The sequence below is a fragment of the Myxocyprinus asiaticus genome, chromosome 45, assembly GCF_019703515.2.
Source record: "Myxocyprinus asiaticus isolate MX2 ecotype Aquarium Trade chromosome 45, UBuf_Myxa_2, whole genome shotgun sequence".
NCBI lineage: Eukaryota > Metazoa > Chordata > Actinopteri > Cypriniformes > Catostomidae > Myxocyprinus > Myxocyprinus asiaticus.
The window spans coordinates 1,283,937-1,428,115 of NC_059388.1; the positions used below are offsets into that span (position 1 = coordinate 1,283,937).

Consider the following 144,179-nt stretch of genomic DNA (forward strand, 5'->3'; position numbering starts at 1 on the left):
GTATTTATTTAAATTGACATTGAAATGTACCGAACAGACCAATATTGTTGTTGTTTGTGTTCTTTTTGATTTGTATGTAACGTCTTTAAGTTAAATAAAAAAATAAAAAAAGAACAATTACGACATGTAACTTTCCATTTATAAAACAAAACCAGGATTAAGTGAGTAGAACTTCTTACGAAAATGAACCGGCACAAGTCGAAAATAAAAAGTCCTCTGCTTCCGCTGGCGAAGTAGCATGAGACTCTTTGCGAAAAAGAGCCAGCACGAGTTGAAGATACAAAGTCCTCTGCCTCCGCCAGCACAAGTCGAAGAAACAAAGTCCTCTGCCTTCGACGGGAAGTGAGCAGAGCCTCTTTACGAATGAGAGCCAGTGCGAGTTGAAGATATTAAGTCCTCTGCTTCTGCCAGTGAAGTAAAAGATCTCTTATTATCGTTCCGTGTCCTGATGAAAAGTCTCGCTGAAAGAGAAAGGAAAGCCTCAATCCCAGATTGTAGATAACCGCCATTACGTGATTAAATTTGTCTTTTTGTGCTGCAACCTCAGGTGCATAGTCTTCAAATATAGCGATCGGGTTACCCTGATACTTTAGATTGCCTCTCTTGGCTCTGGCCTCCCGTAAGATAAGCTCCTTCTTTTGGTAGCAGTGAAACCAGATAATGATCACTCTTGGTTTCCCCCCTGTCGCTGGTCTGGCGGTGAGAGTCCTATGGTCTCTGTCAATCTCTGGAGGAGATGAAAAATTATCTTCACCAAAAACATCGAACAGCAATAGAGAAAAGAAGGAAGAAGGACAAGGGCCCTCAATTGACTCTGGTAAGCAGATGATTCTTATGTTATTCCGGCAGCTGTGAGACTCAATGTTGGTGACTTTGGCCTGTAGCTTAGCATTGCTTTCCGACAGGGCCGTGCATGTCTTCTCAAGAGCAAGTAGACGCTCGTCTGTTTCCAGGGTTGGGAGGGTTACATTTGAAATGTATTCCACTACAGATTACAGAATACATGCTGTAAAAAGTAATTTGTAATGTATTCTGTTAGAAAACTCAAGGTCAGAATCAGAATCAGAATGAGCTTTATTGCCAAGTATGCTTACACATACAAGGAATTTGTCTTGGTGACAGGAGCTTCCAGTGTACAACAATACAAAAACAGCAGCAAGACATAGATAATAATAAAAAATAAAAAATAATTATACACATACGTACAGACATACACACATACACATAGGCAGTGCAAATCTAATACAATCTGTTATCTGTTATGTACAATGCAAATACAAATCTGTTATGTACAGTGCACTTTTTTTTTTTTTTTTTTTCAGAGGAATGAAATGGCAGAAGAAGTTGGATGTGTTGGATAAATATAAAAAGCCTAAACTGTGTATTGCACTTTAATAATTGCTCAATGGGGCAATTTAACTATTCATGAGATGGATAGCCTGAGGGGAAAAAACTGTTCCTGTGCCTGACGGTTCTGGTGCTCAGAGCTCTGAAGCGTCGGCCAGAAGGCAACAGTTCAAAAAGGTAGTGGGCAAGGTGAGTATACTTTCCTCACTCTGGAAGTGTATAGTCAGTAATGTATTCTAAATACTTTGGATTACTTCTTCAGCACTGGTAGATTTTTTCACTTGTTTTGACTATAAAAACTCTGCCAGTACAGTAAGATACATTCTCTGAATAACCTAAATATCTTATGCAGTGTTGTTTCTAAAACAAGATAAATCTAATTAATCTTGTTTTAAGGATTTTTAGACATTTTTACAGGAAAACAATACAAAAATTATTATCAAGAATATGATTTTTGCCCTAACATCAAAGGTCTTACTAGAAAAAAGAAATTATGATCCAACGTGAATTTTCTTGATAAATATATGATCGTGTCTGGTAACGTGCATGTAAAATGGCTAGAAATAGCATTTTATCTTAGCGTAAAGCTGACAATTTACACAAGGTTTATTTCTATTTCTTCTTCTCCAAACTTACTTCAAACTTACTTCTCTGTCTGCTCGTATGAATGTAACACATCATAAGAAAGTGTTTCACCGCTGTTCAAATACACTTTGGATCGCATCATTTATATGTATAAATGTTTTTCATCTGAAAGGACTTAATATTAAATGAAACAAATGACAATAAAATGCAAAGTAATCTCTTCAGTAATCTAAATACTTTTTGAATGTAACTGTATTCTAATTACCAATGATTTAAATTGTAACTGTAGTGGAATACAGTTACTTATATTTTGAATTTTAAATACGTAATCCCATTACATGTATTCCATTACTCCCCAATCCTGTCTGTTACATTAGCGTTAGTTTCAAGCGAGGTGATCTTGTGAGTATGATCCATGATGGTGGACTGAATAAGATCTATCTTAACCTCTAATGATGAGATGGAAGCTTTGAACTCTGAAGAGAGGTCCTGTCTATGCTGTTCTAGCAGCTTAGCAATTGCTGCCATGCTAAATTCGTTGGTGTCGTCAGCAGAAGTGTCCAATTTAGAATCATTTTTATTTTGTTTCGACAGATTTGAAGCCATGGCAAGAACATACGAAGGCTCTAGTATGTTTCTGTCTGAATAGAATTTAAATAAAAGTATAGGGGAATCTGAAAATAAGTGAAAAAAATTACACAGGAGTGGAAGCAAGACACACACACGTCTAACTCCAATGACCGTCCGCTATTTTAATGACTTTCTTTCTTCTGTTGAACACAAAACATCTTAGCTCTGTAGGTCCATACAATTCACGTGGATGGCGAACAGCACTTTAAAGCTCCAAAAAGTACAGACAATCGTAGTAAAAGTTATATTGTGGTATTATTGTTTTTCCAGCAGAAGTGCTTGACATGGGATGAAAAGTTAAAGGAAAGATGCAGTTTGGTTTCTTGAAAAAAATTAATGCCCTCTAACGTGACTGGTTGGACAGTTTTTTTATTTGATATGAGCTCTATAATTTAGGTTTCATAATTTAGCATAGGCATCGGTAAATTGTGTTCAGCTGATAACGTATAGTCAATGCTAATGCTAGTGTGTACACAACGGGGACATTTTTTTAAAAAGCCCATACACTGTTGTATAGCTTGCAAATCGATTGTATCATAAGATCTTCTAAAGGCATTATATTAATTTATCTGAAGATTCTTTTAGTTGCAAGTATATCACTGTTACCATCATGATTTACCCCAGAAGTTTCACAAATGCTGGCGATGCGCTGCGAACTGAACCAGAGAATGTTAATGGTGGCAGACATCCTGTTCCTGGCATTAACTGAATGTTTTACACTCATGTCAAGCCATATTTATTTACTTCTTGAAATCTTCAAGAAAGAGCATCATATGACAGCAAAAACATGCGATGACAGTAAGTCCTCACTTTATTTGAGATACTATTGTGATTGCTAAATCAAAATTTTATGATGTGAATGCACTTAATTCATAAAATGATTTAATTACTGTTCCACTTAGATGATATAAGCATTTACTAGCGAGTCTGGTGCCTTCCTTATATGGCGTTTTCATGTGTGTTGATTATTATAATTGTGAATGAACATGCACACGCCCCCATTTACGAATGTTTGGATTTCACTAACATATACACATTTTACTAACAAATCTGGGGATTATGAAGCATTTGTGAATCTGGCAAAAATTTGTCAGGAAGGTCCATTTTACGCACTAATTTATCCAAATTTACTCATATATATTTACGAACGTTTCATGAATGAGGCCCTATGTATGTGGTATCATCTGACCCCAATTAAATGAAAAATGAATTGAAATTTAATGAAAAAAAGAGGGCCTGGGTAGCTCAGTGGTAAAAGACACTGGCTACCACTCCTGGAGTTCGCTAGTTTGAAACCCAGGGCATGCTGAGTGACTCCAGCCAGGTCTCCAGGAGGGTAAAGTCACAGGGGTAACCTCCTCGTGGTTGCTATAATGTGGTTCGTTCTCAGTGGGGCACATGGTGAGTTGAGCATGGATGCCGCGGTGGATGGCGTGAAGCCTCCACACGTGCTATGTCTCCGTGGCAACGCACTCAACAAGCCACGTGATAAGATGTGCGGGTTGACGGTCTCAGACGCAGAGGCAACTGGGATTCGTCCTCTGCCACCCGGATTGAGGTGAATCACTACACAACCACGAGGACTAAAAAAGCACATTGGGAATTGGGCATTCCAAATTGGGTAAAAAAAAAATAAAAAAATTAATGAAAAAAAAAATGTAAAAAGGGACAGACCTTTGAACCCCACTGTGTGAAGAATCTGAGTCTCTTTACCTAAGAGTACAATATATATATATATATATATATATATATATATATATATATATATATATATATATACTGGGTTGGGGAGTAATGGAATACATGTAATGGGATTACGTATTTAAAATACAAAATATAAGTAACTGTATTCCACTACAGTAACAATTTAAATCATTGATAATTAGAATACAGTTACATTCAAAAAGTATTTAGATTACTGAAGAGATTACTTTGCATTTTATTGTCATTTGTTTCATTTAATATTTAGTCCTTTAAGATGGAAAACATTTATACATATAAATGATGCGATCCAAAGTGTATTTGAACAGCGGTGAAACACTTTCTTATGATGTGTTACATTCATACGAGCAGACAGGGAAGTACGTTTGAAGTAAGTTTGGAGCAGAAGAAATAGAAATAAACCTTGTGTAAATTGTCAGCTTTATTTTAGAAACAACACTGCATAAGATATTTAGGTTTTTCAGAGAATGTATTTTTAACGTGTATTTTGTCTTACTGTACTGGCAGAGTTTTTATAGTCAAAACAAGTAAAAAAATCTACCAGTGCTGAAGAAGTAATCCAAAGTATTTAGAATACATTACTGACCTTGAGTAATCTAACGAAATACATTACAAATTACATTTTACAGCATGTATTCTGTAATCTGTAGTGGAATACATTTAAAAAGTAACCCTTCCAACCCTGTATCTATCTATCTATCTATCTATATATATATGATTTGTTGTGTTAGAACGCAGATGTTGAGTTCAAATAATTCTTCATAGATGCATAATTTCCATCAAATGGTGCCCCCTAATGGTGCTGTGATGGAATGGTCATATTTTTAATCTTTCTATGATGGCTCTTTTGTACTTGACCAGCAGGCTTTTGAATCACAAGCTGACACACCTTGTGAGTAGTGACAGGGTTTGTCTCCGGGAGTCTGATTTGATTTGCCGATGAGAAATGAGACAAAGACGAAGAGTAAGCAAAATAGCATTTTAACTAATTAACCCGACTGTAAGTATGTAATAAATAATTGAAAATGTTTTCACCTGTGATGTTTGTTTTGCAATGATTACATGTAATAAATTGTAATGTCTATTTGTGTAATACTTATTTGTGTGTGTCCCTTGCTTTCTCTCTCATGCTGCTGACAAGTTGTTGAACTTTTACACCTCTCTCTCTCAATTCCACAGGGAGAGAAACAGAGACACAGAGACACATGTGGCCGCTCTGTGTCTCTCTCTCTCCCTCTGGCATCCCCGGCTCTTCCCTTATCTCCCTTTCGCTGAATAAGCAACTCAGCGCCGGGCGTGCTTCCTCATGGCCCGGCCACTCCCTCCTCCTCGTCACACTCCTCCACTGCCCGATTCAGGCCGGGGTGCCATCCGGACTGGCTTACTCCCCCCATCTCTGGAGGGGAGACGCTGCCCTTCCGGCCGTTCCACCACCCGATGGTCCTCTCCGCCTCATGTGAATCTGAGAGAGATGAGGGGAGGGAGTGGGAGAGAGAAAGAGCGAGCAAGGAGAGAAGAGAGAGAGAAAAGAAAACACTCTTCTTCAGCTCCCGCGGGCACACCGCCCACCCAGTTCTCAGCTGCTCCTCCACCCCCTGGCGGATGACAGCCGCTCCTCTGTCCCCTGGCGGACAGCAGTGGTTCATCTGCCTCCCAGTGGACTGCAGCGTGTCCTCCGCCCCCTGACAGACTGCAACGGCTCCTCTGCATCCTGGCGGACGGCAGCGGTTCCTCCGGCTCCTGGTGGATGGCAGCAACTCCTCCGTCCCCTGGTGGACGGCAGCGGCTCCTCCTTCTCCTGGCAGATGGCAGCGGCACCTCCATCTCCTGGCAGACGGCAGCGGTGAGTTCTCATGGACAGCGTGCCCTTCCTACTCTCCTGGGTTTCGGCAGCAGTGTAACATTTCGGGAAAGGAGGAAGCAGGAACCGAATTGACACCAACATAAAACTGAAACACAGCAACATAAACACACACACACACACACACACACAGAGCGGCCACGTGTGTGTCTCTCTCTCTCCCTCTGGCATCCCCGGCTCTTCCCTTATCTCCCTCCCATTGATTAGGCAACTCAGCGCCGGGCGAGCATCCTCATGGCCCAGCCATGCCCTCCTCCTCGTCTAACCCTATATGAATTTCTTTTTCTTAACACAAAGGGAGAAATTGTGAAAAAAAATGTGCTCAGTGATGTCATACAATGGCAGTTTATGGTGACCACCTCTTCAAGTTTCAAAAGGACACAAAAGTATAATTCAGAAGTCTAATAAATTATTGTATGTGACTTGTGTCTTCTTCTGAAGGTTTGGTGAGAAACTCGTGACCGACCATTGATCTCCTGTGCACGTTCATGAGACTTTAGAGCTTTAGAGCTCCCTGCACGAGAGCAGTAGTTACTGCAAACTAATAAGGCTGGGCATTGAAATGCATCTATTTTACTACAAGCTCTTCAGACATGTTTTGTAAGTTATGTTCTCTGGTTTGTGTGCAGCTGTGTTGTGTTTTTTTGTTGTTAATATTGCTGGTGGTCCTGTTGAAGCAAAATGAAACAAGTTTTCACTGAACACAACGTCTCGTGCGTGCAGTAACTACAGTGGTGGCCAAAAATATTGGCACCCTTGGTAAATATGTGCAAAATAAGGCTGTGAAAAAGAAAATCTGCATTGCTTATCCTTTTGATCTTTCATTCAAAAAATTCACAAAAATCTAACCTTTAATTCAAATCAAATCAAATCACTTTATTGTCACACAGCCATATACACAAGTGCAATGGTGTGTGAAATTCTTGGGTGCAGTTCCAATCAACATAGCAGTCATGACAGTGATGAGACATATACCAATTTACAATAACATCAAATTAACAGCACAATTTAAACGTCTGATATACACATAATTACACACAACAATATACAAATAATAACATACACTGTACAGTATACAATACGCTGTTTTTGTTTTTTGTTTTTTACTATATAGATACACATTATTCAATAAAAATTAAAAATTAAAATATATATATAAAAAAAAGTATATATATATATAGAATGTACAGTATTGTACTGTATTGACATTCAGGCTGTCGGTTGATAGTCAGTTGTTGAGAGAGACATAATATAATAATAATAATATAATTTATGACAGTCCGGTGTGAGATATAAGAGTAAGGGTAATAAAGTGCAGTGCTGATGTATATTGATCACGAGAGATCAAGAGTTCAGAAGTCTGATTGCTTGAGGGAAGAAGCTATCATGGAGTCGGCTGGTGCGGGTCCTGATGCTGCGATACTGCCTACCTGATGGTAGCAGTGAGAACAGCCCATGGTTTGGGTGGCTGGAGTCTCTGATGATCCTCCGAGCTTTTTTCACATACCGCCTTTCCTGGAGGGAGGGAAGCTCACCTCCGATGATGTGTTTGGCAGTTTGCACCACCCTTTGCAGTGCTTTGCGGTTGTGGGCGGTGCTATTGCCGTACCAGGCGGAGATACAGCCAGTCAGGATGCTCTCCACAGTGCAGGTGTAGAACCGTGTGAGGATGTGGTGGTTCATTCCAAACTTCCTCAGCCGTCTCAGGAAGAAGAGGCGCTGATGAGCCTTCTTCACAACGACTTCAGTGTGGACGGACCATGTGAGTTCCTCAGTGATGTGGACACCCAGGAACTTGAAGCTGCTGACTCTCTCCACTGGTGCTCCATTGATGGTGATGGGACTGTGTTCTCTGTCTTTTCTTCTGAAGTCCACCACAAGCTCCTTTGTCTTACTGACGTTGAGGGAGAGGTTGTGCTCCTGACACCAGTGTGTCAGAGTGTGCACCTCCTCTCTGTTGGCTGTTTCATCATTGTCAGTGATCAGACCTACCACCGTCGTGTCATCAGCAAACTTAATGATGGCATTGGAGCTATGTGTTGCCACACAGTCATGTGTGTACAAGGAATACAGTAGTGGGCTGAGAACACAGCCCTGTGGGGCTCCAGTGTTGAGGATCAGTGATGAGGAGATGTTGCTGCCTATTCTAACCACCTGGCGTCTGCTTGACAGGAAGTCCAGGATCCAGCTGCACAGCGAGCTGTTTAAGCCCAGAGCCCGGAGTTTCTCATCTAGCTTGGAGGGCACTATGGTGTTGAATGCTGAGCTGTAGTCTACAAACAATATTCTCACATAAGTGTTCTTTTTTTTCCAGGTGGGAGAGAGTAGTGTGTATTGTAGATGCAATGGCATCATCAGTGGAGCGGTTGTTGCGGTAAGCAAACTGCAGCGGGTCAAGATTGAGTGGCAATACAGAGCAGATGTAATCTCTGATTAGTCTCTCAAAGCATTTGCTGATGATGGGGGTCAGAGCAACAGGACGCCAGTCATTTAAACAAGTTATTTTTGATTGTTTTGGAACAGGCACAATGGTGGATGTTTTAAAGCATGTGGGGACTACAGACAAAGAGAGGGAAATGTTGAAAATGTCCGTAAAAACACCAGCCAGCTGGTTCGCGCACGCTCTGATGACGCGGCCCGGAATGCCGTCTGGGCCTGCGGCTTTGTGGATATTCACCCATCGGAAGGATCGGGTTATATCCGCTACAGAGACGGAGAGTGAACTGACCTCTGTAGTTTCAGCCGCGAGAGCTCTCTCCGCGAGGGCGGTGTTATTTCCCTCGAAACGAGCATAAAAAGTATTTAGCTCATCCGGTAGAGAGGCAGCGGTGTTCATGGCGGAGTTTTTATTCCCTTTAAAGTCCGTGATGATGTTAATTCCCTGCCACATGCTTCTAGAGTTGGTGGCGTTAAACTGTCCTTCAATCTTGCTCCTGTACTGGCGTTTTGCTGTTTTGATAGTTTTTCGGAGGGCATAACTGGCTTGTTTATGCTCCTCCGCGTTCCCGGAATTAAAAGCGGAGGTCCGCACATTAAGTGCCGCGCGAACATCGCTATTGATCCATGGCTTCTGATTCGGATAGATTCGTACAGTTCTGGTCGGAATCACTTCCTCTACGCATGTTCTGATGAAACACATTACGCTATCAGCGTAAAGCTTGATGTCGTCATCAGAGGCGGACCGGAACATCTCCCAGTCCGTGTGATCAAAACAGTCTTGTAGCATAGAATCTGATTGGTCCAACCAGCACTGGATCGTTCTGAGGGTGGGTGCTTCCTGTTTCAATTTCTGCCTGTAAGCGGGCAGAAGCAGAATGGAAGAGTGGTCCGATTTGCCAAATAGTGGGCGGGGGAGGGATTTGTAGCCATCCCGGAACGGAGAGTAGCAATGATCCAAAACCCGGTCCCCTCGTGTGTTGAAACTAATGTGCTGGTGATATTTTGGTGCGACTGATTTTAAACTGGCTTTATTAAAGTCCCCGGTCACAATGAACGCGGCCTCAGGGTGCGCGGTTTCTTGCTCACTTATACTCCCATACAGTTCCTTGAGTGCCCGGTCTGTGTCGGCTTGTGGGGGATGTATACAGCAGTGATAATGACCGCTGTGAATTCCCTCAGTAGCCAGAATGGTCGACACAGAAGCATAAGAAATTCCAGATCAGGAGAACAGAAAGACTTGATGGAATGTACGTTCCTCTGATCACACCAGGATTTGTTGATCATAAAACATACACCACCTCCTCTAGTTTTACTTGAGAGGTCTTTCGCTCTGTCCGCTTGGTGCATGGAGAACCCCGCGGGTTCAATGGCTGAGTCTGGAATCTCCACAGACATCCAAGTTTCTGTTAGGCAGATAATGCAGCAGTCCCTCGTCTCTCGTTGGAAAGAGATCCGCGCTTTCAGCTCGCAGAGCTTGTTATCCAGAGACTGAACATTTGCCAGTAGAATAGTGGGTAGCGGGGGTCGATTTGCGCGGCGTCTTACTCTGATGAGAACGCCGGCTCTGTTTCCCCTTTTCCTCCTGCGTTTCCGCGGCCGTGCTGCCCAGACAAAGGGCTCCGCTTGCGTGTTTGTAAACAGCGGGTCGGCATTGAGGAATGTGAAGTCCGGTTTTCGGTGTGAGATCGCTGAACCAATGTCCAAAAGTGTTTGTCTGTCGTAGACAATAAGGCAGACAACATCCAAGACAAAAAACATAAGAATTGTAAACAAGACAAACAAAACATTGCTATGTTGTGTCGGAGCTCGCAACGCAGCAGCCATACTCGGCGCCATCTTGAGGAATTGAAGTAAAACAATTGAAAGAGGGGAAATATCTCATTATTAAATAAATATTTTTCTCCAAAACACGTTGGCCATAATTATTGGCACCCCTAGACAGAATGAGTAAAACATATCTGAAGTATATTCCCATTCATATTACGGGATCAGAATGCCATAGAGACTTCCGGGTTGACTTATTTCACTCAGGATAGCAAGGAGCCATGTTAAGTATCACCTTGGTAACTGCCTAGCAAATATTCAAACGAGAGCTTTGAAGGCCGAAGTGGAGAAGGGTTCCATGTGAACAGTAGTATGTTTTTGGACCTCCAGGCAGTACAAAGAGCTGTTATTTTAGCAAAGGGAGGTTGCAAAATGTATTGAATAAAAGGGTGCCAATAATTTGGCCAATGCGTTTTGGAGAAAAAGATTTATTTAATAATGAGATATTTCCCCTGTTTCAATTATTTTACTTCAATTAATTTAGATTATTGTGAATTTTTTGAATGAAAGATCAAAAGGCTAAACAATGCAGATTGTTTTTTCAAAGCATTCTTTGGCATATTTACCAAAGGTGCCAATATTTGTGGCCACCACTGTAGTTACTGCACGCACGAGACGTTGTGTTCAAGTGAAAACTTGTTTCATTTTGCTTCAACAGGACCACCAGCAATATTAACAACAAAAAAACACAACACAGCTGCAACTAGTAACATAGTTGAAAAAGCAATATCCTACTTTTTTCATAAAATACAGTGACACTATTTACATAAGAATATCTCTGTTTTAACTTGCAAAGGAACAATATGTAGTTAATTTTGTAAAATCAATTAAATGTCCCTTAATTCCTAATCATCATGAGGCACACACACCCTCAATGTCCTCTGACATATACAGGCTTAAATGATGACAAAAACTGATCTATGGACAATAATTAGTTATCATCAGTGGACACAGCAGGGTAATGTCAACTATGTTACACAAGAGTTTGTCCTGGAGGTAACTTGGTTGACAGGTAACATAGTTTACAATTCCCCCATTTTGACTAATAATTCCAATAGGTGTGTTCGACTTGAACTGCATCTCGATTTACCGATCGGCGAGATTTGCTGTTTGCAGTCGGAGCTGAAATGAGAGCAGTCAAACCGGACACTTCTGTGACTGGTGTGGCTCCAGCAGACGACGAGAAGATCACGCAATGTTTGCAGACGAAATGTGATTCAGATAGAGAGATGCTTGATTTTTACACAAAATAATCAGAAACATTCATCTGAAAGGTTTCTGTGCTGCTTAATACAGTGCCTGTTGGGTGTACAAGAAGAAAGTACAATAAAAGCCTGTATTATTTTAATACCAATTAAGGAGTCAGTATCTGTAATCATTTTTTATGTTTTTAATGAATAAACATAATATTACTATGACAAACATAATATAACACCATATAAACATGAGAGTTGTGAGAGTTTTGGCAGAACTGGAAGTGTCAGAATAAACACTACAGTAATTGCATACTAGCACACTACTCTTATTTCTGCCATAGCACAAGTAGTAAGAGTAGTATGTGAAGTATGACATTGCGCACGCAGCCCATGAAACATGTGTAACCATTGTCACGTCGTGAGTCTGGCCAATCATGAATGAGCTGTGTGGTCATTCAGAGTTTGTGCAGCTCCTCTGGAGCAACTGCAGAGGTTGCATCAGCCGGCTGCTCTCGAATCACTCTGGCGGTACTTTGATGGCATATGTAACGGTGACGTGGCAGTGGAGCCGGTTCAAGTTGGACAAAATTTCTAACCGACATGCACTGTTTCAAGTCCAGCACTGATCGGTCTGCGCAGCGCTGCATGATGTCGAACACACCTAATGGTAGGCCTTGCTTGGCCAACCACATGTCATTTTCTTGATCTGGTGAACCTCAAATTTTTATATATATTTTAGTTAAAATCATAAAAATATTGCAAATTCTAACAATGTACCCAACATAGTTGATGGTCAATTAATATACTCCTTGACAATATGCTATTGTAGTTAAAATGTTGAAAAAAAAAAAAAAGAAACAACACTTGCCATTGTGTTCAAATTGTCCCCCACAGAGGAAAATGACATCACATGATTTTGGGATATACCATTTTTTAGTTGCAGGGGGTGTTTGTTTAGTAACATAGTTGACAGAACTTTTGTGGACATGAGTAAAATAAGATATTTTCTTTATTAAAATGTCAAACTCAGTCTAAAAAAATGCTATTTTTCTGAAGTGTTTAGAATTTAAAAATAAATAAAATACAGATACTGTTAACTTTAACATTTTTTATTCATTATTTTGAACTTAAGACCCACTCACTTAAGAAACGGACAATGCAAAAACTGTCAATTAAGAAACATCATGGCAATTTCAAGCAAAATGAAACATGGGGTGCACAATATATGTGTGATATTATAACATGCTTTCCCTTAACGGATAAAATGGATATTTCTGAAGAAAATGGTTAGAAAAAATGGTTTATGAAATACCCTAAATTATAGAATTATCTTGCAAAACACTCTTGTGATCAACATTTATATAGAGATGTGTTTTACATTAGGTGAATACATTTTTGTTTCTTCATGCCTTCTGAAATTCTGAAATGCCACATTTGAGTCCTCCACTCAAAATGCCAAATTGTAGCACTGAAACTCCAGTTTAAATCATATATGATGCCTAGAAGATATTTTCCTACATACACTGTGTACAGAGACTGCAGAATCTTATTTAAATGATATATTTTAGGATATAAAATTACCTGTAAAAATTACTCGTTAAATTAGATGAATATTGGTCTTAACCAAAGGTGACAACCAAATCACATCATACTTTTTTAAACCAAATCATAGCAAGATATTCACAGCTGAATAATTGATTGAAAATGAAATGAACAAAACTGTAGAATGAAGTAAATCATTCAAATAATAACAATAATTGAAAAGCAAAGACTTTTTAAAGACTTATACATGAAATGAGCAAAAACAGCTTTTAGTTTTAGTTTTACTTTATTGAACAAAAAAGATCATTCATGAAAATACAATGTAACATTAAAAGGATGGTTAAGTTTTAACCAGATGAACACTTTACCTAGTTACATAAAGAAAACATTCATTTGGCTTCAGACCAGTTTGGTAACTTTGTTTTAGGGGTTTTGGGAAAGATAATCAAAGACGCTTGTTAGACTCAGACACATATGCAATTCACAGTCATTCTATTCAGAGATATGATGAGAAATCCAACTAAAACTCACATAAACGTGTGCTTGAGGAAAATAAAAACAAAGATTTAAACTAGTTTCATCTCTGTCTTAAATCCCTTTCTCTTAAAGGAGAGTTCACAGTTACTCACCTTCATGTCGTTCCAAACCTGTATGACTTTCTTTCTTCTATGGAAAACAAAAGAAGAATATCCTGCGGTAGCTGCTCTTTTCCATTTAATGAAAGTGAATGAGAACTGGGGTGTCAAGCTTAAAAATGACAAACAAGCACCATAAAAGAAGACAATCTGACATGTGTGCTTTATTCCAAGTCATTCAGTTTCATTATATGGAAAAAGAAAAAACAACCAAGATATTTGTCAAAAATGAACCTATTGTGCTCTATGGAAGAAATAAAATCATGACATGAGGGGAGCTGTTCCTTTACAGAACAGAATCGGTGTTGTATGATGAAACACACACATAAAAAAAAAAAACAATATATAGAAAAATGACTGATCATCAATTAAGATGTACATGGGAATGGAGGAAAGAAGATTTTGTGGTGAAGTAAATATAGCAGAAAAGAAAAAGTACTTTTCACATTGAATAAGTTAAAGGGTGAACTTGAAAATCTCAAGTAAATTCTACATTTGTATTCGATTCAAACGTATAAAAATAAATGCTCTAACATATAAATAAATATTATTCACAATTGTTTTTTATCATTACAACATGTCATCATGTATCAATCCTAAAGTTGAAAACCTTGTCATATTTATTCACTAATTTGAGTAAATTTCACAGGTAAATAAGTACATTTTTTTTTTCAGTTTATTTACGCTGTTTTTATTGGTAATCTACTCAAAATGACCTGTTCATGACCAAATGCTTCCCTGTGGAAGGTTCTGTATGTAATGTGGTACATTATTAAACAAGATTATAAGAAGAGTTCAAAATGTAAATGTACCATGTACATCATATTTGTTAGTAAAAGTTACTGTATTAACTGAAATATGTAAGTTACATTTACTCACTTTAACCAATATTATTTTACTTAATTTTATACCATTACAATGTACTTAGAAAAACTTGCAAGTATTACTAGTCATTTGTTTCAGTGTATCTGAAGATCTTTTGTGGCATCTAATCCAAGAATACAATATACAGTGTGACAAATATTTACCTGTAACGGGTTCATGTTACAATGTAGCCAGGGTCCTAAATTAACTTTATGCCACACATGCCAGTGGAGGGCAAACTGAGAAAATGTGCCAGCCTACATAAAACAAAATCTGGAAATAAACTGTATTTTGAGTTATTTTTATTGAAACAATATCAAACTCTCAGAGTACAGCTGTGATTGGGATGAGGGTGACCAATCTTTTAAGGTGGTCTTGGCCGGATTGGTTTGGTATGGATCAGAATGTGATCGCAGTGTTCATATATGCCTAAACGAACCAAACTAAGGGAGAAAACATGCCAGGTTCTGAATGAAATGGTGTGAAAACGGCCAAGTGTCCAAACACTGAAAACAACCCATATCCATCTCCAAGTCTCAGTACTGTCTCTTAAAGACACATTTGTACACGCATCAATTACACCTTCATTTGCAGTAAATGGGTCAATGACAATTAAGGATGTCTATGACGATAAAAAGATGTAATATTAGAAATGTAAATATATTCTTGGTGGTTGAAAAAATTTTCTACAAATGTTTCGATTTAGTGACTAAAAATGTCAAGTTACCATGTAGTAAAATGATTTCAAACTGATATAAGCCAAATCCTACTCAGAGGATTTTTAGAAACGGTCCTGCAAACTATCATGATATTTGTAAAAAAACAAAATATATATATATATATATAATAAGTTAAGAATAATAGTGCCAATGGTTTCTACGATCTACTTAGGCTTACAATGCTTTTGGAAAACGCAGCCCTGAGCAATTCAAACTTGAAGTACCACCTGTTTCTCAAGGGGCAGTAAGCGAAACTTTAGCTGTATAGGCAACGCACAGCTTATAGAGAGAACAAACCAACCCTTCAGCAGACAGCACAACACGAGGACACATTCTTGCATTCAAAACACAGCTTGATGGAGCGCAAATCTGAACTTAGGGGTCTCAAGATGTGTTTTTCTAAGTACTAAACTACGTTTAACTTGACACAGCGACCTAAAAATGGTATGCTTATGACGCGATTCAACCAAAGTGAGACGCTCCAAAAGCGTCCGTCTGACACAGGTGTACATTGACGGGTCCTTAGACAAGCCCGTATAATAAATCTCAGACTGATTGACAAAATCAATTGCAAAATGGATTGCTGTGAACTGTAGGCCAATGATTGGCTTATGTTCAATAATATGGAAATAAACAATACGTTGGATTCTAAAGCCACTTTACGTATTGTCTTATTAATGCTTGAAGGCATGGTCACACATACCCTTTGCACTGTGAAATTCCGCGGGCGAAGAAGGCGTGGGTGGATGTTTAGCGCGTGTGAATTTAGACAAAAATAACTGCCAAGCAGCCTCTTTTTAATCCTGCACTTCATATTCTGGCAGAGTGAAGTTGAAAAGAAAATCGCTGCTAAAATGATATCCTTGTGCATTGTGCATATTCAGACCACCCTGAGGTCACTGCCAAACCAAGCAACTTCCTACTGGTCAACGCAAAGTTCACCAAACTTGAACTCCATGAGGGGACATTCTTCGCCCGCAGACGTCCATCATGTGAAATTCACGATCATGCTTTCACGATTCCCATTGAAATGACTGTATTTCACCCATGGAATTTCACCATGCAAAGGTATGTGTGACCGAATCTGAACTCCTCTGCCACAATAATGTGATGCATTTTAATTATATGAATATTATATATTTTTTTTATAATACACACACGCATATATCTATATTATTTGTAATTATTTAATTATAACTATTTATAATTATTTCATCATTATATATTGAATTATTGTTATTTGAGGGGCTTCTCAGCAAATATTATATATGCGATTAATTGCGATTCATTTGATTGATTAATCAGTACATTATGTAATTAATTAGATAAAAAAAAATATTGATTGACAGCCCTAATATATATATATATATATATATATATATCTCTATATTAGGGCTGTCAGTCGATTATCATTTTTTATTGTGATTGATCACATCATTTTTTGTAGTTAATCACGATTATTTCCATCTTAGGAAAGAAAAAAAAAAACAATATAATACTTTATTAACATTTTCCAAACAAAGCCTTCCACAGTATAAAGACTGAAAAGATTATAGCACTAATATATCACCAATTCAAGTAAAATTAAATGTTTCCCAAAGTCTAAGTGGGAGTTTGACTAGTCCCCACATAGGTTGCATATTCACTGCATTAGGCATTAATCTCTCATCCTCCACAATATTAATCTGCTGGTAGACTGTGGCTCTCCGCTTTGTTACAGCAACCTTGAAGCCGCTTTATGATTTGCATCAGTATCAACACCAGCGCCACTTTGAACCTCACACGAAGAGCGCTTGCAAACAAAAAAAGTCTCATTCTGATTGTTTTGTACATCAAATAGCATTAAGGTTCTTTCTCTACCATTTTAGCATGGAAGGACTATTGTGTGTGTGCAGAGATTCTTTTATTTAGTGAGATAACAACCTCCGCGGCTCTATCATAGCAGAGAGTGTAACTGTTACGACAGTTCTGCCAATAGAATGTCTATGGGACCGCCGCATTTTGCTATCTTATGCTAAGCTTGTAGGCTCCCTTGGTAGAAGGGCTCTGGTGTGTGTTTGTGTTGTGAAGTGTCTCTGGCGCTGTGGCGTGCGCATCAGTGTAATGACTCCAGGCGGACACATTACAAAGGTTCTGCCCTTCCCAACATGTGTTTATGTTGTATAAACGATAAATTCGTTAATCATGATAAGAGCTGTCAGAATTAATGCGTTAACACATGCGATTAATTTAAAACATTTAATGCATTTATTTTTTTCTTAATCGCAATTAACACATTTATCGTTAATACAGCATAAACACATGTTGGGAAGGGCGGAACCTTTGCAATGTGTCCACCCGGAGTCATTACACTGACGCACACGCCACAGCGCCAGAGCCCTTCTACCAAAGGAAGCCTACAAGCTTAGCATACGCGGTGGTCCCATAGACATTCTATGGGCAGAACTGTCTTAACACGCTAAAGTTGACAGTTACGCTCTGTCCTATGATAGAGCCGTGGAAGTTGTTATCTCAGTAAATAAAAGAATCTCTGACAGCACTTCCCTGTCAGTGATAAAATGATGGAGAAAGGAGCTCCTAGCGCTATTTGATGTACAAAACAAGCCCAGATGGGACTTATTTTTCATCAATGTAAGGCAGTGAGTTAAAAGTGGCACTCAACGCTGGTGTTGCCGCAACAGACACGAATCATGAATGCAGCTTCACGATTGCTGTAGGAAAGCAGATAGCCACAGTCTACTGGCAGATTAATATTGTGGATAATGAGAGTTTAATGCCCATTGCAATAAATATGCAACCTATGAGGGGACTAGTTCTTTCAATTAGTCAAACTCCCACTTAGACTTTGGGAAACGTTTGATGTGACATTTCTGTCTTTATATTGTGGAAGGCTTTGTATGGAAAATGTTAATAAAGCATGATATTGTTACATTTTGTTTTGTTTTTTTCCTAAGATGGAAACAAATTAATTTTGACAAGAAAAATTATGTATAGTGTTAAATTTCAGCACTTTCAAAATCTGCGATTAACACTTGATCTGAACAAAATGTACCATTTAAAAAAAAAAGTGCAAATATGTGATGTTTCTCATAAACTTATGAGGGTCTGAAGGGTCCTCTCTGTTTTCTTGTCACATTACACCACATTGAATTTTTCAAATATTAGAAATGTAATAGTTCAAACAAAACTGGCTAATTTATAACAAATATTAATAAAATGATTGAAAACTACATTTGCTAACATTTCTTTCGTCAAAAATCTATCAATAAATAGATGAATGGGAGATTTTCTTTTTTATAATCTTTGGACAGTTACACCACCTACAAAATATTAATTAATTTTAATTCAGAAATTGAAAATATTTTAATTATAAAATAAGTATTATAGTAATTTTTAAACATAAATTAAATTTGAATGTTATTGCTGTAACCTGCAATTTGGTGTCCCATCACTGACCCAAATACAGTGCACAATCAAAACAAATTGTTTTTAAGATCTACTCATTTCAATTTCTTAGCAAAATTCCATAAAATGTAATTTGAGTAAAACCGAGTAATCTTTAAAATCTTTATTTATTACATTTGGTTGACAATTACACAATTCAATTTGGTGGAATTGTATTCTGAAATTAAAAGCTGTAAACCTTACAAATAGTCAAAAATATTTTTTTGAGTGCAAATAAAATAGGGGCACACATATTTAAAACTGACAAAAAATTTCACCAAATGTCATTCTAAACATCATCGTTGTTGTAGATTAGAAGTACTTTGGCTTTTCCCCTGAAAGAAGGTGTTTTCTTTGTCTAACACTATTTTATCTCTAGATCAGGGGTCGGCAACCTTTTTGACATGGAGTGTCATTTTTTTATTTTCTTGGACAATAGCTGTGCTGATCTTTTTGCTTATTTGATTATTGATCACGAAATTGTGTGGAATCTTAAATATTTCTTATATTATGTCACTGTTATCATGTAATCATTAGCACACAAGCAACAGCGAGAGAGGAGCAGGCTATTTTATCTACGTTTTTCGCACCTGCATTCCAATCTACATCTTGATGTAATCCTTCTTCATGATCACACAGCGTGTTTCATCAGCTGAATGGGAGACTAAACACTATTAAAGTGTGACGAGACAATTATTTTGCCCTTTTCTGTGAATCGTACCTGCAAAATCCTAAAACTTTATTTTCAGGTTTAATTTATATTTTGAATAGACTCAGATTTTTGAACCCCACGATGTGGGTTTATGTTTTCTCTTTTAATCTTTTAATGTAATTTTGTGTGTGACCATGGTTTAAGAAGGGTGTAACTGTATGCTGGGTTGGAAATCTCAAGGATTAATAGTGGTGTTTTCCTTTTTACATCACGTGTTGTTCTGAAAGCAAAAATAAACAAATGAAACACAAAATGTAGGCTGTCATCCACGCAGACTGACCGAAGCAAAGCGGGTGCGATTACTCATGCGATTAACCGAAAGTGAAGCGCTGCCGGCTCGTGATGCGTGAATGGCTTGCACGCGCTGCACGAGTCTGTGGGGTATATTGTAGTCTCGTCATATTTGAACTTTTTGTTTAGCTGCCCATTCAGCTGATGACAACACGCTTCGTGATCATAAGGAAGGATTACATCAAGATGTAGATTGGAATAAAGGTGTGGAATTTCATATAAATAGTCTACACTCTCGCCGTTGCTTGTGTGCAAGTGATTACCCCTCCACGTGCCAATGCTGGCACTCGTGCCATAGGTTGCTAACCCCTGCTCTAGATGCTCATAAGTGTCTCCTCAGTTAATATCACTTAGACATGAACTTGATTCTAAGAGTGACTAATATTGCACAGAGTTGGATTTCCTTTTACATAATCGTGAGACATTGGATTACGTTCTACCAGAGCTGTTCACCGTTCAGAATTAAAATGAATTTAAATTTCCAATTCAATTCCTGAATTTATCTAAATTGCAATGCAGTGAATTCCTTTTCCTGTCATTCCAATTTCAAATCTAATTCAACATCCTGGGTGTGGCCAATTCAATTCAAATTCCAACTCATGAATTGAAAGGGAGCCAATTCTTCAATTCTGAATTTTGCCCAACCCTGGTTTACACAGATCTGTTGGACTCACTGGCTTTTAAATGCACCCTCAGATGTCGCTTGTTCAGTCTATAAGGTGGCAGTCAGAATCTGATTATCAGTAATCATATTTTGGTCCCAAACTGATTGATTTTACAGGGTTTATTAAAGGCACAGGTTTCTGCAGAGGTGTTGAGAAGGAATCTATTGTCTTGATTATGGCTCCTATTCTGGGATCTGTGAAGGAGAAAAAAGAGCAACAAAGTAAGAAAACAAAGCTAGAGAATAAATAAAATAAACCTGTAGAATTGCATAATCACACATAAGATAGCTCTCATCACATGACTAAACATAAAAAACTCACTGCCATGATACTAGTATGTTGTGAGTGGTTGCCAGGCTATTGTTCTAAGTTTACTAGGCTGTTATGGGCTTTTTTTTTTTTTAGCATGTTGCTACTGTATGTGGTTGCTATGGTATTCTGGGTGGTTTCTAGGATGTTGCTAGGTTTTTGTCCTTGTCGCTGGTTTGGCACATAGGCTGAGAGTGTAACTTGTAGCCTGCAAAACTCTCGTTATTCTTAATTAAACTTCAATCTTACACATTCTTTTTGCAAATTTTGCTATTTGCATCAAATGTGCCATTGGCAAGCGCTCAGTTTGTATCAGCATTCACAATCTCAAACCCTGATGTAATGGATTACAATGTAGTAGTTACTATGTACAGAGCCTTGATTGTTCATGACTTCAAAATGTATTATTTATTTAATTCACATAGATAATGAAAATGATACATTGGTATTAGCATCTTCAACTCTGTTGGGTTCAGACAAAATGTGACAGGATCAACTCATTGCCATAATCATACGCTAGATTTAATTCTGTCATATGGAGTTGATGTTGATAGTGTAGCTATTCTGATGTGGAGTGATGGTGTGTCAATTCTAGTGTTGTCACTAGTAGTCGGTACCGATACCAGTGAAATTTAAATAGATGCCAATTTCAGAACCACAGCATAAATATGCTAATATGAAAATGTGCTATTGAACACACCCGTTTAACCTATTTAAAAAGTTAAATTTCAATGTAAATAATATATTAAAAGAAATCCATGTTTCCCTCAAGTGTCTCTCAGTCAAGGATACATTGCTTAAGTGTTTTTAAGTAGCACCCTACTGAAATCTGTTTTATTCTTTACCAAATCATGTTTTCCTTTTTGTTGTTATTATTTTCCAGAACTCCATGTTTTAGAGTTTAATTTAATTTCATCATCAAAATGGTGTCTAATCAATTCATTCTTAACTTCTAAGAAGTGAAAATAGAACTTTTCAACATGTCATTGCATTTTTTTGCCAAACTTCTATTCAACAGCAGTCTTGCTTGGGATATCTTGCTTAATTATTATTATCATCATCATCATCGCAGTGAATATTACATTTTATTATACCATTGTAATATATTTCTGTCACAATTTCTTCAATTTCAGGGCTCCAGCTGTAACGAATGAGGCTGGCCGACCACCAGAGGGAGCCCTCTCCTGAATACTGACACTGTACCGTTTCTTCTATGGTGACTTCTTGTTTGCATCATATAAATAGCCATGCTTTTCCATTGTTACTTTGGGAAGTATTGCCAGTTTCACTGCCTTACCAAGTGTTATTCCCACTGCCTGTTTACTGCCTTCTTGTTTTGACCATTGTGCCTATTTCATTGATTACTTTTAAATCAAGAGTCTTAATTTCCACCACTAAGCCACAGAAGAGAGTTGAATCCAATAGTCAGACGCGTTCTTAATGAACTCAGAAGAGTTTAACAACAAAAATAGCAAAAAGGGTACAAAAAGCAATTTCTTACTGACAACCACAAAACAGAAAAATCTTTAGTCCAAAAAGGATCCAAAAGGAGGAAAAAAATAATCTCCAAAGAACTCAGGAAAAAGACACCAAAAAACAGCAAAAATAAACACAGGGAAAAAACAATCCAAAAGGCTTTCAAAGTTTAGTACTTAGAACTAGAGCAGACTTACGGCAGCAACTGGCTAGGAACATCAATAACCAAGCAAAGAAACAAAAGGAAGTGATCAGCTTAAATACACAGCCCAGAACGAGGCACATGTGAAAACAATGGCACTGATTACAAGAGGCACAAGATAGACATGAGTACCATAGGGACCTCTAGTGGCCAAAATATAACATTAAAGCAAAAACTCTGACACAATCTGTCTTAACACCTTAAAATGAAGCACATTAAGAATATTATGAAAGCCAAAAGATGCACTCCACATTAATTCCGTCTTTTTTTAATCTTTTTTTGTTTTTTTTTTGTTTGCAAGAAGTGTTTATATATATATTTTACATTTATTTTCTGCAAGATGTGTTATTTTCATTGTGTATTTTTTTATTTATTTTTTTTTTTTACATTTTTTTTTACTAAAATTAGGTAAAATTTTCTTTGTTACTTTGCTTTGAATAAATCTTCAGTTTCTTGAGGAAAATTATAGTAATACTGGCCAACAACATATCAGACTGAAATGTGGCATATTGTGAAATTGAGTATTATGGCAAGGTTGATTTAAGTGTGAAAAAATTACTATATTGTTATTGTGATATAAAATTACTCATATCGTGATATAAGATTTTGGTCATATCACCCACCCCTAATGCTTCCCTTAGGAGACATTATCAGGAAATATGGAATTCGTTTTCACTGATATGCAGATGGTAACCAGCTTTATATATCCTTCAGACCACATAAAACTTCCCAATTCCCCAAGTTAGCAGAGTATATTAATGATATCAAAGATTGGATGGCCTGTATTTTCCTTCTACTAAAAAACAGAGATATTAATCTTTGGGCCAAAAACCTCTAAACATTAAATGCTCAAATATATGTCACAGTGAATGTACTTTTATGTCATCTTCTACAGTTCAGGACCTGGGTCCCCCACTTGATCCTTTGAAAATCACATTTACAATGTTTGTAAAACAGCATTCTTCCACCTTAGAAATATTGCTAAGTTATGACACGTGCTCTCTGTTTCGGATGCAGAAAAGCTATTTCACACATTCGTGACCTCAAGGCTAGATTATTGTTATGCACTACTGAGTGGATGTCCTGCAGGCTCAATAAATAAACTTCAGTTGGTTAAATGTGCAGCAGCTATGCTGCTTACTAGATCCAGAAAATATGATCATATCAGCTCTGAATGGTCTAGCTCCTCAGTACTTAAGTGACCTTCTATCATGTTATAATCCATAACTTTTGCACTAAGTATGCAAAATGGCCTGTTGATTGTACCTAGAATATCAAAAAGCACAAAAAGAGGTAGATCTTTTTCTTATTTGGCTTCTACTCTGGAATAGCCTTCCTGACAATGTTCAGGACCCTTCCATTTAGGTCTAGACTAAAGACTCTACTCTTTAGCCAGGCATACACCTAATTTATCCCCCAAACCCTTTCATTAGTCAGGACTGCCAGAATTGGATCCAATTCCACTCGCCCAGCAGAATGTTGGAGAACGTCGTTTGCATGCTGCAGCCTGTACCAACCAGACAGCGAGGGGCGTTTTGATGACCACTGCCTGTATCACTTCAGACAGACATCATAGTCCAGACACATCATCGGAGATGAGCTTCCCTCCCTCCAGGAAATATATACAAGGCGGTGTGTGAAAAAAGCTCGGAGGATCATCAGAGACTCCAGCCACCCGAGCCATGGGCTGTTCTCACTGCTACCATCAGGCAGGCGGTATCGCAGCATCAGGACCCGCACCAGCCGACTCCATGATAGCTTCTTCCCCCAAGCAATCAGACTTCTGAACTCTTGATCTCTCATGATCAAAATACATCAGCACTGCACTTTATTACTCTTACTCTTATATCTCACACCGGACTGTCATAAATTACATTATTATTATATTATATTCTCTCTTTACAACTTACTATCAACCGACAGCCTGAATGTCAATACAGTACAATACAACCTACTGTACATTTTATATATACTATATATACTATTTTTATTGAATAATGTGTATCTATATAGTGCGTATTGTATACTGTATATTGTATGTTATTATTTGTATATTGTTGTGTGTAATTATGTGTATAACAGATGTTTAAATTGTGTTGTAAATCTGATGTTATTGTAAATTGGTATATGTCTCATCACTGTCACCACTGCTATGTTGATCGGAACTGCACCCAATAATTTCACACACTATTGCACTTGTGTATATGGCTGTGTGACAATAAAAGTGATTTGATTTGATAGTAAATGAACTACCAGCCAGACAGCAATTGAAACTTCACCGACCACTGTCTGCATCAATTAAGTCTCTTAAAATGGAATTCAGAGACAATAAACTAACGCCAATTAAAACCTGCCAACCAGCCAGACAGCAAAAGACACTTCACTGTCGATTGCCTTCATCCCTGCAGTCGATTTTGGATGGACTACAAAGACTTGATCAAAAGCCTTACAATTTAATCATTATCATTACAGTTTCAAACACTTACTGTCATATGGAAAAATGTGATCACTTAATCCAATAAATGAATACATGACTGTACTATACAAACTAAATAGATTTAAAATAAAAAACTGCCATATACAAATTTGTCATAAAGTGAGGAGGATGGACTCCCCCAGTTGAGTCTGATTCCTCTCAAGGTTCTTTCTCTCCACTAACTAACATCTTGTGGAGTTTTTTCCCTTTCCACAGTCACCTTTGGTTTGCTCACAGGGGGCTTAAAAACATTACTGACATTAAGGCATGCATTCTATAAAGTTGTTTACTGTGGGCATTAAGATATTAAGGAATGACCAGGCACACGAACTCTGCAACATCTTTAATTTAATAAAGTTCTAAACATTCCCGACCTCTTGCATGTTTGTTGATTAAATATTTAAAATATGTTTAAATCCCTTCCACAAAATTCCACAGATTTTACCTTTGCTAAAAATGCTAAATAAATAACTAAAACAGTCCACAGATTTTAGTCTAGGCCAGGTCATGACCTTCTGTAAAGCTACTTTGAAATGATGTGTATTATGAAAAGCTCTATAAAAATAAAAATAAAAATGACTTGACAAATAAGTGTTTTTTAGCATGGTGGTACTTGGTTGCTAGGGTGTTCTGGGTGCTTGCTTACTGGCCCAAGTCAAAAGAGTCCACCCAATAATCGCTCATATATTCTTCTCTTTAGATATGACTTCAATGTAAATCTATGGAACTTTTTTTTTTTGTGCCCATTTTATTGTCCACCAGGTAAAAATTAACCTGATCCATTAACTTTTTAACCCACCAGCTAAGGTGGCTGGTAGATTAAAACATTTACCAGCCAGTTAGATTTCTTACTGGCCAATTTTTTTTATTTATTTAATGGCACTTTATTAAAGTGGATTTTACAGACACAAGAGAAAAAATACCGGGGTCAAGCCAATTATCGGCACCATGAGCAGCAAAAGAAGCTTTGTGGCATGTTTTTGGTTAGAGTCCGATGAACAGAGTATGAGGAGTTCGAAAAATTAACCTTTCAATCTTAAAAAAAACATTTATTTTAAAAATAACAAAAAATAGCTAGTTCTTAGAATTTTTGTCCAGTATGTGGTGCTGTTCTGAAACTGCTCAGGAAAGCATTCTAGAGTTATCTCCTGACCAGTAGTGGGCAGTGCACCAAAACACTGCAGGTAACCTCAGGGCCTAATGGTGATGACACGTACCAAGTTTCGTCCCAATCCCTCAAAGCGTTGCAGAGATACAGCCTCAAGCTCAACTTAGCGTGTTCTTCATTGAATTGGTTGAAGCGCCATTCGAAAACGGTATGGTTTATCAAAATTCTGTGAATATTTTTTGTCGGAGTGCCTCTAGATGATGCAGGCCAATTTTCGTGCAAATCGGACAAACATTTTAGGAGGAGTTCGAAAAAGTAGGTTTTCAAAACATTTACAAATGGCGGACAGGAAGTTTGCTCGATCATGACATAGTTGGTATCATTGTTCTTGGCATGAACCACGGAATCTATCAAGACCAGTCTCATGACAGTAGGCAAAAGGAGTCAATAGCTATTAGCATTTTTAGAAATAGCATTATAGTTTTTGACCACAAGGTGGCACTGTCCCGAAACTTTTTGAGTCCCTTCAGAGCATGGTGCCAAAGACACATACCGAGTTTCGTAACGATACGCCAAGTTGTTCGTAAAATACAGAATTTTATGTCTAAATACAAAATGGCCGACGTCCAAAATGGGACTTCAAAATGGCCGATGATTGGTTGGACCAAAATGGTTTATATGGTCATATAAACAACCAGTTTGTTACTCTAGTGAGTCTCATGAGCTTTAATTACACGTATAATTATAATAATTTTATTTATTTATCACACATTATACATTTGCACATATACAGTGAAATTCTTTTTTTTCACATATCCCAGCCAAGCTGGGGTCAGAGTGCAAGGTCAGCCATGATACAGTGCCCCTGGAGCAGATGGGGTCAAGGGCCCAACAGTGGCATTGTGGCGGTGTTGGGGCTTGAACCCTTGACCATCTAGTCAGTAACCCAGAGCCTTAACTGCCAAGCCACCACTGCCCCGCCACAGTAACAGTTCTTGGTTTATTTGGAGTGAGTCAGTTAATTCAGTCAGCCCCAACTGATTCATAATTCTTTTTAATTCACTAAAGAGAGCCGGCTCATAAATTTACTGCTAACTAGGGATGACCCAATAGCATTTTCTTTTTTTTTTGGAGAATGAGTACCGATACGTCCTTATCAGTACTCGCCGAAACTGATACCTGTTTATTTGTTTTATTTTTTCTGAAATCCATATCAACAGTTTATTTCAATTTTATCATCAAAATGATGTCTACATAAATGAATGAATTAAAACTTTAATCAAATGAAAATAGAACAGTTAATTCTCAACATAATATTGTATTAATTTTTTCAAATGAAGTGGTTTTATTCAGAACCTCACAGCACAAATCTAAATTCAACACTGGAGTTATTTTTGTCAAATAAAGTGCTGCATAACAGAGCATCACAGGTGTGAGATACTGCTTAAGCATTATACAATTACTATTGATTCATTATTATTAGAAGTAGTAGTAGTATTACAGTGAAAGCCCTTTCCGTTTCTGTTTGTTTTAACAGAATTTTTCACCTCCAGAAAAGGCGGACATTACGTGACTCAAAGTGATTAAACGGCAAATGGCTGCTATTTAATTAAATGAATATGTAGTCTGCCTGAACTGAATTAGCGCTCTGCTCACGGTAATCTGCTACAAACAGAGCGTGCGAGTGTGAGCCAAGGAGTTAGTAAGAGCAGCCAAAGTCAGCACAACACCGGCTCCACACATACAAGTACGAGCGCGGTATCCCTACTGCTAATGAGAGCCGTTCTATGTAAACATCTGCAACCTTACTGACTGCAGGCATACAGCGCCCCCTTAAGGACAAAACTGGAACATTACAAACAAACTGATATAGAAAGAAAAAAGTGCCCACCAGAGTGGCGCAAGACACTGCAAAATTCACCAGCCAAATAGAAAATGTACCCGCATTTGGCGCTTGGCATGCCAATTTCAGACACTGGCCTGATTGTTTAGAAAAGTAATAGCACACCACTCCTAAACAAGCCACACGATTTGAGGTGTCATTCATGTTTGTAGCATAAACTATACAATTAACACAATGAAAAGCTTTCTCTCTTTTTTTTTTCTTCAAATACTCAATATTATAGACGAATATACATAGTTTCATGTGGAGTATGTGTCAAGTGTTGCTCAATAAAAATGAAAAAGTAAATTATTCGTTTCAGAATGAAAAGGCACCAACAATGGTGAAAATTATGAAATGACAAATACGGCCCAGACTATACTAGTATGGGTTCACTTGCAGTGAGAATGGACATCGTTTGTAAGAACCACAATGTCTTTTGTTTGAAATATTTGCTACCATCAAAATGTAATTTTGTACAATAAACAATGCTGGTACTGTGTTGGGTGACAACCTGGCCCAAAAACTTCTAAATTAAATTAAATAAATTTTAGGTCCTGAAGCAAAACCAGTTGAGCACCACAATTTTTTTTTTTTTTTTAATTCTTAAATGAAACATTAAATATATTTAATAATAAATGTCATATACAACGATGAGCCAAAACATTATGACCAACTGCCTAATATGCTGCTGGTCCTCTACATGCCGCAAAAACTGCGCCGACCCTTTGAGGCATGGACTCTACAAGATCCCTGAAGGTGTCCTGTGGTATCAGGCACCAGGGTAGGGTTGCACCAGCTGTGCGTAAATTCTAACATAAGTTAGGACGTAAAGTTCACACTAAGGGCTTAGTAACTAGTAGTTAGTTTGTAACTAATCAGTGCTTAATTTGGTTGCACCACCTGTTCTTAAGGCAAGACTTAGCTAGTAGGTCGTGAGGTCTCCGTAAAGTAATGCATAGTCGCATAATATGACGTTTACCTTAATTGATCCAATAAAGAGCCTTCAAATTTGTACACATAAGTGTTAAAAAGCTGTGAATTTCAGTTTCATCTTGTTATGGTTGATGTTCAAACCTTGTTTGCTCACGTAACTGTCAGCTGTAATTAATTGTATCCCCATTAAAATACGATATGTAATAAAAGTACATTTGATAAATAGTATATTTGCCCTGTGTAAATAACAATAGGAACTGTATCTAAAATAAATAAGGGGTGATAAGTAAATACTAATACAACAGGCTGGAAAAATAGACATTTATTCATTTTAATATCCTATATATAGAACGTGTTGAAACTTGACACCGAGCGACGCATCCTGAAAACTGCACCGTTAGATCGGTTTCATGCTGAAGAACCGCTTAAAAGTACGTTTTTTTCTCTCTCTCTCGTAAATGTAAACGAGTGTAAATGTCAACATAATACTGTATGTCAAAAGGATTGAAGCCTGTCACGCAAAACATGAGCTCACTGATGTCATAAAATGAGTCTGCTTTTTTATTCCATCAGTTACTCTGGGTCGGAGGCTTCGGTAAATATTTAGTTCATACGTAGGGTTACGTCCTATAGTTTAATGGTGCAACGCTCAAATATTTAGTAGTGCGTAAATTGTGACTTAGTGCCCATTTACGCCACAACTAGGCTAAGTTGTAACTTACGTATAGCTGGTGCAACTGGCCCCAGGACATTAGCAGCAGATCCTTCAAGTCCTGTAAGTTGTGAGGTGGGGCCTCCATGAATCTGACTTGTTGGTCCAGCACATCCCATAGATGCTCAGACGGATTGATATCTGGGGAATTTGCAGGCCAGTGCCTGTGGTGGATTTAAGCATGGGTGACATGGGCAGTTGCCCTGGGTGGCACGACGCACTCACACAGACCCCCCACCCCCCCGGTCAACAACTTTGGGGGTGTGTTGAAGTGGATTTCGCCTAGGGCGCCCTACAAACTACAACAGCTACTGGCCAGGGCAACACCTTGAACTCTTCATCATGTTCCTCAAACCATTTCCGAACAATGTCTGCAGTGTGGCGGGGCATATTATCCTGCCGAAAGAGGCCACTGCCAACAGGGAATACCACTGCCATGAAGTGGTGTACCTGGTCTGCAACGATTTTTAGGTAGGTGGCTTGTAGTCTTCCCACAGTGCATCCTAGTGCCATCACTTCCCCAGGTTAATGCCACACACGTACATGGCCGTCCACGTGATGTAAAAGAAAATGGGACTCATCAGACCAGATGACCTTCTTCCACTGCTACAAGTTCCAGTTCAGATGCTAACGTGTCCATTGTAGGTACTTTCCATGGTGGACAGTGGTCCTCACGGCTGTGGTTTCGCAGCCCCATACGCAGCAGGGTGCGATGCACTGTGTGTTGTTACACATTCCTTCTGTAACCATCATTCAAATTTTCTGTGACTTTTGCCACAGTAGACCTTCTGTTGGTTCAGACCAGACGGGATAGCTTTCATTGCCCTCGTGCATTGATGAGCCTTGGGTGCCCAACACCCTGGTTTGTGGTTTGTTCCTCCTCGAACCACTGTCGGTAGGGACTCACCACTGCTGCTCGGGAGCACCCCACAAGCCTTGCTGTTTCAGAGATGTTCTGACCCAGTTGTCTGGACATAACAATTTGGCCCTTGTCAAAGTAGCTCAGGTCTTTTCTCCTGCCCATTTCTCCTGCATTCAACATGTTGACTACAAGAACTAATTGTTCACTTACTATCTAATCAACCCAGACCATAACACGTGGCCTTGTTCGGAGATGATCAACGTTATTCGCTTCACCTGTGAGTGGTCATAATGTTTTGGCTCATCTGTGTATAATAGTCATACTTTTAATATTTTTGATTCCATTCTTTGATGGAAATTTACTACTGTTCACACTCACTCACGTAATTTACCCTTTCAGAAAGAGGCCATAAGTAGCCAAATATACACATCAGCTGCTTTCCCTGACCTTTGACCTAGTGTTCAGTGTCTCTTGTATGTTAACCAGTGCAGGTTTGTGGCAGATAACCACAGTGACCGCCACTGCAATTAAACAGGGTTCGTACAAGGTGCTTGAAGTACTTGAATTTGGCTTTTTCAAATGTAAGTCCTGGAAAACCCTTGAAAATAGCCATTTTTACAAAGAGGTGCTTAAAAAGTGCTTGAATTATAGAAAGTCGCCAAATACGTTGCATACATTTTTTTATAAATTAAATGTATTTTAAATGTATTTCTGCTACAGCAAAACAACACATCCCTTTCTTCCTGCTTGCTCGTGTCATGAATCATGGAGAATAAATGATTTCTTTGAATCATTTTTTTGCATACTTCTCTCTGTGTGCTGTAGGCGTCTTATTCAGAACCACTTAAATAATAAAAAATAAATTTCATGACTGTCGGTTCTGTTAATGGTTCAAAAACATACTGTACATTCTTCTGCTGGTGCTGACGAAACACCGTACTAACACACTGCGACAGTGTTTCGAGACACGCTATTCAGTTGCGTGTGCAGCAAGAAACGAGGCCCGTAGTGACACTGTCACATGACACCTGTTACTTTTGGCAGCACTGTTCAGAATGGGCCAATCACAATCAATTGTTACTGGAGGATTTAAAAAATATATTTTATAGATTCTGCTGTGGAGGATTTAACAAGTATGAATCATTGCAACAAACAGTTTTACAATTTACTCTCCAGAGTGAAAAAAGGAGATGTAAAACATTCTGAGATTTGAATGCAGATCAATGGAGGGTTCAGTTTTGTGAGTCGTCTAGCGCCACCTTCTGTAAAGAAAGCTTTGTGTCTTACAATATAGGTTATTTCTGACAACATTTGGGTCAATATCAAACATGTCCTTGACTTTTTTAGTCATGAAAAAGCTTTCAAATAGAAAATAAAATAAAATAAATTAAATTAAAAGGTATCATTCTATAACCTAACCTTTAATGATATGAAATGGCTTGACTCTGTTTTGCACATTTTTCTATTTTTCTGTTCTATATAATTTAAATTGTCAATTGCCTGAAAAAAATCCTTGTCCCCTTCATCTGGTACAGCACTTCTATGACATGTTATTTATGTGTTTATTTTGTGCTTATTTTTAATTCAAGGCCGAACAAGTGTGCAAAAACGCAAAACGAAATTATTAATAATGTAAATAATTTAAAAAGAATGTTTGTCCCTTGATTTCATGGCAATGTTAAAACTTTTTTTGCAATTATTATTTTTGTTTTTGTTTACATTTTCTTTTTACATACAAAAAGTTGTGGAAAATAATTTTTAAGGTCAAAGTTCAGAGGCTGCTTAAATATGCATATAGTGATTTTTCCCAGCATGTTAAAAGTTATTAATTCACATTTTAACTGTGATATTTTCACACAAAAATATTTGGTGTTGTACCCCATTTTACCCTCATTAGTGTTAACTTGCTTCATTCGTGAAACAAAATTAAATAATAAAAGAAAGAACAACAGTCAAGTTGTCCTTTATGAATAAAAATGTCAACATGTTATAAACCGTTTACCCTTATAGGCAAAAACTGAACTGAAAATTTCAATCTTTTGTAAGTTGGAAAGTCAAAATGTTTTGAGAATGACCCATTTGCAATTTGGGTCAGTTCCTCTCATAAATCTGTTGCGTGACTTTAGAAAACATGGAACACAGCACATGAGTCATATGAACTTCTGTTTACAGACACAGTTATTCACTTCTGTTGGAAAGTGAAGTGTGTTTTAAGGGAGCACACTACAACTGCACTGTGAGAATATGTAGTTAAAGATGCACATTGAGATATGTTGTACTTGAAATAAGTGGTGTTTTATAAAAATTAATTAACTGAACGAGTACAATATTTGTATTTAAAATGAACAAATAAAGAATTTGTTTTAATGACATCTTGAGCATAGTCCTTGAAAACAAATAGAAATGTGCTTGAAAAGTCCTTGAGTTTAACTTTGAAGCGTCTGTATGACCCCAGATTAAAGCGCGTTGTCATGGCTGCAGAGGGAAGCATAGTGTTGCATACTGATGCAGTATTAGAGAGCGCTCTTCGAATCTTTCTCAGCTAATCCAGTGGGCTGTTCGTGTGGGCAGCGGTGCCAGATGGTGACTGTAGTTTTGAATGATGGCATGGTCTTCAGTATTAAGATGGATCAGTGTAATCCAGCGCAGCATATGCAGAAGGCCTGCGAGCAACAGTCCATCGAGGACAAACACTTACAAACCCTCGTCACTCATTGACACATATTTCTCTTCTACAACATGCAGACTGGACATTCTGCTACGTTATTATTCACGGTCAGTCCTATTCCTGATTTAACTTGAAGACCCCATGAAATCAGGCCTTTAGTCCAGTTCTGTTTTTTAGTCCACATCTCTCTTCCAGGAGAACAGACCAAAAATATTGATATCATCTGGCACTACACAGATTTTTGTCTAATCAGATGTGCTCGTTACTACAAATCACCATAACGTGCCCCTCTCCAAAAGGTATCTATGCACCACGTCTAAGCAAACCACAACAGCTTAATTGGTCCACGTTGTAACCAGATATTGTCTCTGAAAAAAATAAAAATAATAATAATATATACAACAGTTAGTTCCGGTCCTCGAATCTGATTGGACGAGAGATGTTCCATGAGTACTGATGGTCTCACAACACTTTCACTGTGTATCACTCCGCTTGTGTTCGTGCCATTCGTGTTCATGCAATTCTAAACTAAAGTGTAAGAGCAGTGCAGATGTGTTAAGAGCTGTCTGCCTCTTTACATTTAATTTTGTGACATTACATATTTTAGCCAGCAGGTGGAGGCAAATTACCATTTTTATGTGTAATATGAGCCAGCTGGTGATATGAAGTGAGTCAGCATCAGTCAGTGTTTACATTCAACAGCACTCTATGATCACTTTAAACTAACAACTTCAGCATTAAGGCTCATCAAATCTGAGAGACACGACAGACTGATTAATTATACAAACTCAAGGCGCTTTCCTCTTACCAGACTTTCCACACTGGAGAGGACAAAATGGCGGAGGAGATTGCAGTTTCTATAGTGAAAGACTCTTGCGCACTGGCTAGCACGAAATAGGGAGAAATATCCCCACTTGGACAGCTATTGGAGAAAATCGGATGAATTTCACCAAAATGATATTATCTTCAGAAAGCTGACTAACAGACTACAGCATCATCAACAGGTGATCACACACACTCCATCTCTCTCTCTCTCTCTCTCTCTCTACACACACACACACACACACACACACACACACACACACACACACACACACAAACATACACACACACACACACACACACACCAGGGTTGCTGCTGAGTTTTTAAAATCAAACTTAAGACTTTTTAAGACCTTTTTCAAGACCTGAACAAATAAAATTAATACCGTATCCCCATACCAAAATAAACCAACACAATCTCAAAATAAATCATGTATCACAGACTCTCACTTAAACAGGAAGGGGCACACATTAAACATGACCTTAACATTGCTTACCAGTAAAACAGGGTAGGATATATTCAAGTTTAAAATACTCAAGACATGCTTTCAACATTTATATCACATTCAAATTGGTTTATGTACCATTATACCTTAAGGAAATTCAGTAATTCACACTGTTACTCCAGAAAAACTGCTTATTAAATTAAAAAACATTATATATAAAAACATCATTATATTGTTTGGTTGTGCATGCTTTCTACGATTTATGTACCATTATATAAATAGATACAAATTAGAGATCGACCGATATTGGATTATACCAATCTCAATACTCAAATGAAGATTTTTAGAAGAATTTCTCAGCTCTTTTGGTCCATACAATGCAAGTGAATGGGTGCCAAATAGTGCCTGACCGATATATCGATCGGCCGATATTAGACTTTCACCGATATATCAGTATTGGCGTATATGTTTACCGATATGCGCAGATATGAAAACTTTTTTCAGAACATATTATGTAGAAAACAATGCTTTAGAATTGGTGTCATAATGTAGTTTGTCCAGCAGAGCGCGCTCCGACTCCATTGTTTACAGAACTGAGCTGACGGTGGCTCTGCAGACAGGGTGGAGTTAAGCGGTGCGGAGTTAAGCGGTGTCTTCACAGTAAGTTGCTAACTAGTTTGTGAAATACATACTGGAAAGTTAATAAACAATATCCCCATCATTTTCCCTTTTCAATATAACTAATATAACATTAACCTTGTCCCTGACAACCATATCACTCATGTCTGTTTGCTGTTAGCCAGCTATAGTTTGTCAGTGCAGTCAGTAATGTAGCAGATTGAAAGGTAAACATCAGAGCATCTTTTTGCAGCTCAGCAGACAACGGTGCGGTGGATTGTGTCCGTTGAGCGTTGATTTCACGCTACACTGTTACCTAGTTGGTGAGACACAATGCTGGTCCATCAAAACTCTGTGACAACGAGTTTATAGCTAACTAGCTAATCACGTAGCTACTTTCATTGTTGTCAGCTGAGTGGAATCTAATGTGTAAACATGTATTCACCAAACTGTTTTGTTCAGGATTCACAGTTTGGTACCCCCTTTAACCGAACAATTCCAGTCGTTGCATTTACAAAATTTAATATTTTAAAGTCTGGTTTTCCACCGTTGAAAGTTTCTCCTGAACTTGTATAGCAGAATATGATGTAACACCGCTTGACTCAGCAGGTGTAAATGCAGGTGTAAATCCTGCACTTCAGTAACTGTCTGGTTTGGTGCAGCTAGGAAATCAGATATCAGAAGACTACAAAAGACAGTTCAGACTGCTGAAATGATTATTGGTTGCCTCCTGCCCTCCCTTCAAGAACTATCCACTTCCAGAGTGAGGAAAAAGGCTGGAAAAAGCACTCTGGACCCCATTCACCCTGCCCACTACCTTTTTGAACTGTTGCCTTCTGGCCAATGCTTTAGAGCTCTGAACACCAGAACCATCAGGCACAGGAACAGTTTTTTTCACGCAGGCTATCCATCTCATGAACAGTTAAAACTGCCCCTTTGAGCAATAATTAATGTGCAATACACAGCTTAGTCTTTTTATATTATCCAACACATCAGACCTCTTCTGCCATTACATTCCCTTGCACTGTACATAACCGATTTGTATTTAAATTTGCACTACATATGTGTATGTATGTATGTGTAAGTGTGTATGTATGTATGTGTGTGTGTATATATATATATATATATGCATATATGTGTATGTATATGTGTGTGTATATGTATATATGTATATATATATATATATATATATATATATATATATATATATATATTGTCTTATTGTGTATTCTATATATACTTTATTTTCTATTCATTTTTTATTTATTTATTATTATTATTATTTTATTCAATTTTTTATTATTATCTATGTCTTGTTGCTGTTTTGTATTGTTGTACATTGGAAGCTCCTGTCACCAAGACAAATTCCTTGTATGTGTAAGCATACTTGGCAATAAAGTTCATTCTGATTCTGATTCTGATTCTTGTTTTACAACCTGCCCCTAATTGTCTGGCAGTATTAATATAGTCAGCATTTGATTGATACTAAACAGTAATACGTCCTGGTAACTTGTGTAACCTCCATTCCCTGATGGAGGGAACGAGACATTGTGTCGATGTAGTGACACTAGGGTTCACTCTTGGGAGCCCGAGACACCTCTGGTCTTTGATAAAAGACCAATGAAAATTGCAGAGTGGTATCTGCATGCCACCCCTGGACATACGGGTATAAAAGGAGCTGGTATGCAACCACTCATTCAGGTTTTATGCTGAGGAGCCGAGACACGGTCCAGCCATTTCAGCGAGTAGTTCAGCGTTGTGGCAGGAGGGACACAATATCTCGTACCCTCCATCAGGGAATGGAGGTTACGCAAGTAACAGGACGTTCCCTATCTGTCACTCACTCGATGTTGTGTCGATGTAATGACACTAGGAGTCCCTATATGAAATGCCACAACTGGCTGAACTGTGTTACGTGAACTGGCGGTGTGTGACGGGCAGACCACTGTGTGCCTTGTAGCCAGCGCACCAGGCCGACATGTAACCTGTCGAACGGTCCTTTGGGAACAAGTCAACTACCCAAAAGATAGAGACAGGCTAACCCAGTCGTGGCCTCTTTTCCCCTTCTTTTTTTCCACTCCATAAAAAAGAAGGGGGATTATCCAACTGGGCCGCCAGGTCTAGTCGGGGGGTGTCCCTCCCAAGGGGAGGACACCGCGGAGACCACACCTCACCCAAAGAGAGGGGGGATATTTAAGTGGGAAAAAAAATGTCACATGGTCTTGATAACCATGTGGAGAGTCTCAAGGTAGATCCTACCCAATGGGTGAGGAGTTACTACAAACATGGAGACTGGGGCAGAGGGGCTCTGCCCAAGGAAGACGCAGTTTGCCAACAGGGAAACGAATTAGCAGAAGATATATATCGCATGGGGTTACCTTACAGGGAACCGCCACATGCGGAGCACCTACCCCAGAACAGAGCTCTTAGTTAGCACGTGTACTGGGCCGGCAGCGAGTCTCTCTGAAAACTCGACTGCCACAGGGCTCGGAGGAAGTCAACCAGGGAACATAGTTTGTGAACACTACTGGGAATTAATGACGCACGTCTTCAGTTCAGAAGAGGTGGAAGGCGCTATGTGCAAGCGATACACCCGGCCGGCTATCCCGGGCTTATCCGCTTGTATTGCGTGCCACTACCTGGGACGAAACCGGTTCCACCCGGAGGTTGTAGAACCTTGCAAAGGTGTTGGGTGTTGCCCAGCCTGCTGCTCTGCAAATGTCTGTTAGAGCGGCACCCCTGGCCAGGGTCCAGGAGGCCGCTACAACCCTGGTAGAATGGGCTCGTAGCCCTACCGGGTGCGGCATGTCCTGGGCGTGATATGCCATAGCTATGGTGTCAGTGAGCCAGTGGGCGATCCTCTGCTTGGAGACAGTGCTTCCTTTCCGCTGTGCACCAAAGCAGACAAAGAGCTGCTCAGAGATCCTAAAGCTCTGCGTGCAATCCAAATAGATGCGTAAAGTGCGCACCGGACACAGCAATGACAGGGTGGATCTGCCTCCTCCTGCGGCAGCGCTCACAGGTTCACCACCTGATCCCTAAAAGGGGTCACGTGAGAGTAGCCCGGACCGAACTCCAGGCATATTTCGCTGACAGAGAACGCTTACAGGTCTCCTACCCTCTTGATGGAAGTGAGTGCAGTCAGGAGGGCAGTCTTCAAGGAGAGTGCCTTAAGCTCAGCTGACTGCAAAGGCTCAAAGGGGGCTCTCTGTAGACCCTGAAGAACTACAGAGAGGTCCCATGAGGAAACGAGGCGCGGTCTGAGGGATTCAGCCTCCTGGCGCCTCTCAGGAACCTGATGATCAGTTCGTGCTTCCCTAAGGACTTACTGTCGACTGTGTCGTGGTGTGCTGCTATGCTGGCAACGTACACCTTCAAGGTGGAAGGGGACAGCCGCCCTTCCAACCTCTCCTGCAGGAAGGAAAGCACTGATCTGACTGCGCATCTCTGGGGGTCTTCCCGTCGGGAAGAACACCACTTAGCGAACAGACGCCACTTAAAGGCATACAGGCGCCTCGTAGAGGGGGCCCTAGCCAGAGTGATCGTGTCTACCACCGCGGGTGGTAGACCGCTCAGGTCTTCTGCGTCCCATCCAGGGGCCAGACATGGAGATTCCAGAGGTCTGGTCGTGGGTGCCAGGTGGTGCCCCATCCCTGAGAAAGAAGGTACTTCCTCAGAAGAATTCACCAGGGGGGCTGTCGCGAGGAGCATGAGGTCCGAGAACCACGTCTGGGTGGGCCAATAGGGTGCTACCAGGATGACCTGCTCCTCGTCCTCCCTGACCTTGCATAGAGTCTGTGCCATTAGGCTCACTGTGGGAAATGCATATTTGCGCAGGCCAGGGGGCCAGCTTTGTGCCAGCACGTCTATGCCGAGGGGGACCTCGGTCAGGGCATACCAGAGCGGGCAGTGGGAGGATTCTTGGGAGGCGAACAGGTCCACCTGTGCCTGTCCGAATCGTCTCCAAATCTGCTGGACCACCTGAGGGTGGAGTCTCCACTCTCCCCTGAGGGTAACATGCCGTGACAGCTCGTCCACTGTAGTGTTGAGGTTGCCCGGGATGTGAGGGGCTCGCAACGACTTGAAGTGCTGCTGGCTCCAGAGGAGGAGACAGCAGGCGAGTTGTGACATACAATGAGAGTGCAGACCGCCTTGGCGGTTGACATATGCTACTGTTGCCATGCTGTCTGTCCGAACTAACACGTGCTTGCCCTGGATCAATGGCCGAAACCTCCGCAGGGCGAGCAGAATTGCCAACAACTTGAGGCAGTTGATGTGCCAATGCAGTCACGGACCCGTCCACAAGCCAGCGGCTGCATGCCCATTGCAAACAGTGCCCCAGCCTGTTTTGGAGGCATCTGTCGTGACCACGACGTGCCTGGAGACCAGTTCTAGGGGAACACCTGCCCGTAGAAACAAGAGGTCTGTCCAAGGGCTGAAAAGACGGTGACAGAAAGGCGTGATGACCACGTGATGTGTCCCGCGGCGCCATGCCCATCTTGGGACTCGAGTCTGAAGCCAGTGATGAAGCGGTCTCATATGCATCAACCCGAGCGGGGTGGCTACCACTGAGGATGCCATATGCCCCAGGAGCCTCTGAAAACGTTTCAGTGGAACCGCTGTTTTCTGTTTGAACGCCTTCAAACAGGCCAGCACCGACTGGGTGCGCTCGTTCATGAGGCGCGCTGTCAAAGAGACTAAGTCCAACTCCAAACCGAGGAAAGAGATGCTCTGAACCGGGAGGAGCTTGCTCTTTTCCCAGTTGACCCGCAGCCCTAGTCGGCTGAGGTGTGAGAGCACCAAGTCCCTGTGTGAGCACAACATGTACCGAGAGTGAGCTAGGATTAGCCAGTCGTCGAGATAGTTGAGAATGCGAATGCCCACTTCCCTAAATGGGGCAAGGGCTGCCTCTGCGACCTTCATGAAGATGTGAGGAGACAAGGACAGGCCGAAATGGAGGACCTTGTACTGATACGCCTGACCCTTGAATGCAAACCGCAGAAGGGTCTGTGTCGAGGTAGAATCGAGACGTGGAAGTACGCGTCCTTCAGGTCTACCGCCGCGAACCAATCTTGATGCCGGACGCTCGCCAGAATGCATTTTTGCGTCAGCATCTTGAACGGGTAGTTCAGCGTTGAAAGAAGAAAGAAAGTCATACAGGTTTGTAACAACATGATGGTGAATGACAGAATTTCATTAATAATAATATTTCTGTAAAACATGTTAAATGTGTATTCTGTAAGCAGGGTTTTTCCTGGCTCAAAATGAGGTAGAGGTGGTACCATCCTGATCATGTGCACACATACACTTGTACCATGCCTTCCACTGGCTGAAGCAAACACTTAAGCAACATATTTTAGGTGTTCTAATAATTAGATGATTGAAGAAAATGACAATTATCAACTTATAACATATTTAATTAAAAAAGCTAACCTGTTCAACATTAAATTAATTAAATACAACATAACAGCTAATGTGTTCATTTATAGTTAACAAACAGCAAACTTGATTAACCTCTAAAACCGATAATAAGATCATCTCTGATCTCAGGTATGTGGGTAGGTATGGTGGGAAGGGACGATGTGTAGAGACCAATCGGCCACTGTTTTACAGCTTGGATTGGACTGATCGCTTAGATTGAGAGGTCTTGATTTACCATGCGCACAACTGAAACAGTGCTGGATCTTATTACTTGTTCTTATTCTATGTAATTATGTTTCTGGTTTATTGTGGCATTTACAAATGTAAGTAGATCTTAGGTTCAGTAAAACCCTCAGGTCACCTGTTTGATAAAAAGGCTACCTTGGTTCCAAATGCCAAAACTTGCTTTGAGATTGCAATACAAAATTTTGCCCAGATACAGTTGACATGATTGTAGTCATCATGTCAAGCATGAATAATTCACAAAATGAATAAATAAACTGCATCACTTTCTCAGCATTGTAACAAGTGCCTCCAAACATGAGATGTACCTGTTTGCATTTTTGAGAAAATCAAAATTATGCATGGTTAGTCATTTTTAAGTCACTGAAATAAGGCCATGAAACACATAATAGATTCTGACTCAAAGACTGCAAAGACAGCATAAACTGTATTAACGAAACGCAATACAAACACATTCCATAATAACACACATTTGGCAGCATTTTTGGGGAACACAAGGGAATTTATTAGGTTTATTTATTATGATGATGATTATAATTATCTTGCATTTATAATTTGCGTAATGGCATTTGGGGAGGTGGTTATATATAAGATTTTTTTAATCACTTCGTTATTTAATTGCTTTTTTCGTTTAAAGTGCAATTTGAATTTAGAAATGTCTTTTAAGTTTTTCACGTTTCAATAAATTAATTAAATTTTTAAAGCAAAATCAATAAAGCAAAAATATTCACCAACCTTGGGGACTGACCATATAATCGGATATTGCGATATTTTAAATGCGATTATCATGAAAATATTTTTAATAAAAGTTACATTTTTCATGAACAATTGTAAAAGTAATTTTATGGAGACCCGCACAAACACGTGTACTCAGTTCCACATTGCAACATGTTACCTATTAATTTTTGCATATTTGTTTGTTTTTGAGTAGTTTATGGGCAATATAAACATTTTATTTTATTGAAAAACGTTTTTGAAAATAGTAAATTATTCGTTTGTGCTATGGCTCTTTCGAACTGCTCGCCTGAGTTTCGTCAACAGGCGGAGGTGGCATGAAATTTGATGGAGGTGGTCGCCTCATAATTCTCTATGCAGGAAAAACCCTGTGTAATGGAATATAGTGGAGTTAACCTCCATTATGTAATTTGTGAAAGTAACGAGTTACTCTCTACTTGAGTACTTTCAATTGGATACTTTCTTACTCTTACTCAAGTAATTATTTATGTTAGCACTTTTACTTCTACTTGAGTAACTTTTTTTTAAGTAATTGTACTTTATTGAGTACAGTTTTTGGCTACTCTACCCACCTCTGTTAACCCTTCACATTTACTTGTGTCAGTTTGGACTAATTTCACAGTTGTCAGCTTTATATAGCATTATACTATCACCAAATCTTGTATGCCTAACAATATAAGTATGGGGGAGTAACAGTATGCTGACTTTGTTCAGTTTTTTCAGTTGAACAACTGTATTACACCGAACAAAATTATAAACGCAACACTTTTGTTTTTGCCCCCTTTTTTCATGAGCTGAACTCAAAGATCTAAGACTTTTTCTATGTACACAAAAGGCCTATTTCTCTCAAATATTGTTCACAAATCTGTCTAAATCTGTCTTAGTGAGCACTTCTCCTTGGCCGAGATACTCCATCCACCTCACAGGTGTGGCATATCAAGATGCTGATTAGACAGCATGATTATTGCACAGGTGTGCCTTAGGCTGGCCACAATAAAAGGCCACTCTAAAATGTGCAGTTTTATCACACAGCACAATGCCACAGATGTCGCAAGTTTTGAGGGAGCGTGCAATTGGCATGCTGACTGCAGGAATGTCCACCAGAGCTGTTGCCCGTGAATTGAATGTTCATTTCTCTACCATAAGCCGTCTCCAAAGGCGTTTCAGAGAATTTGGCAGTACATCCAACCGACCTCACAACCACAGACCACGTGTAACCACACCAGCCCAGGACCTCCACATCCAGCATCTCACCTCCAAGAACGTCTGAGACCAGCCACCCGGACAGCTGCTGCAACAATCGGTTTGCATAACCAAAGAATTTCTGCACAAACTGTCAGAAACCGTCTCAGGGAAGCTCATCTGCATGCTCGTCGTCCTCATCGGGGTCTCGACCTGACTGCAGTTCGTCATCGTAACTGACTTGAGTGGGCAAATGCTCACATTCGATGGCGTCTGGCACTTTGGAGAGGTGTTCTCTTCACGGATGAATCCCGGTTTTCACTGTACAGGGCAGATGGCAGACAGCGTGTATGGCGTCGTGTGGGTGAGCGGTTTGCTGATGTCAACGTTGTGGATCGAGTGGCCCATGGTGGCGGTGGGGTTATGGTATGGGCAGGCGTATGTTATGGACAACGAACACAGGTGCATTTTATTGATGGCATTTTGAATGCACAGAGATACCGTGATGAGATCCTGAGGCCCATTGTTGTGCCATTCATCCACAACCATCACCTCATGTTGCAGCATGATAATGCACGGCCTCATGTTGCAAGGATCTGTACACAATTCCTGGAAGCTGAAAACATCCCAGTTCTTGCATGGCCAGCATACTCACCGGACATGCCACCCATTGAGCATGTTTGGGATGCTCTGGATCGGCGTATACGACAGCGTGTTCCAGTTCCTGCCAATATCCAGCAACTTCGCACAGCCATTGAAGAGGAGTGGACCAACATTCCACAGGCCACAATCAACAACCTGATCAACTCTATGCGAAGGAGATGTGTTGCACTGCATGAGGCAAATGGTGGTCACACCAGATACTGACTGGTTTTCGGACCCCCCCGGACCCCCCCAATACAGTAAAACTTCACATTTTAGAGTGGCCTTTTATTGTGGCCAGCCTAAGGCACACCTGTGCAATAATCATGCTGTCTAATCAGCATCTTGATATGCCACACCTGTGAGGTGGACGGAGTATCTCGGCAAAGGAGATGTGCTCACTAACACAGATTTAGACAGATTTGTGAACAATATTTGAGAGAAATAAGCCTTTTGTGTACATAGAAAAAGTCTTAGATCTTTGAGTTCAGCTCATGAAAAATGGGGGCAAAAACAAAAGTGTTGCGTTTATAATTTTGTTCAGTGTAGTTTGATTTTGTGCTTCACATAAGTTGGGACGTGTAGTTATTATTGATTGCATGGACTGAGTGCTTTTAGAATTGTTTAATTCTTGGGGGAAAGAAACAGTTCCCTTTGAAGTCAATCATTTTGACGCTTTGAGATATATTCCTCTGTCTGATGGACATGAGTGCTGTTTTATATAAATGGCGCTTGTTGAGACTGATGGCGTTCATTGTGAGCGCATGAAACTTGAAACGGAATCAAAGCAACTCCCCTCTCCACCCACCATACTCCTTCTATGGCTCTCGAGGGAGTCACAGAAGAACCCCTGTGCCCAATGGCGAGGGTTTCCAGCTGGGTACTAAGTACAGTCAGGCGGCTATGTGTATCAGTTCGCAGCAGTGTTTGGTCCATCTCCATGTGGTGCAAGACGTGCCCATATTTTACAATGTCTCCTCGTCAAAGATAGAGACAGTATCAGTGTGTCACACAGAAAGGCTTTTACAGCTGTTATTTTCTGGTCGCCAAAAAGGATAGTAGCCTTCGACCAATTCTAGACTTGAGGCACTTGAACCAGACCTCGCGAAGTCTCCGTTCAAAATGGTTACTCAGAGACAGATTTTGTCTCATGTCCTCTGGACTGGTTTATGTCAATCAACCTGAACTGTGCAAATAGCCCCTCGTCACAGGCCATTCTTGAGATTTGCCTTCAAGGGAACTACATACTAGTTCAAAGTTCTGCCCTTGGTCTTGGCCCTAGCTCTTTACATATTAACGAGATGTGTCGATGCGGTGCTCAATCTATGCTGAGGCTGAGCAGTGTCCGTATTTTGAATTACCTCGACGACTGATTGCTTTTAGTGCAGTCAGAGGCACGAGCATGTGAGCATAGAAACCTGTTACTCACACATTTGGAGTGTCTGGGTCTCAAAGTCAGTTGGGTGAAGAGTATGTTGGTGCCCAGTCACCAAGTTTCCTTCTTATGGAATTAAACTCAGCTCGGTAACCATGTTGAGCTGAGATGGACCTGTTTGCCTCCCAAGAAACCATGGACTGTCGCCCCTGGTACTCCACGACTCAGGCTCTGCTGGGCTTGGATACCCTAGCTCAAAAATGGCCAGTGAAACTAGGGATGCTCTGATCAGGATTTTTACAGCCAATACCGATCACCGATCTTCTTGCCACCTGATCGGCTGAAACCGATCCTGATACTGATCATTTCACCTTTTATCAGGATCTCTGTCAGAACTGGCTATATGCAAGCTTTCTGCACACTGTCATTATTAATGGAATTTTCCTCTTCCCATCAATTTGCCTAGTTTTTGCTGACAGAAAAAGTTTAAAAGGCTTATTAAAAAAGCTTTTTTTAATAAGACTTTAAAATAAGTATAGGCTAACAAAATATTATCTATATTATATTAATAATATTAGAATATTCTTCTATATTCATTATTAAAAAAATGAAGCTTAGTGTCAAACTGAAGACAAACCGATAACCCATAGGTGCAATTAAACTTAATGTGACATTTTTGGTTATTGATTCATTTTCATTATTTCATATAATTATTGTAATTCCTTATTTTATTTTTGCATTTTATTTAAAACATTATATTATGACATCTTAATATTGTATAAAGAATTATTATATTTATAAATTCCTTCCCTGCCTTTTCATTAAGTTGGATGATTGTATTAATAGTTTGTTGCTGCTTGAACTTTAATGAGGGGAACACGCGCTCTCTCATGAGGGCAAGAGATGAAAGGAAAGTGGAGAAAGGGTGCATGTTCCTGGACTCTACAGGTGCTACTATTGTTAATGCAGTTTAATCGGGAGATATTTAATAAAGATGTTTGAATTACACCACATTTTTTAACTCGTGTTATTACTGAGATGCCTATAACCGGCGGAGACTGAGAAGCTGCTGCCATGAACGATAATAAAGACCGTTTCACAGCTTGCGCTGTTTTCCCTTTGCCTTGTCACATGTGAAACACCACATTAACAGTACAGTTCATATTGCCATCCCTCTCCTACTGTATCGTTCTTAACTGTTTAATCAAGTTTATTGTCTTACAACACTATGCCAGTATTCCCCACACTTCGTGATATCATGACTAGGGTTGCCACTTTGGAAGTTTTAAAATAAGGGACACTTAAGAGGGTGGGGGATTGGGGGGGGGAGGTCATGGCCCCTAACCACATCTTCCACAGTTTTAGCAATAAATATGTTAAGAGTTAATATGCGTTATTAATAAAAATGTATACCCTTTCTTATATGCTGAAATTTGAACTTTCCTGACGCCTGACTTATAAAAAAAACAAAACATCTTTTATAAGTTAAAAATATATTTATTTTTATCTTTTCAATTATATGTCTCCTTTATCTTATTTATGTATACATTTTGGTTGGTTTATACGTATTTTTTTTTTCTTCCTTCACCTGTACTTGTCTTCATGACTCCACTTGTGGACTTTTCAGACGGTCCTTTACCCACCATAGGCACATTTTCCAACTTATATCAATGTTAAATTAGCGATCTGGAATGATTTCACCATGATGCCATCTGTCCAGCTTAAATACAGGACAAATTGCGTCCCGTATTGATTCGATACAGGATGCATAATTCTATCTTTAAATACGAGACGATCCCGTATTTTACAGGACGGGTGGCAACCCTAACCATGACAGTGCTGCTCAAGTCATAAAGGAGCCGCGCATCTTTTGAGTCATGAGCGATCGGCCAAATTACCGATCACCAATCAAGTCATAGGACCTGAATATGATGTCCGATTGATCAGAGCATCCCTAGTAACTATGCAACTTCCATTGACAGCCATTGAAAAGTTGCTGTGTATTCTACAAATATATAAACAAATAAATCGCAAATACAGCAGATGTTTTACTAGTGCCATCTGAGCAACTACTGTTGAGATTAATGGAAATGTTAACAGATCGAGAGCTCCAGATATTACAAACCACCTTGTATTAAATAACTTTATTAATAGTAATATTTTCCCCTTGGTTGCATCAAAATCAAAACTGACCATATTAAAAATATCTGTTTTGAAACTAAGTTTACTTTATGTGTCTCTTAAACTGTAAACAATCCGAGGTCTCAAGTTAAATATGTCTTTAAATAGGTCTGCATCACATAAGCCAAATACTACTCTAATACTCTCTCTCTCTCTCAGGAGACTTTTGTGGTCAGATTCGGCTTCAATGTTGTTGTTTTTTTTCTGTTCTGCTCCAGTTTAAACAGCTTCAGTGAACAAACACTCAAACACACTCTCACTCACACACCACACACACACACACACACACCACAAAGCATCCACTCTTCTTTAGGTCTTATTGGGTTAAAACCCTCACATTAAGCAGCCCGACATTCTAAACAGTACTGACAAGATGAACATACAAGTAGGGGAGTGAAGGAATATCATTCATTTATGGTTATATTTTGTACAGTATTTATAGTTTTTAAATGTGTCTGGGGTACTGTTTAACATTACAAAAATGCAATATTTTTTGTTACATCTAACCAAGGTAGTGAAGATCCATGCTTGGATTTACCTGTGGTTACTCGTTCTTGTTCTGTAAAAAAAAAAAAGAAAAAAGTACAATTTCAGGACAAATAAAACATAAAATCAAGGGATAGGTTTCCTTCTGTGTGAAATCTGTTCTCTTCTAGTGCACTCTGATAGTAGGAATGTGTAACTGGTTTTGTTTGTTTTTAGAACTTTTAGGAGATGACAGTAAATTTACATCTGAATCCCAGCTCAAAATGAATGCATTATTATTGGTAATTGCAAATATTTTTGTAATATAATCATTCTATCACTTTTATTATTAATTTCTGTCTGTACATTTTTCATTTTATAGGCCCCAGACCCCCACCCCGGCGCTATCAAATGAGGTGCAACTGTAGAACTTGGTTGCACTGGTGCCACTGCTTTCAAATATTAGTCTGGAGCCCCAATTGTAATAAAATTTGTTTAACTAATGTTTGTCGAGATGTGTGTAAAATATGGTAAATTATTCTTAGTCTCTGGTGACAGGTAACGAAACACCTTTATGGTCAGAGATCGGAGTACGTTTTTAGCTGGCTCATATTTGTCCCAATAGATGAATATGAACTTTGTGCATCCATGATAATAGGTGTCAGTATAACGTTTGTTTGCTAACTGCTGCCGCTTCACACCGAAAATGTTTATCTTCATCTCATACTTCACACATACTCATAATGGACATTCTTGGATTCAATACAAATGAATTTTAATGTGTTGTTGCACGCTGCACTGTGACCAGTGAGCTCTCTGGCGGCTGTGAGCATCTTGGATCTGCTTGATATTTCTTGATTTGTATATATACACTGGTGGCCAAAAGTTTGGATTGGTACTTTTTAAGTGGCATTCAACTGATCACAATGTATAGTCAGGACATTAATAACGTGAAAAATTACTATTACAATTTGAAAAAAATGTTTCAGAACTTCTTAAACTTCTTCAAAGAGTTCTCATCAAAATATCCTCCACGTGCAGCAATGTCAGCTTTGCAGATCCTTGTTATTCAAGCTGTCAGTTTGTCCAGATACTCAGGTGACATTTCACCCCACACTTCCTGTAGCACTTGCCATAGATGTGGTGGTCTTGTCAGGCACTTTTCATGCACCTTACAGTCTAGCTGATCCCACAAAAGCTCAATGGGGTTAAGATTCATAACACTCTTTTCCAATTATCTGTTGTCCAATATCTGTTTCTTTGCCCACTCTAACCTTTTCTTTTTGTTTTTCTGTTTCAAAAGTGTCTTTTTCTTTGCAGTTCTTCCCATAAGTCCTGCACCCCTGAGACTTCTCTTTACTGTTGTACATGAAACTGGTGTTGAGCGGGTAGAATTCAATGAAGCTGTCAGCTGAGGACATGTGAGGTGTCTATTTCTCAAACTAGAGACTCTGATGTACTTATCCTCTAGTTTAGTTGTACATCTGGTCTTCCACATCTCTTTCTGTCCTTGTTAGAGCCAGTTGTCCTTTGTCTTTGTAGACTGTAGTGTACACCTTTGTATGAAATCTGCAGTTTTTTGGCCATTTCAAGTATTGTATAGCCTTCTAGAGAGTTTCTAGAGAAAGCTGTTTCTTTTGTGCCATTTTTGACCTAATATTGACCTTAAGACATGCCAGTCTATTGCATACTGTGGCAACTCAAAAACAAACACAAACACGATGTTAAGCTTCATTTAATGAACCAAATAACTTTCAACTGTGTTTGATATAATGGCAAGTGATTTTCTAGTACCAAATGATCAATTTAGCATGATTACTCAAGGATAAGGTGTTGGAATGATGGCTGATGTCTAGATTTGATCAAAAATGACTTTTTTCAAATAGTGATGGTGCTGTTTTTTACATCAGTAATGTCCTGACTATACATTGTGATCAGTTTGGTGAATTAAAGTATCAATTTCCTTCTGAAACAGCAAAATCTCTACATTATTCCAAACTTTTGGCTGCCAGTGTATGTACTTCTATGCTTGAGTATGGCAGAAAGCACTATATTAAGTATTATTATTGTTGTTATTAGTAGTAGTAATTGTTATGATTAGTAATAGTAGAAATTCAGTCAGCTGCATGGTTGTCATGTGCTGTAAACAAACTAAGATTTAAGAATACTAAGAAGTATGAAAAAGAAGAAAATAAATACATTAAATTATAATAATAATACTTATTATTATTATTATTATTATTATTATTATTATATTAAATGAATAATAATTCATTAATTAAAAATAAATGTAATTTATAATAACTTAAGTTAATTAAATAATACATATTTAATACTTATATAATAGATACTTAATTACAAAATAAGCATACATATTTTATACACGTTACAGCACTCAAAAAGTACTGCATAACAGCAATGATCCTACAACCATTTCACATCACAAAGGAAGAGAGTGTATGGATGTGTGACTTTCTTCTTTTCATTCAGTTTCTAATCATGCAGTGCATTCTATGCACATTTCACAATTAATTACATAGAAGACATGATGATGACAGATTTTTCATTTTTGTGTGAACTGTCCCTGTAAAATTTGACTTCGTCCACTAGCTGGCACTACACAGCTCCTTAAATGTTGTTTCTGAGCAGGTCATAAACTATATGACACCTGAAGCAAAATGTCAAGTACATGTCATTACTTATCGAGCACTCTCATTTAATGTCTTTTCTTTGTTATTCTAGTGGATGCAAGGCTACTTTTGAGAAGACTATGTACATGAAAGAAACAGAAAATGAATGTGACTCAATGTGTTGGCTCTGTCAAGCATGTCAAATATTGCCGCCTACACCGCATGGAGGGCAGATGAGCTGTGTTATCTATATTAAGATTGAAATGGCAGCGTCCTCATGGACTTATTCTCCCAGGACTCTGAGGCATTAATGTAACCTCCATTTAATGATGCAAAGCAGATTAAAGACAGCTTTATAGGAAATCTCAAATGGAAATGTGTAACTGATGTGACTTGTGAGGAAATACACATGCACGTGATTTCTGTGTGATCTATGTTCTTCCCTTCACAATGGAAGATGCAAAGAACTTAATGTAGGGCGATTTATTTGCACTTGAATGGAATGATGTCTCAGTCCTGATTACTCTCACATAGCCAGATTTTTGACTAGAAAATAAATCAAATCTGGTCCACATTGCAGCTTTCTTCTGGCCAAGAACGTCCCACTAAGACAGGAAGAGAGCATCTGACCAACAAGTAACCACCCAGATTTTTCATTTAGACACATAAAAACATTGGTAACACTTCAAATGTATGTTCCCTTTGTTAATGGATATGTGGTTATAAAAACATGCAAAAAAAGTCACATGTTATTAATGCTTAATAACACTTTTTCAACATTAATAACATATGAAAATGTACCTTAATGCAAAGTGGACATTTATTGAGGAGCTGTCAACATTATAAACTTGTACATAGAGTTCAGTATGGTCACTAGGCTTTTATTATATGATATCTGCTGTGAATAAGCATGAAGAGCTGAAAAGTGTTTTTGCAGAGGACTTTAAGTAACTAGGACTAGGACAGCACTCGGAGTAGCACCATTCTTTTGATATCAGTGCTACAAAGAAGTGAGTCAGAGACATTACAGTAATTAATATAAACACACATAATCCCTTCTTTCAGGACAGGACGGATTGACTTTTTGGCTAAAATTAGTGTGTCCTTGAGGAAATTCGAAACACTGTTCCCCAGTAGCCAAAGCGATAAGTGATGTTGGGCGTATGGGCATGTGTGAGCCCCATTTTCGGGGTAAAATGTCCACAATGGGGCACCAAAAGCAAACATTTCTGATAGGAGATGCTGCTTGTCAGTGAATCGGCATAATGGGGACGATCCTATAGGTACAGGAAGTTTTGGAAACAATATGCCGACTTCCTGAGTGATTAGAGGTCGACCGACAGTGGATTTTGCCAATACGATAACTATGATGGTGGGAAAGGCCGATAACCAATTAATCAAGTCGAAATTTTTCTTATTTTTTCTATACTATGGCAGGCAAAGACAAAGAGTCCAAAATGAATAAAATCCCAGATGCAGTTTTTTTGTTTTTCAACCACAATCCCAATAATAACCAAAAGAAATGAAGATTTGGTGCATAATGCATAAACAAGCTTAAAATACATAGGAGACTCTTATTTTGAAATGATGACAAACCTATGGGAAACTATAGACATCAACATTTTACCGATAACTGATAGTTCCAAAAAGCAACTGTTGGCACTGATTAATCGCTAAAACCGATATATCATCTACCTCTATGTGTGATCATGTTGTGAAACCGAAGTTGTTAAAAACACACACATACACACAAAACTATGTGTTGAGAAAAAAAAAGGCATAGCACATCCAACATTGAAAACTCATCCCCAGTGGTGTAGTGTATGTTCGATTCGTTAACGAATCACTCTTTTAAACTGATTCTTTAAATCTCTCATTCAAAATGATTCGCAAGGCTTATGGTAGATCAACCAAATGAAAGGAATGACTTTGTTTAGGAGTAAAACTGTGAAAGGAAAACAATGTTAACAAAATTTGAATAATTAATATTAATAATTAACATTATTACACATATTGGCAACACTTTTGTTAGTGATGTTCTTAACAATGTTGTTAACATTTGATGCTATATAACCTACTAGTGAAAATACTGATAAACAGCACTGTGTACTTCGGAGAACACTTTTGAATGATGGTTTACTGAAACGAACCGTCTGAACAAACTGATTTGTCCCCCCACACGTTCAAGACAGGTTTGTAAGTCATATAGTACTATGTTCAGTTCAATTATTGCATAAAATGTGTAGAAAAAACAAAACAAAAACACTTTTATGGCCTGTTGTAATCCTAGCTTTTTATGTTAACTAGAGGTCAACCGATGTGGATTTTTTAATGGCTGATGCCAATATCCAGAGAGCAGGGTGGCCGATAGATTGTCTTATATGGCTCTGATATGCGGGAACGTTTAAATGAGATTGTGTTGCACACAATGGTCTATTATTGTGGTAACACGATGGCACGTAACAACAAAATGAAATGTGATTGGTCATTTACATGTCTCAGATGGCTCCTTCACGTGCAAACAGGCAATTCTCTGCGCCGTTGTGTCTGAAGAAACACATCGGCCTCTGCAAAATATTGGTCGACCACTGATGTTAACATTTAAAATATTTCTTTTTCTTCAGTGTCAGGGCCAAGAAATGTTCTTGCTGACAATCAAGTGTGCATTTATGCGTTTGGGTATGTGGTTGTGTGTAGATGTGTCTATTGTATGTGTGAGGATGTGGTTGTATGTGTTATGTGAAGTGTGTGATTAGTGTGCTGTATGTGGGTGGGCTGCAGTGGAGTGGGCTTGTGTCAGATCACAGTGTGCTATTATTCACATTGGACTTTTAGTCAAGCCCAGGGTTTTTATGTATTCTATAGACAGATTGCAAGAATGAAAATATTAAAATAATAAACCCTTAATATTTTCATTAATATTCCATTATCAAGAATGATTGTGAATCTCACAAAACTATTCAAGCATACGTCTTTCATATTTCAACCAAATATAATGTTAAGATCACCATAAATAGTTCAACTATATAGTCTTTGATCACAAAGTGTGATATGGTCCGACATCTTAGATGAAATGTTCGCACAATGCAGACCTTCAGTGTAACTACTCCAACTATTGAAGAACCAATAAGAGCACAACAATTGATGACATAGGTATGTGTGAGAGAAAGAGGCAGAGATAGACTTTGACCTCTAAAAACTTGTTCACGTGACTCGCTAGTTGAAGTTTATCAAAATTTCCTTTCAAAAAAGCAGGCTGCTGTGGCATCAGATTATAATAGAATAATACTGAATGATTACTGTATTCATACGATATGTCCAAAAACCTTATTGTGCTAAAGCTGGATGAAGAAAAATCTATTTAAGTAACCTAAATAGTTGTAAGTTAAATCTCTCGAGTGTTAAACTGACCTTAATAGGATTTGTTTTGCATGCGCAAAATTAATAGTTTGTGTTTCATTAATTTGACATGTGACAGCGGCATTGACTCTGTACAGGAAACAGAAATGAGTTCATACTCCCAACCTTCCTTAAATACAAACAATTAGTTTTTTTTTTGTTGTTGTTTTTTTTGCCCGTACAGTTACATTAAGAGTTTCTGGTCTTAAATTTTAGCTTCCTTATTCCTTGCAATTTATAACTTTGTAAATGTTTCTGTCATGATGGTTCTTTTCCATAACATTGAATGGGGTAATAATGTATGATGGGGAAAAAAAACACATTTACTGTATAAAGCAAGATGTCTAAAATTCAAGTCCAGTCCTAAACTGTTTATAATGGATTTACAACTTTTATCTTCTCTTCAGAAAATATCATAAGACTGCAAAAGCTATGACGAAGCCCCAAATGATTAAATACATGAAAATAATTCATCACGGAAAATCGTATGATTTTAAAATGTCATTTATTGTCACACTGACATACATTCACCGACCACTTTATTAGGTATACCTAATGGTTTACTCAAAATTGTGCAAAAAACAAAAAACATCCAGTGAGCGGCAGTTCTGTGGCAGAAACGCCTTGTTGGTGACAGAGGTCAATGGCGAATGGCCAGACTGGATCGAGCTGACAGAAAGGCTACGGTAACTCAGTTAACCACTTTGTGCAATTAAAGTGAGCAGAATAGTATCTCAAAATGCACAACATGTTGAATCTTGAGGCGGATCGGCTACAACAGCAGAAGACCACGTCGGGTTCCACTTCTGTCAGCCAAGAACAGAAAGCTGAGGCTGCAGTGGACACAGGCTCACCAAAACTGGACAGTTGTAAAGACTGGAAAAGCATAGCCTGGTCTGATGAATCTAGATTTCAGCTTAGGAGATGGTAGGCCTACTGTAGCATCAGTTCCCTATCTGTAACTCACTCGACGTTGTGTCGATGAAGTGACACTAGGGGTCACTCTTGGGAGCCCGAGACACCTCTGGTCTTTGATAAAAGGCCAATGAAAATTGGCGAGTGGTATTTGCATGCCACTCCCCCGGACATACGGGTATAAAAGGAGCTGGTTTGCAACCACTGATTTGTTGATGTCCATGCTCATTGAGCTGAATTCTACTGTTCATTCACCTCTGATGGATCTGACGGCGCATTTCAGCAGCTTCTCCCTCCTCTGCACTGGTGCACTGCAGAGAACGCCCCTGGGCGCTTCAGCAGAAAACAAAGAGAGTATATTTTCTGAAAGAGCTTTTTTCCTCTAAAAGAGTATATTTCTCTAAAAGAGCGGCACACACGGAACGTCTTTTTAGAGACGTGTCTTTTTAAAGATGCCTTTCCGATTGTGTGTTATTCCTGGTTGCGGTTGTTATCTCTCAACTTCGGATGGTCATGATCGCTGTCTTTCGTGTCTGGGCGCGACCCACATGGAGGCAGCGTTTGTGGATGGACCATGGCAACGTTGCGGTTGCGGCTTGCTTTCATAAGAAAGCAAACCGCCCCAGCGGCTCCCCGCCTCGGTCCTTCTACCTACGGGTATGAGGCCAGCGCGGCTAGCACTGGGGGCGATTTGGGGACCCCAATGGGATTGCCTCTGCCGGGTATCCCCCCGCGGACCTCCCATTCCCCAGCATGCTCGTCTGCCCCAGTTGGGCTTCCGGATGAGTTCGCCGGCTCGTCTCACGGCGAGTCTGGCTTCTTGTTCGGAGCCCGCGAAGATGATGAGCTCTCGAGCGCAGCATCCGAGAGCGGGCTTGTCCAGACGGATGCAGAAGCCTCAGCTGGGCTTCCCCCCTCAGGGACGACTGCCCAGTCACAGGCTGATGCCGAAATGACGGACATGCTTTCCCGGGTGGCCGCGAGCGTCGGGTTAGAGTGGAACCTCCGCTCTCCCCTGAACCCTCGCGGCATGATGATTGGTTCCTGGGCTAGCGGTGCCCCTCAAAGCAGCCACGCCCCGCTCCAGTGCCTTTTTTCCAGGAAGTGCACAAGGAGCTGACGAAATTGTGGGAGGCACCTTTTACTGCCCGGCCCCAATTCCACAGTTCCCACACTCTCACTACCCTCGATGGCGATTCCCCCGGTGGATAAAGCGCTCGCGGTGCACCTATGCCCGCAGAGCGCCGCCACCTGGCACGGACGCCCAAAGCTCCCGTCCAAGCCCTGTAGGCTCATGTCGTCCCTGACGGCTAAAGCCTACAGCGCTGCTGGACAAGCCGCCTCTGCCCTGCACGCCATGGCTCTCCTGCAGGTCCACCAAGCCAAGGCATTGAAAGAACTGCACGAGGGTAGTTCCGCCCCAGATTTGATGCAGGAACTGCGCTCGGCAACCGACCTCGCTCTCCGAGTGACGAAGGTCATGGCGTGGTCTCTCGGGCGGACGATGGCCACATTTGTGGTCCAGGAGCGCCACATTTGGCTCAACCTGGTCGAGATGGGTGAGACCGACAAGACACGGTTTCTTGCTGCCCCCATTTCCCAGGCTGGCCTATTCGACGACACCGTCGAGGACTTTGCCCAGCAGTTCTCGGTGGTGAAGCAGCAGACGGAGGCTATCCGGCACATCCTGCCCCAGCGCGGCTCAAGATCCCACACCCCGTCTGCTCGTCGCCAAGGGCGTGCCCCAGCGGTGACTGCACCGGCTCCGCCGCAGCCCACCCCTTCAGCCTGGCCCCGGCATGGAGCCCACCGCAGGAAGCAGACGCCACCCGTCTCACAGTCGGTGCCTAAGAACCCACGGAGGTCGCCAAACGCCCCTGAGATGGGCGACCCAAGGATGAAGGAACCCACTCACCTGGAGCTGGTAAGAAAGCCACGCCATCCCCCGGTGGAAGGCCGGGTGGAAAATCTTTTGTTGTCTTTTTGTTTGATTTCGCCGCATGCCCAAGTGGCTGCGGTACCCAACAGTTCAGCAAAAGAGCGGTTTCCTTCCTCCCTGGGTCACATACTCGGTGGGCACGGTCGTCATCACGATCTACCCTCCTACGGAAAGGCACAATAGAACCTGAAGACCTGAAGGTCGCGTACTTCCACGTCTCGATCCTTCCTCGACACAGACCCTTCCTGCGGTTTGCATTCGAGGGTCAGGCGTGTCAGTACAAAGTCCTCCCTTTCGGCCTGTCCCTGTCTCCTCGCATCTTCACGAAGGTCGCAGAGGCTGCCCTTGCCCCGTTAAGGGAGGTGGGCATTCGCATTCTCAACTATCTTGATGACTGGCTAATCCTAGCTCACTGTCGAGATATGTTGTGCGCACACAGGGACATGGTGCTCTCACACCTCAGCCGACTAGGGCTTCGGGTCAACTGGGAAAAGAGCAAGCTCCTCCCAGTTCAGAGCATCTCTTTTCTCGGTTTGGAGCTGGACTCAGTATCTTTGACGGCGCGCCTTACGAACGAGCATGGCCAGTCGGTGCTGGCCTGTTTGAAGGCGTTAAAACGGAAAACAGCGGTTCCACTGAAACTTTTTCAGAGGCTCCTGTGGTGGTAGACACGATCACTCAGGCTAGGGCCCCCTCTACGAGGCGCCTGTATGCCTTTAAGTGGCGTCTGTTCGCTAAGTGGTGTTCTTCCCGATGGGAAGACCCCCAGAGATGCGCAGTCGGATCAGTGCTTTCCTTCCTGCAGGAGAGGTTGGAAGGGAGGCTGTCCCCTTCCACCTTGAAGGTGCACACCATGATACAGTCAACGGTAAGTCCTTAGGGAAGCATGACCTGATCATCAGGTTCCTAAGAGGCGCCAGGAGGCTGAATCCCTCCAGACCGCCCCTCGTTCCCTCATGGGACCTCTCTGTAGTTCTTCAGGGTCTACAGAGAGCCCCCTTTGAACCTTTGCAGTCAGCCGAGCTTAAGGCACTCTCCTTGAAGACTGCCCTCCTGACTGCACTCACTTCCATCAAGAGGGTAGGAGACCTGCAAGCGTTCTCTGTCTGCGAAACGTGCCTGGAGTTCGGTCCGGGTTACTCTCACATGATCCTGAGACCCCGACCGGGCTATGTGCCCAAGGTTCCCACCACCCCTTTTAGGGACCAGGTGATGAACCTGCAAGCGCTGCCCCAGGAGGAGGCAGACCCAGCCCTGTCGTTGCTGTGTCCGGTACGCGCTTTACGCATCTATTTGGATCGCACGCAGAGCTTTAGGATCTCTGAGCAGCTCTTTGTCTGCTTTGGTGCACAGCGGAAAGGAAGCGCTGTCTCCAAGCAGAGGATCGCCCACTGGCTCACTGACGCCATAACTATGGCATATATCGCCCAGGACATGCCGCACCCGGTAGGGCTACAAGCCCATTCTACCAGGGGTGTAGCAGCTTCCTGGGCCCTGGCCAGACATTTGCAGAGCAGCAGGCTGGGCAACACCCAACACCTTTGCAAGGTTCTACAACCTCCGGGTGGAACCGGTTTTGTCCCAGATAGTGGCACGCAATACAAACGGATAAGCCCAGGATAGCCGGCCGGGTGCATCGCTTGCACATTGCGCCTTCCACCTCCTTTTGAGCTGAAGACGTGCGCCATTAATTCCCAGTAGTGTTCACAAACTTTGCTCCCTGGTTGACTTCCTCCGAGCCCTGTGGCAGTCGAGTTTTCGGAGAGACTCGCTGCCGGCACAGTACATGTGCTAACTAAGAGTCCTGTTCTGGGTTAGGTGCTCCGCATGTGGCGGTTCCCTGTAAGGCTAACCTCATGCGATATATGTCTTCCGCTAATTCGTTTCCCTGTTGGCAAACTGCATCTTCCTTGGGCAGAGCCCCTCTGCCCCAGTCTCTATGTTTTATAGTAGCTCCTCCCCCGTTGGGTAGGATCTACCTTGAAGACTCTCCACATGGTTGGAAAGACCATGTGACGTATTCTTCCACTTAAATATCCCCCCCTCTCTTTGGGCGAGGTGTGGTCTCCACGGTGTCTTCCCCTTGGGAGGGACACCCCCCGACTAGACCTGGCGGCCCAGTTGGATAATCCCCCTTCTTTTTTAGCGAGTGGAAAAAGAGAAGGGGAAAAGAGGCCACGACTGGGTTAACCTGTCTCTATCTTATGGGTAGTCGACTTGTCCCCAAAGAGCCGTTTGACCCTCATAACTATGTTGGGGGAGGTTACGTGTCGACCTGGTGTGTTGGCTGAGGCACACAGTAGTCTGCCCACCACACCGCCAGTTCACGAAACACAGTTCAGCCAATTGTGGCATTTCGTATAGGGACCCCTAGTGTCACTACATCGACACAACGTCGAGTGAGTGACAGATAGAAACGTCATGGTTACTTGTGTAACCTCCGTTCCCTGATGGAGGGAATGAGACGTTGTGTCCCTCCTGCCACAACGCTGAACTACCCGCTGAAATGGCCGGACCTTATATCGGCCCTCAGCATAAAACCTGAATGAGTGGTTGCATACCAGCTCCTTTTATACCCGTATATCCGGGGGAGTGGCATGCAAATACCACTCGCCAATTTTCATTGGCCTTTTATCAAAGACCAGAGGTGTCTCGGGCTCCCAAGAGTGACCCCTAGTGTCACTACATCAACACAATGTCTCGTTCCCTCCATCAGGGAACGGAGGTTACACAAGTAACCATGACGTTTTCTGTTCTTGGCTGACAGAAGTGGAACCTGACGTGGTCTTCTGCTGTTGTAGCCCATCCGCCTCAAGGTGTGACATATTGTGTATTCTGAGATGCTATTCTGCTCACTACAATTGTACAGAGTGTTTATCTGAGTTACCATAGCCGTTCTGTCAGCTCGAACCAGTCTGGGTTGCATTTCCTAAAAGCATCATAATCCTTAGTAGATCGTAGAAACCATTGGAGCCAATCAACAATCAACATAACCTTGCGATGCCTTTGGGAAACGCAGCCCTGGCCATTCTCCATTGACCTCTGTCATCAACAAGGCATTCCCATTCCGTGATTTTATGCATTGCACTGTTGCCACACAGCTGATTAGATAATTACATGAATAAGTACTAGTTTTACAGGTTTACCTAATTAATAAAGTGGTTGGTGAGTGTATTTTGATCATGATACAAACAACTACAACACACTGAACATTAAGCTGTAAAGAGAAAAATTAAGGAAGATCAGTAATTGTCAGTCATGGACAATTTGTTCATCTTCTATTCGGAGCCTAACAGTCACGTGACAAATGAACGAAAGATTCTGATCCAAAGACCCAGTCATAAAGGGAATTAATTATTTGTGTTTCCTGTAGAGCCTATGCGGCTCTCAGGTGGCAAATAATGAAATGACTTGAAAAAAGATTTGTTCATTTTGCTGAACAAGATTCAAAGATACAAGTCAGTAAAATGATCCGATCTTTCCATCACTCTATTTTTAATGGCGGCTCAAATACACTATAAATCATATTTTATGCTGAACATCAGAGTCATGTTCATTGTTCTAGATTAGCATATCAAATTGCTTATAAAATGCATTCATTTGTTCCTTTAAGCAGCAGGGTTTAGTTTCTCTGAATAATTCAAGTGTGTCTTTAAGTCATGGACGAAATGTGTTGTTATGTGTTCCTGCAGCTCAACTTCCATCTACAGAGGTCACACAGAGTTCAGTGCTCCAACCTTTGACCTTATATATTTACCTCAGACAACCATGTGCACCTGATGTGTGCAGAGACAGAGAGAGAAAGTGAATCTAATAAATCTCCACACAAATAAAGGGATTTACATACAAATTTGTGAGTTGCATTACTTAATTTCTTTCTTTGGGTGGTGTCAACTGCTCTTCACTCAGTAAATCATGATAAACATTTTATTTTTACTGTCACACTGCAGGAGATAAATACTGCAGGGTCAAATCCAGCCCTCCACAAGGTTATCTGTAGCCCTTTATTTGCTACTTCCTTTTCTGTACTGTGGCAAACTACAACACTCCTGTAATGATTGAAGCACATTGATTATACTGCAATGCAGAGAGCATCATTGATTATAATGGAAGCGCACTAGTTTTGTTACATTGCTTGCTTGCAGTGTATTTATATTTATTTACATTTAATTAGTAGATGAATCAGATTTAATTTACATAAAGCTTCAAGATTCATTAAATCAAATTTCTTTTATGATAATCGTGCAGCAAAGCATCAGGATATGCAAATAGTGTCATCACTGCTTAGTGCGCAATGACAGACATTACAGATTTGTAATTCAGATTGACTGGAAACGAAAGAGTCTTAGAAACACTGACCAGCACTCAGACCTGGATTGGCCATCAGGAAAACTGGGAGAAATCCTGGTGGCCTGGCCTGTCTTGCAACTTATTCTATTTTATTTAAAATTGAGGGGTTTATTTCACGTTTTGGGCTTGTTGTCAAACTTGCTGATACCACCTACTGTTCTGAGTCTACATGAGGTGTGTCAAACACACAGCCCTTGAAGAGTCCAATCAGGCCCACGCGGCATTCGGCACCCTGCGCAAACTCAAGCTTTTCAAGGAAACTGGATGAGGCAGTGGCTTTTTCTCCGAGGAGGCAACGGAGGCAGTCCCTCCTCAAAAATTCGGGTTAGAAAAATAATAGACTACATAAATAAAACAAATAAAATATAACGAAAAGTGAGCTCAGATAATGTGTATAATATTCATATTTCTAAAGTCACTCTGTCAAACAGTGACACCGGCGGATAAAACGTCTCTCACGCCTCCCTTGAGCTCATTGCAATCTCGTTGAGCTACAGCATGGCCTGAACGTGAGGGGAGAAGCAGGGAATACAGGCGAAAAGTCACGTGCCAATGAGACACTGACTGACAGCGTGTTGAACTAGCTTAGTGGAGGCAATCAACGAGGTAATGCCCACCTCTTGTACTCGCAGCGAGGCTACTGTTCGCAGATCACTATAAATGGGACGAACCAATGGAAGTGGAGAGACTATTTATAGAGTAAACAACAAACTGACTTAGACATCGGCACTTTTGGTCACATCTAAATCAAAATGAACTTGAAATTACTTTTTTTCTGTGCATGGAATCCCTAGCACCCCATCACATAGCGTTATATTTCCTCTGAGACCTGAAAGCTTTGTTAACAATGTCTCTATTTTGACATAAACGAGAAATCTACTAAACCAGTCACTTTAAATAAAACATAAAAACGTGGTTATATAATACACCTAGCTATTTGCTCGCTTTCATTTTGTTTTTAATACAGACAAATTTCAAAGCTAAAATTGTTAAAAGCAATATATTTTAATACACTTTCAAATCTGCCTCTTTCAAGATGACTTTTTCTCTTTCTATTTGAGATGCTCTCTTTCTTTTGTAATTGAAATGCCATTTACTCTCAGTGAGCATCAATCACAGATGAAGGGCAGCTTATATAAGAGACCCGTAATGCTTCCGTTTGGCTTCAAGCTTTTCTTTTCAAAGATGAGATGACACAGAGTCACGTCAGGATAAGCAACCCATGATCAACATCACACGCAATGGCTTTACTTCGATTCTAAACAGTGTTGGGGGTAACGCGATAAAAGTAACGTGTGTTATGTAATCAGATTACTTTTTGAGTATTAAGTAAAGTAACGAAATATTTTTTATTTTAGACTATAATATCTGAGTTACTTTTTAAATAAAGTAACATGTTGCTTTTGTACACCTCTACTGTCCCTGTATTGCAAGAAATCAGGAGTAAAAGTGTGAAACTTTGGGGAGGAGACATAGTGCATGATGGCATTGTAGTTCTATAGAGTGTGAGGCCAGAGACTATTTAGCAGAGAGAGACGAGTCACTTCTATTTAAATGAATGGGAGAAATTGGAACGTCAACCAAGAAGGTCTGCACAGGCCTTAAAATGAAACCCGACCCGTACCCGAGACTGTGTGGCCCGACCCTACCCAGCCCAAACGATACCATCAGATTTTAAGCCCGAACCGAAATCGCTTTCTATCTAATTTCTTCTCCTAGCAAGTACTGTTGCAATAGGCTATATTTATGTAAGCATATATGCAACATTCGTAACAGTACTGAAACAGTAAACACACACAGTTTTAAGGCACAGCAACCCCTCAGGACACTAGAGCAGAAGGGGAAAAAAAGCATTGACTTACCATTTATTTGCTGAAACTTCACTTGGTGCAGAACAATCTGGAATAATATGAAACACTGCAACAGTCCCCTCTATGCAGCCTTAACTTGTTTAGATTGTTGAATCTTTGTGACAACTGCGCTAAAAAGAATCTAGATGCAGTACAAAGAATGAAAAAGAGCGCAGGTGTCTCAACATGCATTTTTGAAAACTTGAAGTTCTTTTTAACTTGACATTAAAATATGCCGGTCCTGTGCGAGACGCGGTGCAAATGTCAATGACATTCGTCCAGAATGTGTTTAAACAATGGGAAAACAGAACAGACGCATGCAAAAACACATTCAGTGCGAACAGCCCCTAACTCGTCCATTCGCACATGTCTGTGAGTGAGAGTGCGTGAAATAAGTTCGGTAAGCCTGTTTATTTTTTCATTAATTACAAACCCGAACCCAACCTGTCAGGTTCTCGTGTCCCGTCGGGCCTGGGTCGGGTTGCAGACCTCTAGTCTGTACGCACCATGGATCAACTCAAAACAAGCATGCACTGAGATGAAAAATATTGAAGTGAAAAATATTAATTTATTCCTTGAACATGATAGACTGGCATTCCCCACTGAAATTATCCTGACTTTTGAAAATCATCTCAAGTTGACTCTGGCATTGTCGATGGGCACAGCACATGATGACATATCTTATGCAGGTTCAAGTGTTGGACTTTGCTGATTTAGGTAAGACAGTGGTTATTCTTCATTATTCATATTGGCTGCCATGTTGATGGAAAAACAAATCATGCATATTCCTGTTATTGATTCTTTATTATAAATATGACGTGAAGACCTACTTTCTAAATATCTGTTTGTTTACTATGTTGTTTTGACATGAATGTTGTACAGTATCTAGCATGACCTGTAATGTCTCAATATGCAATGCATGACATATTTGTATGGAATGCATAGCATAGCTGAAGAGAGAGTGGCTGTGAGAAAAAAGTAATGCAAAATTAAAGTTATGCTTTCCATAAAAAATATATATATTTAAGTTACTTTTTTAAGGAGTAACGCGATATTCTAACAAGTTACTTTAAAAAATAACGTTACCCAACTCTGATTCTAACTGCATAAAAATCATGCATATAATCATAATTTAAAAAACAAGTTTGTAATCCATTATAATTATTATTTTAGTACTTAAAACCAATGTCCGTTGTAATATGTGAAAATTAATTTAAGACAACTTCAAAACAACCATAATTAACAATGAATTTGCTTGAACTACAAATGTATTTTAAGAAATACAAAGCATTATATACAGTGGGGTCCAAAACACTGAGACCACATTGAAAATCTGCTATTCGAAATCTAACTTAAGTTTTAGGATTTAAAAAATGTAAGCAATAACTAAATAAACAGTATGATGTAAAATAATTATTAGAACCATTTAAGATTCTAAACTACTTCTTAGTCACTAATTAACTAGCAAATTTATGATAGTGCATGCTGTCAGATTTAACTATAAGATTATAACTGAAACAAGTAAAATAGTGTAAGATCACTAAAAGCTTAACAAAGGTAACCCTGTTAGAAATGACACTAGTATGTAAACACTCATATACAGTAAAAATTGTTTTTAAAATTTTAACCAAATTTATTTCATGATTATGAGCAATATCCTGTTATTCAGCATTAGTGCCGAAACGTTTAATCATTTTTCAATTCAAAACTATTTTCCTTTTGTGTTATCTATTTAAGAAGTGATATTTTATAACATATTTTTGGTCATGAGTTTGAATGAAGTATTTTTACTGTGACAGCAGCAAATCTGTGAGCGTATAACAGGATTAAAAGTGCAAAAAGTAGGTTAAAGTGAGAAAAAAAAAACATCTTGTAAATGTTAGTAGGAATTATTGGCAGGCACTAAAATGCCTAAAATATTTATTTACATTAAAATGATATTGGAAACAAGGTCCATTTGTCAACATTAGTTAAAGGTACAGTATGTAAGATTCAGAAACACTTGTTATTAATGACACCTGTGGCCGTTAAGTGAACTGCAGCCAGCTACCTGTTACTCGCGCTCATGCACACACTCCATAGGGACACGAGAATCGACCAAAGCAATGACGTAACGTGATTCACCGGCATCATGCTGACAGATGAGGTAGCATAATTAAAATTACACAGTTATGATTGTTTTACTACAAACTTTGAGACTGTATATTATATTTGACTCTCCAGTACTGGAACAGGGCTAAAACAAAGTGTGGATATAGGTCTGACTATGCGAGACTGTAGTTTGAAGTAATCACTTTTCTTTGCATGATACATTGACTGCATTTATACGATAGCCTATGTCGGCGTTAGCTAGCTAGCCAGCCTTATCAATAGCTGTTAGCTAAATTTGGTGGATGATGACAGTAGCTGTTTATAAAAGAGACTGTACATTATAAATATGTTGACACAATTCAGTATTGATGTGATTCCATCATAACTGTCATTTTGATATATCGATGTGCTATCGGGGCAGTGGTGGCTCAGTTTGGGGCAGTGGTGGCTCAGCAGGGGGCAGTGGTGGTCAGGGGTTCAAGCCCCAGTACTGCCAAGATGCCCCTGTTGGGCCCTTGAGCAAGGCCCTTGACCCTATCTGCTCCAAGGGTGCTGTATCATGGCTGACCCTGCACTCTGACCCCAGCTTAGCTGGGATATGTGAAAAAAAGAATTTCACTGTATATGTGCAAATGTATAATGTGTGAGAAATAAAAACAATTATAATTATAATTATATTGTTATATAATAATAGAATGTTTATATTTTCTGTATAACCAAGTTACGTTACACTAATGATGGAGCTTTTTGCATTATCTTGAACATTGTCTAGCATTCATTTCATGTGTTATTGTAGTTTACCTTGCTGAATAATTACAGATTAACATTGTTTATGACAGTTACTGTGCAAGATCAAGTTGGCTAAAATTACACAGATCAGTCCTTATGGCTCTATATTTCACATGCTTTGCAGTTATGTAAGCTTACCTGTCCAATAAGAAGAACGCCAATTCAGGGTCGAACGAAGGTCCCTCCAGGAATCAAATGCCCTGCCGATGTTCACTCTAGTTTTCACTCAGCCACAATCACGTTCCTGCTTAGCCAGACAGGATTCAATGGATAAATGTTTTTTAGTTTTTGTTGGCTTCCTCAGAGTTTGTGTAGGAGTCGGTGTTGTGCTGAGAGCCGGACATTTGCTGGATTTCATCTCTAAGATAACGTTACCTAATGTTGCAGTTTGTTGTCACTGTTGAATAACGGAAGAGAAGCACTGAAGCAAGGCTCTCGGGAGTGTGCATAAACGTCACATCCTTTGGATTTTCCCGGCAAAAGCGACCCGCTCCCTTCACATGAAAATCAGTCTACAGGCTTTAATAGGCAACCTAGGAAGTCCAGGAAGGGCTCATTTTTTAAGTTGTGTTACAATCCATTCACACATTGGCAAAAAAAAGGCGAATATTACATGAAAAAATTTACATACTGCACCTTTAACTAAATTAGTTAACATAAACTAACAATGAACAGTACTTTTACCGCATGTATTAATCTTGGTTAAAGTTAATTTCAACATATAAAACTTTTAATTTAAAACTGTGTTAGTATTTGTTAACATTAATTAATGCATTTTTAACTAACATGAACTAACAATTAACAACTGTATTTATTTAAACACTACCTTAAGTCGCTTTGGATAAAAGCATCTGCCAAATGCATAAATGAAAAAAAGAACCTTAGAGTGACAGCTAAAGACTTGAAGGAATCATTGGAACTGGTTAACATCTCTGTTCACGAGTCTACTGTACGGAAAACATTAAACAGGCATGAAGGAGGCTGCAGCTTTCCAACAAAAACATTGCCACTCGCCTGAAGTTTGCCAAAGACCAACTTGACACTCCACATTGCTACTGGGATAATGTTTTGTGGACTGATGAAACTAAGGCTGAATGTTTGAGAAGAACATGCAGCACTACGTATGGCGTTAAAAGGGCACTGAATACCAACATGAAAACATCATCCCAACGGTGAAGTACAGTAGAGGGGGCATCGTTATTTAAGGCTGCTTTGCTACTTCGGGGCCTGGACCGCTTGCCATCATCGAGGGAAAAATGAATTCCCAAGTTTATCAAGATATCTTACAGGATAATGTCAGGGTGGCTGTGCACCAGCTGAAGCTCAGTAGAAGTTGGGTGATGCAGCAGGACAATGACTCTAAACATCGAAGTAAATCCACTACAGAATGACTTCAAAAAAAGAAAATTCACCTTTTTGAGTGGCCCAGTCAGAGCCCAGACCTTAACCCAATAGAGATGCTGTGGAATGACCTCAAGAGAGCCGTTCACACCAGACATCCTAAGAATATGGCTGAGCTGAAGCAGTTCTGTAAGGAAGAATGGTCCAAAATTTCTTCTGAATGTTGTGCAGGTCTAATCCCCAGCTACCGGAAACACTTGGTTGAGGTTATTGCTGCCAAAGGAGGATTGGCCAGTTATTAAATCCAAGTGTTCACTTACTTTTTCCACATCACTGTGAATGTTTAATGGGATGTGTTCAATAAAGACATTAAAGATTATAATTGTTTGTGTGTTGTTAGCTTAAGCACATTTTGTTTGTCTATATTTGTGACTTTGATGAAGATGAGATTAGGGCTGGGCGATTAATCAAATGTTATTTTCAATTACGATTTTAGCCTCCAACGATCATGAAAACAAGATAATCGAGATAAAATGATTATTGTGCCACATTCCATTTGGCAATAAAACACCCCGGCGTTATATCTTTAAAGCATCCTTTATTAAAGTTCAAATAATAAGGAAGCGGGTTATGAAAATAAACTCAGAATCTGGCATTTCTATGTGCAGTCAGCGGCGCGTCTATGAGTTGCGTGAAGTGATTGAATCTTCTCCCGGCTGATGCACACTGTAGCGCGGGGACGTTTGTCACTTGTGTGCGTTTGCTGCAGCTAGATTATAACGTGATGGTTCGCGATGTAGTGAATCATAATATATTGTCATGTTCACTGTGTGTATCTTATCATGATCTCCAATCATTGAACAAAGAAAATTGACGATACACAGCTCTATTAAGAAGAGAAAGGTTTTTTTTTTTTTAGTTAAAGATGGATCGAAGTGAACATAAAAGTGAGAGTGTAGTCTTAGCCCATTATACACTGGAACAAAATACATTTTTGATTAGTCTTTTTTGGCTTGTTTTCCAAAACAATATCTAAAACTCTTTTAAAACAATGTACATTTACTTTATGAGCTATACTGCAGAAGAAAAAATTGTTATCAGAGAATATTGAATACAATATTTAATCAGGGCTCGATATTAACGCTTGTCCGGGACAAGTGGATTTTTGAAGGTACAAGTGAAAGAGAATTTTACTTAAGCAGACTGATTAAAACGTCAATACGGAAAAAATAATCGGCTATATTCGTGATAGCCTAGGCCTCACTTGTTGAAAAGTTCATATTCTTATTCTGCTGTTAAAAGTAATCCAGAGCACGTAATTTTATAATTCGCTAGTGATCTAGTAACTGCTGCGCCCTGTTTGATTGACAGGAGGTGTATGTGTGTTTGCTGAACATGCGCGTTCGGAAAATGCTCGTGCTAATGCGCGCTTGAACGGTCAAATACATTTCAGAATTCCGCCAAAATGCCCTTCTCGGAGAGGTATTCATGTTAACACAGAGAGTGACGTCTAAAGTGTACGTAAACAGCGGGGAAAAAAGCGGATTTGTATTAAAATGTCGGACTTATAATTATATATGTAAGTTAATAGACCTGCTGCTGTCTAGTGTGTCATTATAATAATCAAACAACTATAACAAGAAAACAAGAAAACAGTCACGCTCTTGACTGGGTAACTTTAGTAGTTTTAAAGAGTACTGATGTATTATAATCATACAGTGAAGACCAGTAGTAGTTTTATGTTGCATTTCATTCTGAATGTTTACTGTTAAAAACATTTAAAGCTGTTAAAAAAGCACTGAATTTTCTTCATTTGTATTTTTTGTTCTATTATTTTTAATCTATTTCTATTCAATGCTGTTTTTTATTGTTATTTTATTACTGACTGTTTACTATTCTTGAATAATTACTTAAGAACTTGAAACCGTTCTTCCATAATTAACATTTTTGGTTTTGAAGCTGGTATTGAGAATCATCAAATTTCACTACAAACTACTGAAATTTGCTATTGTGATAATGTACAGCCTTTATTGTACATGGTAGATCTTGCTGCAATAACATGATGAAAAAGTAGATCTCATTCCATAGAAGTGTGAGCACCCCTGCTGTAAATGATGATGATGGAGGCTTTCTTTTATTTGACTACCATACCTAACATAAAATAATTCTCATATGACAATAGCCTCCTCCCCTACCCAGTGCAGTTTACATTTGAAGTTCAAGAAAATCCACTGTTAAAAAGTTTTTTGGTTTTTTTTAAAGTTCAATAAATGCATGATGTTTCCAAAGTCAATGAGTAGTCATGTTAAATAATCATGATCTCAATATTGACCGAAATAATCGCGATTATGATTTTTGCCATAATCAAGCAGCCTTAGATGAGATCACATTTTATGACCAATTAATGCAGAAAACCAGCTAATTCCAAAGGGTTCACATACTTTTTCTTACCACTGTATGTTGTTTATTGTTAGTTCATGATACCTAATGCATTAACTAATGTTAACAAATACAACATTAATGTAAAGTGTCACCATGATTTTGAAAGTGAAAGATGAAAGTTAGAAATACAGTTTTAATTTAATTGACATACTGCAAAATTGTTTGACCTTATACATGAACTTGATTTCCAATATAGTCCTTATTTTCATACAGTACATAATTTTGTTTAGAAATGTCAAGTTTGTGTACAAGCTTCTATTTTAAATATATAGAAATTTCTTGAATGATTTGAATAAATATTCTTCCATATTATGTTAAACTTTTGATTTCACAAGTCAAATTAGTAATTGATTTTAAGCCACTAAAATTATCAACACCATAACCACTTTCCCTTAATCTTTAAAAATACAAAAGATAAAGGCCAATGGATATTTCAATATTTCACCATGCAAACTGTTGTTTTGAGGTCTTTGCACAGCTGCTCAATTTTAAAAACAGCAGATGAAGGCAGCAGTTCAGCACTAAACTGCAAGATTTCACCTGATTCATCCTGCCAGATCCAGTCATGTCACACATCACTGACGTGAGAGGCAGGTGAGAATCACACTGTTTGTGAAATTATCTAATAAAAGACTTTCGCAACATTTCTGAAAAGATCCACAGAAATAAAGATGAAAATATCAAGGACAGAATGATGTTTTATAATCTATTATTTGAGCTGTAAAGCTGTCTAAATTATAATATCTATGGTGGGAATACTTTCTAGGTGACTCGTCACCAACATAATTACTGTGTTTGGATTTTTCTCTATGTAAAAAGTCATTTTCTTGTATCTTGAGCAAGTCATGCAAAAGTTCCAGGCTTTACCAGTGGAATTTATTCATTAAATTAAAGTTGAAAGATCTGACATAACTCTACACAGATGATGTTAATATGTAAGTCTCATGCAAACATGTATAATGTTTAAAGGTAAAGTGTGTATTTTCTGTGCCACAAGTGTCACCAAAATAAATATAAATAATAAATGAAAAAATAATGACTGTTTACAAACAGGTTTCTTGAACACTCCCCCCATCTTCCATTGGCCAGACATAAGTCCCACCCCAAACGCACGCCACTGATTGTAGGAAACATGAAACTAATCACCATTGTGAATATGTGCTAAATTGTCATCATTGTCAACTCAGGGGCAATCATGCAACAAACAAACTCTTTCCAAATGACTGCTACTCTAAATTACAACTAGGGTTGCAACGGTATACCGGTTTCACGGTATGCCACGGTATGAAAATTGACGGTTATCATACCATTTACATTTGCTTATCTACGGTATTGACCAAAAAATGCAACCGGACGAAGAATCTCACCTGCGCATCTCCTTTCCTCCTCGATTGCCTGTCAGACTCGTCAGCTTGCGCCACAAACACACAAGCAGCAGAGAAAATGTCAGAGAGAAGCAAGGCGAGGGGGTCTGACATAAGTGAGTGTGTGTGTGTGAGTTAGCACAGTGTTTCTCAACTGGTGGGTCGCAGGTTTATTTGGGCTGGGTCACGGACAGCAGGGAAAGATATTTTGAAGATTTAAGATATTTCGGCGGCCGCCCAAGTGATAGCCTATTTAGGACTGCAAAGGCAGATTTAATGATAATCTCACAATCAGCTAAAGGCTTCTCATCTGCACTTTCGCACGAGTTTAACAGAACCAGCTCGTGATCATGATCTGCTCTTCTATCTAACGCACGCATGCAACAACCGGGCTTCCCTCGATATTGCTATACCTCAAAACTGATGTGACCAATTTCAATTCTAGTGAGACTTTTCTAGTTTAAAGCGTTACGGAGGAAGTCAAGTTGAACCTCTCAAACAGTAGGCAGCCCCGACATACCAAACATCACTGAGGAGGAAAAGAGCAACACATATTTTATTTCATTATAGATCATCACCTTTACAAAATTGTTTCACGATTTTACATGAGTAAAAGTAACTGTTATATTTTGACAAAATGTTATAGTTTCATATGAAATAATCTAAAGGTAATATCTATTAGACCTCATTTTATATCAACAGTGGCAGTTGTAGTTAAAGTTTCAAGATGTGTTTCAGTTAGTATTTATTTTTTCATAAATACTATAATTTGTTATTATTATTACTATTATTCAAGACTAGCTACACTGACCTAACCATGGTAATGAGGAGCCTTTCCTCCTGTGTAATATGTATGTTCTGTTTGAATTATGTTTGAAATTAGGAATAATAACGGTATAATAATGGGCTCATATAAGTAAATATGCTCTTCAATTTTTAAAAGGGGGGAGAGAAAACGTCATGGTTACTTGTGTAACCTCCGTTCCCTAATGGAGGGAACGAGATGTTGTGTTGATGTAGTGACACTAGGGGTCACTCTTGGGAGCCCGAGACACCTCTGGTTTTTGATAAAAGGCCAATGAAAATTGGCGAGTGGTATTTGCATGCCACTCCCCCGGACATACAGGTATAAAAGGAGCTGGTATGCAACCACTCATTCAGGTTTTATGCTGAGGAGCCGATATTAGGTCTCTACCTGCCCGTAGAAACGAGAGGTCGGTCCAAGGGCTGAAAAGACGGTGACAGACCGGCGTGATGACCACGCGATGTGTCCTGTGGTGCCATGCCCATCTCGGGACTCAAGTCTGAAGCCAGTGCTGAAGCGGTCTCATATGCATCAACCCGAGTGGGGTGTAAGGCCTGGTTCAGTACTCGCAGGTCCAAGATTGGCCGCAACCCACCGCCTTTTTTCGGTACGATTAAGTAGGGGCTGTAAAACCCCTTCTTCATCTCGGCTGGAGGGACAGGTTCCGGAGGAGCTGAACGCGCAGCACCAGCTGAAGCCTAGGCTTCGATTCTCCGGGGGGGTCAAGTGGAGCATTCCCTCTACTTTCCAATATACAATACAAAACTATTGCTATGCGACGCTTCACCTATGCAAGACGCACATTGTACAGCAAGCAGCGGTAATACTCCTAAGGAATGAATGGCCACAAGTGAATCCTTCAATAATGAACGATCGCAAGTCCATTCCTCCCACATTCCATAGGCAATGCAGAGCCAAAGCTCTTTTATTCTAATTTACTCTAATAATTTTAGTTAAATCTACGCCGTTATTCACTTCGTTTCTAAGCATTAACACTCTCTTTAATTACAATAACTCTAATTACAACGTCTTCTCAAATCAACGCAGATATTTTAGCGTGAGCTTGCTGCCACAGCAGCACCTGCTCTGACTATACTACAGCTCATTACAGCTATACACAGCCTCTGTCCGAAAAGACACAAGCCGAATTCGGTTCAGAGAGGCGGATCTCATCATCAATATAAACAAGTCGTTTTAATTACCACAAAACTGCAAACGGCACCCATATAGTATCTATTATATCCATCTCTAAGGCACAAACTCCAAACGATTTAATTCGTATTATTGTCACCCCATGCCAATATTACAGAGTTAATAAAATTACTTGCATTACATTGGAAAACAATCTACAAAGCTCCAAACCATACACTAAAATTAAATAAAAATCAGACTACGGTATTTATCTGGGTAAACTAAATCCAACTCTCAGGCACAAACTCCAAACAATTTCATACATATTATTGCCACCCTGTGCCAATAAATACAGAGTTAATCAAATTTCTTGCATTACGTTGGAAAATAATCTACAAAGCTCCAAACCATACGCTTAAGTTAAATAAACATCAGACTATGGTATTTATCTGGGTACTTAGTTTCAGGTGCTTCCTAATTTTATGACAAACCAACATTAAATGACGTTGTATGTATGCACACGCAACTTTGGCGTCTTTCGGGCCTTGCGACAAACTCCCACTACACTGCAAACAGCGCGCCGTCCAAGCGCCGCAACTGTGGTGTCTTTCAGGCCATTCGACAAACTCCCACTACACGGCAAAACAGCGCAGCGCACTGTTCAAGCGCCGCAACCGTTGCGTCTTTCGGGCCATTCGACAACCTCCCACTGCATGGCAAAACAGCACAGCGTGCCGTCCAAGAGCCGCAACTGTGTTGTCTTTCGGGCCATTTGACAAACTCCCACTACACGGCAAAACAGCGCAGCACGGCGTCCAAGCGCCACAACTGTGGCGTCTTTTGGGCCACGCAACAAACTCCTACTACACGGCAAAATAGCGCAGCGCGCTGTCCAAGCGCTGCAACTGTGGCGTCTTTCGGGTTATGCGACAAACTCCCACTACACTGCAAAACAGCACAATGCGTCGTTCACGTGCCACAACCACGGCACGTCTTTCAGGCTATGCATCTCAGATTCCATGGCTCCGTAACTCTTATTATGCCATTCATCCAAAACGAACCATCACTCACCTAGTGATTGACAACAATCGGGCCGCTTTAGGTCTTTCCTAAACAGTCCGCCATAAGCTGGCATCTTCGCATCCGCAATTTCATTCAAACATCGCCTACTATATGCCCTCACGTTGAACGCCGCGCTTGAAGACTCAACCCATTCGTATCGCAGAGTGAGATCTGGCTTATATGCAACGTGAACGTTTCACACAAAAACACGGGCTCTTCCTGTTCACACTGTGTGATCCTGTGCCCAAGGATTTAGCCCGTTCGTTCTGAATGGGGAGTCTCTTTAAATGCATCATATATCACTTCCACATGAATCAAGTGTCCTACCGTCATATGCCATGCGGGCCCACGCCTGCAGATTCAGCCGCTCACAGCTCCGAGCGAGCTCAGTAAAATACAGCATAAAACATTCTCACAATCGTACGCTCTCCCATTGAATGCCATGTGGCCCCATGCCTGAGGATTCAGCCCGTTCATATCACAAATGCACATGGAAGCTCGTATCCTGACATTGCCTCTCACAAGTTCCAGACACCTGTTTTTATCACTCAACCTATTCTTTCTGCCAACATCCATTCCCCTACCCCTTCCTATCTATGGGCCACCAGAGCAGATTACCGCTTGAGGCTGCCTTCGCTGGAGAACCCCGTCCCAGACCCATTCCCCTCTTCACTTTACCCCCCTCCTCCATCCTAATCTCCCCTACCCCGGAACCGTTCCTTGCGCGAGGCTGCCTCAGCAAGTGAACCCGGTCCCGAACCCTTTTTCAGCTAACCTCGAACCTCCAGCTCGCCTTCCCACATTCACACTTCAAACAGCTATTCCTCTCGCTATTCCCTTAGACGCCGCAGTCACAAAATCTCTGCCTGTTTCCAATCACCTCCGCTCTCAAATTCTAGCAGAGATTTAGAGCCTTGGCCCCAGAAGCGAACTTGACACCGGCCCCAGTTTCTCCCTGTTCAGAACTGAAATTCCTATAAATCACCCTCTCAAACGATATTAGGCTACCCCTCACCACCGATCTGCTAAGCCGATGCCTAAAATACCCTCTGCCAGGGTTACGTTTCTCAGAACACCTACATTTTTTTTTACAAAAAATAAATAAATAAAACAAAAATACTAGCCAGGTTCATCCTCACCTTCTTCGGCTTCCTTCGCTGTTCAGAACTTACTACCACGGCAAATTTGACCCAAGAATCCATCCCACCATTTCAGACCTCCACATCATAGACAACGATACAATCAGATACTTCATCAAACTAAGTAAAACAGATCAGACCAAAAGAGGGCATTCATTTTCATTTTCAATCTGCCAACTCCCATCCATCCCACCCACATCCATTACAGAGGGTGCTGCTTAAATCCGGCATCTCAGAAAAACTATACTTAAGCCACTCCTTCCGTATCTGCGCCGCAACCACAGCAGCCCAAAGGCCTGCTCGAGCACCAAATATGCTTACTGGGCTGTCTGTCATCCGATGCTTATCTCAGCTATATCCGTACTAACCTTCTCCACATCAGAAAGACACTACAAGCCCCCACTGCATCTGGAGGGGGGCCCAGATCAGCTTCGAGCAGCTAGGATTCATGTCTCCTCTCGGGCACACCAGCCTAAGGCGGCAAAAATCCGCTCTCGCCTTGGGAAGATCTGCCCGGGCAGTGGGAGGTTTTTTCCCCCTTCCACCACGGGCGTTGTTAGTCCTCCAGTGCAACAGCAGCTCCTGTGAGAGCTCATTTCCATATGGCAGCAACCGCCACTGTCTCTTCAGTGTTTCTGCCTATTTTTACTCTACTCATTCTCTACCAATTCTGCAGCTCCCATTTTCCTATACCCCAAGCAGACCCTAGCGTGAAGCTGCCTCTGCAAGCGGCAACTGCTTGTCCTTTCATCTGTGGCACTTCTGCTCCTCTTACTCACAAACTCAGCAGACCCCATCTCCCCCACCGAAAGCCAACACCCCCACAAACAACACATTGCTTTTCACATTTCACGAAGCTCTGACACTTGCGACTCGCTGCCCGGTCTTGTCCTCTTTTTGGGGGTATTCGAGCTCAGGTCAAGTCTCGAGCCTCGAGCCCTCCTACAGGGACAGCAAGCCAAACCCGTTTACACTATCCTTACTACAGGATTACATTAACTCACAAACTACTGAATTGATGTTTCATAACAAAGCTCGGGAGGAGCTTGTTAATTTAACCTGACCAATCTCATCGCCAGAGTAAGCATATATAAACAGCTGCTTACCTCCATGGCGGCGATGATTCTTCCAGCATACCTCCATCCACCCCATCTCCTTCATCCTCTCATCAATAACTCTTCAAGCTTGGGTCAAGTCTCGAGCCTTGTGCCCTCCTCCAGGGACAGCGAGCCAAACCCGTTTACACTATCCTTACTACTGGATTACATTAACTCGCAAGTACTGAAATGCAATTCCCACTTTATTAGCCTTGTTGAAATAATTAACTGAACAGCCAATGAGAAAAGAGCATACAGAATTAATCAAGAGAAATATGTTAAACAGTCAATGGAGTCAATGGAACAAGATATTATATATGTTGTTTTCAGTACTGCTTTCAATCAATAATTCACTATATTGGTATTTGCTAATGAAAGCATCACTATTGCTCACACGTAAGTTTAAGCCCAAAGTATACTTCGGTTTTGACGCGAATGCTTAGTGTCTGCGTACAGTCGACCGCTAGCCTTTCAAAGTATACTTCATTTGACTGTGTGCATACACGGCTGGTTAGCACATGCATGCTACGACTGCTAAGAGATCCTTAGCTATTTCTTCTCAGGAGTTTAGACACATAAAGGTGTCTTTATACTCCTTCAGACTCCAGTTATACAAATGCAGTTATCTCCTGACCTCCTCACAGACGCGCTTTTGACCTGCACATCCACTGTTGTATGCGTGGTTAGAAAAATCGGGCCGCAAGCATTCAGTGCTTGAGCACTCTGCTGATGACAATATTTGCGTCATGCGACCTGTACGCACACGTCTAGAGTTCGCGTTTGATCGAAGTATACTTTGGGCTTTAGGGATAGAAAAAAAATCTAATCCCCAAGTATTAAACTTGAAGCACAAAACTGTCCATGAATGATTCCTCAAATCATGAGTCTTGTTGAGCAGAGGTGTGCTATTACTTTTCTATTATCACAACCACTTAGAACAACTTGGCAACCACATACCTGAGCAATGCTCTTGCAACCAACCATGAAACACTAGTATTATGGGGAGTTTTGCACTGATAAACACCACTCACATTTTCTTCCCAAAATTTTTAAAACTTTGTAACATGTCATTCACAATAAATGCACTCGAGCTGGCATGAACAAAACCTGATAGCTAATCCTGTTATCCAGCATGATTTTAGAATATTCCAACTATCATTTTGTGTTTTTCCAAAGAAGCACGAAAATCTGACAAGTGTTTACTTGCACGACTCATCAAAGTGAAGTGCTGCTCTGCAATATCAGCGGCTTGTGAAACATGAATGCTTTGCATGTGCTGCGCTCATCTGTTGTTAAATAGCACAGTTTAACATGTTTAGCTTCATATTCAGCTCACAACTAAATAAACTCCCTGTGTGACTATGATGAAGAATTACGACAAGTGATTGAGTGGCATGCCACATGCAGGTGCGAGGAACTTAATATGAATACAATACATACTCCTCTCTCTCACTGTTGATCGTGTGCCAGTGATTAACCGAACAGTTCTGTAATATTCTGTTCAGAGTTATTTCAGAGGAGGAGTAAATTATTTCCTTTATATTTAACTGGTACAACAGGGCTAAAGGCCCCGAGAGTAAAAGGCACTTTTAATTTTATTTTTAATGTTTTGTCACTATGCATTGCCTAAAAGTTTCTGATCCATGAGGTCATCGTGTGCAATGTCTAAAGGCTGATTTTGAGTATAACTTGGAAACTGTTGCAAATATATGTAACTAATGAGAATTTCTGAAGTTGTCAGATTTATTTTGACAAAATAATTCTTTGTCATTTTCAGTTTTTTTCAAAGTGATTAAACCAAAAGGTTTTCAATAACTGTCCGATAAGGCGATAAGTTAAACACATTATGGTGATGTACATGTGCTATCAGGGGATGTTTTATGCTGTTTGTGAATCTACACAGTAATTTTTTGTTTATGTTGTGCTGGCCTCATACTGACACCTAGAGGCGTGCATGCAACAATAAGCAAAAAACAATTGGTTTCAAATGCCATTGTACAAAACAAACTGCTCGGAAACAAGATCACGCGTGAAATGGACATGCTACTTCCGAATCATCATGTACTCTTTTGACCCCATTCTGCCAATTTAATGACAAGTAGCATTTTCCATCAGACATTTTCACATCAATTTAAACGTGTTTACCTTTCTCTGTGTCACTACTGATAGCGTATCATGCAAGCAGTCTCCAAGACCAGGAAGTAATCCTGTTCACATAAACAATTTTGAGCCTGATTTAGAGATTGCATTTTCTCTCTAAAATTACATTTTTACTCCACTGACGGTTAGGTTTTGGTTTGGTATTACACCTTTTACAACTAAAACTACAACTGTATTGTAGCGCCACACTATGGAAAATGGTCAACAACAATTCCAGTTTTGGCCACTGGGGGCACTGGTTTGAATTTCGGTAAGAACAAACTGATTTCAGTAGCAGAACTTTCAACCTACTGTCGTAGAATTCACAGTAAACCAGTCAGAGATCTTCTATACCCAGATAACAACCTCCGAACTTTTATCACAGGAAGGTGCATAACAGTCAACTAGCATGTTACGACAGTAAGTCACCATTTGCAGATACCATGCAGATGAATGGGGAGAGCCGTAAACTGACACCTACCTGACGCAAAATTGTCTTCTCTTATAAAACAGCAATTTTATCATAGTAAATTCCACACATACCATAGTTCATTCCAAAAGGATTGTTTAGTGTAAAACATTTTGAAGATTAGCGGACAGGCAGTCAATTCATTGCATGATGAGCTGTTTCCTCACAAAAGCAGTTTATTCAGTGCAATGAAGCATCTCCTACACAGACATCCATAAAAAAAAAACGGCCTCTTGTCTCCTTGCCAATTTACCGACCATAGAATGTCTATGGGACCGCCACTTTATTCATTGTGTTGCTAACCTTGTAGGCTCCCCTAGATAGAAGGGCTCTGGAACCAGTCTGTGTTTGCAGTAGGGTTAAAACGATTAGTCGCCGTTATCGACATCGTCAACAATAAAAAACTGTCGCCAAACATTTTCATTGTTGAATAGTCGTTTGATGTCATTTAACGTAACATGAGATCACACTGAACTCTAATGATGATGCGTGAGAGAAACACTGCAGTTCACGACTGATTGAGGAGAGGAAGAATTACACAGATCACAGTCCAGATGCATTCTAAACTTTCCAAACAGCTTTAGCTGATGTAGATAACAAAGCACTCTCATTGTGGAATAAGTGGAGTCGGAGCTCTTTAAAGGAAACACCCCGGTGTTACATCTTTAATGCAGTTATATTTAATGCGTTACATCTTTAATGCAGTTAGATTTAATGCGTTACATCTTTAATGCAGTTATATTTAATGCGTTACATCTTTAATGCCGTTATATTTAATGCGTTACATCTTTAATGCGGTCATATTTAATGGGTTACATCTTTAATGCGGTCATATTTAATGTGTTACATCTTTAATGCGGTTATATTTAATGCGTTACATCTTTAATGCGCTTATATTTAATGCGTTACATCTTTAATGCGGTTATATTTAATGTGTTACATCTTTAATGCGGTCATATTTAATGCGTTACATCTTTAATGCGGTCATATTTAATGCGTTACATCTTTAATGCGGTTATATTTAATGCGTTACATCTTTAATGCGGTTATATTTAATGCGTTACATCTTTAATGCGGTTATATTATGTTACATCTTTAATGCGGTTATATTTAATGCGTTACATCTTTAATGCGGTTATATTATGCGTTACATCTTTAATGCACTTATATTTAATGCGTTACATCTTTAATGCGGTTATATTTAATGCGTTACATCTTTAATGCGGTTATATTTAATGCGTTACATCTTTAATGCGGTTATATTATGCGTTACATCTTTAATGCACTTATATTTAATGCGTTACATCTTTAATGCGGTTATATTTAATGCGTTACATCTTTAATGCGGTTATATTTAATGCGTTACATCTTTAATGCGGTCATATTTAATGGGTTAAATGCGTTTGATGACATCTTTAATGCGGTTATATTATGTTACATCTTTAATGCGGTTATATTTAATGCGTTACATCTTTAATGCACTTATATTTAATGCGTTACATCTTTAATGCGGTTATATTTAATGCGTTACATCTTTAATGCGGTTATATTTAATGCGTTACATCTTTAATGCGGTTATATTTAATGCGTTACATCTTTAATGCGGTTATATTATGTGTTACATCTTTAATGCAGTTATATTTAATGCGTTATAGCTTTATTAAAGTTCAAATACAGAAGCAGATCATGTAAATAACTACAAACTCCGAAACGGTCACGAGACGAGTTGCAAGTGTCAGAGCTTCGTGAAATGTGAAAAGCAATGTGTTGTTGGGGGGCGGGTTAGGCTTTCGGGGGGGGGGGGGTCTGCTGAGTTTGTGAGTAAGAGGGGCAGAAGTGCCACAGATGAAAGGACAAGCAGTTGCCGCTTGCAGAGGCAGCCTCACGCTAGGGTCTGCTTGGGGTATAGGAAAATGGGAGCTGCAGGATAGGTAGAGAATAAGTAGAGTGAAAATAGACAGAAACACTGAAGAGACAGTGGCGGTTGCTGCCACATGGAAATGCATGCCAGGCCAGTAGTTGGCGATGTCACTTTGTAAAGAAACACTACGCGCCTGCGCACATAAGAATTCTTCCACAGAGCGGTGAATACAAACAATGAAGATGGCGATCACTGGTCGTAGTAGTGATGCAGTAAATCTACACTTTACTGGAGCAGCATCATTAAATCAAAATCTTGAGCAGCACAAACACAGTCCTGTAGTCCGCCATTGTAGTTTTGAATGTCTCGCGCACATGCCTATAGACTGAACTCTCAAGATGATTCAATAAACTCTGCTCATTTTTACCATCACTTCATCTCCTGCCTTCTTCCGTATTCCCCCTGCTGACTCTTGGGCTGGTAGGAGAGTAAGTTAACATAAGCTGTTGATGTTGACTGGTTTTGGATATCAGACAGAACTCTGATATATGGATGTCTTCTGATGGAGAGAGAGGTCTTGTGTACACTGGATCTAACATGCATTTTCACTGCCTCATGTTTTCATATTCTAAGCATATCATTGAATACTGTACATGGCATCACATCTCTGTCTATAGGCTATATACATAAACGGTGGGTGAATGAATTGCAGGGTAAAGGTACATCAAATAAAATTAAGTAAATAAATTAATAACATTTAAAATATATTTTTCCCATCTGAATCCATACATTAATTTCAAGATTTTCAAATTGCAGGTTCTGCCTACTGTACAATGATCACACTCCATACAAAACACTCCAAATGAATAAATTGTTGATTATTGTTATTTGCACAGACACCAGAATTCATATTGATTGATCTCAAATTGATGCCTATCAATCCATCATTCTTTATATAACACGTAATATGCGTGCGCGTGACATCATCGTTTTTACAAATTCGCGTTTTTGTACGTTTACACTGAGACGATAACGGCATCGTTTTCAAAAACTTGCACTTTGAAACCCGTTTTCAAAAGTTTTCAGGCCCCAAAACGCCGTTGTCGTGTAAACGAACAGCCAAAACGCATAAAAAGTTTTCCTTTTTAGTTGAAAACGTTGTCGTGTAAACGGCCCCTTAGACTTGCTTTTAGAGAATAGATCTTGAATAGAAGTATATTTTGTCTTTACTGCACTCGCAGAAGTATAATCAGGTGAAATAATACACTTATATACAAAATACACTTATATTTAAAATACATTCTCTTAAAGCAGGTCTAAATATCTTATATGTTGCTTCTCAAGTATGTGTATCTTGTTTTAAGGATTTTTAGATTATTTTAAATGGAAAACAAGACAAAAAAACTTGATAACAATAGAATTGTTTGCAGTGAATTTCTTTACTGAACTAAACTTATTAAAATTAAAATTCAGTGAATGTCATTTAGAGGTATTTTTTAAAAGATGATTTTGTCCTCTTTATTGTTGTAAGCACGTTTAATCCAAACTTTTAAGTCGGGGCACAAGCTGTTAAGAGCTAATGATTAATAGCTGCAATAATCGCCGAATAGTCGAATAATTGCTAGATTAGTCGATTATCAAAATAATCATTAGTTGCAGCCCTAGTTTGCAGTCAGCCATGATTAATTTATCCAGCGAATGACAGCATCCAATAACGCAGAAATGATCAAGATAATGCGAGTGGTACTCAGCTGGTCATGTGATCTTAACATGACCCCCCACACAGCCCAGCACAATGGAGTCTTCATCTCATTTGTGTGTACATGTTTTTTTGTACCTCAGCGACCGTATCCCAACATATGAATAATCCAATCAATTCTGACTGTGTAAGACAATACTCCTCAACCAGAACAATGCTCAATTCATCAGCCAACCATGTCTGTTCACTTGTCCATATCATAGCTCATAAGACTCTAATGAGGACCTATGTGGTTTGTTTATGTGGACTGAATTCTGCAAATATTCAATATGCGATTGATCTACATCTTAAGAACTTGTGTCAAATGAGCTGTCACTTTCTGAAAGACTACAGAGAACAGAACTATAAAACTACACTGTAAATCTGTGCAAAACTGGGTAGGGGAAAAAACAATGATAAATTAAAATAATAAAATGCAACTAACTATATAATCATACATAGTAAGGATAGCAAAATATATAGCTTATCAACTTTTAAAAGGGAGGTGAAACGCTCCCATATCTTGTTTAGTTGATGTCAAAGGCCATGTGTCCAATCAAACTCTGTATTATTTTAGTGTGGGCAGGGTTTACCCAATTCAACTAGGTTCTTTCTACACAAAGTGTTTGTGTTGAAATCACTCGTTTTAAGTTAAGAAAGCTCATTTCGGGGGGCCTGGGTAGCTCAGTGGTAAAGATGCTGGCTACCACTCCTGGAGTTTGTTAGTTTGCTAGTTCGAATCCCAGGGCATGCTGAGTGACTCCAGCCAGGTCTCCCTCCTGGTTGCTAGGCAGGGTAGTGTCACACAGGGTAACCTTGGTGCGTGGTGAGTTGAGCGTGGTTGCTGTGGTGGATGGCATGAAGCCTCCACACGTGCTATGTCTCTGTGGCATTGCACTCAACAAGCCACGTGATAAGATGCACGGGTTGACGTTCTCAGATGCAGAGGCAACTGGGATTCATCCTCTGTCACCCAGACTGAGGTGAATCACTACACAACCACAAGGACTTAAAAGCACATTGGGAATTGGGAGAAAAAGGGGAAACCCCCCCCCTCAAAAAAAAAAGAAAGCTCATTTCAAACATGTTGAAACACTGTCCATGATTAGCCTACATCAAGTTCAGCCAAAGTGCTATTTTTTTTTATTTATTTTTTTATAGTTTATACACGTCTTCTTTTCAAATAAAAAACGTATCCACCTCAAGCACCACTTTCATGCTCTTTTTGGACATTTGATTCACATCTTAGTGTTTCCACCCAGCATTTTTTTATACAGTATCCCAAAATCTGCATAAACAATATGTACATGGAAACACTGTTGTGGATATTGTGAGCTCATGAATGAAGATATTCCTACACAGTAGTCACATGATTAACAACATGTCAATCTGATGTGCTTACAACTTTTTTTTGGTATTACAGTATTTCTTCATCTCAGTGCTGACCTTCATTACTCACTGTCCAGTTGCAGCTGTCTCATGTATCTACGCAACCAAAGCAGATATGCAGCACACATACACACACATACTCAAAGGTTATGTGATATAACCTATAACAGGGGCATATCTAATCCTCTGTGAAATAGGATATGTTACTCCCCATAGCGCAACCTTGTGCATGATCTCTCCTGGCACACACACACACGCACACATCATCTTTTGGTTCCTGGCACCCGATGGCAACTCTCTTTTTAAAGGCTTTTTAGAACTTGCATACAGGTTTATACAATATTAATACATGAAACTGAACTCATATGTTCCCTGTTGTCATTTGACAGTAATAAATAAATAGCAATACAAATTCCACTTTATTTGCCTGTAATAAGCCTGCATAAATACAAATATGCACCATTTATTTGTATAGCACCTTTTAGAAATATAGCAAAAACACATTCAATATAAAACCCAGTTTTTACACGAGATTTAAACTGACACACAGAATCAGCAGAACTAATATCACAGGGCAGGCCATTCCACAATCACAACAAATGCTCTACCACCTGTAGTTTTGCATCTGGATCTTGGAACATCTAGCGGTTTATGTCAGGAAGATTTAAGAGGCCTAACTGTTTCATAAGGTCTTAACCATTCTACAAAATACACTGGTGCCAAGCAATGCCAAGCCTCATTTCCTACAGGCACGCAAATGACAAATAAACCAGACATTCCCACAAGCCACACTAAAATAAAGAACTCACCCACATCATCGTCCATCAACTAATCATTAGTAAACCTCCGAAGGGCAGTTTCTGTACTGTGGTTTGCTGTAAATCCTGACTGAAATATCTCAAAAACATCATTGTCCTTTACTACTAACATCTGCTTAGCTGCAGCTTTCTCTAATATTTAAGAGATGAAAAAGTATGAATCTAATGAAAGTTTCTTGAAAAACAGCTGAACTATATCAATCTTTAACACTTCGGGAACACATCCAGACACAAGTGAGTTAAACTATTCCTGAAGCCTATCTAAATGTTTTCCTAATGCATTATAGTTCATTTATAATGCCTTATAACACACTTTACACTAGCTGTATGCTCTCATAAATAACCACAGGTTAAAGGGATAGTCCACCCAAAAATGAAAGTTCTCTCATCATTTACTCACCCTCATGCCATCCCAGATGTGTGTGACTTTCTTTCTTCAGCTGAACACAATGCAAGTGAATGGTGGAAAGTGCATAAAAGCAGCATAAAAGTAATCCATATGACTTCAGTAGTTAAATATATGACTTCAGAAGTGATATAATATGAAACAGATCAATATGTATGTCCTTTTTTTACTATTAATTCTCCTCCCTGCCCAGTAAGAATACGAATCGTCAAAAACAGAAGAAGAATGTGAAAGTGAAAGTGGAGAGTTTCGGTAAAACACCTATCATATCGCTTCTGAAAACATGGATTAAAACACTGGAGTCTTGTGGATTGCTTTTATGTGCTTTTTGGAGCTTCAGAGTTCTGGCCACCGTTCACTTGCATTGGATGGACCTGCAGACATAGATATACATACACAGATGCCTCATTAGCCGCTATACTTGAGCTGTTTGCTATACTGGAAAGGTCCAAGTCCGTACATAAACACACTAAAGCAGTGGACCGTGCATCTGCAACAGTCTTTGGCAGTCATTAAGGTTAAATCATTCTAAATATTGTAGATAATAAAAATGACTCTAAACAGAAATGAAACGGTTAAAGCTCTTCTAAATATTATAAATAGCCTGATTGCTTAAGCTCCACATTCTCACCATTTAGTCTGGAGTTTATATCTCTGCCGTTCTTACAACCGTAGACAGCACAATGTTGAGGCGTTTTCAGTGGCTGGTGAAATGTTGACCATTGACGTGTCCGGAGCGGTTGTGTGGGGTATCTACGTATATATATATCTATCACTACAGAGCTGAAATATTCTTCTAAAAATCTTCATTTGTGTTCTGCAGAAGAAAGAAAGTCACACACATCTGGGGCGGCATGAGGGTGAATAAATGATGACAGAACTTTCATTTTTGAAAGTCTATACTACATCATAACACACACAAAATATAAAACATTGAGAAATAATTTCAAGACTTACCTTCTAACTGAGTGGATCTCCATTTCTTCATGAAGATCTCTGGTTTCTCCGGTGTTGTGGTGTCTTTCTCCTGTACACGCTCACTTTTTGCTTGAATCCATTTACTTGAAACTTCAGGAATTTTGGAATTCAGCAGGAAAACACTTTAAATGTCCTCCTTTAATTTCATACACCAATCAGTTTGAAAAATGAGAGTGAATATATATTGCTAATACAACAATGTATTGTGAAATGATACCGACACAGTCACAAAACTCACATAAAGTGTTACTAATGTACAGATATAGCCTGTGTACAAATCTCTCAAAAAAGTATCCCTAATTTGGCTTTTCACATGAGAGGGAGTGATGGGGCAACCATGAGTTAAGGCCTGAGACAACTTTCTATTAGAAATGAATCATTATACATCTATGTTTCCCAAATGTGCTGGTGCGCTTCCTGAGAGATCAGAGGATTCCCATTTAAAACAGTGATCCTGGGACTGTGCATGAACTACAGGTCTGTTTCTCTTGCGTCCAGGCAAAATGTATAAAGAGAGCGCTTAATATCCATTCTGCTGTTGGCTTTGATGTTAGTCTTCTCGATGGGCGTGTTTGCATCCTCCTTGTGTTCCCCATCTTTTGAGTTCCTCAGCACCTCATCGCATTGGCTCGCGGGGCTGGGCTCGTCTCTGAGGGACGCCTGGTCTTGGTCGGTTTCCCGGTGATAGAAATAGTTAAAGTTGGACACGATGACGGGCACCGGTAGGGCGATGGTCAACACCCCTGCGATCGCGCAGAGAGAGCCCACGATCTTGCCCCCCACGGTCACCGGCCTCATGTCGCCATAGCCTACGGTTGTCATGGTGACCACCGCCCACCAGAAGGCGTCTGGGATGCTGGAGAAGTGCGACTCGGGTTCGTCAGCCTCCGCGAAGTAGACGGCGCTGGAAAACAGGATGACCCCGATGAAAAGAAAGAAGATCAAGAGGCCGAGCTCTCGCATGCTGGCTTTGAGAGTCTGACCCAAGATCTGGAGCCCCTTGGAGTGTCTGGAGAGCTTGAAGATGCGGAACACCCGTACCAAACGGATGACCCTCAGGATGGCCAGCGACATGGCCTGCTGCCCGTTGTTGTGCTCCTGTCCCTGCTGCTCCGCCAGCTCCGTGCCCAGAGTGATGAAGTAAGGCATGATGGACATGATGTCGATGATGTTCATGATGGTCTTGGAGAACTCGGACTTGCTGGGACAGGCGAAGAACCGCACGAAAAGCTCAAAGGTGAACCAGATGACGCAGGTGGTCTCAATAATGAAGAACGGGTCGCTGAAAGTGAGCGACGGGCGATCTTGAGTGCCATTGATCGCGCGACTCGTCACCGGCAGCTCGCGCTCGTCGCGAAACTCGGGCAAAGTTTCCAGACAGAAGGTGATGATCGAGATGGTGATGACGAGCACGGAGACGATGGCGATGCCCCGAGCGGGACTGGAGCTTTCGGGATACTCAAAAATGAGCCATACTTGCTTCTGAAACTCGTTCTGGGGCAAAGGTTTCTCTTCTTCTTTGATAAAACCCTCGTCCTCGCGGAAACGGTCCATCGCTTCTTCGCCGAGCTGGTAAAATCGGATTTCGTCGGCGAATACGTCGATCGACACGTTGACGGGTCGCCGGATTTTGCCGCCGGACTGATAAAAATAGAGAATCCCGTCAAAACTGGGTCGGTTCCGATCGAAGAAATACTCGTTCCTGAGGGGGTCGAAATACTTGATTCTCTTGTCGGGATCTCCGAGTAAAGTGTCGGGAAACTGGTTGAGGGTGCCCAACTGGGTCTCGAACCTCAGTCCGGCGATATTGATGAGAACTCGCTCGTTGCTTTCATGGTCAAGGTCCAAATCCCGAATATCCTCGTCAAACAGATGAGGACGGTAATAATCCAGAGTACTCTCACTGCAGTTGTTCATGTCGTTCATCTTCCACGAGCTCTGTTCTGCACTTCTCCTGGACAGTTCTTTGTTGTGGACCAAACGTGGATGATCCAAGGAATTTTGGTTTCGGTAGGTTTCTCCATCACTGCCTCCATCACCCATTTTCTCAAAACTCACCAAAGCTATCTCCATTTCCAAGCATTTTAAAGACCTGTAGATTTCTCAGAGCACTGGTTATACCCCACTCTCTTTGCCGTTAGATGGATGTGCATTATAATCCAAAGCTCCTCCCGCCACTCTGATAAATACATGTGTGTGTGTGTGTGTGTGTGCGTGTGAGAGAGTGTGTGTGTGTGTGCGTGTGTGTCTGTGTGTCTGTCTGTATGTCTGTGTGTGTCTGTGTGAGTGTGTGTCTGTCAGTGTGTGTGTGTGTGTGTGTCTGTCTGTCTGTCTGTGGTGTGTGTGTGTGTGCGTGTGTGTGTCTGTCTGTCTGTCTGTCTGTCTGTGTGTGTGTGCGTGTGAGTGTGTGTCTGTCTGTGTGTGTGTGTCTGTCTGTGTGTGTGTGCGTGTGTGTGTGTGCACGCGCGCGCGCGCGCTTTGAGCGTAAGTACTGGGGTGATTTCCAGGTGACTCGGTTGATTTGAAAAGGTTCCTTTGAATGACTCGGTCAAAACGAGTCGCAAACCGTTTATGAATTACTCGACTGGACTTTGAGGTGTGATATTTTGGAATAATGAACATAGCTGATGAAAACACTATTAAATATTGCTTTCAGTGCAAAAAAAAAAAAAAAAAAAAAAAAAAAAGACGCACGGTGAGATTGAGCGATGACTCAAATGAATCGAATCAATGACCGTTACAGCGAATCGTTTGGCTTAAATGAATCAGTGTCAAACAGTGTGTCTGATCTCGGGGGAAAGAGAGAGAGAGGGATGCTCTTTCACTCTTTTTTATCACTTTTATTTACTCGTCTACTACTAGATACTATTATAACAACAACAACAATACGAATTATTATTATTATTACAAATATGTGACACTTCAATAGATTCTTTCATCGTGTTCACTAAGCTTTTATATCCATATAATATGTATTATAGATCCGAGAGTACATTTCCTGTTAAAGATGTTGTTGAAAGTGATTCATATTTCTGGCATCTGTGCAAAATGAACATACATATACACATGAGTTAACATCATATTGCCTCGGGTTGCATCACCATATTATGTGCATGCAAGTGTGTGTTTTTGAGATTGTCATTGTTTGTAGGGGTGGGTGGAATAACCATAATCTATATTTTATGTTGTCTATAGCGTGCTAGTGTATGCCAACAAATCACAATACAATTGTTATAAAATGGTTTATATATTAAATGTATATAAATTAATTAAATACTTTTACATTTTTAATCTCATATGATTATTTTCTTTTAATATTTGGAACTTGATGGACACAAAGATTATTCATATCTAATGAATGATACATTTGGCATCAGAGCAAACATTTTATTTTTAATATCTAGCCTTGTTTATTCCCACAGGGATTAAACTGGCAACATAACATCTGACAGACCGACTGCTCAAGAAGCCTATGACGTCAACACGGCTTGACAGGAAGTGACTATGAGGTACAGTAATATATATATATATATATATATATATATATATATATATATATATATATATATATATATATACCAATAACAATCTGCCTTGCTCTTTTGAATTCTTCTTAAAAGTGCTCTTCTTGCCTTAAAGAAATTATTCACCCTAAACAAAAATTCTGTCATCATTTACTCACCCTCATGTAGTTTTAAACCTGTTTGAATTTCTTTCTTCTGTGGAGCACAACTGGTTGCTCTTTTCCATGCAAATACTATGACTGGGGACTGGAGCTATTAAGCTTCAAAAAGGATGCAAAGACATGATAAAAATATAATAAAATGGTCCATAAGATGTGTGCTATATTCCAAGTTTTCTAAAGCCATATGATAGCAACAACAAAAAAACATTTATACCATTGTTAGATCCAGTCTCCTCCTAGATCTCTCTCTCTTCGTCAGAAGATATGCCAGTATCAGAGATTTGTCTCTTATTGAATAATCTTAGTTGTGTTTCTCAATGCTGAGTCTGACTTCATCTGATCAAGCTCAACAAGTGTTAATATACCAAGCAAAAGACAATTAAAAATCATCCTGTGATGTTAAGACCATGAATGAAGACAACTCTTTATCTCTAACTTGTGAAGACAGTAAAGCACACAACATAAGAATAAACAGAAATAATAATAGCAAGAGCAAGAAACAATGTAAAAAGACAAATTGAAAATATAAAGAAATGAGAAATATATAAGAAAATAAATGAAATAAAGAAGCGACATTATTGAAGTACATACATACTGCATGTTTGCTCTCTTGTAGCTGTATACACACTCAGGTTGCCTTTAAAACTCAAATAAGATCTTTAGATCCTTCACCATTTTCGACAAAATATTGACTGAAAATGTCACATGGCACAACCCTCAAGTAAAATGAAGATATTTTCTTTACCTCGAATACATGTGATAAGTGATCATAATCATTATTTTCAAAAAGCATTTTGAAGCATTTTCAAGGCAAAGGGTGTTTTTTTTTTTTTCACAAATTTGATTTTTTGAATGAAGATGTCTTGAGGTTGTACCATTTGACTTTTGACAACCTGAATGAACCATGATAACCATTCACAGTCAGTAAGTTACTTTCTAAAACACTTGTCACAAACATTCTTTTGTTTATCTGCTCAACAAATGTCGCAGACTCTACAGCAGTGTCACAGAAACACAAACAGATGTACATATGAAAATATGAATTCACATTTTAATTGTATTACACATAAATCATATTTTTTAGAAATATTTGTAACCCAAGTAATGTACTTAAAAGTAATCACTTTCATTGAAAGCCAGGAACTGTAATCTGATTACAATAATTCAAAAATGTATTGTGTTACACTACTTTTTGTGCCTAAAAGTAATTATGTAACAGTAACTAATTACTTTGTAATCCCACTCAACACTGGTCAACAGGGGGCAGTAAGCGCAACTGCAGCTGTACAGAAAACAAACCAACAGTTAAACAAATACAGCTGGCTGGAGCGGAGTGCAGGGGTCTTCAGACATGTTTTTTAAAGATTCAAACTACATTTAACTTGACACAGCATCCTAAAAATGCAGCATTTATTGCTGGAGACACTGAAAACTTGTGAAATGTGACAGAGCATCCATCTGACATCTACCAGATGAACTGAAACTGTAACTCAGATCACTGTGTACTGTAGGTCATTGATAGGCTTATGTCCAATGATGTGGAAATAAACTTCTAAAGCCACTTTTTTATTGTCTAATCAGTGCTTTACTCGTCTGCCACAATAATGTAATGTCTTTCAGAGATCTGATATTGAACCAGTTACATGCACAGCAATACACTGATATAGGGGCAACAGGGGCTAGTTGTCACACAGAGAAGTTGCTACAAGGACTATATGTTAGTAACTGTTAGGTTTTGAGTCAAAAGTCCAATTACACAAATATATCTACTTCAAACCCCTCTTAAATTAGAAACATTTTTGTGAATTCTGTCCCCCAAACTAAAAATGAAATATGAGCATATGTTGTAATAGTTGTTGGCTAAACAAGTGAACGCAATAAATACATTAATACATTAAGGCAAGGATCAACTATTATGAACGTAGATTTTAACAGAAAGTTTGAACTATGCTTTCAGACAACAGTACTTTTCATAAATGTCAGGTTGGGGCAAGTTGTCACATTTTTATTATGGCTGGTTGTCACTGTGTTTAAACGTCAAAAATGTTCAAAATTATCTATAACAATATTTGTTGACCAAAACTATGGTTTGATATTGATATGTTCTGATAATGTTGAGAATTTGTTTTGGAGGTTGTTTAATATGTGTACTGTTGCGAGTAGATGAGCAAAATGACTCACGCGTGAATTACATTTGGACGAGGAGCATGCGAACTGGGTTCAACCTCGTCACATTTTGCAGGTGGCGGGTGCTAGTTTCACACCCTGGGCTACTGTTTAATATATTTGCTGACTTCCCAGATCCTTGGTTTTTCCATTTCCCGATATTGTCGATCATCTTTGGTCAATTGAGTGTCGCAGTCAGCATCGGGATCTTTGTAAGATATCGTCGATATACGATTACATCGTCCTATCACCCAGCCCTAAAGTGAACCAATCCAAAGAGATGAATACTTTAATAACACAGTGAAGCTGATGTCTTCTTGAGTTGTTGCCTAGATACAGTGGTAAACAGCTGCTGTTTGTACTCACGTTGATGACTCAATCGGAATGCGGTTCAGACCCAAATAATAGAATGTGAACAGAAACCAGCGGGGGCAGGGGGAGGGGCAAGGAAACGAATCTGGGTGCGGTCCAAGCAGTCGAACCAAGTGTGAAAGCACCATTAGAGATAACGATGTGCCACTAATTCACGCAATGTGTTTGTATGGATTAAACTTAAATTAAATGTTTTCAGTTGAACTTTTATCAAACAATGGTTTGGTTCTGTTTTTTTACAAATTTGCAATTATGTGATTTTGGTGCCATTTTCAGAATGGAAGGCTAAATGTTTGGACATGGAAATTATCTTTCAAGTCATGGAAAAGTCATGGAAATTCATTGGTTGAAAAGAGTGGGAACTCTGCTTATCGGACAGTTATTGAAAACTTTTTGATTTAATCACTTTGAAAAAAACTAAAAATGACAAATAATTATTTTGTCAAAATAAATCTACATATTAGCTACATATATTTGCAACAGTTTCCAAGTTATACTCAAAATCAGCCTTTAGACATTGCACACGATGACCTCATGGATCAGAAACTTTTAGGCAATGCATAGTGACAAAACATTAAAAATAAAATTAAAAGTGCCTTTTACTCTCGGGGCCTTTAGCCCTGTTGTACCAGTTAAATATAAAGGAAATAATTTACTCCTCCTCTGAAATAACTCTGAACAGAATATTACAGAACTGTTCGGTTAATCACTGGCACACGATCAACAGTGAGAGAGAGGAGTATGTATTGTATTCATATTAAGTTCCTCGCACCTGCATGTGGCATGCCACTCAATCACTTGTCGTAATTCTTCATCATAGTCACACAGGGAGTTTATTTAGTTGTGAGCTGAATATGAAGCTAAACATGTTAAACTGTGCTATTTAACAACAGATGAGCGCAGCACATGCAAAGCATTCATGTTTCACAAGCCGCTGATATCGAAGAGCAGCACTTCACTTTGATGAGTCGTGCAAGTAAACGCTTGTCAGATTTTCATGCTTCTTTGGAAAAACACAAAATGATAGTTGGAATATTCTAAAATCATGCGATAATAGAAAAGTAATAGCACACCTCTGCTCAACAAGACTCATGATATATATATATATATATATATATATATATATATATATATATATATATATATATATATATCAGTTGAAATCAGAAATTTACACACACTTAGGTTGAAGTTATTAAAACTTTTTTTTTTTTTTAACCATTCCACAGATTTAATATTAGCAAACTATAGTTTTGGCAATCTTTAGGAAATCTACTTTGTGCATGACACGAGTAATTTTTCCAACAATTGTTTACAGACAGATTGTTTCACTTTTAATTGACTATATCACAATTCCAGTGGGTCAGAAGTTTACATACACTAAGTTAACTGTGCTTTAAGCACTGTTAAATGTATTTGGCGAAGGTGTATGTAAACTTCTAACTTCAACTAATATATATATATAGATCATGAGTCTTGTTGAGCAGAGGTGTGCTATTACTTTTCTATTATCGCATGATTTTAGAATATTCCAACTATCATTTTGTGTTTTTCCAAAGAAGCATGAAAATCTGACAAGCATTTACTTGCACGACCCATACGCAGAAAGCTGCAATGCACTGTGTGTTCTGACACCTTTCTATCATGGCCAGCATTACGTTTTTCAGCAATTTGTGCTACAGCAGCTCTTCTATAGGATCGGACCAGACGGGCTAGCCTTTGCTCCGCACTCGCATCAATGAGCCTTGGGCGCCCATGACCCTGTCGCCGGTTCACTGGTCGTCCTTCCTTGGACCACTTTTGGTAGGTACTAACCACTGCATACTGGGAACACCCCACAAGACCTGCCGTTTTGGAGATGCTCTAGCTGTCACAATTTGACCCTTGTCAATGTCACTCTGTCACGACTGTTCACTTAATGCCTATTATGTCCCACCCTTTGACAAGTGCCACTGTAATGAGATAATAAATGTTATTCACTTCACCTGTCAGTGGTTTTAATGTTATAGCTGATCAGTGTATATATATATATATATATATATATATAAACCTGCAGCATTTTTCTTCTTATCAACAAAAGTCAATTTAGACTGAAAATCAGACATCTTCAAATCCCACACACTCTCTCATTGATATGGTGCCAGACACGTCCCTGTTATCATGAGATTTTTCGAGTTGGGAAGCTGAAAGAATAGCTTTATCCCCCAAACTCTGCCTCGTTTGCCCTCCCCATATGCTAAACAATCTGCCAGTGCCCAAATAAAAGTTTGCTGGCAGTGAAGAGAGCGAGAGAAGAAATGATAGATAAGTGAGGATTTTTTAAGAACGAGTTAAGAGTAAAAGGTGAGGAGAGCCAGAGATTATGTGACTGACGTTTCAGAACTAGAAAGAGGTGATAGAATGAGGTAATGTAGAACTGTAAGAGAGATGTGGAGCTGGACTTCTGTCTAATCCCTGTACTGTATTAACACTGGATGAATAAGCCAGCCATAGATTCCTGCCTGCCGCTTCTGTTGTTGTCTCTCACTTCTGTAGATAAACTGGCTCTAATCTGTCTTTTAATTATATTTTCGTAGATTAATTTAATGTGTGTGTCTTTTAAATATATATTTCCTTTTATTAGTATCAAAGTTACTATATAGGGGTGATTCTTGAATTAGGTGCAATAAGACTTAAATTCTTGAAATCTTGCTAAATGAATCTTCTTCAAACTATGTTTCAACCTTCTAGTGGATTTTGATATTGTGTGTGTGTGCTGTTTTGAGAGACTATAAAAGGTAATAAATGTTTTTTTTTTCTTAAATCTAACCTAAAATCATCCAAACGAATAAAAAAAGTACTATACTGTATGTTACTGTAGTATTGTTCAGATAAAGTATAAAGCAAATAACCATTTATTACCAAAGAATGTTGAAATAAGTTTGTAATGAGACAGAGTGAACACAACCTTAAAGAAATTAAAATATTCAAGAGAAGTAAAGTTAGGGCAGATTTGAAAAACACACGCATTTCAATTAAAGGAGTGAAATTATCCACCTTTTTCCTGAACGCAGAAGCATTCCATGGTTCGCCTGTTTTCAGTTTCCGGTCTCCAGTGTTTTCATCCGCATCAGCGGTTATTCTTATCGGGTAAGGTATTACATTTGTAAAAGTTGTCAAAAAACATGTGAATTTATAGCGCCAATGCTTCACAGAGTCGAGATGACCATTTTGTTTTGACAGTGCCTCACCTGAGTAGGTGACGTGAAGCGATGGTCCGAGGTTAGTAACGCTGATATCAATAACTACTTTGAGTTGTTATGACAGCCAACAACTGCACAAGTTGTGTAAAATTCATTTTTACTCCAAAAATGGTTGTTGTTTTCCATCTGGATCGCTCATTTCGGTTAGTTTTACACTGCATCTCGAGACCAGAAACAGAAAACAGGCAATTCGAATCATGGTGCCGCCCAGTGGTTGCTCAGTGTTTGAAAACTGCGGATAGAATAAAATTGAAAGTGAATTGAAAACATGTGAAACAACTATTAATGTTTAACAAGTATGGAATAATTGTCTGACAATGTACACTGTGTCTGTGTACACTAACATAATGTTCAATGAAAGGTTATTTTCTTTAATTTTACTGAAATAATTCACTAAGGAGTTGTTGAGATATCAATGGTGTATATCCACTTTGCTATACAATGGGTTGCTAATGAAAACACACACAAAAAAATAGCTTTGTTTGAATTTGATTTAATCGTGGACAGTGGTTCCACGTGTTTGAAATGAGTTTTCTTAACTTAAAATTACTATGTAATCTCAACACAAACACTTTGTGTAGAAAGAACCTAGCTGAATTGGGTAAACCCAACCAAATTATATGTGTCAATATAACTCAAAATAAATCTTTTTTATTTCTTTATGTACTAACCAAAGTTAAGAAGGTATTCTCCGACCTAGGAATTCCTATTGCCCAAGAAAAGACCGCCGGCCCTTCCACTTCCATCGAATGTTTAGGTATCCAACTCGATACGGACAAATTTCTCGCTTCCCTACCCAAAGAGAAAATCCACAGGATTATTTCTATCTCTTCCGACATCCTATCAAACCCAACCCACACTAAGTGCGACCACCTCTCCCTCCTCGGCCACTTAAACTTCGCCAAGCGCATCATTCCCCATGGACGCCCATTCATCTCACACCTTCTCTCTCTAGCCTCTTCAGTTCACTCCCTAAACGACTTCGTAGTCCTAGACCAAGTGTCAGGCAGATTTACAACTTTGGCTGACTTTTCTTAGACACTGGAATGGCCTCTCATTTTCCTACGACGACTTTATCTCCTCCCCCGAAGATATCCAACTGTACACCGATGCAGCCCCATCAATCAGTTTTGGAGGTTATCTAAATCCCCTCCTCATTCGGAAACTTCCACCCTGTTCTAACTATATCCCATCGTGGTAGCAGCCTCCTACTTGGGATCAGAATGGACATTCAAAAGTATCCTAATTCACTGCGATAACTAAGCCACAGTCCAGTGCATTAATAAAGGCAGATCTCGTTCTCCAGAATTGTCGCTATTTCTCAGGCATCTAATTTGGATTTCAATCAGTAACCAATTCATCATCAAAGCAGAACACATTCCAGGATCAAAAAACCAGATTGCTGACTCTCTCTCTCTCAATTTCTTTTTTCAGAGATTCAGAGCCTTGGCCCCAGAAGCGAATCCAAAACCAACCCCAGTCCCTCCCTGTTTAGAACTGAAATTTCTATAAACCACCCTCTCAGACTCCTCCACCAAGCTTCCTTAGACTCCATACTTCATGCCGTTTCCCCTCGAACCCTCCAAACTGGACGTGTGGAAATGTTTTATAAATTATCACCATATCTACAACCTACCATTTCCCAATTTTACTCTGCTCTCCACATCCTCCTACGCCTCACACCTCAATCATTCAAAAAACCTTCATTCAGGAATCATCAAAGGACACCTAAGCGGCATCCATTTCCTCTACAAATAAATTTTCGGCCAAACTCCTCCACAGTAAACCCCCATATCTCACTTCTCCTTAAAGGTATCCACAAATTCCAACCCACCAGAACCGACACCAGGCTCCCCCTCACCATCGAACTGCTAATCAAATGCTTAAATACTTTCCTACAGGGCTTAATTTCCCCAAACACCACAAAAACACTAGCCACTACCGTAACCACAGCAGCCAAAAAAGGCCTGCCCGAGCACCAAATACGTTTACTAGGCCATTGGTCATCTGATGCTTAGGCTACATCTGTACTTACCATCTCCATATCAGAAAAGCACAACAAGCCCTCATCAGCTAACCACGAGGCGTTCACAACCAGGGCTGGGGGACACTTGCTTATCCTTGTCAACCACCTAGGCCGGCCCCACCATTTGGACACTGCAGGGGTCTCTCCGGACAGTCCGGGGGCCCCCCCATCTTTAATTACTGGACGGGCCTGCCACTAACACTCAAGGGCTCTCCTGTTCAGATCGCAACAGGGGGTTCTCCCATTCGAAAGCGTGCGAGCTAACTCACATTTATTTGTATCGTGAGATCCCCATTCAAAGTGCAGCGAGGACTCCCCTGTTAAAATGCCGTGAGTGCCCCTCTATTGCGTCTGGAGGGGGGGTCAAGGTTCACACCTCCGCTCAGGCCAATCCTGCCAGATCACGGGGAGGTCCCCATGATAGGGCTTTGCAGACCCCTCCAACACAATCCATTCAAGGGTTCTCCCATTCGATCAGCAGTGGGATCTCCCGCCCGAACGCAGTGGGAGCTATTCAAGTTTATCTGTATCGTGGGCTCTCCCATTCACGGCTGGTTCGACTCCCCCATCGAATGCAGTGAGGGCCCTTCCCGTTTGAACGCTGGTTGGGCTTGCATGCTCGAGCGGCCGCCAAGTCTCCTCCCACGGGGCTCGCACTGTTCACCGCACAAGCCCATCTGTCTAACCAACCAAGCCAGGAGGGAGACTTAAGGTCATTCCGGGTGGCTAGGATTCACGCCTCTGCCCGGGGTGACCCTGCCCTTTCACGGGGTTGCCCCCCGTGTTAGGGCGGAACGACCCCTCCTGCGTACAACAGCTCTTCACAGAGCTCATTTCCCTGCTGCCGATACCGCCACTGTCCCTTTAGTGTTTCAACTTGCATTCACTCTCCAGTCTCTTCCTATCCTACACCTCTCAGTTTCCTATCCCCCGACGTGGACCCTAGCAAGAGGCTGCCTCAGCTAGTGGCCCAGCTCGATTCTATCTTCTTTGGCATTCCTGCCCATCTCTCACAAGATAGGCAAGTGACGATTCGTTTCCAGTTAATTTCCAGTTCATCTTTTGGGGGATAAGAGGTTCCGTAAAATTCACATCTTTCTAAATTCAAGGCTCCGTAGCTAAAGACTCACTGTCCTGCTCATAAGCTTCTTTTGGGGGGTATTTGAGCTCGGGTCAAGTCTCGAGCCTCATATATTTACACTATCCTTTATACAGGATTATATTAACTTGTGAACTACTGAAATGTAGTTTCATTAACAAGGTTCGGGAGGAGCAAGTTCATTTAGTCTGACCAATCACACAGCCAGAGTAAGAGAATATAAACAGCTGCTTACTTCTATGTGGCACTGAGAGTTTCCAGCATCCCTCCTCCTCCCCATCTCCTCCTATCTGTTCCATCAATACTAATCCAGTCCGGGGGGTTGGTATTCGAGCATGGGTCAAGCCTCGAGCCCTTCGCCCCACACAGCGATTCACACATGTTTACACTATCCTTAATACAGGATTACATTAACTAGCGAACTACTGAAACACATAAAATAATGCTTCATTTCAATATATACTCTCCCTATGGAGTCCCATACAAAGCATACTGGGAAATGGAAATCCCCTGCCCAGTTTCATCAATGCTACATTAACGCCACAAAACGTATTCATGTAGTCCCAACTCAAATGGATTAAGTAAACTTCCATTTTGCACATTTAAATGGATAGAACAAAATAAAATCAAGTTGTGACAAATTGTTCCAAATTTCTGTTGCTGTAGTTAATTTTAATTAAGTAAATTGAACAAGCAGTAAAAATCTTTGTTTTGAGTGTATTTAATGAAGGACTGAATGAATTTAAATCTTGAAATGCAAAAAGGGTATGTGTAATTAGCACTGGCTTCAGCCTACTCATATTAAATCAAATTACTACTCAAATAAATAAGTAAACATGACTGTTTTGGTAACACTATACTGTGTGTCTTGAATGAGTTATTAACAATAATTAAAAAATGCTTAACAGATCAGTAGTTCATTCCAAAAAAAAAAAAAAAAAAAACAATTAAAAAACTCATATGTAAATAATTGAATCAAAGTTTCATGTAGAGGTCGACCGATAGTGGATTTTGCCGATACCGATAACCAAGGTGTTGGAAAGGGCAGATAACCGATTAATCGGCCAATAGTAAAAAAAAATAAATAAAAAAAAAATGAATTTTGTAATGATGAAGCTTTTTTTAGACTTTCTTTACTATGACAGGCACAGACATTGGCTACAAGAGTCCAAAATGAATAAAATCCCAAAAGCAGATTAGTGTGCAACCAAAGTCCTAATAATAACCAGAACAATTCAGATTTGGTGCATAACGCTTGTCTTTTAAATACAAACAAGCCCAGGGACTTGGCTCCGTTACAATGCTCTATGTGTAGGTAATTACCAAATGAAGCTTGTTATTGCCTATATACAGGGGTGTAAAAGAACTCTGAAATTATACTTAAGCGAAAGTATGGATACTGAATGAAAATTTTACTTAATTGAAAGTCCAAGTATCAAGTTTACTTAAACTTGAGTAAAAGTAAAAAGTATTCACATTAAATTGTACTTAAGTATTAAAAAGTAACTATTTCCTAGCTAGAATGAAAGCAAGAGAGGAGATTGTGTGAGAGAGGATGTTGTTAAATTTGATTGTTTTTTAAGTCGCATTTTTGCTGTCTCCGACAACAGTCATATTTCTCCCCCAGTGGTTTTTAAAACCTGGTCAAAAAATCATGTTACATTAACTACATTTTTGCAAAATGATTTTTTTGTGGTCTGTTGTATAGTGGTCGACCAATATATAGCAGAGGCCGATAAATCGGTCGATATTTGGATTTTTTAAATTATCACATCGGTCAATACATTTTCCCATTTGGCTGATTTGTTTCTTGAGAGTGCTGAGTATTGCCTGCTTGCATGTGAAGCAACTGAGACATGTAAACGACCAGTTACAATTCATTTTGTTGTTACGTGTCATTGTGTTACTACAATAATAGACCGGTGTGCAACACAGTCTCATTTAAACGGTCCCACATATCAGAGCTGCGGGCAGACGCTCTGATATGAACTCATAATGTTAAAGTACTCATTCTCTCTCTCCTCAACAGTTTCCTGTAACTTTTACCTTTCTTTTCTAATGATAAAAGGCAAATATCAATAAAACTTCTATTATACACCATCTGCAAATATGCAGATATCTCATTTAAACAGACGAATTTCATGAACCTCATGAAAATTTTCTTCCCATCAAGCGCTCATCTAATATCTTCCGTGTTCTAACAGCCAGAATCAAAACTTCAGGATCAGGATCAAAAGTTCCTCTTATTCACAAATCATGATGGTCACTCTGTAACAACAATCCAAGCAGGCGATCCAGGCCATTTAAACTGTCAGGAGAATGCTGCTGTTCGGGCTGGATCCGCACGAGTGCGTGAGTGCAACTTCAAAGTAAAAGTGCTTCACGTGTGCTATAAGTAAATGTCATGTTCACTATGCACTGTATTTACAATTGGTTTGATTCTGTATTATCTGAGAAAATGTGATTGCTAACATGGATATGCCATCCATGGTTGCTGGACTATTGTGTGTACTGATATTTCCTTCTTTCTTATATATTAACAATTTACTAAAATTTGATGACTGAACAGAAATCAGAAGAAACTGCTATCTACCATTTACAATACTATTATTATAAGTTAGAGTTTAGTGTGTAATTGAGTAAATATAGTGATAAATAAGAGTTTATTCATTATTTAGCAATTGTATGTTTATGCTATTTACTATATTAAATTGTGTGATATATCGGCATTGTATCGGCCTATCGGCCACCCTGCTCTCTGGATATTGGCATCGGCCATTAAAAAACCCATATCGGTTGATCACTACTGTTGTACGAAACACAGCAATGAACACTAGAGGCACTACAACAATTACTTTTATTCACTTTCCCACAAATCATGAGTAAAACAGCAGATTATCAGTATATAAACACTTTTTTTATTTTTATTCTGTTCCTCACGCAGTGCTATCTTATGACATATAAACACTTTTACTATAGCGCATAACTCATTTTAACATTTGCATTACATAAGCAACTATATTTACAAGCTTGTCAAGTGTAATCAAATTGCGCAGTGGCTTAACTGATAGAGTGTTGCATATACGATACAAAGGAACGGGGGACGAGTCCTGAAGAGCACGCGAGTCAACACGTGAGCTGAAAGTGCCATAGAAACACCACAAAATGACATGGTTGCTTCAGAAATTGTATTTTTCATCTCACATGAGCTTTTTCTGACACTATCGGTTAGGATTAGGTTTAAGGTTATGGGTAGGGAGGTCGGTTTTGTTAATTTAAATCTCGATAGAACATTAATCTTAAAAACCTCATCTGTTTGTGAGAACATTTCACCTGCTTTTAGTGCCACACAGTGGACATTTCACTTCATAACTGCCCTGAGACGTGTAATGGACTACATACTGTTGTGCTCAAAAGTTTGCATACCCTTGGAGAATTGGTAATATATGTACCATTTTTAAAGTAAACATGAGTGAGCAGGCAAAACACATTTCTTTTATTATGGGATTCATATTCAACTGTTGGATATAACAGAATGGCACAATCATAAAACAAAACATGGCAACAAAGAAAAAAATGAAATGACCCCTGTTCAAAAGTCTGCATACCCTTAGTTCTTAATAATGTGTATTGCCCCCTTTAGCATCAATGACAGCGTGCAGTCTTTTGTAATAGTTGTCTATGAGGCCCCAAATTCTTGTAGGTGGTATAGCTGCCCATTCATCTTGGCAAAATGCCTCCAGGTCATGTAAAGTCTTTGGTCGTCTTGCATGAACCGCACGTTTGAGATCTCCCCAGAGTGGCTCGATGATATTAAGGTCAGGAGACTGTGATGGCCACTCCAGAACCTTCACCTTTTTCTGCTGTAACCACTGGAGGGTCAACTTGGCCTTGTGCTTAGGGTCATTGTCGTGCTGGAAAGTCCAAGTCCGTCCCATGTGCAGCTTTCGTGCAGAAGAATGCAAATTGTCTGCCAGTATTTTCTGATAACATGCTGCATTCATCTTGCCATCAATTTTCACAAGATTCCCCATGGCTTTAGAGCTCACACACCCCCAAAACATCAGTGATCCACCACCATGCTTCACAGTGGGGATGGTATTCTTTTCACTATAGGCCTTGTTGACCCCTCTCCAAACATAACGCTTATGGTTGTGACCATAAAGCCCTATTTTGGTCTCATCACTCCAAATTACAGTGTGCCAGAAGGTGTGAGGCATGTCAAGGTGTTGTCGGGCATATTGAAACTGGGCTTTTTTATGGGATTGGCGCAGTAAAGGCTTCTTTCTGGCAACTCGACCATGCAGCTCGTTTTTGTTCAAGTATCGTCATATTGTGCTCCTTGAAACAACCACACCATCTTTTTCCAGAGCAGCCTGTATTTCTCCTGATGTTACCTGTGGGTTTTTCTTTGTATCCCGAACAGTTCTTCTGGCAGTTGTGGCTGAAATCTTTCTTGGTCTACCTGACCTTGCCTTGGTATCAATAGATCCCCGAATTTTCCACTTCTTAATTAGTGATTGAACAGTACTGACTGGCATTTTCAAGGCTTTGAATATCTTTTTATATCCTTTTCCATCTTTGTAAAGTTCCATTACCTTGTTACGCAGGTCTTTTGACAGTTCTTTTCTGCTCCCCATGGCTCAGTATCTAGCCTGCTCAGTGCATCCACGTGAGAGCTAACAAACTCATTGACTATTTATACACAGACACTAATTGCAATTTAAAAAGCCACAGGTGTGGGAAATTAACCTTTAATTGCCATTTAAACCTGTGCGTGTCACCTTGTGTGTCTGTAACAAGGCCAAACATTCAAGGGTATGTAAACTTTTGATCAGGGCCATTTGGGTGATTTCTGTTATCATTATGATTGAAAAAGGAGCCAAACATCTATGTGATAATGGCTTCATATGATCACTATCCTTAAATCAAAATCAATGCCAAAATTTCACAATTTCACAATTTCACAAAATCTCACAACTTTTGAGTACAACTGTAATTTTATTTTAGTGTCACAAATATTTCAATGTATCTGAAGCTCAAATCAGATCCGCATATGCAGATGGTCGGAACAGCACACAGCTGCCGATCGACACTCCATTGAAATGACTGACATCTGGTCTGTCATCTGTCATTTGTTGGATGCAGTGAAAAGGCGGCTTCAGTCCAGTAAGACAAAAGAAAATTATCTGCAAAAATATAGTGAGTACTTTTCAAGTTTAAATAAAATTATAAGGAGTAAAAAAGTACTATTTTTTCTTTGGAAATGTAATTAAGTACAAGTATTCCCTTTAAATTGCATGAAACAAAGTAAAGTACAAATCCCTTAAAATGAAAAGTAAAGTAAATCTTAAAGTAATCAAATAAATCTTGATTACTTTACACCCCTGCCTGTATATCAACCAGATGAAGAGTTTTGTATATGCATTATAAAGTATATATATATATATATATATATATATATATATATACAGGTGCATCTCAATAAATTAGAATGTCGTGGAAAATTTCATTTATTTCAGTAATTCAACTCAAATTGTGAAACTCATGTATTAAATAAATTCAGTGCACACAGACTGAAGTAGTTTAAGTCTTTGGTTCTTTTAATTGTGATGATTTTGGCTCACATTTAACAAAAACCCACCAATTCACTATCTCAAAAAATTAGAATACATCACAAGACCAATAAAAAAAAAAACATTTTTAGTGAATTGTTGGCCTTCTGGAAAGTATGTTCATTTACTGTATATGTACTCAATAATTGGTAGGGGCTCCTTTTGCTTTAATTACTGCCTCAATTCGGCGTGGCATGGAGGTGATCAGTTTGTGGCACTGCCGAGGCGGTATGGAAGCCCAGGTTTCTTTGACAGTGGCCTTCAGCTCATCTGCATTTTTTGGTCTCTTGTTTCTCATTTTCCTCTTGACAATACCCCATAGATTCTCTATGGGGTTCAGGTCTGGTGAGTTTGCTGGCCAGTCAAGCACACCAACACCATGGTCATTTAACCAACTTTTGGTGCTTTTGGCAGTGTGGGCAGGTGCCAAATCCTGCTGGAAAATGAAATCAGCATCTTTAAAAAGCTGGTCAGCAGAAGGAAGCATGAAGTGCTCCAAAATTTCTTGGTAAACAGGTGCAGTGACTTTGGTTTTCAAAAAACACAATGGACCAACACCAGCAGACGACATTGCACCCCAAATCATCACAGACTGTGGAAACTTAACACTGGACTTCAAGCAACTTGGGCTATGAGCTTCTCCACTCTTCCTCCAGACTCTAGGACCTTGGTTTCCAAATGAAATACAAAACTTGCTCTCATATGAAAAGAGGACTTTGGACCACTGGGCAACAGTCCAGTTCTTCTTCTCCTTAGCCCAGGTAAGACGCCTCTGACGTTGTCTGTGGTTCAGGAGTGGCTTAACAAGAGGAATACGGCAACTGTAGCCAAATTCCTTGACACGTCTGTGTGTGGTGGCTCTTGATGCCTTGACCCCAGCCTCAGTCCATTCCTTGTGAAGTTCACCCAAATTCTTGAATCGATTTTGCTTGACAGTCCTCATAAGGCTGCGGTTCTCTCAGTTGGTTGTGCATCCTTTCCTTCCACTCAACTTTCTGTTAACATGCTTGGATACAGCACTCTGTGAACAGCCAGCTTCTTTGGCAATGAATGTTTGTGGCTTACCCTCCTTGTGAAGGGTGTCAGTGATTGTCTTCTGGACAACTGTCAGATCAGCAGTCTTCCCCATGATTGTGTAGCCTAGTGAACCAAACTGAGAGACCATTCTGAAGGCTCAGGAAACCTTTGCAGGTGTTTTGAGTTGATTAGCTGATTGGCATGTCACCATATTCTAATTTTTTGAGATAGTGAATTGGTGGGTTTTTGTTAAATGTGAGCCAAAATCATCACAATTAAAAGAACCAAAGACTTAAACTACTTCAGTCTGTGTGCATTGAATTTATTTAATACACGAGTTTCACAATTTGAGTTGAATTACTGAAATAAATGAACTTTTCCACGACATTCTAATTTATTGAGATGCACCTGTATATATAAATACTGGCGGCCAAAAGTTTGGAATAATGTACAGATTTTGCTCTTATGGAAAGAAATTGATACTTTAATTCACCAAAGTGGCATTCATCTGATCACAATGTATAGTCAGGACATTAATAATGAGAAAAATTACTATTACAATTTGAAAAAAATGTTTCAGAACTTCTTAAACTTCTTCAAAGAGTTCTCATCAAAATATCCTCCACGTGCAGCAATGTCAGCTTTGCAGATCCTTGTTATTCAAGCTGTCAGTTTGTCCAGATACTCAGGTGAAATTTCACCCCACACTTCCTGTAGCACTTGCCATAGATGTGGCGGTCTTGTCAGGCACTTTTCATGCACCTTACAGTCTAGATGATCCCACAAAAGCTCAATGGGGTTAAGATCCATAGCACTATTTTCCAATTATCTGTTGTCCAATATCTGTTTCTTTGCCCACTCTAACCTTTTCTTTTTGCTATTCTGTTTCAAAAGTGTCTTTTTCTTTGCAATTCTTCCCATAAGGCCTGCACCTCTGAGTCTTCTCTTTACTGTTGTACATGAAACTGGTGTTGAGCGGGTAGAATTCAATGAAGCTGTCAGCTGAGGACATGTGAGGCGTCTATTTCTCAAACTAGAGACTCTGATGTACTTATCCTCTTGTTTAGTTGTACATCTGGTCTTCCACATCTCTTTCTGTCCTTGTTAGAGCCAGTTGTCCTTTGTCTTTGAAGACTGTAGTGTACACCTTTGTATGATATCTTCAGTTTTTTGGCCATTTCAAGTATTGTATAGCCTTCATTCCTCAAAACAATGATTGACTGACGAGTTTCTAGAGAAAGCTGTTTCTTTTTTGCCATTTTTGACCTAATATTGACCTTAAGACATGCCAGTCTATTGCATACTGTGGCAACTCAAAAACAAACACAAACATGATGTTAAGCTTCATTTAATGAACCAAATAACTTTCAACTGTGTTTGATATAATGGCAAGTGATTTTCTGGTACCAAATGATCAATTTATCATGATTACTCAAGGATAAGGTGTTGGAGTGATGGCTGCTGTCTAGATTTGATCAAAAATGACTTTTTTCAAATAGTGATGGTGCTGTTTTTTACATCAGTAATGTCCTGACTATACATTGTGATCAGTTGAATGCCACTTTGGTGAATTAAAGTACCAAAAAGAGGTTTATTGATGAGGAAAAAAAAAAAAAACTATTGGCAGCTATCGGCGCCGATATATCAGTCTACCTTTAGTTTCATAGCATTTCTTACTAGCTGAATGTAGGCTACGCTAATGATATGTTGAGCATTATGACATTTTGATTAAGCATTAATAAATGTTATTATAAATTGTTACCCCTGTTTCTCAATAACATATCTTGCACAGATGATGTCATACTTTATTCAATGCTATTTAATTAGAGTTTAAGAATAAAACTCCACATACCTGCATGTGTGTAGCTTGGTGCCACCATTACGTATGTTGAAACAGGCATGTGTGACTCCAAACTCAGGGTCAACACTCCCCTTAAAGTTTGACAGTATTATATAATCTAATATAAACCAGAAACACATAGCACTAGGCCCAAATGACCTGTAATGATACTATGTGTATTTTAATATTAAGTAACATGCAATAGTGGTTTGCTGACAGTGTGTTTGTAAGGACCATCTATATTTGCCTATAACCAGCACACATATTGCAGTTGACATACTGTACTTTTGGTAAGTTGACATAGTCTGCATTGTGGCATGCTCTACTCCATCTAAAATATTTTAAATAGCATTTTGTTAAAGAAATATATATTCACTGAGAACTTTATTAAGAACACTATGTTCCTAAGAAAGCACCCGATGTGGTCTTCTGCTGTTGTAGCCCATCAGCCTCAAGGTTCAACATGTTGTGCATTCTGAGATGCTATTCTTCTCACCACAATTGTACAGAGAGGTTATCTGAGTTACCTTAACGTTTTTGTCAGTTCGAACCATTCAGGCCATTCTCTGTTGACCTCTCTCATCAACAAGGCATTTCTGTCCACAGAACTACCGCTCACTGGATGTTTTTTGTTTTTGGCAACATTCGGAGTAAATTCTAGAGACTGTTGTGTGTGAAAATCCCAGGAGATCAGCAGTTACTGAAATACTCAAACCAGCCCCTCTGGCACCAACAATCATGCCATGCTCCAAATCACGGAGATCAAATTTTTTCCCCATTCTGATGTTTGATGTGATGTGAATGATTTTTACATTCTTTTACCATTAAAATTATGGACAATTTTATTCTTCCATTCTAAAAATCAGCATTAAGTTCATCCAAAACTAGTATGGGATGACATTGCATAATATGTATATTGTGTTGTATTGAAAATCATTTATGTTGCTCTTTAGATCATGTATTGGACTGTATTTTGCACATTCTATGTGTATATTGTTTATTGAGTACACAAGTACTTGTATATTGAAATTCTTGTGCAACTGAAATGGCCAATAAATATGAATTCTTAACGAATTTGGCCATTTGAATAAATTTAAAACAACACCAATGACACATTTTTAGAAAGTGGCCTACTTTACCTCAATTCACCCAATGAATTTTAACTTAAAATCTTGAAGTTGGTAAAAGAGTCCATGGACTCATTATGCATCATTAAACCATTTACATTTTCACACAAAAGAACTTTAGTCTCCATTTGCATTAGGTACCTACAGGCATTTAGAATGAATAGTGAAGGAAAGGAGGTTTAAATCAGCTCTTTTCTGTATGTGCATGATGAAGGAGTATTTAAACAACATCAGTGCGCAGCAAATGCCCAGGGCTGCAGAGTGAATGCATGGCTTCAGTCTGCATGAGTTGCCACACACGTGATGCAGCTCTTCTCGTCTCTGCTTTAACTGTCAGAAGGGCGCGCCTGGAGCAATAATGCAGGCCTTTTGTTGCACTGAAATGCAAATGAAAAAAGACATGAGCTTGGGTCATGATGAAGGGATGACTACAGTTCAAATTAAAATAAATTATTTCCTATTTATACATGTCCTATTTAGAATGTTTGAGTTCATGTGCTGCTTTGGATGACAGTGATAGTTATACATTTATTTCATTTGTATCTCTTCATCCAGCTGAATCTTAAAGGATAGTTTAGCCAAAAATGAAAATTATGACATTATTTACTCAGCCTTGTATTGTTCCAAACCAGGGCCAGAATGGTAGCCTTAGTCAGCATTCACTTTCATTGTATGGTAAACAAGATGCAATAAAAGTGAATGGTGACTAAGGCCGTCATCCTGCCTAATCATCATTTGGTGTCATTTGGGTGTCATAGTCATTTGGGTTGGTACAATATGTGGTTGATGATGACAGAATATTTATTTCGTTAATAGAATCTGCATGTTCTTGACTCAGATGAAGCTTCTTTTTTTTTTTTCGTAGGCCTGTGCTAATATTAAACAACACAACAGCAGCTAACACAGCAGCATAATTAACCTCTGGCCGCATCGAAATTTCATGCACTAGATACTGTTTTCTTATCTCATGCATCTTATTTACCAACTAAAAGCAGTATACAGCACCATACACTGTAAAAACAAAGTTAGTTATATTCATGGGAAAAGAATGTAAATACTACAGTAAAACAACATTTTTAATTGGTTAGCTGTAAGTTACCTTACTATATACATTACAAAGAAAAAAATATTTATAAAGAATGAGAATACATGTAATCCTACTTTTAAAAAATATGAATTCATTTATAAAAATGTATCTCACAAAACAAAACACCTAACTTTAAGGGAAAATATTGTTAAAATGATTAAAAAGATTTTTGTAGTTCCAGTAGGTTGGTATATTCACATGACATTTAATGGTATAAACTGTTAAAAACTGTAAAATATACAGTCACCAAAATACCATCCCATAATAACTGAAACATTTTCACTGTATTTTCTTACAGTAAAATGAAACCATAGCATACAGTAAAAGTGCAGATGTAAAAACATTTTAATATTTTCGTTTTCACAAGCTTTCTCTTATGCATGCATGTGTACCTCTCTGCATTTGTGTTTATGCCTGATATGCAGTTCAGGGACAAATGCGACATTTATATGTAGTGTCTCAGCACTTACACTGAGCTCATGGGAGATTGTGTTGCCAAGAGCGAGGGAAATGGTAACCATAACAACAGGTAACCACTGACAACCAGCCTTCATCATGTTGAGTGCCTGGTAAGCACCTCTAATGTGTAAGATAAATTATCTACACAATAAAGTGTAAGAATTCAGTTGTTCAGATCAGGATGATGATTTCCAGAAGAACAAGAGAAATGTCTAACTTCATATGGGAAAGACATGTCCCACAATTTCACCTGCCATTTGTTTTTAAAATAGCAATGCTTGCACTTGGAGCCTATTCAAATAGAAATAAGAAATACATTTAAAATCTATAACAACATCACATATAACTATTGACCATTTTGTTAGATTACTGTGACATTTGCACCATTCTCAATGTTAGATGACGAACATTCCAGATGCAGTTCAAGCACCAGTTTTTTATTTTTAATCATTTCTAATGGCCAGGGTCATGCTGTAATAACAATAAAACAAAATATCAATTTAATTAATAGGTGTGATTATATGTTCTTTTTTCTAGCGTATGAGTAACACTTTATAATAACTTTCATTAGAATCTCCACTAATACATACACTGATGAGCCTATACATTTTGACCACTCATAGGTGAAGCGAATAATGTTGATCATCTCCGAACAAGGCCACGTGTTATGGTCTGGGTTGATTAGATAGTACGTGAATAATCAGTTCTCGTAGTCAACATGTTGAATGCAGGAGAAATGGACAGGAGAAAAGACCTGAGCAACTTTGACAAGGGCCAAATTGTTATGGCCAGACGACTGGATCAGAACATCTCTGAAACGGCAAGGCTTGTGGGGTGCTCCCGATCAGCAGTGGTGAGTCCCTACCGACAGTGGTTCGAGGAGGAACAAACCACAAACCAGTGACAGGGTGTTGGGCGTCCAAGGCTCATCAATGCACAAGGGCAATGAAAGCTATCCAGTCTGGTCTGAACCGACAGAAGGTCTACTGTGGCACAAGTCACAGAAAATTTTAATGATGGTTACAGAAGGAATGTGTAACAACACACAGTGCATCACACCCTGCTGCATATTGGGTGCCCACGAAAGTGCCTACAATGGGCATGTGAGTGTCGGAACTGGACCTTGGATCAGTAGAAGAAGGTCACCTGGTCCGATGAGTCCCGTTCTCTTTTACATCACGCGGACGGCCGTGTATGTGTGTGCCATTTACCTGGGGATGTGATGGCGCTAGGATGCACTGTGAGAAGACGACAAGCCGGTGGAGGAGTGTGCTGCTCTGGGCAATGTTCTGCTAGGAAACCCTAGGTCCGGCCATTCATGTTGACGTCAATTTGACACATGCCACCCACCTAAACATCGTTGCAGACCAGGTACACCTCTTCATGGCAGTGGTATTCCCTTATGGCAGTGGCCTCTTTCAGAAAGATAATGTGCCCCGCCACACTGCAGACATTGTTCGGGAATGCTTTGAGGAACATGATGAAGAATTCAAGGTGTTGCCCTGGCCTGCAAATTCCCCAGATCTCAAAATGACTGAGCATCTGTGGGATGTGCTGGACAAACAAGTTTGATCCACGACAGCTCCACCTCTCAACTTACCGGACTTGAAGGATCTGCTGCTAATGTCTTGATGCCAGATACCACAGAATACCTTCAGGGGTCTTGTAGAGTCCATGCCTCAGTGGGTCGGCGCTGTTTTGATGGCACACGGAGGACCAGCAGCACATTAGGCAGGTGGTCATAATGTTTTGGCTCATCAATGCACATAATACATAAACTAAGATGTGATGATCTGTTTAGCATTGTGTTTTGCAGGGTTCGGCAACCTGTGGTGGCACTTGAGCAACGGCCCTCTTCTCTTCTACAACTCCTGGCTTCATTGTCAACTTACCTCACTCCCAGGTGGTCACCACTTCAGTCCATCGACTTGCAGGCTTGGCTCCAGCTTTAAGATCTAAGGTGGACCATAGGTCTCATAGAATGGGCCGTACAGTAGGCACTAACAAAAATGACCATGGTCTTAGTCTTTTTTCTTCTTTGGATTTGGTACCATGCTAATACCATGGTATTCTTTAAAGCATCTTGAAGGACTCCGTAAATATCATGGTACATCAATCATTAAGTATCTTAATATATACCAGAAGTATTCAATTAAAGTTCCAAGAGGTCTGGTCTCTACATTTCCTTCCCAGCAATTGTCTTTCAATCATAACTTAAATGATTTCAGTAGCTAATATAGCTTGTACAGCTATGAAATGATATAAGCAATGTGCATTTTCTGTAATTTCTTTCTTTTGTAAATTTCCAAGTTGGCAGCAATAAAAGAAAGAAACCATAAATCCTAAATAGTCATAATAGTCTATCTATAACTGCTACTTTGTCGAGTATATACACCAGGGCCTTAACTATAAGAATGGGGACCCAGAGACACAGTCAAAGCCATGGGGTCTGAGAGATCTTCCACCGAAAGAAGAAAAGATTTAATTTGACTTAATCAGTTGAATGTACTTTGATATGAAAATAAAATGAAGTTCAACTATTTGTTTTGAAGCTGAAAGAGCAGTATTTTAGTTTGAGTGCTTATTAAGACATTAATCACTATATTTTTACATTTAGATAATGGATGGGGCATAGGAGGCCTTGTGGCTGCAGAAAGATACCGTATGTGGCATCCCTGGACTCTGGAGAGAGAAATTAGAAAATGCAAATCTGTTTGATTAATTTTTCTACATTTTCCTTAATGTGAGGATCTACCAACAACAAACAAAATCACAACAGAGCAGCATACGTCTTGCTATATTCAAATTGTCTGACTGTCAAATAATGGAAGCATTTGTTCTTATTAGTGTTGTCACGGTACCAAACTTTCAATAGTCGGTACTTATACCAGTGAAATTTCACGGTTCTCGATACCAATTTCGCTACCACAGCAAAAATATGCTAATATTAAAATGTGCAATTGAACATACCAGTTTAGTTATTTTTAATTATTTAATAATTATTTTAATAATTATAGTTTAATAATTATTATTATTTTCCAGAACTTTCCTGAACATTTTTTAAAGTTTAATTTAATTTCATCATCATAATGGTGTCTAATAAATAAATTCTTAAAACTTTTAACAAGTGAATATAGAACTTTTCAACGTGTCATTGCATTTTTTGCCAAACTTTTATTCAACAGCTGTCTTGCTTGTGATATTTTGATTTATTATTATTATTATTATTACAGTGAATATTACATTTTACTATACAGTTGTAATATATTTTTATTCAATTTCTTCAATTTCAGGCATCTAGATTTTATTTTTAATTGTGCTTTTATTATGATATGTATTTTTTGCCGGAAGCTTCACTTGTCTTGATAAACAGTTCACCAATTGTGATCATTGACGACTTTTAATTCACATCTGAAATCTCATCTCTTTACGCTGTCCTTTGAGTCTGACAAGAAAAATGTAGAACACAGTTTTGGAGTGTTTGTATTTTAGATTACTGGTGTTTGTGTATGTGGTACTTGTGAAATTTTATGTTTTAAATTGTATTATTGTGAAGCACTTTGGCCAACTATGTTGTTTTAAATGCTATATAAATAAAGTTTGAGTTGAGATTAAAGCACAAATGCTGTGATTTTAGTTATATAAATATATATTTTACATGTGCTGTATGGTTCACAGTGGATTAGTGCTCTGCTCTGTCATCTGATACAATGAATGATTCTCAATATCTTTTGAGTTTCTAGTGGATGAGCGGCCGGATTTAAAGTATGCAGCTCGTCCACAATAAGATTGCAGCCTTTAGCGGTTTAATAAATCACACTAGGACATGTCACGATTTTAATTTGATGAATTGTCCAATTTAGTGTAAAAGGAGTAACAAAGCACACATTCAAAATAAGCCTGTGAGCATTTTAAAGCTGTCGTGTATCAGTCATACTGTGCGCTGGTACCGGATAGAGTCGGTGCTCGGTACTACCGGTACTGCAGAAACACTGGTCCGTTACATCTTCTTTTATTTTAGTATCGACTTGGTACCGAAGTACCATTACTTTTGACAATGCTAGTTCTTATTATAAACAGCTAACAACTCTATAGCCCTATTTTAATTAGTTATTTAAGTTCCCTGTTTTCTCACATTCAGTGCGAAGTCTTTTATGCCTTGTCAACATTTCTGAGTGTTATTTACCCATACTGTTTTCCCAGGTGTTTTGACTCTTGCCTGTTTCTCGTGTTTCCCAGCCAGCTTGTGAGTTTTTGTGGATTTATTGCCTGTTTACCAGATTACCCCTCTGCCTACCGGATTTACTTGGTTTGCCTTTCTGGACTGTCTGCCTGCCATGGCTGAGACTTCACAACCCTGAGATCTCCTGGAGAGATGGACAAAGCACTCATTGGAATACTTCCTGTTTCCAATCTTGCCTCAACCTTCCTGAACCCATCTATCTCCCTCCTATATGCACCATGATGATCCTCACTGAGAAGGAAATTTCAATCCTACCCCATTGTTATTTGGATCTCCAGGAGGCATTCAGCAAATTTAAGGCTACGCAGCTTCCCCCTCACCGTTCCTGTGACTGTGCCATTGACCTTCTGCCAGGCGCCTCTCCTCCACGTGGACGGATATACCCCTTATCTGAACCTGAGACTAAAGCCATGGAGGAGTACATTTCGGAATCCCTTGAAAAGGGATTCATTCGACCTTCCACTTCACCTGCTTCTGCTGCTTTCTTCTTTGTAGGAAAGAAGGATGGGGGTCTTTGTCCATGCATTGACTACCGAGGCCTGAACTCAGTTACTATCAAGTATTGCTATCTCATCCTTCTGGTACCAGCAGCATTAGAGCATCTAAGAAGCGCCAAGATCTACACCAAGCTAGATCTTCGTAATGCCTACAATTGAATCCGCATCCGGGAGGGGGATGAATGGAAGACAGCCTTTTCTACACACACTGGCCACTACGAATACCAGGTAATGCCTTTCGGACTTTCCAATAGTCCATCTGTCTTCCAAGCCTTTGTTAATGACATTGTTCATGATCTTATTGGCAAATGGGTGATAGTCTACATCGATGACATTCTGATTTACTCTTCTTCCCTTGATGAGCACGTTCAACACGTCAGAGTGGTACTCAACTGCCTCATTCAACATCAACTATACGCCAAGATGGAGAAATGTGAGTTTCACCAGTCAACCATCTCTTTCCTGGGGTATGTCATCTCCCCCGAGGGGGTCACCATGGACTCTTCCAAGGTACAGGCCATACTGAAGTGGCCACTACCGGTGTCTGTCAAGGAACTACAGCGCTTCCTTGGTTTTGCTAATTTCTCAAGATGGTTCATCCGAGGTTTCAGCTCGGTGGCTGCCCCACTCACCTCATTGCTCTGTGTTAAAGCCCAGAAACTAAACTGGACATCTCCTGCCCATCAAGCCTTCGATGACCTTCACCACTGCCCCCATTCTCCATCATCCTGACCCCACTCGACCCTTCATGCCGGAAGTTGATGCCTTGGACTCAGGAGTTGGTGCGGTACTCTCCCAGCGACAAGGATCTCCCGCCAAACTCCATCCCTGTGCCTTCTACTCACACAAGTTATCAGCTGCTGAGAGAAATTATGATGTCGGCAACCATGAACTTTTGGCCATGAAGGTGGCTTTCGAGGAGTGGAGACACTGGCTGGAGGGAGCTTGTCATCCTTTTCTGGTGATCACAGATCATCGCAACCTGGAGTACATTCAGTCTGCCAAACGCTTAAATCCTCGTCAAGCTTGATGGTCTCTCTTCTTCTCCAGGTTCGATTTCACCATCACCTTTTGACCTGGCTCCAAGAACACCAAAGCCGACGCTCTGTCCTGCATTCATGGGTCCTCTACTGCAACAACCCTATGACTTCCATTATCCCACCTACTCTCATTGTCACTTCCATAAAATGGGACATAATGGCTGACATCACCCAAGCTCAGAACCAAGAACCCACTCCTGCTGACTGCCCTCCAGATAAGGTCTTTGTTCACAGCTCCTTACGCAACAGAGTTCTACAGTGGGTTCATGACTCGGCCTGCTCGGGACATCCAGGCGCTCAAGCTACTTGCAGGTTAGTGCAAAACAGGTTTTGGTGGGAGAACCTAGCGACCGAGGTCGCTGACTATGTAAAAAACTGCAATGTTTGTGCCACCTCTAAATCTATTCGACAGCTCCCTTCTGGTCTCCTTCAGCCTCTACCTGCTCCTTGATGTCCATGGTCCCGTATCGCCATAGATTTCATCACGAATCTACCCAACTCTCAAGGTTTTACTACCATCTTAACCGTGGTGGACCGCTTCTCTAAGGCCTGTAGATTCATCCCTCTGCCCAAGCTCCCCTCATCTATGGAATGTGCTGAGAACCTGTTTCAGTACGTCTTCCGCTTTTATGGCCTACCCGAAGACATTGTCTCTGACCAGGGTCCCCAATTCACCTCTCGAGTCTGGTCAGCCTTCTTCAAACTGCTCAACATCAATGTGAGTCTAACCTCTGGTTACCATCCTCAATCCAACGATCAAGCCGAACGTCTTAATCAGGACCCTGGTAAATTCCTCCGGGCCTACTGTCAAGTCAACCAGCATGACTGGAGCCGTTTCCTGCCCTGGGCAGAATATACTCAGAACTTTCTGTTCAAACCAGCTACCGGAACCACGCCTTTCAAGTGCATCCTAGGTTTTCAACCTCCACTCTTTCTCTGATCCGGGGAGTCATCCGATGTACCTGCAGTCGACGACTGGATGCAGTGCAGCGAGGCTATCTGGGATCAAGCTCACGTCTACTTACAGCATGCCATTCGCCGACAGATTGAACAGGCCAATCTCCATCGGCGCCCTGGCCCTAACTATGCCCCTGGACAATGGGTTTGCTATCTACCCGAGATCTTCGTCTGCGACTCCTGTGCAAGAAACTAAGTCCCAGGTATGTAGGTCCTTTCAAAATTCTTCATCAAATCTATCCAGTATCATTCAAACTTCAGCTCCCTGCTAATTACCATGTTTCCCCCACCTTCCATTTTTCCCTGCTTAAATCCATGGCACCTCCGAGAGAGGAGGGCCCTCAAGAACCCCAGAGACCCCTTCCATTCCTCATTGATGGATAGGAAGACTTTCGGGTACACAAGCACCTGGACTCTCGACGCCGGGGTCGGACACTTCAACACTTGGTGGACTGGGAGGGCTATGGCTCTGAGGAGCATTCCTGGACTAATTCTGAGGACATTCTAAACCCGGCTCTCATCGCTGAATTCCACCACAATTTTCCTAACGTCACGCTCCCAGAGGTCAAGGTAGACTCCGACGCAGACAACCTTCTCATGTCAGGAGCCGTTCGCAGGGGAGGGGGTGGCTCTGTTACACCTGCGGCGCATGCTACCTCTCCTGTATGCTGCCAGAGGTCGCCATCCCCTGAGTATTAATATCTCACGAACTACATTTCCCATAATCCTCCACTCAGACTGATTACTCTCACATCTGTTTCACATTAACTCTGGTTATTTAAGTTCCTTGTTTTCCCGCACACAGTGCGAAGTCTTGTTTGCCTTGTCAACATTTCTGAGCATTATTTACCCATCCTGTTTTCCCTGTGTTTTGACTCCTGCCTGTTTCTCGTGTTTCCCAGCCAGCTTGTGGTTTTTTGTGGATTTATTGCCTGTTTACCGGATTACCCCTCTGCCTATCGGATTTTCTTGGTTTGCCTTTCTGGACTGTCTGCCTGTGTACCGAACCCTTGCCTGCCTTTTGTTTACTATTGCTTGCCTTTTTGTTTTCCCTTTTATTTTGCTACTTTGTTTTACTATTTATACTGTTAATAAAACTGCACATGGATCTTAACACCCCATCCTCGCTACAACATGTATGTACAATATACAAATCTGTTATATAAAGAAGCAAGGGAATGTAATGGCAGAAGAGGTGTGGTATGTTGGATAAATATAAATAGACAAAGCTGTATATTGCACATTAATTATTTCTCAATGGGGCAGTTTTAACTCTTCATGAGATGGATAGCCTGAGGGAAAAAAACTTCCTGTGCCTGACAGTTCTGGTGCTCAGTGCTCTGTAATGCCTGCCAGAAGGCAACAGTTCAAAATGGTAGTAGACTGAGTGAGTGGGGTCCAGAGTGATTTTTCTGTGGCAGTTTGAACTTGTGAACCTCAAATTGCGAAGGAAGTACAACCTCTGCTGGGCCTTTTTCACAATGGAGAAATTGTGGGTCTCCCACTTCAGGTCCTGTGAGATGGTAGTGCCCAGGAGCCTGAATGACTCCACTGCTGCCACAGTGCTGTTTAGAATAGTGAGGAGGTCAATGTTGGGGTATTCCTCCTAAAGTCCACAATCATCTCCACCGTTTTGAGTGTGTTCAACTCCAGGTTGTTTTGACTACACCAGTGAGTCAACCTCCCTTCTGTATACAGACTCATCGTCATCTTGGATAAGGCCGATGACAGTAGTGTCATCTGCAAACTTCAGGAGCTTGACAGATGGGTCCTTGGCAGTGCAGTCATTTGTATACAGGGAGTAGTGGGGAGAGCACACATCCCTGGTTGTACATGATTGTACATGTGCTGTAAATGAATTTCCCCTGTCTCACTAGCTGCTGCCTGTCTGTCTGTCAGAAAGCTGGTGATCTACTGACAGACAGACGTGGGAACCAATAGTTGGCGTAATTTATTCTGGAGAATAGCTGGGATGATGGTGTTGAAAGCTGAACTGAAGTCACAAAAAGGATCCTTGCATATGTCCCTGGTCTGTCCAGATGTTGCAGGATATGATGCAGTCCCATGTTGACCTGTTTGCTCAATAAGCAAATTGAAGGTGATCTAGAAAGGGTCCAGTGATGTCCTTCAGGTGGGCCGACACCAGTCTCTCAAATGACTTCATGACCACAGACGTCAGAGCAAAAGGTCTGTAGTCAATAAGTCTCGTGATTTTGGGTTCCTTTAGGACAGGAATGATGATTGAGCGTTTGAAGCAGCATGGGACTTCCCACTGCTCCAGTGATCTATTGAAGATCAGTGTGAAGATGGGGGCCAGCTGGTTAGCACAGGATTTTAGACAAGTGGCTTAGACACCATCTGGGCCCTGTGCTTTCCTTGTCTCTTTTTTTTCAGAAGACATGGCATACGTCCTCTTCACAGATCTTAAGTGCAGGTTGAGTAGCAGGAGGGGGCAGGAGGGGCCTCTTTTACCTGACGAAGCTGCCTGAGCTTTGCTGTAAACCACAGTTTGTCATTGTTGTATGTTAAAAGTCCTAGTAGGAATGCACATATCCTCACAGAAACTGATATATGATGTCACAGTATCTGTGAGCTCGTCCAGATTGGTGTCTGCAGCCTCAAATACACTCCAATCAGTGCAGTCAAAGCAGGCTTGTAGTTCCAGCTCTGCTTCATTGGTCCATCATTTTACAGTCTTTATTACAGGTTTATCTGATTTTAGTTTCTGCCTGTAGGTTGGAAGAAGATGAACCAGACAATGATCAGAGAGTCCCAGAGCTGCTCAAGGGACAGAACGATATGCATCATTTATTGTTGTGTAGCAATGATCCAGTATATTTCTGTCTCTGGTTCGGCATGTAATGTGCTGTTTGTATTTGGGCAGTTCACGTGTGAGGTTTGCTTTGTTAAAATCCCCAAGAATAATAATAACTGAGCCTGGGTATTGTTGTTCCGTGTCTGTGATTTGATCAGCCAGCTGTTGCAGTGCTGTGTTCACGCACGCGTGTGACAGGATATAAACACTCACCAGAATAAATGAGGAAAACTCCCGCGGCGAGTAGAAAGGCTTACAGTTAATAAAGAGTGCTTCCAAATTAGGACAGCACATCTTTAATGTTGTTACATCTGTACACCAACTTTCATTGATGTAAAAGCATGTTCCACCGCCTCTTGTTTTATCATAAACCTAGTTTGTCCGGCTCAGCTGAACCATTAGAATCAGACTGGCTGTCAGATGTGTGTAGATACACTATAGTGCCAAAAGTATTCGCTCATCTGCCTTTAGACGCATATGGACTTAAGTGACATCCCATTCTTAATCCATAGGGTTTAATATGACGTTGGCCCACCCTTTGCAGCTATAACAGCTTCAACTTTTCTGGGAAGGCTTTCCACAAGGTTTAGGAGTGTGTTTATGGGAATTTTTGACCATTCTTCCAGAAGCGCATTTGTGAGGTCAGACACTGATGTTGGACGAGAAGGCCTGGCTTGCAGTCTTCGCTCTAATTCATCCCAAAGGTGCTCTATCGGGTTGAGGTCAGGACTCTGTGCAGGCCAGTCAAGTTCTTCCACACCAAACTCGCTCATCCATGTCTTTATGGACCTTGCTTTGTGCACTGGTGCGCAGTCATGTTGGAACAGGAAGGGGCCATCCCCAAACTTTTCCCACAAAGTTGGGAGCATGGAATTGTCCAAAATCTCTTGGTATGCTGAAGCATTCAGAGTTCCTTTCACTGGAACTAAGGGGCCAAGCCCAGCTCCTGAAAAACAACCCCACACCATAATCCCCCCTCCACCAAACTTCACAGCTGGCACAATGCAGTCAGACAAGTACTGTTCTCCTGGCAACCGCCAAACCCAGACTCATCCATCAGATTGCCAGATGGAGAAGCGTGATTCGTCACTCCAGAGAACGAGTCTCCACTGCTCTAGAGTCCAGTGGCGGCGTGCTTTACACCACTGCATCCGACACTTTGCATTGCACTTGGTGATATATGGCTTGGATGCAGCTGCTCGGCCATGGAAACCCATTCCATGAAGCTCTCTACGCACTGTTCTTGAGCTAATCTGAAGGCCACATGAACTTTGGAGGTTTGTAGCGATTGACTCTGCAGAAAGTTGCCGACCTCTGCGCACTATGCACCTCAGCATCCGTTGACCCTGCTCTGGGTAGCTCAGCAAGTAAAGAGGCTGACTACCAAACCTGGAGTCGCAAGTTCGAATCTAGGGCATGCTGAGTGACTCCAGTCAGGTTTCCTAAGCAAACAATTGGCCCAGTTGCTAGGGTGGGTAGAGTCACGTTGGGTTAACCTCCTCGTGGTCGCTATAATGTGTGGTTCTTGCTCTCGGTGGGGCACATGGTGAGTTGTGCGTGGATGCCGCGGAGAATAGCGTGAAGCCTCCACATGCATTAGGTCTCCGCAGTAATGCACTCAAAAAGCCTCGTGATAAGATGCGCGGATTGACGGTCTCAGACATGGAGGCAACTGAGATTCGTCCTCCGCCACCCGGATTGAGGTGAGTCACTACACCACCATGAGGACTTAGAGCATATTGGGAATTGGGCATTCCAATTTGGGGGGAAAAGGGGAGAAAATTTCACGTTGGACAGCAGAGGCTGTCTCAGCTGTGCCCAACTCCAATAGGGACGTGGATGGGGGGTGAAAAAGAAAGGCAGCTTTCTAATGTTATAATTATTATGTTACTATGAACTCTAAAGATCGTGGAAAGAGAGCGCTATGTGCAGTGTATCCATTTGAATTACCATGATTGGTCTCCACATTAAGAAGCTTCAAAACAACATTTATTATTTGAATTTTACGATAACATTTACATGGTTTGAAAGCTGAAAATAAAAACATAATTAATCACAAAACAGTCAGAAACGTGTTTTGGTCTAAAATTACATTTCTATATAAACAGCCCATTGCGACTTCAGACTCAACATGATAGAACACATCACATTCAAAACAACCCAGTTAATTCATTAAACATCTTACCTTTTAGAATTTAAGACAACTAAGAGGTTATTCTAACTTTAAAATGTTATTTATGATGATTTTTAAGAAAAAAAATTTTTTTTCGGGAATACAAAACATTCGTAACTTTTTTCTTAAGTTAGAAATTAAGAAGAAAATGGTAGTTAAGAAGAATTTTCTTCTTAAGAATGTTTTGTGAATCCGGCTCCTGAACACTGCTGGCAGGAACTTCCCCACTGCAGTCTTTCCAGAAGAAGAGTGCAGTGTGTAGGAGTTTTCACAGGCATCACGCTTAACAGTAGCTCCCTTCCAGGTTTTGCCAATCTGCTTGGGTTCGACTTCCAACACAGACTCGGAGGATGTCTTTGATACTGGTGGACTATGTGGTGTTATCAGAAAGGCAAGACAGGCACTGCCGAATGGCCAAAGATTGTCTACTCTGATGGCCAGTTCCACGAGGTCATCAAGCCACAGTATGGGAAGTTACAGTATGTAGATCTCAGGGGGTTGGGGTGGAGAGGTGCGGGGAAGCAGCGTGAGCAGCATGGGCAGTGGCAAAGGCAGCAGAGGAACCTAAATCAGGAGGAACATGGAGCTGTTAAGATTGTAGCATCAGGGCCAGAGGAAGAGAAGACCAAAATGTGGATCTGGACCATATACTAGTCTTCTCCCGATCCGGCATGTCAGGCAAGTTCCAGTGGCTGCTTGAGAACCAACTTTTCATTAAGGCAGATAAATGTGCTGTGTGCCTTCCATGCGCAGTTGGTTCCATTCCTGGGGTTTATCATCTCCTCTGAGGTGGTCCGTGTGGATCTAGCCAAGATGAGGACCATCTCTGAGTGGCCAGCCTCAGATTCTCGCAAGACCAAGCAGAGGTTTCTGGGGTTCGCCAATTTTTTTAGACATTTCATTAGAAACTATAGCCAACTGGTCACCCCTTTGTATCAGGATATCTGGTTGATCTGTGGGTGTGTCATTCTGTTATGTCGTGCTTCCCGCTTTCCTCACGTTTGCTGTTTGGGGCTCCATTTCTTCATGGAGTTCTTATTGCCTTGAGCATTATCTGGGAACTGCAACTTCTCCTGTCTTGTCTTCTTCTGTGTTTCAGGTCGAACCGGCAGATCTGACTGGAGATCCGGACGATTACTACGACCTGGCAGGGGTGTTCAGCCAGTCCCGGGCTGCATCTCTCCCACCGCATCGCCTGTATTACTGTGCAGTGGATCTGCTGCCAGGAACTTCTCCACCATGGGGCTGACTTTATTCCTTGTGTGGTCCCAAGAAGGAGGCCATTGATAGGTACATCGAAGGAGTCTCTGGCACCGGGGCTCATCTACACTTCCTCATCCCGGCTGGTGCAGGATTCTTTTTTGTGGGGAAGAAGGCGCTTTGCCCCTGCATCATTTGTTGGGGGCTGAATGGCATTACCATTAAAAACAGGTATCCGTTACCTTTGATGTCTTCAGCTTTCAAGTTGTTGCAGGGGGCGACAGTTTTTTCAAAATCGCACTTGCGCAACACCTATCACCTTGTGCGGAAGAGGGAGGGGGATGATTGGAAGATGGCTTTCAACTCCCTTATGGAGCATTTTGAGTATTTATTCATGGCCTTCTGCTTGACCAATGCCCCGGCCATCTTACAGACTTTTGTGAACAACGTACTGCGAGATATGGTCAATCGGTTTGTTTTTGTGTACCTGGATGACATACTGATCTTCTCTCAGTCTCTCCAGGAGCACACTCAGCACATCTACCAAGTTCTCCAGAGGCTCCTCGAGTACCAGCTGTACGTTAAGGCGGAGAAGTGTCAGTTCCACGCACAGTCAGTTCCGTTCCTGGGGTTTGTAGTCTCCTCCGAGGGGATTCGCGTGGATCCTGACAAGGTAAGGGCTGTTTTCAGTTGGCCAATCCCTGATTCCCGCATGGCCCTGCAGAGGTTTCTGGGATTCGTCCAACTTTTATAAATAAGAATTACAGCCAGGTTGCTGCTCCATGATTGATTTTGCCTCCACCGAGAAACCATTTCTGTGGTCGGCCAGTTCCCAAGCGGCCTTTGATAAGCTTAGATCCCTGTTTACCTCAGTGCCAATTCCCATTTTCCCTGACCCATCTCATCATTTTGTGATGGAGGTAGATGCATCAGAAGTAGGCGTCGGAGAAGTCCTCTCACAACAGTCTCTTTCAAATGGTTTAACTCACCCCTGTGCCTTTTTCTCTCACTGTCTCTCACAGGCTGAATGGAACTATGACATTGGCAATCGGGAGCTGTTGGCAGTTAAGCTGGCTTTAGAGGGGTGGCGCCACTGGTTGGAGGGAGCTAAGGAATCTTTTGTGGTCTGGATGGACCATAAGAACCTGGAGTACATTCAATTGGCCAAGAGGCTGAACTCCCGTCTGGCCTGTTGGGCACTTTCTTTGTTTGATTTTTTCATCTCGTACCAAAAATACTAAGCCAAACGCACTCTCTCGGGTGTTTCTGGGGTCCAAGCATCTGGTCTGTCCCGATCCATCATCTCTCCCACTCAGGTGGTGGTGGTGGTCTCGTGGCAGATCGAGGCTTGGCTCAAGGGAGCGCTCAGGACAGTGCTTGCTCAGAGGGGGTGTCCGGGGGGGGGGGGTTGTTGTTTGTTCCTGAGTCCGTTTGATCACCGGTTCTCCAGTGGAGCCATGCCTCCAATATTGCATCCCATATTGTCATCCAGGAGTCAGGCGCACTTTGGCACTGGTGTGTCAGAGGTTCTGGTGGCCGACAGTGTGTAGAGATGTCTGTTGGTTCGTGGCGGCCTGTTCTATCTTTGCTCAAAACAAGTCGCCCACCTGCCGGTCTCCTCCAGCCCCTTTCTATCCCCTTCCGTCCCTGTTCCCTTATTGCCCTTGACTTTGTTACTGGTCTTCCCCCTTCCCTGGGCAATACCGTGGTATTAACGGTGGTGGACCATTTCCACTTCATTATCCTCCCTAAACTTCCCTTTGCCCAAGAGACGGCGACCGTTGTTGTGGACCACGTCTTCTGTATCCATGGCCTCCCGGAGGATGTCAAGGCCTGTTTTACCTTGGCTTCTATCCTGGTGTTCCCTGATCCAGCTCTGCAGTTTCATAGTGGAGATGGATGTGTTGGAGGTTGGCGTTGTATGTGATACGGATGGTATGACAGAGCGCTGTGTAGAACACCATAGGAGAGTGTTCACAATGAAGGAGTGTGTTTAAAATGCTGCTCCATTTTAGAACACCGGAACACTTTCTTCTCATTTATGTCGTGGTCAAATGTTTACTGAGTGGTTTAAAGTTTAAATCTCTAGCACAGATGCGCTGTAGACTTGTTGTTGCACACCAAATTTACATTTCCTAAATGACAGAAATCATGTACAATTGGCAATTTGCAAAATAAAGAGAACATTATTGAAGATAAATTGCTCAATATAAATGATTATCCATCAGCGATACTGTTTCACCACTGGTTTCCATGGGACCAGAACCCGTGTCTCAGAGGTCGCTTGTGCGACATGCAATTAGTAGCACCAGAGGGAAACATGGACAACAATTGAATTGATGCTAATGTCTGATGGGGTAGGCCGCTTGTCAATAATTCTGCAGAATGAAACATTCAGAAGCAACATGTCGATTTCCTGTGTGGTCATGTTGGGTAAAATATTCCTTAAGATTTTTGTTCAAGCCCCATTTTGTGCTCAGAATCAGGAGAGAAGAGGAAAAGAAAGAAAATAGTCCATGAAACACCTGCAGGGAACAGACGTGCACATGACTAACACTGACCAACATGCACTCAGAAAACAGATAGAGCCTGTGGCATCTGTGAGCTGAGAGAGAGTGAGTTAGCTGGTAAGGAATTGTTTGAGTGTACTGGTATGAAAGTAAGGTGACCTGACAGCCGATCTACACTGACATAAGGGCATATGCTGACAAAACACAACATTATGCTTATTATTCACTTAAAGGGATAGTTCACACAAAAATGAAATTTTGTCATTATTTGTTTAACCTTATGTTGTTCCAAACTCAGGTCAAATAATTTGTTACTTGATACTGTAATAAATGTTACTTCGGTGTCCAACGGTGTCCAAATGTTTTGGGAGGGCCACTGTATATTGATTAAAAAAAAAAAAAAAAAAAAAAAAAAATGCTTTTAGCCATTATGGCCCAATTTTTTTAGAAACTTTTACCAATTAAAATTAGACAAGCTTCAAGAATTCTTATAAAAAAATAAATAAAAACAAAACCTAAAAAAAACACAAAAAAAACTTAGGACATATTTTAAAAATAGTTGATTGATATGAAATATATTTGATTAATATACTTTAAACCTCTTTAGTAACTGTATTAAATTTAATTATCTATTAATTGATCATTTACAAATATATTTCTTGAGTCTTTTTTTTGTTTTGTTTTTTAGTTTGTTTTTACTGTTTTATGCTATCTGTGATACGTGTGAACCACTTAAAGCTGTGCTGAATTATTTTAATTTTAAGAATTAATAATTATATGGTGGGGGAGGTCCCATGTGACTTGTGAGAGACAGCTCTGTGCACTTTGCTAATTTTTTTAATTATTTTCATGATATAATCCGGTGAAATTCGATACACCCAGATACACATTTGTTGTTTGAGGTAAACATGGCAAAGAAGTCAAAATCATCGGGCCCTGGAGACATTAAAAGACACTTACGGGTTCAAGATGAAAGCCCAGACGGGCCTGTGGACCGTTGACTCGATTTGGATGGTGCGGCGGGAGAATCCAGCATCAACTGTCCAACATGTCGGTGATGTTGACGAAGGTACTTGTGGACTTGGAGGATCTCGCTGTAATATGTCGATCGATTATGGCGATGGAAAAAAAATTCTCTGAGTTAGTCACAAGAGTGACAGATGTTAAGAGATGACTTGATTATTTGGAGTCATCAGAGAGGGAATTAGCCGCTAATCCGCCCGCAACCAAAATTGATTTGGAACGTGTTCTTGAAAAGCTTGAAGATTTTGAGAATAGAAGCCACAGGAATAACATTCGAATTGTGGGTATTCCTGAGCATGGGGAGGGCAGAGATATGGTGAAATTCCTGGATGAGCTTTTCCCGAGTCTGCTTGAAATAACAGGCCATAAACTGGAGGTCGAGCGAGCTCACAGAGTCCCGGCTCACAGATCTGCTGAGGGAGAAAGGCCCCGATCGATTCTGGCCAAATTTTTGAGATCATCCGATAAAGATCTCGTGTTGCGCCAGGCAAGGAGCAAAGGTTGGAAGAATCATAGTATTTTCTTGTTTCCGGACTTTGCGAACTCGACAAGAGTGAAACGCGATCGGTTCAAGGAATGTAAGAAACTCTTACATCAGTGGAAGATAACTTTTGCTCTGATGTTCCCTGCCAAACTGAGAATAAACACCAAGGACGGCTGCAAAGTATTTATATGTCCCAATCAGGCAATGTCTTTTATAGAAACAATGGGTGAGTAACCATTGGGTGTTTCTCTTGCGAGTGGATTGACTCATTGTACATACTCTGGCTTTCGGAGGAAGCTGGGCGTCATTTTTGTTTCTTTTTGCGTTGGCTCTACCGAGCGGCTGGAGTTTGTTATATTTTGTGGATTAACATTTTTCCTTAAAGAAACTTTTGCATTGATGGAAGATCACTTTTACAATGAAGTTCCCGGCCAGATTGAGAATAGACACTACGGATGACCACAAAATATCTACATGCCCACACAAAGGATGTCTTTTATAAAGTTGATGGACTGTGTAAGTCATGGGATATACTTTTATGCCAAGTGAATCGACTCTTGACCATTCGAGGAACAGGGATGCGAGTTTCGTTTCCATTTGTGCTGGTTCCGCCTATCGGCTGGAGCTTGTTTTGTTAAATAACACTACATTTGGGACAGTTATGGATGAATCTGTCAGTTCCTTGTGCTTACACCTCCTGTTGGCTGGAGTATGATTTGTGGAGTATTGGAATGATTACGTCATCTTCTGCACTCATCAGTTGGCTCACTGTAGATTCGTTTGTCTGACCAAGGAAACTGAACGGCTTTATATCGGCTGGAATTTGTTTTGTGAAGGAACACACCTTCGAGACAGTTTTGTGAATGGCTGGGGTTTGTTTTACAAAATATTTGATGTTATGTAATTTTGCCTTACAAATTTGTGAGGCAAAATTGAGCAATCTGATGGCAAAGTTGTCGCGGGGGCTCTCGTAGGCGTACATGGACTCTTTGAGTTTGGAGGGATTGATGCCGGTTGGCGCTTTCATGCGTGGGGTTAATGCGCAAATTTTTCTTTTTTCTGTTTGTTTGGTTCGGGGGAAGTTGAGGGTTTTATTGTTGCATTAAATGTGGCCTTCATAATTTTGTTTTTGGCACACAATTTATTTTTTCTATTATATCAAATTGCCAAATGTTAATATGAGTGTACTATCTCTCTCCACATGGAATGTGAATGAGTTGGGGCACCCCATAAAAAGAAGGAAGGTTATTTCTTTTCTTAAACGTAAGAAATATGATATAGTGTTTCTTCAAGAAATGCATCTTTGGGAAGATATGGGGTGGACATGTTTTCTTTAGTGCGGGCTCAAGTAAGATCAAGGGAGTCATTATATTGGTAAATAAACATTTACAATTCAAATGTCTCAAACAGATTAAAGATAAAATAGTAAGAGTCATTATTGTTTTAGCAGAAATTCAGGGGCAAAGTCTGATTTTGGCTAATATTTATGCACCTAACGCTGATGATCAGGGCTTTTTTATAGACCTTGAAGGGATGTTGCAAATCGCTGGCACCCCTCATGATATAATATTGGGAGGAGACTTTAATCTTTTGATGGACTCAGTCCTTGATCATAGTGAAGCAAAAGTGTGTAAGCCCCCTAGAGCAACATTGACGCTTCACAGGATGTGTAAAAATCTTGGTCTTACAGACATTTGGAGACTTTTGAACCCATCTGGTAGGGACTATATATTTTTTTCATCAGTCCATAAGATTTATTCTAGAATAGATTTTTTTTATATCCAAATCCCTCATTTCATCTGTTGTTGATTGCTCAATTGGAAACATTTTAGTCTTGGATCACGCCCTGGTGAGTTTAGAGGTGTTGCCACATATAGAGAAAAAGAAATCATTTAGTTGGCACCTTAATGTTTCCCTTTTGCAAAATCCTGATTTCCAACAAATGTTAAAGACTGAAATCAATGTTTATATGGAGACCAACTGGTCCTCAGTATCTTCTGTGGGTGTGGCTTGGGAGGCACTTAAGGTGGTTCTTAGGGGCAGGATCATACAGTATGCCTCATTCATCAAAACATCCAAAGCACGAGAACTCGTGGAGTTGGAAGGAAATATTAAAAGTGCAGAGGCAGAGCTGAAGCGCCGTATGTCATCTGATGGCCTCAGAGAATTGACCCGATTGAAATATAGATATAATACTATTTTGTCACGGAAAGTAGAGTTTTGGTTATTCAGGGCAAGACAGTCATACTTTGAGTCGAGGGACAAAGCAGGGAAGCTTTTGGCTAGATATATAAAGCAGAGAGAGTCTCTTTCTACCATTCCCTCAGTGAAATTTGCTGGTGGTGAAATTTTTACCTCGGCCATTGATATTAATAATGCCTTTAAAGAGTTCTATCTTGATCTTTAGAGTTCCATGTCTTCTACTACTGATGAAGATATTAGAAACTTTGTGGAACCATTAGATCTTCCTAAACTGACGACTGAGCAAAAAATCTCTCTTGACTCTGAGAAAACCTTGGAGGAGTTTGACGAGGTAATTAAGTCCCTACCTACTGGCAAGGCTCCGGGGCCAGATGGTTTTGCCGTAGAATTTTTTAGATCCTATGCTACAGAACTGGCTCCACTTTTGTTAGAAGTTTATACTGAATCATTAAAGAATGGAAAGCTTCCTCCAACCATGACACAAGCCCGGATCAGTCTGATTCTTAAAAAGGACAAAGATCCAAGCGAGTGTAAAAGTTATCATCCAATCTCCCTGATCCAACTAGATGTAAAAATTTTGGCAAAAATGTTTGTCTAACCGATTAAGTAAGGTTATGACATCTCTTATACATATAGATCAGGAGGGGTTTATTCGGGGCTGCAGCTCTTCTGATAACATTTGGCGTCTCATCAATATCATGTGGTCAGTAGCGAATGATCAGTCTCTGGTTGCTGCCATCTCACTTGATGCCAAAAAGGCATTTGATATGGTAGAATGGGATTATCTTTTTAAGATTTTGGAAATGTATGGGTTCGACAGTACTTTTATTGGTTGGATTAAGTTACTTTATAGACACCCTGTAGCAGCGGTACAAACAAATGGATTAATTTCAGATTATTTTACTCTGAATAGGGGCACTCAGCAGGGTTGCCCTCTTTCCCCACTATTGTTCTGTCTTGCCCTGGAACCATTAGCAGCCACGATAAGAAAGGAGGATGATTTTCCAGGGGTGGTGGTGGGAGGTGTGGTGCATAAGCTTCTGCTTTACGCAGACGATATTTTATTATTTGTCTCTGAACCTACTAGATCTATGCCTTGCCTCCACAGAATTATTAATTCCTTTTCCAAGTTCTCAGGATACAAAGTCAATTGGTCTAAATCTGAAGCTTTGGCTCTGACAGCGTATTGTCCAGTAATGGCTTTCCAGCCGGGCACCTTCCAGTGGCCCAAACAGGGCATTAAGTATTTGGGGATTTTATTCCCAGCAAATTTGTGTGATTTAGTTAGTGTTAATTTTGACCCTTTAATAAAAAGTTTTTCGAGTGATGTGGACAGGTGGGCTTCATTAAATTTATCGATAATTGGGAAGGTTAATGTTATTAAAATGAATTGTATTCCAAAATTCAACTACCTGCTACTGTCTCTCCCTGTAGATGTCCCTCTCTCTTATTTCAAGCAATTTGATAGCATAGCAAAGTCCTTCATTTGGAATGGTAAACTTCACAGATTGCATTTTAATAAGTTACATAGGCCGATTGACAAATGTGGGCTAGGCCTACCCAAGATTTTGTTTTATTACTATGCGTTCAGTCTCAGACATTTGGTTCATTGGTCACTTCCACCTGAGAGAGCCTCTCCCTGGTTTGTTATTGAACAGGCAGTTCTTGCCCCTATTTCACCATTACAAAGCTTCTCTATCAAACTAATTGGAAAAGTTAAGTTACACCCCGTTATTTCGCATTTACACTCAGTATGGACTAAAGTATCCAGATTGTTTAAATCGGACACTTATTTAAATGTTGCCTCGAGCATATGGCAGAACCCAAGATTGTGTATTGGCAAGTCCCCTTTCTGCTGGCTGGAATGGATTGTGAGGGGGGTTGGTACTCTCGGTGACCTATATGAGAGTGGAGTGTTGAGATCGTTTGAAAACTTGGTCCAACATTTTCGGATCCCCAGACCTCAGTTTTATAGGTATTTACAACTGCACCACCTGCTTTGTACTATTTTTGGGAGTAGCACACCCACCCTAAGGAGGCAGATGCTTTTGGAGAGGTGATTGCGGCTTTTGGAAAAGGTCATGAGGCATCAGTGTACTACTCCCTGTTAATTCAGAGTCTGGGGGACGGAGCCTTAACTTCTCTCAAGAGAGTATGGGAGAAAGAATTCAACTTGGCATTGGAGGAAGGAGTGTGGGCTAAGATTCTTAAAAATGATAAGTCTGCATCTAGAGATGCAAGGGTGCATCTTATACAATTCAAAATTTTGCATAGATTTTATTGGACCCCCTCTAGACTGTATAGGCTTGGTCTTAAAGACACATCCACCTGCTGGAGATGCTAATCAGAGGATGGAGACATGGCCCATGTTTTTTGGTGGCGAATTCTGGTCGAAGGTTCAGAATTTTGTGTGCGACGTGGTGGGCGCTCGGTGTTCGTTTTGCCCCAGACTTTGTGGGGGATGGCCATATAGAGAACTGGGTTCTGACCTGTTTGATGATCGCCAGGCAGGTTATTTTGAGGGGTTGGAGGTCAGCTGGTGCGCCCCCATATCCGGAGTGGTGCACGGAGGTGGGGAGGGTGGCAGCTTATGAGGAAGTGTCATCGGGAAGACGGGGTGGCTTGGATATGTTTATGGGGCAGGTATTTGGAATTTTTGGAGGGCTCTCGGGTGGAGTGTGGAGAGAGTAGTGTGTATGTATGTATGTTTATGTGTATGTGTATGTGTATATATATGTGTATGTATGTTTGTATATGTGTATATATATGTGTGTGTGTGTGTCTGTTTGGTTTTTTTTTTCTATATATTTACTTATGTATAATATGAGCTCTTGTGTAGAGTTTCTGCCTGATCATGACGCTCACCCTTCAGCACAGCACAGACGCTTGAGTCATCCCTTCATCACGTCAGTGAACAGGACAGGTCTTTCTTTTTCTCTAAACAACACTTAGAATCTGCAGTCGAATGTCTGTCTGCAGTACCTCCTAATAGCAAAAATAAAGCGACAACTCATACACAGCACAAGTCTTATCATGTCTACCTGCTAACCTGCCCATATATCAAAACTTACTCTCTTTACTTTCTTAATGTGTGTTCCTGGTCTTATTATGAATAGTTCATCAGTGCCCAATAATTTAAGGAAAAAATATTAACTGATAGTATCATCACCTAACATCCACGATACAGTCAAATCCTTGATTGTGAAATGTGAAAAAGCATTCACATTACATTAACTTCTGTAATGGGCAGATTGATCTTGAAAATGCAATACTTACCATACTGACGTTTTATTGCAAGGATCAATCCTCACATAAAATATAAATCCTATTGTTTTACTAGTCATTTGATTATTTATTTGAACTGTAAAAATGAATGTGTTTCACAACCTCTGCAGTAGAAACAATAAACTGTGCTTCACACATTAAATAATGACAAAGCTAAATTAAATATTTATTGTCATCATTTATTTATTATAATAATTTACATTAAAAAAATACTGTATTTTTTTAGCTTTTTTTTTAGTTTTTTGTTTTTTAGTTGAGTTGTTAATTGATTGATCATGTTCTTAAACAAATGACTGAAAAAATAGATAATTTTCAGTGTATTTAATGTTAATGAAGAATTTTTAATGTACTGTTAAATGTTAAATTACCCATTTTTTGTCCTCAAAAATCAAATGTTTTTTTTAAAAATTGAAAGAAAAATCTATTTAATATAGTTATAGTAACATTGGAATTGGAATCAGTGATATTTGTCTTAATAGTACTTGGTATCATAATGAAAATGAAAGTGATATTGCCCATCCTTAATGCCTTTCCAAGTTAAACAAAATATTCAGCAGAAAATATTGTAGAGCGGGACTTGATTTTTCAGTGCCAATAATCAGTGCATTATTGACACAGATGTTTCCTCACGTGAGAGCAGGAGATTTCATGCGCTCCAGGGTTTAAAGTGAGAGCGGATTCTTCCCTTTTCCTCTCGTGTAGGGGTGTAATGGTATGAAATGATTATGGTATGAAAACCTTCACAAAAATACTGCAGTATTATGGTATCACAGTATTAAGGTGCCTTGCTAAAATGATTAGCAGTTTAATATTTATGATATACCATATTTTCTGGAAATAAAGTCGCACCTGAATATAAGTCACACTTGGTTAAAATCGCATTGTTCAGAGAAGAAAAAAAAAAAACACACAGATAAGTTGCATCTCAGTATAAGTATCACTGACATAGGCTGTGTCTTGTTTGGAAGGATGCGTCCTCCGGAGGTCGCATTTGTCAGCCGCATACGTCATCGAGGCTGTTTCGTTTCATAAAAGCGAGTAGAACACTCCGAATGCATTCTTCGAATGCGACCTTCTTTCACGGGAATTCGGAGGATGCATGAGGTGTATCCTTCATGGGCACTCACAACCCACAATTCTTTGCTTCAACAGAAATATCTAAAAAAAATTACGCCAATTTGCCCGAAAATATGACGTTCAAACGCAAGGAATGTTAATTCCCTAGTTGAAGTACCTCAGTAGATGGGTGCAGAGTATATAATATGTATAATTATATTAATATATAATTAAAATAAAGTATTAGACTAAAAGTACACCTGTAAAATCTATTTTCTTTTCTCTCTACATCATTATAACTCTCCTAAAATGTACCTCATACATTCCCTTCTAAAGGGACTTTGTTCCCTTCTCACTCAAAGTGCTCGCGCTTGTTAAAGAGTGGCATGCTGTCATAGCAACCGTGTTACGTTCCGTTTCCATTTGTCCTATGAAGGCCGTCTTGTTTAAACAAGATTTGTTTAAAGGAGGACACTCGGTATACTGCAGCCTTCGTTTGGAAGACTGTGTGCTAGGTAGGACACGTCCTTTGAAGGCTTCAGTATACCGAGTGTCCTCCTTTAAACAAATCTTGCACGAGCGCTTTGAGTGAGAAGGGAATGAGGTACATTTTAGGAGAGTTATAATGATGTAGAGAGAAAAGAAAATAGATTTTACAGGTGTACTTTTAGTCTAATATTTTATTTTAATTATATATGAATATAATTATACATATTATATACTCTGCACCCATCTACTGAGGTACTTCAACTAGGGAATTAACATTCCTTGCGTTTGAACGTCATATTTTCGGGCAAATTGGCGTCATTTTTTAGACATTTCCGTTGAAGCAAAGAATTATGGGTTGTGAGTGCCCACGAAGGATACACCTCATGCATCCTCCGAATTCCCGTGAAAGAAGGTCGCATTAGAAGAATGCATTCGGAGTGTCCTACGCGCTTTTCTGAAATGAGACAGCCTCGATGACGTATGCGGCCGACAAATGCGACCTCCGGAGGATGCATCCTTCCAAACGAGACACAGCCAGAGATTGTATGATGCAGGCACTATGACCCGGGAACAGCTGCCCAAGTCCCGACTTCTCTTCATTTGCTCAAAAATCAGACGCAGTCCGTTATGAAGATTAAATTACCTCAGGAAATACAGATCTCTGGAACTCTATGCTGTTCACATGTGTGGCTTTTAAAGTGAAGTGATAGTTGATTGAAACAGAAGGATGTTGCAAGTTAGAGATTTATTTGATCAAGTTTATATGATGCTGTGTAAATGTAGCCAATTCTCTCGTAATTTAACTGATATTTACATGGAATCTTTAATTCCTTTACTTGAATTTTAGAGAAAAAAAATCAAGTAATACCATGAATACAATACCGTGAATTATAATGTCAACTAGGGCTGTAACTAATGATTATTTTGATAATCGATTAATCTAACGATTATTAGAACGATTATTCGACTATTCGGCGATTATTGCAGCGATTAATCATTAGCTCTTAACCGATTATTCAGCTTGGGCCACGACTTAAAAGTTTGTATTAAACGTGCTTACTAACAATAAATAGGACAAAATCAAGCAAGTCTAAATATCTTATATGCTGCTTCTCAGGTGAATGCATCTTTTTTAAAGGATTTTTAGATATTTTAAAATATTTGTATTTTTAATATTATATTCAACATTCTCAGATAACTATTTTTTCTTCTGCAGTATAGCTGCTAAAGTAAATGTACGTTGTTTTAGATATTTATATTGGAAAACAAGCCAAAACAAAAACAAATCAAAAACGTATTTTGTTTCAGTGTATAATGGGGCGAAGACAACCCTCTCACTTTTTGTTCATTTCAATCCATCTTTAACTCACAAACTCTCTCTTATTAATAAAGCTGCATAATGCCAATTTCCTTCACGATCAGAAATACACAGTGACACATATTATATGATTCAATAAGTCTCAAGTCATCACGTTATAATCTAGCTGCATTAAGTGTGTGCGCTCGAGGGATGAGCGTCCTGTGACAGAGTGTGCATCAGCCGGTGTGGTTTCAATCTCTCCCCCTTACATCGGGACATTCACACAACTCATAGAAGAGGCGCTGAATGCACAGAGAAATGACCGTTTTGAAGTTTGTAGTTATATACATGATCTGCTTCTGTATTATTTGAACTTTAATAAAACTATAACACATTAAATATAACTGCATTAAAGATGTAACGCATTAAATATAACTGCATTAAAGATGTAACGCATTAAATATAACTGCATTAAAGATGTAACGCATTAAATATAACTGCATTAAAGATGTAACACATTAAATATAACCATATTAAAGATGTAACGCATTAAATATAACCGCATTAAAGCTGTAATGCATTAAATATAACCACATTAAAGATGTAACACATTAAATATAACCGCATTAAAGATGTAACGCATTAAATATAACCACATTAAAGATGTAACACATTAAATATAACTGCTTTAAGGATGTAACGCATAAATATAACCGCATTAAAGATGTAATGCATTAAATATAACCGCATTAAAGCTGTAATGCATTAAATATAACCACATTAAAGATGTAACACATTAAATATAACCACATTAAAGATGTAACGCATTAAATATAACTGCTTTAAAGATGTAACGCATTAAATATAACCACATTAAAGATGTAACACATTAAATATAACCGCATTAAAGATGTAACGCATTAAATATAACTGCTTTAAAGATGTAATGCTTAAATATAACCGCATTAAAGATGTAATGCATTAAGTATAACCGCATTAAAGCTGTAACGCATTAAATATGACCACATTAAAGATGTAACGCATTAAATGTAACCGCATTAAAGATGTAACATATAAAATATAACCGCATTAAAGATATAACACATTAAATATAACCGCATTAAAGATGTAACACATTAAATATAACCGCATTAAAGCTGTAACGCATTAAATATAACCGCATGACGTAACGCATTAAATATAACTGCATTAAAGATGTAACGCATTAAATGTAACCGCATTAAAGATGTAACGCATTAAATATAACCACATTAAAGATGTAACACATTAAATATAACTGCTTTAAAGATGTAACGCTTAAATATAACCACATTAAAGATGTAATGCATTAAATATAACCGCATTAAAGCTGTAACACATTAAATATGACCGCATTAAAGATGTAACGCATTAAATGTAACAGCATAAAAGATGTAACACTTAAAATATAACCGCATTAAATATAACCGCATTAAAGCTGTAACGCATTAAATATAAGTGCATGACGTAACGCATTAAATATAACTGCATTAAAGCTGTAACACATTAAATATAACTGCATGACGTAACGCATTAAATATAACTGCATTAAAGATGTAACACATTAAATATAACCGCATTAAAGATGTAACGCATTAAATATAACCGCATGATGTAACGCATTAAATATAACTGCTTTAAAGATGTAATGCATTAAATATAACCGCATTAAAGCTGTAACGCATTAAATATAACTGCATTAAAGATGTAACGAATTAAATATAACTGCATTAAAGCTGTAACGCCGGGGTGTTTCCTTTAAAGAGCTCCGGCTCCACTTATTCCACATTGAGAGTGCTTCTGTATTTACTTTGTTATCTACATCAGCTGAAGCTGTTTGGAAAGTTTAGAGTGCATCTGGACTGTGATCTGTGTAATTCTTCCTCTACTCAATCAGTCGTGAACTGCAGTGCTGCTCTCACGCGTCATCATTAGAGTTCAGTGTGATCTCATGTTACGTTAAATGACATCAAACGACTATTCGACAATGAAAATTTTTGTTGACAATTTTTTATTGTTGACGTTGTCGATAACGGCGACTAATCGTTTCAGCCCTAAAGTCAACAGTTTGGTAACCGTCTTTTTTTAAAACCGTGGTATACCGTGAAACCGTGACATCGTTACATCCCTATTCACACGGCAATTAACTACTGCACACAAGCATTAATAAAGCGCGGAAGGGTTTAAAAGAGCACTCAGTAATTTTTTTTATATGTTGTCATGGACTTACACTGACACCTAGGGGTGTGGAGACAGCATAATTCAAACACAATAGTTTCAGTTACTGATGCAGTTGTAGAAATTCACTAATCACAGTCATTAGCAAGGATTAATTTAATCAATGAGTGAAAGTGTCAAATAACAGGATGGTTACTGAGATTAAGTGAGTAGTATTCAGCCAGTCATGTGATTCTAGCATGTGCAGACCCTCTCCATGTAGAATAAAACAGCTTTTATAACATTACTGATATGACTGGCTTCATCTCATGTAAGTGCTCATGATTTTATACATGTTTCAAAATTACTATTAATTTCTTTAGGAGTAAAACTTTTTTGAGGAAAAAATTACTGAATGCACCTTTAAAATGCGAGCGCAAGTTCTTCCTGTTTCCCCGTGCGGCTTCAACCTATCACACGTGCAAACTTCAATAATGCGTGCTTATTTGAAAACGTGATGCCATGCGAGAAGCAGACATGTGAATCACGAGCTCTGCGCACTTTGCTAGTTTTTTAATTATTTTCATGTTTAATCCAGTGAGATTTGGTACACCCAATTACATATTTGCTCTTTGAGGTAAACATGGCAAAGAAGTCAAAATCCTCAGACTGTGGAGACATTAAAAGACATTTACGTGCTCAAGCTGACACCCCCGAACAGGCCGCGAGCCGGGGACTCAATTTGGAAGGCACGTCGGGAGAAGAAATTCAGCATCAATTGTCCAACATCTCGGTGATGCTGACGAAGGTTGTTGCTGACTTGGAGGATCTCGCTGTAAGATGTCGATCGATTACGGCGATGGAAAAAAAATTCTCTGAGTTGGTTACAAGAGTGGCAGTTGTTGAGAAATGGATAGATCATCTGGAGTCATCGAAAAGGGAATTATCCGCTAATCCGCCCGCGTCCAAAACAGACTTGGAACACATTTTGTAAAAACTGCAATATCTTGAAAATATGAGCCGAAGGAACATTATACGAATTGTTGGAATTCCTGAGCATGAAGAGGGCAGAGATATGGTGAAATTCCTGGACGAGCTCTTCCCGAGTCTGCTCGACCTAACAGGCCATAAGCTGGAAATCGAGCGAGCTCACAGAATCCCGGCTTGCAGATCTGCTGAGGGAGACAGGCCCCGATCAATTCTGGCCAAATTTCGGAGATCATCCAATAAAGATCTCGTGTTGCGCCAGGCGAGGAGCAAAGGAAAGCTTTCTTGGAAGAATCATAATATTTTCTTGTTCCCTGACTTTGTGAATTCGACAAGAGAGAATCGCGATCGGTTCAAGGAATGTAAGAAACTTTTACATCAACGGAAGACCGCTTTTGCACTGATGTTTCCGGCCAAACTGAGAATAGAAATGAAGAATGGTCGCAAAGTATTTACGTGTCCAAAACAAGCACTCTCCTTCATAAATACATTGGAGTGAGTAAGCCATTTGATGTTTCTTATATTAGTGGTTTGACTCGCTGAACATACACTCGATTGTCTGAGGAAGCTGGGCGCAATTTTTTGTTTCTTTTTGCGTTGTTTTTGTGGAATAACACTGCTTTGGGACAGTGTTGTGGATGAATCTGTTCGTTCTTTGTGGTTATGCCTCCTGTTGGCTGGAGTTTGTTTTTGTGGAATATTTTTAAGGGACATTAGAATGATTACATCATCTGCTGCACTCATAACAGCCGGCTCACTGAACAATTGTCTGTCTGTCCAAGGAAACTGAATGGCTTTATATCAGCTGGAATTTGTTTTGTGGAGGAACACAGCTTCGAGACAGTTCTGTGAATAAATCTACATGTTCTTTGTGTTTATTCTGCCTGTTGGCTGGAGTCTGTTTTGCAAAATATTTTCTGTTATGTAATTTTGCCTTACAAAATTTGTGCAGAAGCACCGGACTTGAGCAATCCGATGGCAAAGTTCTCGTATGCGTACATGGACCTTTTGAGTTTAGAGGGATTGACGCCAGTTGGCGCTGTCGTGCGCAGGGTTAATGTGCACGTTTTTCTTTTTTCTGTTTGTTTTGTTCGGGGTTTGATTGTTGCATTAATGGGGAATGTGGTCTGTATAATCTTGCTTTTGACACACAATTAATATTTTTGTATTATATCAATATGTCAAATGTTAATATGAGTAGGTTATCTCTCTCCACATGGAATGTGAGTAGGTTGGGGCACCCCATAAAAAGAAGGAAGGTTATTTCTTTTCTTAAGCATAAGAAATATGATATAGTGTTTCTTCAAGAAGTGCATCTTTCCCCGCAGGAAGCTGAAAATTTGGGAAGATATGGGGTGGACATGTTTTCTTTAGTGCTGGCACAAGTAAGAATATGGGAGTCATTTTATTGGTAAATAAACATCTACAATTCAAATGTCTCAAACAGAGTAAATATAAATTAGGAAGAATCATTATTGTTTTAGGAGAAATTCAGGGGCAAAGTCTGATTTTGGCTAATATTTACGCACCTAACGCTGATGATCAGGGCTTTTTTATAGATCTTGAAGGGATTTTGCAAACCGCTGGCACCCCTCATGATATAATATTGGGAGGAGACTTTAATCTTTTGATGGACTCGATCATAGTCCTTGATCATAGTGAAGCAAAAGTGTGTAAGCCCCCTAGAGCAACACTGACGCTTCACAGGATGTGTAAAAATCATGGTCTTACAGATATTTGGAGACTTTTGAACCTATCTGGTAGGGACTATACATTTTTTTCATCAGTCCATAAAATGTATTCTAGAATAGATTTTTTTTTTTATATCAAAGTCCCTCATTTCATCTGTTGTTGATTGCTCAATTGGAAACATTTTAGTCTCAGATCATGCCCTTGTGAGTTTAGAGATGTTGCCACATATAGAGAAAAAGAAATCATATAGTTGGAGCTTTAATGTATCCCTTTTGCAAAATCCTGCTTTCCAACAAATGTTAAAGACTGAAATCAATGTTTATATGGAGACCAACTGGTCCTCAGTATCCTCTGTGGGTGTGGCTTGGGAGGCACTTAAGGGGGTTCTTAGGGGCAGGATCATACAGTATGCCTCATTCATCAAAAAATACAAAGCCCGAGAACTCGTGGAATTGGAAGGAAATATTAAAAATGCAGAGGCAGAGCTGAAGCGCCGTATGTCATCTGATGGCCTCAGAGAATTGACCCGATTGAAATATAGATATAATGCTATTTTGTCACAGAAAGTGGAGTTTTGGTTATTCAGGGCAAGACAGGCATACTTTGAGTCGGGGGACAAAGCAGGGAAGCTTTTGGCAAGATATATAAAGCAGAGAGAGTCTTTTTTTAACCATTCCCTCAGTGAAATCTGCTGGTGGTGAAATATTTACCTCGGCCATTATATTAATAATGCCTTTAAAGAATTCTATCTAGATCTTTATAGTTCCAAGTCTTCCTCTACTGATGAAGATATTAGAAAATTTGTGGAACCATTAGAACTTCCTAAACTGACGACTGAGGAAAAAAAATTTCCTTAGAGGAACTTGACGAGGTAATTAAGGCCATACCTACAGGCAAGGCTCCGGGGCCAGATGGTTTTGCCGCTGAATTTTTTTGATCTTATGCTACAGAATTGGCTCCAATTTTGTTAGAAGTTTATACTGAATCATCAAAGAATGGAAAGCATCCGCCAACCATGACACAAGCCCAGATCAGTCTGATTCTTAAAAAGGACAAAGATCCAAGTGAGTGTAAGAGTAACCGTCCAATTTCCCTGATCCAGCTAAATGTAAAAATTTTGGCAAATATTTTGGCTTAACCGATTAAGTAAAGTTATGACATCTCTTATACATATAGATCAGGTGGGGTTTATTCGGGGCCGCAGCTCTTCTGATAACATTAGGCGTTTCATTAATATCATGTGGTCAGTAGCGAATAATTAGTCTCCGGTCGCTGCCATCTCACTTGACGCCGAAAAGGCGTTTGATATGGTAGAATGGGATTATCTTTTTAAGATTCTGGAAATGTATGGGTTCAGGAATACATTCATTGGTTGGATTAAGTTACTTTATAGACACCCTGTAGCAGTGGTACAAACAAATGGATTAATTTCAGATTTTTTTGCTCTGGATAGGGGCACCCGGCAGGGTTGCCCTCTTTCCCCATTATTGTTCTGTCTTGCCCTGGAACCATTAGCAGCTGCGATAAGACAGGAGGATGATTTTCCAGGGGTGCTGGCGGGAGGTGTGGCGCATAAGCTTTTGCTTTACGCAGATGATATTTTGTTTTTTGTCTCTGACCCCACTAGATCTATGCCTTGCCTCCACAGAATTATTAATTCCTTTTCCAAGTTCTCTGGATACAAAGTCAATTGGTCTAAATCCGAAGCTTTAGCTCTGACTGCGTACTGCCCAGTAATGAACTTTCAGCCGGGCACCTTCCAGTGGCCCAAACAGGGCATTAAGTATTTGGGTATTTTATTCCCAGCAAATTTGTCTGATTTTGTTAGAGTTAATTTTGACCCTTTAATTAAAAAGTTTTCGAGCGATGTGGACAGGTGGGCTTCATTACATTTATCTATGATTGGGAAGGTTAATGTTATAAAAATGAACTGTATTCCAAAATTCAACTACCTGCTACAGTCACTCCCTATAGATGTCCCCCTCTCTTATTTCAAGCAATTTGATAGAATTGGGAAGTCCTTTATTTGGAATGGTAAATGTCCCAGACTACATTTCAACAAATTACATAGGCCGATTGACAAAGGTGGGCTAGGCTTACCCAAAAATGTTTTTATTATTATGTGTTCGGTCTCAGGCATTTGGCTCATTGGTTGTTTCCACCTGAAAGAGCCCCTCCCTGGTTTTTTATTGAACAGAAAGTCCTTGCCCCTATTTCACCATTGCAAAGCCTTTCTATTAAACTAACCGGAGAAGTTAAGTCACACCCCGTTATTTCACATTTGCACATGATTTGGACATGAGTGGCCAGAGTATTTAATTTGGACATTTATTTAAATGTTGCCTTGAGCATATGGCAGAACCCAAAATTATGTATCAATAAGTCCCCTTTCTGTTGGTCAGAGTGGATTGTGAGGGGGGTTGTTACACTCAGCGACCTGTATGAGAGTGGAGTGTTGAGATCTTTTGAGAATTTGGGTCATCATTTTGGGATTCCCAGATCTCAGTTTTATAGTTATTTACAGCTGCACCATATGCTCTGTACGGATTTTGGGAGTGGCAGATGGCAGATGCTTTGGGAGTGGTGATTACTGCTTTTGGAATAGGTCATGAGGCATCAGTGTATTACTCCCTGCTAATTCAGAGTCTGGGGGATGGAGCTTTAGCTTCTATCAAGAGATTATGGGAGAAAGATTTGAATTTGGTATTGGAGGAAGAAGTGTGCACTAGGATTCTAAAAAAATGTCAAGTCTGCATCTAGAGATTCAAGGGTTAATTTAAGATTTTACATCGATTTTATTGGACCCCCTCTAGATTATATAGGCTTGGTCTTAAAGACACACCCAGCTGCTGGTGTTGTCAATCAGAAGTTGGAGACACAACTCATGTCTTTTGGGGGTGTGTTAAGATTCAAGATTTTTGGATGAAGGTACAGAGCTATTTGTTTGACGTTTTGGGCACTCAAGTTTGCTTTGCCCCAGACTTTGTATTTTGGGCAATGGAGCGGTCATAAATTTGGGGGACAAATTTATAAAAAATTGGAGTTTGACAAGTGTTATGATTGGCAGACAAGTGATTTTAAGGGGTTAGTGTCTGACGGAGTGCCATCATTCCTGGAGTGGTGTGCAGAAATGGGGAGGGTGGCAGCATTTGAAGAAGGGGTACTTAGAGGATTGGGAAATTTGGACTTGTTTATGGGAAAGTGGGGTAAATATTTGGCATTTTTGGAGGGCTCTCAGGGAGGGACAGTGGAGAGGGAGATGTAGATGTGATTATTATATTTTATTTACTTAATTATTTTATTTTTTAATATATGTTTTTATGTGTCTATAATTATGTGGGACCACTGAGATGTTCTTATGGGTGGGGTTAGGGATTGGGGTGGGGGTGGGGTTAGTAATAGAGGGGGTTAAGTATTGATTCTGTTTGTATTTGTTCTTGCTTTTATGTGTTAATATAGGAATCAATAAATAAAAAAATAAAAAAAACAACAACAACAAAAAACAAATGTGTGCGTATTATTGCCATTGATTTGCCGTGATAGATTTTATCCAGCAGGATTTGATTGGGTCATAAGAGGTGGGCTATGATGCTATTGGTTAATATAATTGTCCACGCCCACATGTCCCGGGTAACATCAGCAGAAAAGAAAAGTTGTTTAATAGGTTGAGTAGGTTATTACATTTTGAAGAAAGAATATGACAATATTGTTTTTCTTCAGAATATTGTGCATTGATGAACTGTTTACAATAAGATGATAAGGCATTTATTAAGAAATTAAATAGGTCCGAATTAGTTCTTTTGTTGACTTGAAATACTATAAAGCAAAAATGAAGAGACAGAGCTTTCTTTAAAAAAACATACACAATGGGGGTGGGGGGAGGTTGTGTCAAGGGATTTTAATTGACAGCTGCACAAATCCCCTAGATAGACAGCTTTCCCCTCAGATTAGGAATTAAGAGGAGCGACAGGAGAGAGAAAATCATAGCAGAGCCTACGGCTGTCCTTCCATGTCTTTTTTCTTCCTAAACATGTGAAAGCGTGTGTTTTCTGCAGATAACACAGTCTGATCATTGCATTTCAAGCCACTCGGATTTGCAGAGACATCCTTATTTTGCAGATGTAGCTGTCTAAATTATAAACAAATACAGCAATGTACTGGATGGATTCTGAAATGTACACAGGCAGATGTTTTAAAATGGTAACTTATTAAATTTTAAAAATATTAATAAGTATGCAAACTGAATACTTCTCATGAAATTATACTGGAGTGTAACACTGTCAAAATGTAGCTAAATCATTTAATACTGGTTTAAAACAATTAACAATACTACAGTTTATTATTAACTGATTATGACAACTTTTACATGCACATCATTTTAATGTCCATATTTTTGTAATTTTTGATGTGTTGGTTCATGTATTTCATGTCTTTTATTTTGACATTTCTAGTTCCTGTGTCATGTCATGTCATGTGTTTCCCTTGTCATGTGATATCCTGTTTCCCTCCATATTCATGTGTATTGTTTTCATTGGTTGATTGTCTTGTTAACTCATTATCAGTTCTAGTTTGTCATTGGTTTAGTTCATTAGTCTTATCTCGTTTATAGTTCTGTCTGTTCATTGGTTGTCTTGTTACCCTTGTCCATGTATTTAAACCCTCATGTTTGCCATTGTCTTTTGTCAGGTATTGTGTTTGGAAACGTTGTTATGTCAAGTCAAGTTTATGTTTCACATTTGTAGTTAGGGTTTTTGGATTTCACTTTTGTTAATAAAATTGCATTTGGGTTCTTCGCTTCATCGTTGTTGTCACTGCCAGCAGCAACGTTACAATTTTTTTCTGGTTAAGCTTTTATTCTGAAATGCTTCAGAGCTATTAGAATATTCCTGTGTACCTGTGATTAGCATATTCAGAAT

General features: G+C 39.9%; 1 protein-coding gene and 1 long non-coding RNA gene across 4 annotated transcripts; one reads left to right on the plus strand and one right to left on the minus strand.

The window, feature by feature from the left end:
- Positions 1 to 18,959: 18,959 nt before the first annotated feature.
- LOC127435329 (potassium voltage-gated channel subfamily A member 5-like) lies at positions 18,960 to 87,526 on the minus strand. Of its 3 annotated transcripts, none has more exons than XM_051688737.1 (3): positions 85,618 to 87,526; positions 85,359 to 85,515; positions 18,960 to 20,670 (listed from the first exon to the last, which is right to left on the minus strand). In XM_051688737.1, exon 1 carries the CDS (start codon positions 87,450 to 87,452, stop codon positions 85,851 to 85,853), a length of 1,602 nt encoding a protein of 533 aa, XP_051544697.1. In that variant the 5' UTR covers positions 87,453 to 87,526; the 3' UTR covers positions 18,960 to 20,670; positions 85,359 to 85,515; positions 85,618 to 85,850. The 3 variants fall into 3 exon arrangements, with proteins under 3 accessions (XP_051544697.1, XP_051544696.1, XP_051544695.1); XM_051688736.1 differs by adding an exon at positions 47,311 to 47,331 and having other exon boundaries at positions 85,359 to 87,526; XM_051688735.1 differs by having other exon boundaries at positions 85,359 to 87,526.
- On the plus strand, positions 87,245 to 111,476 carry LOC127435364 (uncharacterized). Its single transcript, XR_007896193.1, has 3 exons — positions 87,245 to 87,389; positions 88,802 to 88,888; positions 110,931 to 111,476. It is a non-coding gene; the product is annotated as an uncharacterized LOC127435364 (long non-coding RNA).
- Positions 111,477 to 144,179: the final 32,703 nt, after the last annotated feature.

Coding starts and splice junctions, on each gene's coding strand:
- LOC127435329 (XM_051688737.1), bottom strand. CDS start 87,452: ATGGAGATAGCTTTGGTGAGTTTTGAGAAAATGGGTGATGGAGGCAGT.